The following is a 144,179-nucleotide window of genomic DNA, read 5'->3' on the forward strand; positions in this document are numbered from 1 at the left end:
AGTTATGCACTCTGATAATTTACGGGCCACATAGCGCACAGTGCCATCTGTTAGCAACTTGTCCAGCTACATCGAAACTTCCGTATAAGTTCTGTATATAATTCCAACAGCTTTCACAATGAACATACATTTTGTTGCACTCGTCTACTCACGTTAGTTCTCGAGATATTTAGTTTTAAACCTAGAGACTCCCTCGCTGTTCACACTGTAGTTTCGTGTATTATAGATTACAAGTTCATGTATTCTTAAAAATTACTATCAAATGTCGTTAATATAACCTGAACTTTTTTTTCACCGTAAGCCGCTAGAGCATTTTTTGAAAATCTTATACAGTGGAAGAAGACACAACTTATCTTAATTCTCGATCTTCTAGTTTCGAAATGTTTAAATGTTTTCTCAGTGGACGGGTTAAAAAATCATGCTGACAGACGATAAATCTATTGTGTCAATTTTAGAATTTTGTTGTTGTTAGTTAACTTATGTCTTAGAACTTTGGAATTATTGTATTTTGAAACCTCTTTTCCCCGTCTAATCAACGTCTGAATCCCCCAGTAGGCTGAATACTTCAGTCAGTGCTATCACATGCATTTCCAGTTCACCTATAAATCCTTTGCATAATTATTGGGAGTGCGGAAGTTGCTATTGTATTTCTGCTTGACGCCTGAATCAAAATTCGTTTCCGTCATGTTTGCGTACAGCTTTCCTCAGTATTATTTATTTTAGAATATACATGAGTATTTTTTGATGCATGTAGCGTTAGTCGCAATGTTGTGTAATTGAAAGAATCTGTTACACCTCCTCTTTCGAGCATAATTACATTCCGTGTTCATTTTATCTGAGCAAATGACAAAAATGAACAGCTTAAGAGCTACTTGGCGCATATAGAGCTGTTAAACTATCCTACCCTCTGAGTATTACGAAAGCTTGGTACAGCATAGTTTCAGCATAATGAAAATAAACGATGTTGTTTGAATTTACAAGACGTGGAAGTGTTCGTGAAGAAAACGACGTGTCGTGATTCGTAGCAATTTGTAACTATCCACTATCTGTTTTTCCATGTTTTAGGAAACCTTCTCACAGTGATCGGTCCTATTATCATTTGATGTCACAACTTTGTTCAAACAAGCGCACTTTATGATTGCATCAGCATAATTTCAGACCTTTACCAGAAGCACAACGTGAAACCCCTTCACTCACTTGATATAATCTCTGTCACTCAATCGGTTTTTCAAAATGATGTTTATATTCAGAATATCATACGGGATTTGCAGGATACTATGTGAAATTTTACTTCTAGCTTTGAATAATTATTCTCAAGTAAAATGGCGGTGCCATCGGTTTTGCATTAATTACAGTCGTAGATATGTTGTAAAATATGTATTTATACAGTAATTTCATGTCCAAGTAAATTTTTATAGCTTCCCTGTTGAAAAACATCTATGTGTTGTTTACTTAGCGATGTAACAGCGTGTTACGAATAAAGTTTTGTAGAGAGAAACAATCTGATGTCTATCGAGGAACTGCGCAATCCATTGCAGCCTAGAAATAAAATATTTGTGTTCATGTCGCAATAACAGGAAGGTAGTGTTAAAAATCTTTTATGCCCTTATGGAGTCATACAGCAGAGTTCGCAAGTTCATGACACTACCAAGAGTGTTCTAGATTTGTGATTAGACATTAAAGGATGTACATAACCTGAGCATAATTCTGCTATCGTGTCTACCGTTTACTGTTTTTCCTGATCGATTTCCTTAATTCATAAGAAGTAGGACTCAAGGCATCGTTTATGGTTGTCATTCACTAAGCAATTACGTAACTTACAAGTGTAGAAGTCAAAGGAAACAAATCTGAAATTATGTCGGCAATCCAGTAGTTCTTCAGAGAAACTATTGTAAACGAAATACATTCCACACTTTTTAGTCGTGAATAGTGATCAGTATTGTCTGCAGAACCATAAAATATTATGTAAATTGAAAAATATCCAGGCCAACTGTGTAGGCACACGAAAAATTTATTATGTGTTTGATAGTGTGTATCGCCCATTGCATGTATCTTTAACAGAATATCTTCACAAGGCACAGAGGCTTCGTTGTTTATCGTATCCTATACAGCGGAGTTACCACACCTAGTTTTGTCCATAAATTCAGTACTGCCGCTTCAGTCACACTTTTTTAATATAAGCTCAGACATCGTCGGAAGAATCGGGCGAGCTGCCGTTGCTGAGGATTGTCATATCTCTGTGTGTCATCACTGTATTATTTGCAAGTAACTGGTCCGCAGAGAATGATTTTAGAAAAGAAGTGCCCCTGTTCCCTTGCATGAAACTTCAAGTGGAAGTACGTGGCAGAGGTTAAATAAATGGCGTAACAGCAACTTGATGCTCGTCTGTGGCATTGTGCCCGACATATAAACCTTGGAGTCCAGGAGATTTAGGTCGCGTAAAAAGTACTGCCTGTCCCACTGATCTCTTACTTCTTTGATTTAGGAGTTTCCGATCCCTTTGTCTTCGCCAAGCTGGAAATCGAGTTACAGGGAGAAAGATATTGCTCTGGAGAAGAAGCATGGTCTATTTTGCTATCCCTAACTGTTCTTCTAGAGGAATGGAATCCCATTTTGCAAGCGGCTACATCGTAAATACATTACGATCGGTGTATTGCTGTATCATGTCTGAAATCTCTTCAGAAGCGAGCCAAATTCGTTACTGTGGATTTACTTATTGCTTTATAATCCACCTTCAGGTAGAGGTTGCAAGGAGTGCGACTGATATAAAGATGGTGCTATCGCAGCCGCTTTTCAGAACAAACATAAAACCACGTGACTGTAGCAATGTCTAAGTGGCATAATTCATGCTTCATGAAACAATGCCACTTTTTTTAATAGAATACACATTTGAGTTGGCAACTGGAATGATCACTGTATCACACGAAATGTCAAATATTTGAAAAATGCATATGCTATGAATTATTTACGTGTAACATGGAATAGTTCTGGTGTTTCACGTAGCACGTAGAATATAAATGTATTCACAGCTGTGTAACAGATAACAAACATGTATCAGTTTTATAGCTGTAGATGCAGCCCAATCTCTTAGTGCTAAAATAACGTAAACATTTACGCAGAATACGACGATGATGTTGCGGTTGTGTAATGTAGTGGTGTGAACCTTGGATGTTACCGTCTGGTACTAGATTACCAAAAGAAAGAAACGTTACTTGAAAACGGAGCCACCTAATACTTACTCGAGAAAGGAAACTTCCTCAGCTGTAAAATATATAGCAGTTGAGGAAGTGGAATGTATTCTGCATTTGACAAAAAGAAATCTTACCAAAATCAGATATAAAACTTATCCCGAAGCTAGTGTTCAACAAACAAAGGCATAGTGGTGATTGCATCCAAAACCGTGAAACGTAAGGGTGGTACCTTTAGTTTGATTAGTTGAAGGCTTCGTATATGTTGTTATTCCTACGCAAAACACTACAAGGTTGTGTTCTAGGCCCTCTGCTGTTCCTTATCTATGTAAATGGTTCAAATCGCTCTGAGCACTATGGGACTTAACATCTGAGGTCATCAGTCCCCTAGAAAAAAAATGGTTCAAATGGCTCTGAGCACTGTGGGACTTAACATCTGTGGTCATCAGTCCCCTAGAACTTAGAACTACTTAAACCTAACTAACCTAAGGACATCACACACATCCGTGCCCGAGTTAGGATTCCAACCTGCGGCCGTAGCAGTCGCGCGGTTCCGGACAAGCGCCTAGAACCGCTGGGCCACCACGGCCGGCTATCTATGTAAATGATTTAAGAGATACTCTGAGCAGCCGTATTAGTTTGTCTAGTAAAGTTATCAGAGGATCAAAATCTGCTGCGAAAATATTTAGATAAGATATCTGTATGGTGCCAAAACTGGCAATTGATCCTAGATAACGAAAAGTGTGAGGTCATCCATATCAGTTCTAAAAGTAATCTGTTAAACATTGGTCACACGGTAAATCAATCAAATCAAAAGGCCTAAATTCAACTAAATACCTGGGAATAACAATTACGAACAACTTAAATTGGAAATAACACACCGAAAATGTTGCGGGGAAGGCGAACTAAGGACTGCATTTTATTGACAAAATACTTAGAAGATGCAATAGATCTACTAAAGAGACTGCCGACACCACGCTTGTCGCTCCTATTTTGGAGTAGTCATGCGCGGTGTGGGATGCTCACCAGATAGGATTAACTGAGTATATCGAGAAAGTTCAGAGAAGGACAGCACGTTTTGTATTTTTGAGAAAAGTGGAGAGCGTGTCACTAACATGATAGAGGTTGTGCGGTGGAAATCATTAAAACAAAGACCTCTTTCGTTGCGGTCAATCCTCTTACGAAATTTTGAGTCACCTGCTTTCTCCTGCGAATGCGAAAATATTTTGTTGACGCCGATCTACAGAGGGAGAAAAGATCATCATAATAAAATAGGGGAAATTAGAGCTCGCATGACCGGGAAGAAGTCGGGCAGTGCCTGTCAGGTGGTAACGAGAGTCGGTTAGTAGGGAGTGAGCGAGTCGGGCGCAAAGGAGCAGTTCTGCTGCGAGAGGACGCAAGATTTGTTTTACTGCAGGATCCCACGTACGGTATGCCCAGGTATAATGTGGAGGAGTAATTAGACACAGCGCAAAAGATCAAGGTTAACCAGTGTTCACAAAGAGAGCTGTGAGCCCAAAGTTAACTCTGGAAGAGCCTATGGCCGGACGTTGCGGCGGTATAATGGACCTCGCCGCGCTGACAGCACGGCTATGAACCAAGATGCGACCAGTTTATCATTTAGAATAGTAAAAGGCTTGCCAGTGTTAGCTGCGGATCGTCCAGTAACAAATCCGTTAGCAACTTATGTGTGTTAAGTAGTGTAATCTTCAGTAACAACTACCTGGTAGGATCCTCTCCTAATCCATAACCAACCAAATATCTTTAATGAACTGAAAGTAAATAATAAGAAGAGTAAAGTTTATTGAATTGATTAATAGTTTGAATGAAAGCGAACAAGAAAGCTAGTTTTTTGGACTTGCTAAGTGCAGATTATTGACAAATAATGTGACAAAATAGTATAGTTAACAATATTTCATGTTCAGACAATTTTGTGCGAGAAAGAATTTATGAAGCAAAAAGTTAAGTTAGTTTTTTGGACTTGCTAATTAAATGCTAATTATTGACAAGTAAGTTGACAAAGCAGTATATTAACAACACTTCATGTTCAGACAATTTTGTATGAGAAGTAATTTTGGTAACAATAAGTAAAAGTAGCGAACTCCGTAATCATTTTAAAAACCAGTTATTGTTGTAGAATAGTCAATTTAAATACTAAAATTATTCATTTCGAAAAGTTTAATGGGAAACAGTTTAATAACAGTTGGTATTATAGTGAGAAACGCAGTTCAGTTGTCACCTAACTAGAAGTGTAAAGAACTAGTAACTAATTTCATGAAGTAGTCGCAAATTTGCTTTTGTCTATGACAGAAATTTTTTTGGGTGGTCATTGTGTTTTGGTAATGAGCGCGAGTCAGTGCCTTTGCGACTGTTCACACCTGCCAACATGCTGAGATAGTAACGTGATATAACTTCAAAGTCAAGGGTTTTATTTGATTTCGCTCACACTAAGCGAGCTGGCGACCGTTTCATTTACAGTAATTTCCAGACAAAGTCAAAATTAGTTCATCATTTCCGACCAAAAGTTCACTAGCTAATTTCAGTATACTTTGCACTTTTTTTTATTTCTGCCGATCGCTACCGCTCAAAGTAAATCCTCCAATGACAGCGTCATCACTTCTTCTGGGTAATACTTCCAGATCAGTTCGATGTCTTATCTCAAATTAATGTCAAACCATTAGCAACAACGTAATTCTTTAATTAGCCTATCACTCGGAGATGAAGGGTGACTGTGGTTCACTCAATGTTTAAATAGCTGAAAATTAAGCGTGTATAGTTATTATACTCATATGGTGTCCGCGATTGCGTTTTTAGCGAGAAGTTATGGTCTTCAGTCCAGAGACTGGTTTGATGTAGCTCTTCATGCTACTCTATCCTACGCAAGCTTCTTCATCTCCAAGTACCTACTACAACCTACATCTGAATCTGCTTGGTGTATTTATCTCTCGGTCTCCCTCTACGATTTTTACCCTCCACGCTGCCTTCCAGTATTAAATTAGTAATCCCCTTATGCCTCAGAACATGTCCTACCAACCGATCCCTTCTTTTAGTCAAGTTGTCCCATAAACTCCTCTTCTTCCCAATGCTATTCAATACCTCCTCATTAGTTACGTGATCTACCCATCTAATCTTCAGCATTCCTGTGCAGCGCCACATTTCGAAAGCTATTCTCTTCTTGTCTGAACTATTTATCCTCCATGTTTCACTTCCATACATGGCTACACTCCATATAAAACATTTTCAGGAAAGACTTTCTGACACTTTAATCTACACTTGTTGTGAATAAATATCTCTTCTTCAAAAACGTTTTCCTTGCAATTGCCATTGCCATATACTTTCTCTATGTCTTCATCTTCTGCTTGTGAACTATAGTTTTGAATGTTGGTTTGCTGTCGATTCTGATAAGACCAACCCTATCATTGAACTGGTCACAGTAACTCACTATCTGCCCTACCTTCCTATTCACAGCTTATCCTACACCAGTTATACCATTATCTGTTGCTGTTGACATTACCCTATAGTCACCTGACCAGAGATCGTTGTTTTCTTTAAATTTTACTTTACTGACCCCCACAATATCTAGAATGAGCCTTAGAATTTACCTTTTCAGTTATTCTAAATTTCCTACCACATTCAAACTTCTGGTATTCCACGCCCGGACTCGTAGAACGTCATCCTTTCAATAGGTATTCAATCTTTATCTCATGATCACCTCCCCCTTGGCCGTTCCCTCCGGGAGATCAGAGAGAGAAACTATTCCCGAATCTTTTGCGAATGTACAGATCATGACACTTTTGTCAGTTACAGGCTACATGCCCTTTGGATAACGTTACGCGTCTTTAATGCAGTGACTTCTATTGCCTTCTGCCGTTGATCACTGCTGATTTTTCGGGCTTTATGGGCAGCGACCCACCTCAAGGGCAAGAGAGCGCCCTGAACCTCTGTCCCTCCTCCGTCGTCTTTGATAAGGTGACTGGTGAAATGGGGGTGACTTGTTATGCCGGAAATCTTCCGACCGCCATTACTAATGATTTTTATTCAAAATATTAGCGGTGGTGCGGTTCGAGCCTAGGACGTTTTGATCACTAATTAAAGACGCTCCTCCAAGACCTAAATAGTTGCTACCTTATCTCACAATTTAGAGCTGAGGTTCCAACCTCCTCATCATGAACTGTTGTGTCAGGAAGAGATCCTTCATCCTTTCCAGAAGAATCCTGCCAACTTGGTCAACTTGCGTCAGTCTATAACTGAATGATTTTACCATGCATCTGTCGGATAAGAGGCACCTGTTTCATGTAAATGTTTACCACATGTAAGTCCTGAGTGCCGTTACCTAGATGGTTCAGATGTGCCTCAATCCTAAACGTCTGTGACTGCGAAGCTCCCACTGCTTTGCAGTAGTTTGATAATCACCTGCAGACCAAACAGAAAACTACCTTACACAGTGCAGGCGACACCTTCTGCGCTAACGGCGTCAGAACTAATACTGACGCTGTGATCTAATGCACAGTGCAGCAGGCAGTGATCAGTTTCCAATTTACAAATGTAAGTAATACTTGTTTGCACACAAATTTTATCGAAAGTTTCTCAAACAACAGAATCTGATACACACGGCATCAGATAGCTGAATCTGCAAATAACATAAGTCTGCAACAAACAGAATAGATTGTAGCAACAGTAAACACCCAAACACATAGGTAAGAGAATTATAGTAGTAAATTTACATGCACAGCCGTGAAGCAGGGGGAAATGTTTGCTCACTAATGTGCACAGTACAAAAAATTAAGGAAATTATTTATCCCTTTTAGCAACAATTTTCATTAACAGCTGCCTGAAACTTTAAATATGGAAGGGCTTGTTGTCACACTAGTTTGGACAATCACGGATAGTAGAAAACTTGAAATGTTCATGTCTGTGAAGCGGACTCTTGCATTATCAAACACCAGTCTCATAGATGAGAAAGTAAGTATCAAAAATCTTAACTTTACATACATAACTGTGACAGAGCCGAAGTGAATTACTGCATCTCTAACATAAGTAATCACGGAACAAATGAAATTATAACAATATATACATCGGCCTAAAGGCAGGAACGAGTGATAGAAGTTGCCTGTTACTTTGTAATTTTATTTTTGCTCAGTATGTTTTTCCCTTTTCTAAACTGCAGCATTAGTTCTGCAATGACGCCTGTGTTTCTGCTGTAGTCATCTTTGATTAGTTGAAATAAACTCTTTGAGCATTTTCTTTGTGTGTTCATTTCGCATCTTTGGAGGTGGGGTTTGGCCCCATCCATTGATAATCTTTTGTAGCTGTATGACCACCAAACTCTTTGAGTTTTATTTTGTTGGCTTGAACTGATTCGGGTGAGATCTTTTCTATTACTTGCAGTGGTGGTTATTAGGCGTATCTATTGGTAATTTCAGAAGTGTGTTCAAAAGTTCTGCAGGCTATCGAGGATATGAATCCACGTGAGGAGGTAGAACCTCATAGATCGCTCAATTTTTCTTTAAGGGCGAATATGTCACTTTCCATCTGCCGTATTGTAGAACCAAACTTTACCCTCTCCTGAGTTGTAAATAAGTACACTGAAAATACACTGAAAGTAGTGTATTGCGAACCTGTCATTTGATGCTATTGTGACAATATTGCATTTTATTTACTTTCTTAGATTCCATGTGGGCTTCGTTAACCATTCATTTTGTCTGAGAACAATACATTCATAATCTTTTATTTCATCGATTTGAGCCCTTTCAAGCCACTTGATTTATTACATTTACTTAAAACAACTGCACACTGGCTCAGAGTCATATTTAGTACGCTTGTAGAAGCCGAATTTAGCATGTAAACATTATGGTATGGTACAGTCAGCCAGTCGACTACATTACATTCTGAAATAGCAAACCATCAGCAAAAACTATTATTTTATTGCATGAAATTGTGTTTCACATAGGAAAAGTTAATTCTACGGCTGCTGTTGCAGATGATCGCTGCTCTATAAATTTGCATATTAGTGAGATACATGACGGAATACGTGAGCACATAGGACTTTCTAATTATAATTTTTGCTGAAATTTACACTACAAACTTATATTCTGATTTTAATTCTTCAAGAAGGTACTGGTCTAATTATTCTTGCAAATTCAGTCAGTGGTTACATATCTGAAGCAACATTATCATTTGCACTGCTTGGAGCTACAAGCCAAAAGCAAACACACTTTTTTCTTCTTGGATGGTTTCTTCATGAATCACTACTTATTATGTAATGTTGAACAGTAGCCATGCAAACTTCATTTTCAACTGTCCTGAAATTATGTAAACATGTGTGTCTGTAACTATGCTATTAAACATTCCTGGACACAAAGTGTTTCCGATTTTTTTTTTCTGAGGCGTATTGATTAATATTTTCTTGCATAGGTTAATATTAAGTGCCTTAACTAGCTGCTCATGGTTGTGGTCCAATTTTTCCCCAACACATACACACACACAGACACACACACACACACACACACACACACACACACACACATACATACTAACATTACAATTGCTTTGTTTTTACGACGATGAAAGATTGCTGTTCTTGAAGCAGTTGGCTTCACATATGTTAGAATAGTATTCACAATCATCCTATTTCTGTTTCCGTCTGGCTTTAAGGGGGCAAGAAAATACTTTCGAATTCGTTTCCACGCGTTGAAAATTTAAATTTTATGGCTTTAAATAAAACATCAGTGGGTCGAACATATGTGTCTGTATGTTTGTAGACATGATGGGATCGTAAAACTGATCATAAAGGCTGATATACTTCTACCGAAAACGCTTCACCGAAAAAAGATCGCAACACCTGAAGGACTAAAAAAAAAACGGACACAGAAACAGCCAATCACGGAATTGGAAACTGAAATTCAATAGAACATTCACGGGACACTCATCACACGTCACGTCGATACATTATTTTAATTTGATCTAAAGTGGATACATGACACCACTAAAAGCCCAAATAAAAAAGGAGATGCTGTGTTTTGGTTCCGTTTGGTTTCTAGACCTATGAGATAAGAACTGTGTAATTCCACTTCTTGTCAATACCAGACAGTGAGGAACTCTTTTTCTAGGAGAGATTGCTTCCCTCTCTTTTTCCTCATCTATTTTATCTTCCTTGCATCCACCATACCGTATAGTCTGCTGATTACTTTTGAACTAAATACGATCATTTGTGTTGGATTTCATTACCACTGTGCTCAATTTTTTTATCTCCTGGCAGAAATCTACGTCAGACGACAACAACAGTTATAATGTTTGAATAAGTTGACGCCATCCATTATAATGATTTCATTTGTATGCTCTTAATGAAATGCACGATGTAACATGAAGGACTTTTTAGAAGTCGGCTTGTAACGCCGGAAATGCATATCCTCCTATTTCCATCTATTGTACAATAATTTTTTTCCCTTATTTTGTTACCTGAAGATATGACATTTCTTTGTATTTATATATTGTAATTGTTTTACTATTTGTGTATATATTTATGCATTCATGTCGATGTATAATTGGTTTGTTTTGTAAAGACTATTTGTATTTTTACACTGGGTCTTGCCTAGGGAAAACTATGCTATCGAACGAATACATCGATAGGTCGTGTGGAGAACCAAAGTGTTTAGGATCTTTGGTAGTGTGATCTCGGCCGCGTGGAGCGCGGGCACGGGGGGAGTCTGGCTGGTGTAGGGCAGTGGAGCAGGTGTATTGTGTGACGCTCCCGCGAATTGCCGCGCTTTCGTGGTTTGGCAGCATGTAATTACACTCGACTTGCTATGATAGTTTCTGCTGGCGCACATCAAGAGCCTGTTTCGCCTGGTGACAGTGTCGAGAAGAAGGCGCGCCAACGTCCAGCTTCTGCAACAGCGACGGCCGACAATGAGCGACTGTCGCCACCTCCTCGACTGACGACTTGAAACCTTCAATCAACCAACAAGGAAAACTGGAAGCACGTAAAGTTTACGTGGCAGACCTCAGCTTTTAAAATTGTTCCATTTACCTCACAAAATTACAGCAACTTAGCATGAACTTTTGTTGCTCATTGTCCCAATTGCATTACCAATCAGGGTTCCTTCCTTATCCGGAATGAACCCCAGTGTCGTTGAGATTCAAACGCCAGCACTAAAGTAATATCAATCCCATTCACTGATTTAATTTCAAAGTTCAGTTAAAGTATTCATAGTTGGCTACAATATTTAGTTTACTCAAGCACAAATTAAGAGTGCGAGTTTTGTTACCGTATTTTAGCTTACCTGTGACTGCAGCTCGGCTTGCTAAGTACTAAATTTTACTATTGTCAATTGTTCAGAATCATTTAATTCAAGTTCAAAGTTAAAATCTCTTATTTATAATTTGCGTAGATTCAAGTAGCTTTTGAAATGATTGTTGAGGTAGCCCGAGACTAACCTTACTTTATTGAATTTCGTAGTGCTTCAGAAACAAAGTTCACTATTAATTTCAGTCACTAAATTAACTTTCAATTTTCCAGTTTTATTAATTATTTTGCTAAATTAAGTCAGAGTGTAGCAAAATTTATTACTTCTGACAAACATTCAGTTTTCACACAACACGTGTCAACCTTCAGTTGCCACGCTTTTAGTGCTAATTGTATGTGCAATAACCTTTCTTTTTCAGTTATTGTAGTAGATGTCCATAAGACTGGCGACCGTAATTTTCCCCAAATCTCAAATATCTAATTAACGGCAGTCAATTGTTAACGTAACGACCGCAAATTTACTTTCTTTATTAACTTTACCCCTTTTCAAAGTTAATTTCCACCAGTTTTGCATTTTTCCTTTCATTTAGATGTAACCCTTTCCTCACTCTTTACCGACAGATTAATTTTGGTGACGATTGCTTTTCCCAAATTTCCATTAGGTACACGCGGTTTAATTTTTACTGTCATTAAGGTAGATACGTGAGGGGGCGGTTACAGGCTTTCAATATTTCGCAGTGGAGAATGGCACCAGGAAACGGCACGTATCACAATGAGTACTGTGCTCTCGGCCGCAGTTATTCGGCACAAAAACTGCTGGCGCCCGAAATAAGGGCGGATTGTGCGCCCCGGGGACAGCGGAAGAATTCTTAACGCAGAGTTAGCCTCTGTGTGGCGGAAGCGCGGCCGGCCGCCTGCGGCTATCGGCAGCTGGCAGCGGTCGCCGTGCCGACGCACAGTGAGTGGCGGGTGGCCGACTGGGAGCCCCTTATCGAGCCTCGAGCCGCTGACAGCCGCCGCCCACGCAGGGCTGACAACGCGGCCTCACGTCATCTGGGGCCACTGGCCAGTGAGCGAGGCTGCAGGAGAAAAGACGCTGCCTCTGTTACTCTCGTATTGTCAGGTCTTACACTGCCACTCTATATAAGGCGCTCCTGGTGTAACCGCCAAGTTGTGAGTAGCTATGTGAAGGTCTAGTCCACGCGGAACGTAAAAGGGGCTGGTACTGGAAGATTGCACATACGTTATTTGCAATGAGGTGACAAAAGTCAAGGAACAGCGATATGCATATGCGACATACCGGCAGTATCGCATTCATAGGGTGTAAAAGGGCAGTACATTAGCGGGAGAGTCTATTATACGCAGACGATTCATTTCAAAAGATTTCGCACGTCATTATGGTCGCACGACGGGAATCAACAGACTCTGGAAGTGGATGATGTAGGTAGTCCTTACATGGAACGGTCTGGATCCTCTAGTTAAACTGAACTGATCACTGAATGGAAATGGTTATGTTCGGCTACCTGGAGACAATTTGCAGCCATTCCCAAAGAACGATGGAACTTATATGGATCCCACAGTTGTTTGTGATTGCTTCGAAGAACATTCTGGATAGTTGGAGCGAAGGATTTGGCCACCCAGATCACCCGACACGAAACCCGACGAACATTTATGGGACATAATAGAGAGGTTTTTGAGCATAAAATCCTGCACCGGCAACATTTTTGCTATTATGGACGGCCTTAGAGGCAGCATGACTCAATATTTCTGCAGGGTACTTCCAACGACTTGTTGGGTCCTTGAAACGTCTATTTGCTGATCTACTCCGGGATAAAGAAGGTCCGGCACGATATTAGGATCTATTCCATGAGTTTCGTCATCTCAGTGTAATGACAAAAGAGAGAAGCAGTGTTCGAAACCAGATTTTAAATTATAAAGCATTTAACATTTTCATTATCATTGGGATCTACAGAGCGTGGATATAAATATGGGAACACCAAAAACGCGGCTCACTACCGTGCCTAATACAATATAGGAACACCGTGGGCATATAAGGTAGTTTCTATTTATCTCAGGTTAGATAAATAAAGCTCTTGTATGGTTTTTAAGGGAATATTATAACATTCTTCCTGCTAAATAGTGGCAAGTTCAGGTAACTACGATGGTTCAAATGGTTCTGAGCACTATGCGACTTAACTTCTGAGGTCATCAGTCGCCTAGAACTTAGAACTAATTAAACCTAACTAACCTAAGGACATCACACACATCCATGCCCGAGGCAGGATTCGAACCTGCGACCGTAGCGGTCACGCGGTTCCAGACTGAAGCGCCTTTAACCGCACGGCCACACCGGCCGGCGTAACTACGATGGAGGTGGATAGCAATCATGCACGGTTCTCTTCATTGTGGACTAGAATAGGTCAATAATAGTGAGATCTGGCGATTTTGGTGGCCAAGAAAGATCCGCAATTTAACATCATGCTTAAAAAACCAGTCCTGGACGATGCAAGCCCTGTGAAAAGCGGCCCAGTCCTCTAGCAACACATCTTCACCATTGACAGACAGAGTTGGTATTATAGGATGGTCTTGATCAGCCAAAATTGTCACATAATCCCTGGCAGTAACGTGTCCTTGCAGAGAAGCCATGAGGCCCATGGAATACCATTACATGACCGCCAAAATCGTCACCGAACGCCAACCATGTTTTACTCCTGGGACGTAAACTCGGCCAGAGATTGGAAACAGTGTGAAAAAGACTGATTTGAACAAACGGCATTCTTCTGTTGCTCCATAATCCAGGTTGTACGGCTTCAGCACCACGTTCATTCGTTACAGGCATTTGCATCACTAACCCAAACCCTTTAATTGCCTGCTACTGAAGCTCCGTTTTGTGGCTAAGGGAAAAATGGAAATTTGTGGTAATTTCCTATGGGACTAAACTGCTAAGGTCATCGGTCCCTAGGCTTACGCACTACTTAATCTAACTTATACTAATCTACGCTAAGGAAAACACACCCACCCATGCCCCAGGAAGGACTCGAACCTCCGATGGGGGGGAGCCGCGCGATTGTGTTGATAGGTTTTGCGAGTGCGGCATTCAGCTCTGCTATGATTTTTGGAGCTGACATTCTCTAATTTTTCGTCGCAATCGTCTTCAATGATCATCTGTCACAATCACTCAACACACAGTTTCGTCCCCGTTATAACTTGGTGGATGATGTTTTTCTGCTTTCCCTGTAGGCGGTATTAATCTTCTCTACGGTGTCTCTTGAAAAACCAAAAACTTCCACTACTTTGGTTACAGAAGCGACCACCATACAAGCACCACCAATTTGCGGGCGTTTGAATTCACATAGTTCCGACATAATGCTCTCACAACAACAGAAGACACCGTTCTGAACACGGCTGAATCTTGCGAAGTATTGAAGTCATTTTACGGGTCCCATTCCTCGTCAAACACAATAGCACAGGCTTAGCTAATATCTGCTTTCCTGTTGAAGCTCACGTTTCTCGTGGCGTTTACATATTTTTGTCCACCTTCTGTACGTGTCCGACAGCAGATTTAAGATAACCAGTGGGTAAAATGTGCTTGTGTTAGCCACGTAATACTGTCCCACTGTTAAAGGGAAGCGTGCTAATGAGTTGCAGAATTCTTACAGTTACAGTCCGCACGCCTAACTTGTGCTGTGTTCAAGTCTAGTTATCGACCCTAGCTCCGTATTTTCTCGTCGTGATAATTCGCACCTGCAGAAAGGCATCATAATCAACAAACTTGCTAAGCGGGATGCTTTCGGTCTTTCACAGTCTATTATTGACGTTTGCTGGGTCACAAATTTTGCTCATATTGAGCTACTGTAAAGTGAGTTACAAACTTGGAGAGACCCTCTATCCACTGATATGTATCTATTTCTGTGTGTCTGCTTGTTTTTATGCAGTCATCTTTTGAGTCCTCGAGCTATTCGTAAATCGCCCTGCACCCACCCCTCTGCTAAGTGGAATACAAAATGGTGGTGGTGGGGGGGGGGGGATTTTTTCCATGTTGTTTCTTCCGTTTACGACTTAAATTAAAATAACCGTACATTAATGTTTACCACTTCGGAAAAAATGGTAGTGAAATGGTTAAAGAAACAAACGTGGAGTGTAAAATAATTTATGGGTTATGAACTTCAGATTAAAAGTTAAGAACTTGCAGAAGGGTAGAAAATAAAAAAAGACGGGATGTCGATAAAATGAAAGAACCAAAAGTTGCTCAGAGTTCTGAAGCCACCATAAGGCAATGATTGGTAGAGACAGAGGAAAGAAAGACCACAAAAGACAAATTTATAGTTTTCAGAAACGGAGCAGTGATAACAGCAGAGGATCAAATAGGGGAAAAAGCTGAGTATAAATACTTGTACAATGCACTAGATACTAAATATAATTGACGAAAGCAGAACGTGTGAAAAATGCAGTAAATGAAGTAGGAAAAATACACACGTCTAAAAATGAGCTTGACAGAAGAGCAGAATACCTAAGCATTTATGGCTACGGGTCGGGCGCAATGCTGTAGTAGCGTGCATGACTAGAGGAAAGACAAACGCCGCCTACAGAAAAATTAAAAAGACCTTTGTAAGAAACAGAGGCACTGCATGACTATCACGAGTTCAGATGGAAGCCTGCTGCCAAATAAAGGAAGATGAAAGGCCGGCTATACTTCGAAGACACTACTGTAGAAACTGGAAAGTAAGTGAGAAGAATTTGACAGTGACTGAAGTCGAAATAAGGTTCCTGGCTTAGACAACATTCCGTCAAGATTCTTGGGAGGGCAAACCGTGATAAAACTATTCCCCTTGGTGTTCAAGATATAGGAGAAATGCAAGGATGTAATAATCCCAATTTTTGGAAATTTGTGGTAAGTTCTGTGGAACCAAACTGCTGAGATAGTCGGTCCCTAGGCTTACGCACTACTTAATCTAATTAAACTAACTTACACTAAGGACAACACACACACCCATGCCAAAAAGAGGACTCGAAACTCCAACGGGGGGAGCCACGCGAACCGTGGCAGGATGCCTAAGACCGCAAGTCTACCCCGCGCGGCCTAATAATTCCAGTTCCAAAAAATGGTGAATGTGATTTTTATCGAATTTACGCACTAATAAATCATCGTTGTGAAACACTGGCATGACTTACTTATAGAAGAACGGATAACTTGTTAGGGGCCGCAGAACACTTTAACTTTCGGAGAACTATAGGAACACGCAACATTGTACTGACCTTGTTGTTGTTGTTGTGGTCTTCAGTCCTGAGACTGGTTTGATGCAGCTCGCCGTGCTACTCTATCCTGTCCAAGCTTCTTCATCTCCCAGTACTTACTGCAGCCTACATCCTTCTGAATCTGCTTAGTGTATTGATCTCTTGGTCTCCCTCTATGATTTTTACCCTCCACGCTGCCCTCCAATACTAAATTGGTGATCCCTCGATGTCTCAGAACATGTCCTACCAACCGATCCCTTCTTCTAGTCAAGTTGTGCCACAAGCTCCTCTTCTCCCCAATTCTATTCAATACCTCCTCATTAGTTATGTGATCTACCCATGTAATCTTCAGCATTCTTCTATAGCACCACATTTCGAAAGCTTCTATTCTCTTCTTGTCTAAACTATTTATCGTCCACGTTTCACTTCCATACAAGGCTACACTCCATACTAATACTTTCAGAAACGACTTCCTGACATTTAAATCTATACTGGATGTTAACAACTTTCTCTTCTTCAGAAACGCTTTCCTTGCCATTGCCAGTCTACATCTTATATCCTCTCTACTTCGACCATCATCAGTTATTTTGCTCCCCAAATAGCAAAACTCCTTTACTACATTGTCTCATTTCCTAATCTAATTCCCTCAGCATCACCCGACTTAATTCGACTACATTCAATTATCCTCGTTTTCCTTTTGTTGATGTTCATGTTATACCCTCCTTTCAAGACACTGTCCGTTCCTTTCAGTTGCTCTTCCAAGTCCTTTGCTGTCTCTCACAGAATTACAATGTCATCGGCGAACCTCAAAGTTTTTATTTTTTTTCTCCATGGATTTTAATACCTACTCCGAACTTTTCTTTTGTTTCCTTTATTGCTTGCTCAATATACAGATTGAATAACATCGGGGTAAGCTACAACCCTGTCTCACTCCCTTCCCAACCACTACTTCCCTTTCATGCCCCTCGACTCTTATAACTGCCATCTGGTTTCTGTACAAATTGTAAATAGCCTTTCGCTCCCTGTATTTTACCCCTGTCACCTTCAGAATTTGAGAGTATTCCAATCAACATTGTCAGAAGCTTTCTCTAAGTCTACAAATGCTAGAAACGTAGGTTTGCCTTTCCTTCATCTTTCTTCTAAGATAAGTCGTAGGGTCAGTATTGCCTCACGTGTTCCAACATTTCTACGGAATCCAAACTGATCTTCCCCGAGGTCGGCTTCTATTCGTCTGTAAAGAATTCGCGTTAGTATTTTGCAGCTGTGACTTATTAAACTGATAGTTCGGTAATTTTTACATCTGTCAACACCTGCTTTCTTTGGGATTGGAATTATTATATTCTTCTTGAAGTCTGAGGGTATTTTGCCTATCTCATACATCTTGCTCACCAGATGGTAGAGTTTTGTCAGGACTGGCTCTGCCAAGGCTGTCAGTAGTTCTAATGGAATGTTGTCTACTCCGGGGGCCTTGTTTCGACTCAGGTCTTTCAGTGCTCTGTCAAACTCTTTACGCAGTATCATATCTCCCATTTCATCTTCATCTTCATTCTCTTCCATTTCCATAATATTGTCCTCAAGTACGTCGCCCTTGTATAGACCCTCTATATACTCCTTCCACCTTTCTGCTTTCCCTTCTTTGCTTAGAACTGGGTTTCAATCAAAGCTCTTGATATTCATGTAAGTGGTTCTCCTTTCTGCAAAGGTCTCTTTAATTTTCCTGTAAGCAGTATCTACCTTACTCCTAGTGAAATAAGCCTCTAAATCCTTACATTTGTCCTCTAGCCATCCCTGGTTAGCCATTTTGCACTTCCTGTCGATCTCATTTTTGAGACGTTTGTATTCCTTATCGCCTGCTTTATTTACTGCATTTTTATATTTTCTCCTTTCATCAATTAAATTCAGTATTTCTTCTGTTACCCAAGGGTTTCTACTAGCCCCCGTCTTTTTACCTATTTGATCCTCAGCTGCCTTCACTATTTCATCCCTCAAAGCTACCCATTCTTCTTCTACTGTATTTCTTTCCCCCATTCCCGTCACTTGTTCCCTTATGCTCTCCCTGAAACTCTGTACAACCTCCTGTTCTTTCAGTTTATCCAGGTCCCATCTCCTTAAATTCCCACCTTTTTGCAGTTTCTTCAGTTTTAATCTGACCTTAAGACAGATTAAAGAAAGGTAAACCTCCGTTTATACCATTTGCAGCTTCAGAGAAAGTTTTTGACACTTGTGGACCAAACTTGAGTCACTGAAATTGTGAAGTTAGAAGGGGTTAAACATCATGGGGCGCAAGGTTATCTACAACTTTTATAGAAATGAGACGACTGTTATAGGAGTTGAAGGACATGAAAGGGAAGCAACAGTTGAGAAAAAGTGTACGACAATGATGTATCCCGTTCCCGATTATTTAGTCTCTACACGGAATAATCGATGAAGGAAAGCCAGGAGAAATTCTGAAAGGGATTGAAGTTAACATAGAAGAAAAAAGACATAAATCGGTTTTGTCGATGGCGATGCAAGTCTGTCAGAGATAGCAAAGTGTTTGGAAGAGTCGTTGAACGGAATGGATAGAGCCTTGAGAATAGTTTGTAAGATGAACATAAACAAATGTAAATCAGTAGCACTGGAATGTAGTCGAATTAGATCAGGCGCTGAGTGAGATAAATGAGGATATTAGACACCTAAAGATGTAGGATAGTTTTCTTGTTGGGGTAGCAAAATAACTGATAACGGTCGAAGTAGAGATGTCAAAAAATGCATCATAGCAAACTGGCAATAGCAAGAAATGTATTTCTGAAAAAGGGAAATAAAACATGTAATTTATTTGAGCGTATCAGCATTTAGTTTAGTCTTGTATAGAAGTGAAATGTAGACAAAGACAGTTCAGACAAGAAGAGGACTGATGATTTGAAATGTGTTGCTACAGGCGAAAGTTGAAGATTAAATGGCTAGTCGAAGAACTAGTATGCAGTTTTAAATCGATTGGGGGGGGGGGGGGGGAATTGTAGGGGCGAAAACTGCAGAGGGAGTTCAAAGCTCGAATACAGTAACTGGATTCAAATGGTTAGAGATATATTAGTGTGGAGAGCAGCATCAAGCTAGTCTGCAGACTGCAGACTACAACAATAATGTACCCAAACTAGTGAAGTGTAAGGAAGGAAAATCGGTGTTCTGGATTTAATACATCATACTGACGCCAACTTTTTCAGCTGATTTGTGTGGTGATCTTTTATGAAATACAGTGCAAAAACAGATGAGAAATTGGGTTAACGATAAGCAAAGCTGCAGAGAAAGTCATTGCGAATCAAAAGCCATAGCAAGAAATGTGGAAGAATAATCCGCTTAAAAAGACAAAATTCTTGTGATGGCTGACAATATCTGTTTATAACAGGCGGAAAACGTATTCTTCAACATGATAGCAGACTGATATCCATTAGACAGGGCGAACCGAACTCTAATGGCAAATTTTCGAAGGTTGTTCAGGGATCATTTTGTAGCATTTCGGTATAATTGGCTTCTGGTAATAACGTAATCATGGCTTATTCGGTGATTCTTCAGCTTCTCACAGAGTACATCGCAATAGTTCGCGGTTGAACTGCCGGATATCAGGGTCCAACTCTGGACACGGACGTGCCGCTGTTCATCCGTGAACTATTTCAACATGATTTAACCTGCCTGTCACTTTTGTGAAAATACGAGCACAGCCATAAAAATGCGTTACATTCAATCACCAATGGATTCCTTGTTCTAGGGAAAGTGAAGAGTTTAGTTTACGAGACTGAAGTAGATACCTGCATGGACTTTGTTACCGGAATCGTCGCAAACTCCTGGGATGTTCTAACTGTTGAGACAATCGATAGTGCATCGCTGCGATCATAATGGTCGACGTTTTGAAGAAAATATAACAGAAAAGTTGTATATTTGTTAGGTACTGCACTGTACAACCACAGAACAGATTGGATACACCTCGAGAGAGGTGTATAAGTTTCGTGTGAGGATTGTTACATTATTCTGTGTTTTGCGTTGTATGTTATGGTCGTTGGGTGTTACAGGCTTTTGCACTGTTGTTCACATATTTTTGTCTGCGACATATGGTCTCAAGAAAAATTTAATCTCGGAAATCTTGCTGAAAATATACCACCCCTGAACTAAAACGTTGCTTGTATCTCCAAGCCGGCCAGGGTGGCCGAGCGGTTCTAAGCGCTGCAGTCTGGAACCGCGCGACCTCTACGGTCGCAGGTTCGAATCCTACCTCGGGCATGGATGTGTGTGATGTCCTTACGTTAGTTAGGTTTAAGTAGTTCTACGTTCTAGGGGACTGATGACCTCAGAAGTTAAGTCCCGTAGTGCTCAGAGCCACTTGAACCATTTTTGTATCTCTAAAATTTGCTGTCGTAGCGGAGGATAGGCAATTGGAAATAATGGAAATGTGGTGTTGTGACATGTTAGAGGACCGTTTCCCTATGCATCCCTTTAGTAATCAAATTATTTTCCTGAGGAAATGAATAGTGTGAGACTGCTGACTAGGAAATCCTTTGCGATTGTTACATGAACTAATTTTCTGTTTTAAATCCTTTCCGTCAAATCGATTGATAGACGAGGAGACAGGAACACTCTGTCCAAGGTTATGGAACAAAATATAAAGAGTGATTATCATAAGTTATATGCAGCAACATGAAACGCAATTAAGTGCTGTGTTGAAAATCTTGAACAAAGTGACGATATCTAGTTGAACATAACAAGATACAATAGGAACAGGTTGATGCTGACTGCAAGCTACAAATAAGTGGCACGGCCTACTGTTTGGTACTACTGCGTATAGTAAATTGATCTATAAGGGTGGTGTACCATTAAACATAATCTATTTATACATTTTTTAAATGTTGTTATCATTTATTCTTCCATGCGGAATTGAGTGGTTATCGATGGTACGTACACGATAGTAGGTCAAATGACATGCAGGTGTTGCAAGATTAAGCAGAACATGTCTCTGAGGATATAGGCCTACATTGCGTTCTAGAGAAGAATCAGAGTTAGAGGTGCCGATGTTCGTAGTATTTCGTTTAGAGCCGTGGTGGTGGTGGTGGTGTGCGTGCTGGTGGAAAACTGTATGAACACGACAATCTCCTAACACACTCTATATTTGAACAGAGCATGAGGGATTAACTCACGGACTGGCAACTGAAGACTGCGTATGGAATTTAAGTATGAGATATTTTAGTTGTACATAACGGTGTACAGTCTACTGGATCTAATTGTGAACACTTGTGGATTGTAAACGAATTAAAAAAATAAATGTTACTGTTCTTCAATCAGAATCTTCTCTATATAAGTCATTATGGATCAGTCATCGATTCGAAGTGGAGCAGTAATGGACGGATAAGGACGTCGCATTTCGAATTCGCACCGTCAATAAAAGCGAAGGACGTTTCCCGATAATAGAAACATTGTGGTGTCTAGCATGAAACACAATGTTTGACATAGATTTCTTAAAGCTTTCTTGCTTTGGAGCACTGTGATCATACATGCCTAAAAACCTAGTTACTGGTATTCTACTAAACTCAAATAGCGAAAAAAGAATGTCTTTCGCTGTACGCCACTTACAGTTGGGATTCTACACAGTGAATAAATTAGCAGCTTCTATCTGTAACATAAGTTTGGTGGAAGTAGTTGTTGCCGTCTAATTTGAAAACGACGAAATGGAACAACTTACGCTTGATAAGGCGGCATGCAGGTTTGTTGTTCCTTCCAATATCTATATCCTCGTTGGGAAATGTTTGCACAGGTCTGTGTAAATATATCATATGCTCTTCGCCGCATTCTAAGCGAGTCACTAACATACACTCCTGGAAATGAAAAAAAGAACACATTGACACCGGTGTGTCAGACCCACCATACTTGCTCCGGACACTGCGAGAGGGCTGTACAAGCAATGATCACACGCACGGCACAGCGGACACACCAGGAACCGCGGTGTTGGCCGTCGAATGGCGCTAGCTGCGCAGCATTTGTGCACCGCCGCCGTCAGTGTCAGCCAATTTGCCGTGGCATACGGAGCTCCATCGCAGTCTTTAACACTGGTAGCATGCCGCGACAGCGTGGACGTGAACCGTATGTGCAGTTGACGGACTTTGAGCGAGGGCGTATAGTGGGCATGCGGGAGGCCGGGTGGACGTACCGCCGAATTGCTCAACACGTGGGGCGTGAGGTCTCCACAGTACATCGATGTTGTCGCCAGTGGTCGGCGGAAGGTGCACGTGCCCGTCGACCTGGGACCGGACCGCAGCGACGCACGGATGCACGCCAAGACCGTAGGATCCTACGCAGTGCCGTAGGGGACCGCACCGCCACTTCCCAGCAAATTAGGGACACTGTTGCTCCTGGGGTATCGGCGAGGACCATTCGCAACCGTCTCCATGAAGCTGGGCTACGGTCCCGCACACCGTTAGGCCGTCTTCCGCTCACGCCCCAACATCGTGCAGCCCGCCTCCAGTGGTGTCGCGACAGGCGTGAATGGAGGGACGAATGGAGACGTGTCGTCTTCAGCGATGAGAGTGCTTCTGCCTTGGTGCCAATGATGGTCGTATGCGTGTTTGGCGCCATGCAGGTGAGCGCCACAATCAGGACTGCATACGACCGAGGCACACAGGGCCAACACCCGGCATCATGGTGTGGGGAGCGATCTCCTACACTGACCGTACACCACTGGTGATCGTCGAGGGGACACTGAATAGTGCACGGTACATCCAAACCGTCATCGAGCCCATCGTTCTACCATTCCTAGACCGGCAAGGGAACTTGCTGTTCCAACATGACAATGCACGTCCGCATGTATCCCGTGCCACCCAACGTGCTCTAGAAGGTGTAAGTCAACTACCCTGGCCAGCAAGATCTCCGGATCTGTCCCCCATGGAGCATGTTTGGAACAGGATGAAGCGTCGTCTCACGCGGTCTGCACGTCCAGCACGAACGCTGGTCCAACTGAGGCGCCAGGTGGAAATGGCATGGCAAGCCGTTCCACAGGACTACATCCAGCATCTCTACGATCGTCTCCATGGGAGAATAGCAGCCTGCATTGCTGCGAAAGTGGATATACACTGTACTAGTGCCGACATTGTGCATGCTCTGTTGCTTGTATCTATGTGCCTGTGGTTCTGTCAGTGTGATCATGTGATGTATCTGACCCCAGGAATGTGTCAATAAAGTTTCCCCTTCCTGGGACAATGAATTCACGGTGTTCTTATTTCAATTTCCAGGAGTGTACGTGCAGCGCCATTGCCGTTACTACACAATTGATACGAGTTAACATCCACCTTTCGTGACTCCCCTCCTCATAAGGAAAGGACCACTGGACAAAACAGACCTCCGTAATGTTGCCAACGGCAGTACTGATCTCTATTCCGCAAAAAGAAACAGTATGTAATTGTCAATGGAGAGAAGTGCTCAGAAGCAAAAGCGACTCCGCGCGTTCCCCCTATTGAGTATTAAACGTCTATTATTTTTCAGAATATTTACGAATGATATATTTGACAATATCGGAAGTTCCATGTGGCTTTCCGCGGATGACGCAGTTGTATACAAAGAAGTCGCTCAGGTAGAGAATTGCAGCGAAATGCAGGAAGACGTGGGGAGGATTAACGCTTAGTGGAGTGGCATTTGACCATCAATGTAAACAAATGTAACGTATTGCACATACACAGATCTACATAGGTAGAAATAACCATAATTGTACAATTAAACGATTGCTTACTTTCTTAAAATGTATATGACTATGAGCACGAAGCAATTTAATGTGGAACGATCGGATAAAACTAATCTCAGGAAAGGCAGTAGCCAGAGTGAGATTCATAGGAAGTTTCTCAGGAAATGCTGTCCGTCAAGAAAGGAGATAGCTTGCAAAACCCTCATTCGTGCAATATCCGAACAATGTTCGTCATAATGGGTCCTACCAGACAGGACTGGTGGAGCACACAGAGATCCAAAGAAGAGCAGCGAGTTACAGATTCATTTTGTAAGCACGAAAGCATCACGGAGAGGATCATCTGTCTCCAGTGGCAGACACTGAAAGAGAGGCTTTCAAAAACACCCTGGTTTATGTTAAATGTTGTGGAAGAATTAACAAGTAGATTACTTTTGCCTACGTATATCTTGCCAAAAGACCACGGAAATAACTGTTGAGAAGTTCGAGCCCAAACGGAAGTTCCCCGACGATCGATCTCGCCACGAACCTTTCGCGACTGGAACAGGTTAGGAGAGAAGTGACAGTGGTATGCAATGTACTGTCCACCACAAAGGTGGATTGCGGAGTATGGATGCAGTTGTAGATGTAGAACGTAACGCGATAATCCGATGTGGAAATCGTCACCAACAGAAACCACAGCCGTTACTGAAAACCGCACCTCGAATTAAGCGATGTTCTTCGCAAATAGTATGATAAACATACTCTTTCCCACTTGCCCGATAAATGCTAAATTTCTTTACCAAAAGGATGTCAAGTGGTGGTTTCCCACGTGGCCGCTAACGTACTTAGCAACTGGAAATGGACGCGGGTCTGTGGATCATCATCACAATGCGTTGGTCGCTTTTCCGCAATGCTGAGATAAAAATGGCTCTGAGCACTACGGGACTTAACAACAAAGGTCATCAGTCCCCTAGAACTTAGAACTACTTAAACCTAACCAACCTAGGGACATCACACATATCCATGCCCGAGGCAGGATTCGAACCTGCGACCGAAGCGGTCGCGCGGTTCCAATGCCGAGAGACTGTATCAATCCAGTAAAGCTCATTAGGTGAGTTCGTGAAAACTAATCCCGTGAACACATAACACTCCTTCTACCGCCGATTAATTTAACTAGGCCAAGAGATGTCCAATATATCTACGGTAATGGTCGCTGGCGGCGGAGGTTATTTCCCAGACGTATCGTCAGAGCGCAGATGCGAGTCGGCCAACTCCGAGGACGTTCGTTCGCAAGTTTGTGTTCCGACTGGAAAGCAGGTTACTGGGTCGTCGCAGAAGGGCCGGGGGCTGTGAAACTCTCTGCGTGCGCCTGCCACGCCACGCCACGGCAGCCAGCACTCGGCAACTGACTCATTCAATTACTCGCGGCGGCGTGCCGGCCGCAGATAAGCTGAACGGCTGCACTGCGACTGCCGGCGGCAAACTCCCAGAGCGTCCGCTGGGAACGGTTACACTTGTCCTGCAGTGGATAAATATAGAACGTCCGATTCACAGATAATCTCGGACACACTGCCCGTTGAGAAGTTGACATGAGGCACATGTTGGAAATGCTATTACTACTCCTGGATTCGTTGCAGCTACTTGTAGGCACGTCAGCTGGCGCCAGTGCTACAGCAGGGATGTGAAAAACCGACCGGTTAAAACCGATATCGATATTTTAGTTCTGAATAGCCGGTATCAGTCTGCTGACTGGTTTGATGCGGCCCGCCACGAATTCCACCCTTGTGCCAACCTCTTCAGCTCAGAGTAGCACTTGCAACCTACGATCTCAATTATTTGCTGGAAGTATTCCAATCTCTGCCTTCCTCTAAAATTTTTGTCCTCTTCACCTTCCTCTAGAACCTTGGAAGTCATTCTCTCACGTCTTAACAGATGTGCTATCATCCTGTCCCTTCTCTTTATCAGTGATTTCCACATATTCCTTTCTTCTACGATTCTCTGCAGAACCTCCTCATTTCTAACCGTATCAGTCCATCCAATTTTCAACATTCGTCTGTAGCACCACAACTGAAATTCTTCGATTCTCTTCTGCTGCGGTTTTCATAGAGTCCATGTTTCACTTCCATACAATGCTGTGCTCCAAACGTACATTCCCAGAAATTTCCTCCTCAAATTAAAGCCTATGTTTGATACTGGTAGACTTCTCTTGGAAAGAAACTCCCTTTTCTCCATTGCTAATCTGCTTTTGATGTCCTCGCTTCTGCGTCCGTTGTTGGTTATTTTGCTGCCTTGGTAGCAGAATTCCTTAAGTTCACCTACTTTGTGGCCATCAATCCTCATGATAAGTTCGCATTTCTGCTACTTCTCATTACTTTCGTTTTTCTTCGATTTACTCGCAATCCATATTCTATACTCATAAATTATTCATTTTTTTCAGAAGATCACGTAATTCTTCTTCATTTTCACTCAGCGTAGCGTCATCAGTGAATCGTATCGTAGATATCCCTTCGCAGCGCGGGGTAGCCATGCGGCCTAGAGCACCTTGCCACGGTTCGCGAGGCTCCCCACGTCGGATGTTCGAGTCCTCCCTCGGGCATGGGTGTATGTGTTGTCCTTAGTGTAAGTTAGGTTAAGTTAGATTAAGTAGTGTGTAAGCCTAGGAATTTGGTCCCATAGAAATTACCAGAAATTTCCATCATTGCTCCTTGATGTACAGATTGAACAGTAGGGGCGAAAGACTACATCCCCGTCTTACGCCATTTTTAATCCGAGCATTTCGCTCTTGGTTGTCCACGCTTATTAGTCCCTCTTGGCTCATGTGCTTGTTGTACAGTGCCCGTCTCTCCCCGTAGCTAACGCCTATTTTTCTAAGAATTCCGAACATCTTACACCACCTCACATTGTTGAACGTTTTTTTTCAGTTCGACAAATCCTGTGATCGTGTCTTGATTTTTCTTCAGTTTTGCTTCCATTATCAACCGCAGTGACAGAATTGCCTCTCTCATGCCTTTATCTTTCATAAAGCCAAACTCATCGTCATCTAGCACATTCTAAATTTTCTTTTCCATTCTTCTGTATATTATTCTTGTCAGCAATTTGGATGCATCAGCTGTTACGATGATTCTGCGATAATTCTAGGGCTTGTCAGCTCTTGCAGTCTTCGGAATTGTGTGGATGATATTTTTCCGAAAGTCAGACTGTGGGATATTCTACACACTAACATGAATTCCCCCAATTATTCTAGAAATTCTGATAGAATGTTATCTATCCCTTCTGCCCTAAATGATCTTAAGTCCTCCAAATGCCTTTTAAATTCAGATTCTAATACTGGATCCCCTATATCTTCTAAATCGACTCATGTTTCTTTTGCTGTCATATCAGTCAAATCTTCCCCGTCATAGAGGCCATCAACGTACTCATTCCACCTATCCGCTATCTCCTCAGCGTTTAACAGTAGAATTCCCGCTGCACTCCTAATCTTCTCACCCTACCTTTTAATTTCACCAAAGGTTATTTTGACTTTCCTATATGCTGAGTCAGTTCTTCCGAAAATCTTTTCTTTTTAGATTTCTTCACATTTTTCATGCAGCCACTTCTACTTAGCATCCCTGCACTTCCTATTTATTTGATTCCTCGGTATTTCTGTATTCCTGAATTTCCCTGAACATTTCTGTGCTTCTTTCTTTCATCTATCAACAGAAATATTTCTTCTGTTACCCACGGACTCTTCGCAGTTACCTTCTTTGTACGGCTCTTTTTTTCTTTCCAACTTCGGTGATGGTCTCTTTTAGAGATGTCCGGTCCTCTGTACTGCCTACTGAGCTATTCCTTATTGCTATATCTATAGCCTTAGAGAACTTCAAGCGTATCTGGCCATTCCTTTGTACTTTTGTATCCCACTTCTTTGCGCATTGATTCTTCCTTGTTCTTGAACTTCAGCCTACTCTTCATTACTGCTACATTATGATCTGAGTCTACATCTACTCCTGGGTACACCTTACAATCCAGTTCCTGATTTCGGAAACTCTGTCTGGCCTTGATGTAATCTAACTGAAATCTTCCCTATTACCCGGCCTTTTCCAAGTATACCTCTTCATCTTCAGATTATTGAATAGAGTGTTCGCTATTATTAACTGGAATTAATTACAGAACTCAGTCTTTCTCATCTCTCATTTCTTGTCCCAAGCCCATATTCTTCTGTAATTTTCCTTCGTCCCCTACAACCGCATGCCAGTTCCCCGTGACTATTGGATTTTCATTTCCCTTTACGTACTGTATTACCATTTCAATATCCTCATATACTTTGTATATCTCTTCATCTTCAGTTAGCGACTTCGGCATCTGTATCTGAACTATTGTTATCAATGCTGGTTTGCTGTGATTGTGGTAAGAGGCGACCTGCAATATGTTATCAAAAGTATCCGGACACTCCTCAGAACACACGTTTTTCATATTTGGTGCATTGTGCTGCCACCTACTGCCAGGTATTCCATATCAGCGACTTCAGTAGTCATTAGACATCGTGAGAGAGCAGAACGGGGCGCTGCGCGGAACTCACGTTGTTCGAACGTGGTCAGGTTATTGGGTGTCACCTGTGTCATAATGTCTGTACACGAGATTTCCACTCTCCTAAACATCCCTAGGTACTCTGTTTCCGATGTGATAGTGAAATGGAAACGTGAAGGGACACGTGCAGCACAAAAGTGTACAGGCCGAACTCATCTGTTGACTGAGAGAGATCGTCCACAATTGAAGAGGGTCGTAATGTGTAACAGGCAGACATCTATCCAGACCATCACACAGGAATTATAAACTACACCAGGATCCTCTCCAAGTACTATGACAGTTAGTTGGGAGGAAAAAAAACGTGGACCTCATGGTCGACCGGCTGCTCAAAAGCCACACATCACGCCTGTAAATGTCAAATGACGCCGTACTTGGTGTAAGGTGCGTAAACATTGATGATTGACCAGTGGAAAACCGTTGTGTGGAGTGACGAATCACGGTACACAATGAGGCGGTCCGAAGGCAGGTTGTGGGTATGGCGAATGCCCGGTGTACGTTATCTGCCAGCGTTCCTAGTGCCAACAGTAAAATTCGGAGGAGGTGGTGTTATGGTTTGGTCGTGTTTTCCATGGAGGGGGCTTGCACCCCTTGTTGTTTTGCACGGCGCTATTACAGCACAGGCCTACAATGATGTTTTAAGCACCTTCTTGCGTCCCACTGTTGAAGAGCAATTCGGGGATGGCGATCACATCTTTCAACACGATCGAGCACCCGTTCATAATGCACGGCCTGTGGCGGTGTGGTTACAGTAACATCCCTGTAATGGACTGGCCTGTACGGAGTCCTGACCTGAATCCTATAGAACACCTTTGGGATGTTTTGGAACGCCGACTTCTTGCCTGGCCTTATTGGCCGACGTAGGTTCCTCCCCCAAGAAATCTTTCACCTTCTGATTGAACGTTTGCATGCGAGAGTGGGAGCTGTCATCAAGGTCAAGGGTGGGCTAATATCATATTGAATTCAAGCATTATCAATAGAGGGCGCCACGAAATTGTAAGTCATTTTCAGCCAGGTGTCCGGATACTTTTTATCACATAATGTATCACTTAACTGTTCAAAGTAACATACTCTCTGCCCCACCGTCCTACATATAATGAATCATATTTCCGTTGTACCATTTTCTGCTATTGTTGATATTATTCCATACTCATCTGACTAGAAATGGTTGTCTTCTTTCCATTTCACTTCACTTCACTGACTCCCGCTATATCTAGATTAAGCCTTTGCGTTTCCGTTTCCCGATTTTCTAATTTCCCTACCACGTTCAAGTTTTTGACATTCCCAGTCTGACACGTAAAACGTTATCTTTTCAATGGTTATTCAGTATTTCTCTCATGGTCACCTCTCTCTTGGCAGTCCTCGCCTGGAGATTCGAATAGGGGAATATTCCGAAATCTTTTGCCTGTGGAGAGATAATCATGTCACTTTTTCAATTACAGGCCATATGTCCTTTGGGTACACTTAATGTGCCTTTAATGCAGTGGTTTCTGTTTCCTTTTGCATCCTCATGCTGTTGATCATTGCTGATTCTTCCGCACCATCTCTAGTCTGGCGGTAATTTAGGAAGTGCGGTATCAATGAAGTACAGTGTTCCATTTGCTTTAAAAGATTAGAAATGGGAGGAGACATAACATACTTGCGTCATGATATAAGGAGAAAACTTAACATTTTTTTCATGTTTCACAAGTTTTAAAAAAATGTAGCTGATATGTTGCTTGCATCTATACAGGGAGTTACAAAAAGGTACGGCCAAACTTTCAGGAAACATTCCTCAGACACAAATAAAGGAAAGATGTTATGTGGACATGTGTTCGGAAACGCTTAATTTGAATGTTAGAGCACAATTTAGTTTCGTCAGTAGGTACTGTACTTCCACGATTCACCGCCAGTTGGCCCAATTGAAGGAAGGTAATGTTGACTTCGGTGCTTGTGTTGACATGCGGCTCATTGCTCTACAGTACTACCATCAAGCACATCAGTACGTAGCATCAACAGGTTAGTGTTCATCACGAATGTGGTTTTGCAGTCGGTGCAATGTTTACAAATGCGGAGTTGGCAGATGCCCATTTGATGTATGGATTAGCACGGGGCAATAGCCGTGGCGCGGTACGTTTGTATCGAGACAGATTTCCAGAACGAAGGTGTCCCGACAGGAAGACGTTCGAAGCAATTGATCGGCGTCTTAGGGAGCACGGAACATTCCAGCCTACGACTCGCGACTGGGAAAGACCTAGAACGACGAGGACACCTGCAATGGACGAGGCAATTCTTCATGCAGTTGACGATAACCCTAATGTCAGCGTTAGAGAAGTTGCTGCTGTACAAGGTAACGTTGACCACGTCACTATATGGAGAGTGCTACGGGAGAACCAGTTGTTTCCGTACCATGTACAGCGTGTGCAGGCGCTATCAGCAGCTGATTGGCCTCCACGGGTACACTTCTGCGAATGGTTCATCCAACAATGTGTCCATCCTCATTTCAGTGCAAATGTTCTTTTTACGGATGAGGCTTCATTCCAACGTGATCAAATTGTAAATTTTGACAATCAACATGTGTGGGCTGACGAGAATCCGCACGCAATTGTGCAATCACGTCATCGTGGCCTTTACAAGTACGACACAACATGTGGTTCACGCAGGATGGAGCTCCTGCACATTTCAGTCGAAGTGTTCGTACGCTTCTCAACAACAGATTCGGTGACCGATGGATTGGTAGAGGCAGACCAATTCCATGGCCTCCACGCTCTCCTGACCTCAACCCTCTTGACTTTCATTTGTGGGGGCATTTGAAAGCTCTTGTCTACGCAATCCCGATACCAAATGTAGAGACTCTTCGTGCTCGTATTGTGGACGGCTGTGATACAATGCGCCATTCTCCAGGGCTGCATCAGCGCATCAGGGATTCCATGCGACGGAGGGTGGATGCATGTATCCTCGCTAACGGAGGACATTTTGAACATTTCCTGTAACAAAGTGTTTGAAGTCACGCTGGTACGGTCTGTTGCTGTGTGTTTCCATTCCATGATTAATGTGATTTGAAGAGAAGTAATAAAATGAGCTCTAACATGGAAAGAAAGTGTTTCCGAACACATTTCCACATAACATATTTTCTTTCTTTGTGTGTGAGGAATGTTTCCTGAAAGTTTCGCCGTACCTTTTTGTAACACCCTGTATAACATGTCTGTATTTGCTTGTAACTCTTCAAAACGGACAAATTAACACAAAAGATAGTTTTCTCCAACGTTAGTTTTCACCTTGTAGCACTGACTATTCGTAATGTAGAATCAGTGGCCTGATTCTCTATTACAACATGATTTTTGAGCTGCGTTTCGAAAAATTAGAATCAGTTGGAGAATACTGGTGATTTTTTGTAATATTCAACCAATCATATCTTTTTGAGAAAAGCAGCGAATGTTGGAAGGATCAAGTTTTCTTTTATTTGCTATTTAATTTAATATTTTGGTTCATTGTATCTTGAAGTTGAGGGAGCCAATGTTTTGCAGTTTTCGTTTGATTTCTACATTATTGCAGGAAATAATAGGAATAAAAAACAGAAAATCAGTTATTTCAGAAACCCGTTGTTCGGTGCGGTTTTAACGCTCAAGTTAATCTGGCCTGGAAACAAAACTGATTGAAAGGCAGAGACACGGATTTAGTGGGGAAATGGAGTGGACTGGTTGTACACTGAAAATCGAACACTTATTATTACAAAAGGTTTATTAATTTTCAGTAGCCCAACAACCCTTTCTGTACATTGGCTGTAAAGCCAACAACGTGCCCTACCATTTCATTTATTTTGCTAATGCCAAGTGTTAGTCTCTTCCTTTATTTAAGTTCCAACAATCATCAGTTAATCAGTTCCATCTGGCACTGAATTTATTTTGTTTTGTTTTCTAACATTCTCTTACAAGAGCTTATACAAAGACAATACCACCAAAAAATTTAAACAACTTTATTACAAAATTTTGGAAGACCCTCCATTGAACAAAGTTGCTTTTCAGTACTTTAAGTAGAAATTTAAAAGGAAAACTTAGGCAATACCGGAAGACAGCTCTTTTAGAACAATCTATAAACTAACAGCTCCAGAGGACACTTGCCATTAAATTTCCACAAGTTAAATCAGTCTACCAAAAGCATTTACAAGAGTACTTAATACCAAATAATTTAACCACAGCTCAAGCAGAAAATGATCAGCTTAAGTTCTCACGCGAGCATTTACAGCTAGTTAACCAAAAGAAATGCAACATATAAAATTCAGTTTACGAAGAACTGTTACCGGTATATTAACCTATGAGCTCTCCACTATTTCCGGGAATTACTACTTTTGGTCAATACACACAGTCCTGAAACAATAAAAATTCCTGTGTATTATACAACCGTACACAGTGAGATGTCAAAGCAACAGACAGACAGCCTTTTATCAAAGTACCATGTACAGACCAAACGTACGTAAAGTAACTTAGCATCTACCCACCCCTTGGACCAGTCGTGCCTTTGTACTACTCGTTCCACACTTCTCAGGCCTGGTTACCAGAAAGGCAGTGCAGCAGGTTATAGCTCCTGCCTTATTTCCTCCAAACCAAATCACCTTATTCATTACCAGCGCTGTCTATATTTCTCCACCTCTTAGAAGATTAGCTTCACAGTTCTACGCGGTTCTAGAACAAGATCACTGCATCGGGTGAAACCTCGTTTACAATGACCAAAAGTTCCAAAAACGACGTACCATCATTCCACACAAGATGGCTATCATGGCGTCTGTCTTCTTCCTCCGAACTAGCAAACACCCGCGCATGTGCCTGCCTTCGTACACGCACGCTCCTCTGCTGCCGGCAGCCTCACCAGAGCCGTCCACTTGCAAGCCGACCGAAAACCGATTGTTTCAGCGGTTAACTTCCATCTCTACGCTACAGCCTGTCAGTGGCCCACTTAACACGCTAACAATGAGACAGCTGCCGGTGGTTGCCATCGCAGGGATTTCTCTACTCACGTTGCGTGTTGTGAATCTGTACAGGGCACTTTCCGTAACCTTGCTCCTCGCGCATCTGACAGCGGAATCTCGTAGCTCATCGACTTATTTTTCCATATTAATTAGCTGGCTTAGCAGTTGTTAAAACAAAGGTATTTTTCGTTGTGCTGAAATATTTTTTACAAAATTTGAATCAACAGCTTTCTCCTCAAAATGTGGAAAATATTTTGTTGGCACACATCCACTTAGGTAGAAATACTCATGGTAATAACATAACAGAAATCACAGCTTGCACGAAAGGATTTAAGTATTCATTCTTCCTGATCGCAAGTTGGTTCGGTGAACCCTATGCTAGACAATTTTAGTGTGGCTTGCGGAATAGTCATGAGACGTAGATGTACGTGAATAATTGTGTTCCTTTACAAAGTCTGGTGCGGTTCCCTCTTTCTCATGATAATATTCATGAAAAGAAGCGTAAGAGCTGTGGGGGAAAACAGAAATTGGAATTTATCCAACAAATAAACAAACTGCGGGCACAGGATGCAAGTGCTACTCTGAGATGAAGACGTTAGCGCATTGTCGAGATTCGTAGCAGGCCGTCGCATAAAACCAGACAGAAAATTCAGGACTAAAAAAAACCAGGATGAAAGCAAACTCCATGGACAAAATTTCAGAGGTTGTCCTTTTTAGGAGTTTTGTATTAGGAAAAAATGGTCTCTGGTGGCTCGTTACTGAATAATAACATTCCAATTGATTTCTTAACCTCTTTTATCTGTGTATCTCCACGGTACTGAAAATATCTCTTCATCTGTGCGAATGTCGAGGATATGCGACGTGTATTTTGTTCAGTAAGAAATTTGTTCCGTTCGCTAACGGCGCTTATGTTGACAACAGTAAGGCCGATTACACTCTTCTTACGCAGGTTTGCTTTTAGTAGTGCTCGCTTCTGCGTCCCTTTTGTTCTCCAGGCAGTATTAGTTGTATGTGAAGAGTGATACACAGCTGTGTGGATAGGCTTATTGACGAAAAGTGGGCCAACATCCACATCGTCAATGAGTTCAGCGAATGCAATGGAAGAGCGGCACAGTGGCGCTGTCATAAATGTGCTCTTGTTTCGTCTGTTCTTGCATTACTCTACGTTTGGTGTTGTACGTTTTCAGATTCCATATTATACGCTTCTACACTGCTGTTTTTCACAGAAAGGAATGTAATTCGATCAACAAAGGAAATAAGTAACAATTGCATTATTATTCAGCAAGGAATTGCTAGAGACCAAAATACCATAAACGCTAAGAAAATATCCCTGAGCAATCGTTGAAACAGTGTCGATGGAGTTCGGATTCGCCTGTAGATGTAATCACCGACTCTACACAACAGACGAAGCATAAGAGAAAATTGTCACATTTCTACCTACTTGCAAAGGCACAGGTATACTTAGAAGTGCTCGATATGCCACAAAGAGGGCCACTTGCGGCAATACACAGACGACTTGCCGTCCGCCTGCCAGTCAGTGCACCTGCGCTTTACCATGGAGGGGGAGGGGGGAGGGTGGCACTTCGGTATGTGGTGCACATGACTCTAGCTGATGCAAGACCACAACAGAGCCACTTTGGCAACTACAAATGCTGACCGTTCGGCCAGGCTGGTCGTCGGCTGAATGGGCAAGCTATTGAGTTCTCAGCCGACATCGTGTCTGCTTGCGCCGTGTGTGCAATCTGCCATCTGAGGCCGTGCTGTCGCCAGCAAGACGGAGGTGCGGGTTCGAGCCTAGGTGCCGCCGTGTTCTCATGGCTAGCAGCGTAACACCACCAATCTGCCACATCAACACTGGACACTTTGCCAGTGAGTAATGCTTACAGCCGTCCGCGGTGGTCTAGTGGTTCTAGGCGCGCAGTCCGGAACCGCGGGACTGCTACGGTCGCAGGTTCGAATCCTGCCTCGAGCATGGATGTGTGTGATGTCCTTAGGTTAGTTAGGTTTAAGTAGTTCTAAGTTCTATGGGACTGATGACCACAGAAGTTGAGTCCCATAGTGCTCAGAGCCATTTGAACCATTTTAATGCTTACAACGTGAGATCGGTCCGTGCTAAGTGTTGCGGCCACATGTAGTAAGCGTTGCTTCACGTAGTGGAGAATGGTGAAACAGAGGCACGCCGGCGACCGAGACGTTGCGAAGTAAAGCACGCACAGATAGCCCTGCTGACATCCGCAGTCTACCAACCGGCTGACGCAAGGACGCACACAGACCGAGTGCCGAGCGAAGCCTGGAGAGTGGCGAGTAAGGAGAAGTGAGGCCAGCAAACTAAGTTAAGCTCCAATATACGGCGGGAGTAATAACAAAAAGCTACCACCGAGGGTAAAAAACGTCCTCCTGCCTGATATAAATAGTGGAGCGCAGGCAGCAACAGAGAGAAGCCATTAGGAAGCAGTTCGGATCTGAGGACGGACGTGGTCCGTGTCCGAATGTTCAATCTTCGTACGTGACTATTCCTGACGTCTGATCCAGCTCGCAGGAGTCATCCGTTCGCCGCCAGATGTCAACTTCAGCTCTGGGAGTCGACTCGAGATCGGTAGGCACCATGGCTGACTAACTACAGCGAGAACTTCCAGCAGGACCGGCCACAGCGCGGTCTTGGTCACAGGCGCTGCCGGGGCTAACGTCCGGACCTCACGGCAACTCGGCCCCACGGCTCGTGGGCCGTTCATGACGGGACCTCGCGGACATCGCCAGTGAAGAAGGCGTCGGCAGCTGACCTCACGGCGACGCGGCTCCCTGGGCGTGCCGTACTGCAGCGCCGAGCGGCGACGAGTTCATGTCAACCACAAGGCGTCCTGGCTTCAGCGGAGCACTGGTGGCCTGAGGCTCCCGAGTGCGATCAGCGGCGAGCATTGTCGGAGAATCTTCACAGCAGCAGCCAGGCGGAAGGATCCGCAGGGCTGGGCAGCGACGACGAGGGAGAAATTGTAAAGAAAGTTCAATAAATAATTGTAAAACTCCACGCCGTCTCAGTCTTTGGCGCAGCCACTGTGTCTGCTGCTAACAAGTGGTGCAGAGTCGTAACATAGGGTTGCGCTGAGTCCGGCAGCTACCGTCGTCGTTAGGATACATCTGTGGCTGTGGGCCATACGGTTGACGCCTGACCACACCACGTGACACAGACATACAGACATCGTGGATCGATGACAGGCTTTGTCAGTTAACCTAGCTGTAGCTGTTCCAACTTGTTGAAAAAACGAAGAGTTTTCGCGCACACCGTTTGTCTTTCTACAGGGTCCTTGCTCCTCCAACTGTTACCTGTAGCCCTCGCCAGTCCATGAAACCGACATTTTTCTCCAATTCATTTGATTTATTGCATGTTTAGACACCTAGTACACAGTTTTTTAAATACAGGTCTTCATATTTCACAGTTTTTCATGCGGTTACATAAACTGTCCCTTATTACAAGCAAATACTGCTTTCAGCAATAAAAAAGTACTAATAATTAGTTACAGATAAAAATTACTTTAAGAAACAGAAATGGAGGGTGTTAAGTAAGAATATTATTCATTGGTTGTGATTAAAAGGAAGAATAAAGATGATCGGAAAGATTAGAGACGAGTTGTTGAATCCTGCAACACGGGTGCTGTGAGTGGGCTTCCTCAGAAAGATATACAGCCCTGTGCCCACCTCTGTTTCGTATTCTTACTAGGAAAATACTAATACTATGCAGGTTTTACGTCACTCGAGGTACAATAACTTCGCACCGCTATTATACTAGGAGATTTGTTCAAGAAATTGTTGTCAATATCGTTTGTATTGATGCTTGCGTCAGTTTCGCAAACTTACTGTAAGGTGATAGTCATGCTGGCTGTTTTTTGTGTTCTGGGCCTCATGTCAGTTACATTCTGTCGTTCTTTCATGTACTAACGTTGCACGGTACTTGAGACCGAGTCTAGCGTACTATCGCTTTGTACAAATCGTCGTATGTGTGATCTAGACGTCACGTCTGTGTGAAAGGTGTGCAGCGTATTACGACGTGCTCTGGGGAGCCTTTCTCCCTACAAGTTCGTATTGCCTTTCATTGAGATGCATGCGGTGTAAATGCATTGAGTTAGAGTCGCGTCCAGTCAGGAAGCGGACCATGCCTCTGCTTGTCTGCCTGGGGCAGTGATTCTCATTCCTAACCTTTCCTTATGATTTGGAATAAGATATAAACTCTATGGCCTTTATCACTGCTGTCCCATTCCCGTTACCAGCTATCTGATCGCCATCTCCTTAAGTGTTTTTTTCTTTCGGACTTCTCTTCCTGTCATGGTAGTTATTTTTTCCAGTGCTCCCATCTTGATAAGATATAAACTCTATGGCCTTTATCACTGCTGTCCCATTCCCGTTACCAGCTATCTGATCGCCATCTCCTTAAGTGTTTTTTCTTTCGGACTTCTCTTTCTGTCATGGTAGTTATTTTTGCCAGTGCTCCCATCTTGATAAATATGATGCAGTCCTATATCTGATGCCGTAATCCATCCGGTAGATTCGTAAGACCACGCACCGTGCTAAAAGTGAAGTGATACAAACAAGTGTTATGTCAATAATAAAGCCAATGCATTACGCCCATCTACTAGTCGAAAAGGATGCGATCGATTCAGAGTATTTCCAGTGATGCGTAATGAAGTCCAAAACATAATCTAAACTGTTCAGTTTTTACTGTATATAATTTGCGTAATAGTCGTTCGGCCTTGTTCTAAACTATTTGCACGTAGTGATAAAAGTTTAGTCGTTCGTCAATGTGCATGCCGCGTTATCATGTTGTCTTGTTGCGTTAGGAAAGTGTTGTCTAGACTGATCACTAGGTTTCTTTGTAGTTTGTTTTTCCACATTCTGTAGACTCACTACAATGACAAACCAGCCAAAGTTGTAAATTTCACTTTGTTTTATTCCCTCGATAACTAGTTTCGGTCGAGACCCATTTTCAAATCATCGTAACATAATCGAAAATGATACTTCCGAAAATATAAAATCTATGTCAAAAATGTGCGAACGAACAGTAACAGCGTTTACAAATTTTTGACATGTTTTTTATATTTTCAGAAACACTACTTTCGATTATGTCACGATGATTTAAAAATGGCTCCTGGCCTGAAACTAGTCATCGAAGGGGATAAAAAAGTGAAATTTGCGACTTTGGCTGGTTTTTCGTTGTACTGATTAACGAAAGCTGCTGACCCACATCTATCCAGATGTTTGAAGTTCGTACACTCTGTAGACTGTTTTGTTTTCTGCTATGTTTAATTTTTAGTTTTTACACCAACTGATTATCTGTTTTAATATATTGACTGATTTACTTTCGTGAAGAGTTTTTGAGTCGCTACTGTCGTCAACAATAGGTCTGCATAAGCAACGACTCCCTGGTGTCTTCACTTCCCTCTATCATTGATAGTAGTGGTTCAAAGATGCCAAAAAATTGTTCCACGGACAGAGCACTGCGGGCAGAACCTTGCTATATCCCTCATGACACTCAGTTAATCCGTACTTACGATAGTCAATATAACTTCGAAGGTATTTGCTATTCTATAAGACGTGCAAACATCGAAGGGCCACCACATATTGTCAATTAGGATTGCCACGGCGTACTCATGTACCGAAATTTGAAAAAAAAGTTATTGCTAGACTGGTGTTGACCAAGGCCACTGAGCTCCCTGTGTGTCTGTAGGCGATTACACAAGTGCTGATCCTGGGCCAAACTAGTAAATTAAGTTGACATGTTGGTTTATATGACTTTGGGTATGACGAGTCCTTAAGGACCGATTTCCGAATGATGACTGTGCTTGCAGTTTCCCACGTTTCAAATATCTACTCTAGCCGAAGGCCTTCATTTAAGACATTTGTAAGAAATGGTGTAATATTTAAGGCAATTTGTTGTACTAGTTTTTACTGGACGCCATCAGGAAATGGGGCTTTCTTCCTTTTATGCTTTATATTGACAAAGCAATCTACTCTCATGTGAAGAGCCAAACGGCTGTGTCTGACACCTGTTTTTCAGTTGTGCATGAGAGTGGTTATCTGTTCGTGAGTCGTCGTCCGGGAGGAGTTCGGACAGCAAGTATTGTGATCCGCTTCTTCGTCCTTGAGTCATTACACCTTCAGATTGTCAGCGTGGACAAAAGTAGTAGGAGCCTCAATCTTTTTGCCAACTGTCTGTGCCGGCCAGTGTGGCCACGCGGTTAAAGGCGCTTCAGTCTGGAACCGCGCGACCGCTACGGACGCAGGTTCGAATCCTGCCTCGGGCATGGATGTGTGTGCTGTCCTTAGGTTAGTTAGGTTTAAGTAGTTCTAAGTTCTAGGGGACTGATGACCTCAGATGTTAAGTCCCATAGTGCTCAGAGCCAACTGTCTGTATGACACTCCCCAAATTTAGTATGGGATTAGTGATTGTGCTTGGTTGTCCATTGTCATCGTCTTACCCCTAGGAATATTGGTTTTTAACTGAATTTAGTATTCCTGTATGTGTTGAGTCTTGATTCTTTGTTCCATGCTGTTTTCTTGTTTTTCTACTGTCTTTGATTCTGTCCTGGTAATTTCCATAGCTTTGCTAACTTCCAGGTTTCACTGATATTTCACCCGTGTGCTGTCCGTGAGTGCTTGGAGAAATGATCTTCACAATAAAATAAGATAAATCAGGGCTCGCACAGAAAAAGTTAAGTGCCAGTTTTTCTCACGCGCCGTTCAAGAATGGAACGGTAGAGAGACAGCTTGAAAGTGGGCCACTGAATCCTCTATCAGGTACTTTATTGTGAATAACACATGTGACGTCCCCTCCCCCTTTTGTTGTCGCTGTTGATGTTGATCCGCTACTGCTACAGCTCGGTCGGTGGAATGGAGACACGACGTGCAGTGATGGTTGTCCCCGTCGGATAACGTGGAACAGCACCTGAAGAGCTCTAAAGAAAATTGTTCTTCGCGTAATGTATGAAAGTCCGTTTGCGAGTCCGCACAGTCTTCTCAGCTATGCGAACTGCTGATTTTAATTGTCTGTTATGGTTTTATGATGATTTACTATGCCCAGTTAGCTATTTATTGCAGTATTGAGTGAATCATTCATCACCGGCGTCGTTTGACACTACTGAAACGAGGAAAAATTTATTTGCAGTTCAGTATCAGTAGTTGTTGTTACGTTGCTTGGCAGAATTGTTCACTAGAGCACGACGAAAATCCAGAGATAATCTATAATGCTATCTTGCTTTCGTGCGTCGTAATACTATTTCGGCAAAACACTTCTTTCAGTGCTCAATGTTCATCAAGTCACTCTTTCAATTCAAATGTTCACAGTTAATTAATTTTGATCATCAACTATCAAATGGTTCAAATGGCTCATCAGTTCCCTAGAACTTAGAACTACTTAAACCTAACTAACATAAGGACATCAGGCACATCCATGCCCGAGGCAGGATTCGAACCTGCGACCGTAGCGATCGCGCGGTTCCAGACTGAAGCGCCTAGAACCGCTCGGCCGCCAGTGGCCGGCCATCAACTGTCACACAGTTCAATTAATGATGGGGCCAACACGCGAGATTTCCGTTACTGACGAACAATTTTTATTGTTCCTTCTTAGCAGTTAGTTTACAATCATCACTCCACACGCACACCGATGGATCAGATCAATCACGATTCTTTTCAGTTCGGTGATCTTGACAATTACGACAACTTTACAATCGGCGTATTTGTATTATCTTCGTGTGGTCGTATTAATGTTTCCTACTCAAGGCTAATCACGTATTGCAGTCTTCGATACTATGTAAATTCTTCGTTGTAACTGGTCACTTTGCTGTAAGTTGACTCCAACAATAATATCTCCAATAATTAAAGTTCATTAACTCGTCGTACACTATCAGAATATCACTTCAGTTCAAGTTCTCAAGTCAGAATAACTGAGAAAAAAGTCCGCGCCTCTCTATCAAGCAATAGTACTTTTTTAAAAAAATAGAAACACTCTCGTAGCGTTCTGTTTGTAGTACTGTAACAAACGGTGCTCTCTCACGTCTTGATAGCTAGCAAGCTAGCAAGCGACTAACATTTCAATGATAGAGCAGTGGAGACGCATTGAATTTCCTTTTCGCGACGTTTGCAACTCTCTTTCACAATAAATGTTATCTCTGACCGACATATTACTTTGGACTTAACTTTCGTCGTACTCATTTGCAGTTATTACTGAGATTTTTGATAGCGAATTAAAAATAACCTTTCTTTCTTTCTACCTTTGTATCACGACATACTCAGTAATTATTGAAATTGTTGTCAAAGATGTTGTACCTGTCAGGATAACACTGTTCCCAACTTTAAATTGTAATGACATTCTTATTTGGGTTTTCTGGTTTCTTGGGGTATTAAACAGAGTAATCACAAAATGTAGATGCTTTTCTAATCAGCAGCTTTGTTAACTAGTGAATGAAGTCGGTGCTTCCTTGCATTGTCTGTAACAGGGCGTCCCATATCTGTCTCCCTGGACGTAGCCAATCATCCTGATACAGAAGTGACCTGTTCTTCCTGTCCAAGGGTGTGTATCTTTTATTGCAGTCTCTGTAAGTATGGCTTTATGCTCACAATGTGCAAATCCTTCCAATACTTTTGAATTGGTTACCTTCCTTAAGGCCCAGTATTCACCTCTGTGATATCTACACTAATAAACCAAAACATTTTGACGGCTGCCTACAGCGATGTTGTATGATACCTGGCGGCGCCGAGGGCGCATGACGCGGTAAAACAAGTACGGAGCAGAGACGATTGGGGAATCATTGTAGCGACGATAGGTGACGGAAATGCGGAAATCTGCCGAATTAAGCGACAGCGAGAAAAGTCACATTGTTGAGGTGCACCGCGTGGGAGTGAGTATCTCGGAAACGGCGAAGCTGACTGGCTATTCGCGTCCTACTGTGCCGTGAGAGTCTATGGAAAGTGGTTGAAGAATAATGAAACCACGAGTGGGCGACAAGAAGTTGGATGCCCATACCTCATCACATGAAATAGGAATGAGAGGCTAGACCGCTCACTAATGCAGGAAAGGCGCCGATCTGTGGCATATCCGACGACAGAGTACAGTACTGGCGCAAGCACAAGTGTTTTGGAGCACACCGTTCAGCGTACAGTGCTGAATATGGTGTTCCGCAGCAGATGACACCTGACACCTACTTATTCCCTTGTTGACCCAACAACATTGTCCATTATGATTACAGTGGGCACGGGATCATCGAGATTGGACCGCGGATCAATGGAATCGTGTCGCCTGGTTCAATGATAAACGGGTTTATTGTTAAACCAAGTCGATGGTCACGTCTAAATACGCCATAATCCAGGAGAACGGCTGTTCGATACATGCAGCGCGGCACGGACGCAGGCTTCCATGCGACCTGCGGTAGTAATCGAAGGCATCAAGACAACTGTGGATTACGTGAACATTATTAGGGTCGACTTGTAACACGGTAAGCTTGATGTTTTCCCCAAAAGCGATGACATCTTCCAGCGAGATAACTGTGCGTGTCACACGGCCAGTATTGCGCTGCAGTGGTTTCAGGAGCATGATAGTGAACTCATGTTGATGTCTTGGCCATCATGTCTGGCTTATCTGAATCCGTTGAAACCCAACTGGGGCGCTACCTGGCGCCAGCTGCGCGCCCATGAACCAACCGTCCGTAAATAAGGGGAAGCGTGTGACCTGAGCGGAGGCATCTGCTGCCACAATCCTCTGGAAACCTATCAAGTACTTGTCGAATCCATGGTACGCAGAAGCAATGCTGAATTACGTTCCAGAGGTGGCCCAACACTTTTACGTAGGTGATCATAATGTTTGGCTCATCAGTGTGTGTTGCATGTGTGACCAGCCCTTTGACTGATGGCGTCATAAGTTAAGTCCCATAGTGCTCAGAGCCATTTGATCCAGCCCTTTCGTGAAATACGGGTGTCTGGTCCACTTTGTTTGTGACGTCATTTGCTACTTGTCCCCTTGCGTCTGTTGTTGCCTGGCGTAACGTGAAACGAGCATTTAAGTCAGAACAGATAGTTAGTTGCGGTCGGCCGGAGTGGCCGAGCGGTTGTAGGCGCTACACTCTGGAACCGTGCGACCGCTTCGGTCGCTGGTTCGAATCCTGCCTCGGGCATGGATGTATGTGGTATCCTTAGGTTAGTTAGGTTTAAGTAGTTCTAAGTTCTAGGGGACTGATGACCACAGCAGTTAAGTCCCATAGTACTCAGAGCCATTTCAACCATTTCCTTAGTTGCGTTGCTCACTACCTCTTGTAGTATTTGAACGTAATGATCTATTTCATGATGTTATAGAGCCAAACGGTTGTTATGATGCATGCATATCTCGGTTCTAGCCCCAATTTCAAATGTGACAACATGGCTAGTAGTCAGTTGTGCAATTGTTATCACATTTATTCCTGTATTCACCACCACAATAGCTGCCATATCTTGGCGACCTCCAGAGTTCACAATAGAGGCACACCAAGCTCTTTCACTGCTCTGACTAATTCTCTGCTTACAAGGACGCTCCTCTTTACGTTAAGTTGTAATATCTTAATTATGGGCGTTTAGTGAAAACGTAAAACTATAGTGTAAACTTAGTGAGGTGAAAGTGTGTTCTGCCATGTCCTCTTAGTTATTATAGATTTGGTTAAGGTTCAATGTTTCAGACCTTCATGCATACACTTTGGTTAGAATGTCACATAGTTCTCCAGGATCAGTCGGCATGTTCTCCGATCTTTACATCATACGATCAGTCTGTTGCGTCGTTGGATCATAAATATATTCCCTTTGGAGTGAATTATTTGTGTAATTATCGCTGTGAAGTTTGAGAGAGATCTTTTTCTTTCAAATCCCTCACAATTTAGGTGCTGCCAGACAGATAGCGTTTCTGTGTCGGTCGACGTTATTGATGGTGTTGATTTCACCATGCTGGGCGTGCTTTCAGCGTTGGCGCTGGTTCCGTAGTAGCTCACTCGTGTCAGCAGCCTCTCTGTACCATCTGACACCTGTGATGTAGCGGCTGACACAGTGATATCCTGTGGCGAGGCGGAGTGCCTCTCCTTGCGGTTATTATTGACTGATGGCTCAAATGTTCAGAGGGTTGGGTTAGAGTTAATGGAGATATCAATTATAGTTACATCACTTGGGTTGCCACTGTGTTCACGTTTGTAAATCCGTCTGACAGGAAGCTTTCTGGCTTCATGTAGCCCCGACACTTTGCACTGTCGTATGGGGTTTCAGCTGGTCCTGCTACTGCATAATTTGTGCCATCATAAGAAATTTGTTTGTTATTTTCAGACATTATGTCTGTCTGTCATTATGGTGATAAAGTACCTTCCGTATACTAGATGGCTTGCTTTTTGTTGTTGATTTTTGCAGTTTCCACGCATGAGTATTTTCAGCTTGATGTGGGCCTATGTATCTGGATATTTGTTGCAGTCAATAGAGATTATTTGTTTCTGTTTGTACGTGCTATACGATGTACTTCTCCTGAGTTTGTATTTAGTACCTCTCTTTCCAGTTATTCGATCTGCAGCAGCAGACTCATCAGAAAGGCTGTGCACTGAAAACGTTCACGTTTCAGTTGCCTTGCCACCTCATAATTAATTGATCCTACCGTCGTCGTATCATGGCTGTGTTCTTTAGTGTCTGCGTTGCTCAATTGGAACGCTTTTATATGCACTAGTTGAGTGTGCTTGTAACATTTGGTACGCCGGCCGGTGTGGCCGTGCGGTTCTAGGCGCTTCAGTCTGGAACCGTGTGACCGCTGCGGTCGCAGGTTCGAATCTTGCCTCGGGCATGGATGTGTGTGATGTCCTTAGGTTAGTTAGGTTTAAGTAGTTCTAAGTTCTAGGGGACTGATGACCACAGATGTTAAGTCCCATAGTGCTCAGAGCAATTTGAACCATTTTTGAACATTTGGTACAGCAAGATAGTCATTAACCCTTCATGGTAGATACGCAAGCAAACGTGGTCTTTTTGAAGTAGGTATCTTGTTACGCGTGAGATGACTTCAATCACGTTGTTGACTGTTGAGTGACCCTACGGTACAGGGGAGTTTCATCCCTGACTCGAATTTTGTAGGAGTCTACTGGTCATACAGGTTGAGGTCATACAGTTCTGCCAAGAAGGATCGATTTCTTGCAGTTGTGGAACGTGATGGACGATTAATAGCGGCTGTCGTTTCTTCGATTCCTCACAAGTTCTTTTCTTCTTCTTCTTCTGCGCTGCATTGGTTAGGCCACGTTGTCTTTTCTGGCTTCAAAACGTATAGAACCTTCGTTTCCTTTAAGAATTAGCATAACACTCTTCTTGGTATATTCAGCTTCGACATTTTATCAAAATTCTGTCTCCTGTCATTTCTATATTTTACAATAGTATTACAACGAATTTACTCCAAATCTTCTGTTACTTTTTCATTTACAGTTTTATATGCAATAAAAATGCATTTTTTAATTTTATAAACCTGTTCTCTCTAATCTCATCGTTTACACAAATTGCAAACAAAATAGGAGACAAGTTACAGCCCTGCCTTATAACTTGTATTTTCTCATTATATCTTCAGTTTCTGACATGTACGCTGATGATTGTCTGTCTGTACACACATTTTACTACTTTCAACAGATGATTAGGATATTCTCTTGGAGTCACGATTTCCCAGAATTTGTCTTGAGACTCGGTCGAATGCTTTTTCGTAAATAATAAAAGCTATATGACTTTGGAGGTTATATACCCTTCTTCTATCTATTATCTGCTTCACTGTGAAAGCAGAATTTGTAGACGACCGTCCCTTTCTAAAACCATTTTGTTCTTCTAGTAATGAAACGTCTGTAAAAATACGAACATATTATCATACTTTTCAAATATTAAAGTTGTTCAGTTGAAAAATGGAAAAGTCTGTTTGAAATAGTAACAGTTCAAGTTAAAGTACTTTGTTTTATTGTCCCTTTAGCAAGTAACACACTTCGCTAACAATGCCTAAACTCATCCAGGCTTTTGTCCCTTTAGCAAGTAACACACTTCGCTAACAATGCCTAAACTCATCCAGGCTTGTTTCGCATTGATACTGAAGTAACTATTGTTAAGCTGCGTTTTCACATTAATCAAACAGGTAATCGTTAATTACGGAAGCCTTTTATTTTGCGTTCTGATATCGATATGTTCGTGCACAAAAGTAACTGATTCACAAACATGACACAGTTTTAACCATAAACTTCATAACCAAATTCCGCTCTCCATTCCATGAATTACTCGAACTCTCTTTACGAACCGACGTAACAATTTCAACTCTTAGTTATACTTTCTACCAATTTGTTCATATTGTTTATCCGTGAGGCAGCTGTGCGCAACCGCTCAGTGCGAAAGCCCAACAGCGACACTCTACCCACACCAAGACGGCGAATGAGCACTACCGCTGGGGCATTGTTGACATTATACGGTACAGCCGGGAATTGGAATTGCGGACTCAGCTTAGGGAATTCCAGAAACCAGCGACAAGTAAGAGCTATCGATACTTGATGACACCAAAGATAGCAACATACCTTACAACACGGGCTTGTGACAAGGATCTTACAATCTAAGTTCAACACTATTAATTATATTCAGAAATCTCTGATATAGTACTGAATCCACATATATTCCTACTTCTGCTTTTACTACACACAGCAAAAAAAGTTTAGCATCACCTCGGTTCAGAGAGTTCCTGAACCTGCACAGAAAATTGGAATAGAGATCAACATAAACATCATTTCCGCCTTTCTTATTGCTCATTAAAACCAAACATTGCATATTGTACCCCCATACAGCGACACCTTTAGAGGTGGTGGTCCAGACTGCTGTACACACCGGTACCTCTAATACCCAGTAGCCCGTCCTCTTGCATTGATGCATTCCTGTATTCGTCGTGGCATACTATGCATAAGGTCAGAAGGCACTGCTAGTTCAAATTTTCCCACTCCTCAACAGCGATTCGGCGTAGATGCCTCAGACTAATTGGTGGATCACGTCGTCCATGAACAGCCCTTTTCAGCCTATCCGAGGCATGTTCGATAGGGTTCATGTCTGGAGAACATGCTGGTCACTCTAGTCAAGAGACGTCGTTATCCTGAAGGAAGTCATTCACAAGAGGTGCACGATGGAGGCGCGACTTGTCGTCTATGAAGACGAATGCCTCGCCAATATGCTGCCGATATTGTTGCACTATCTGTTGGAGGATGGCATTCATGTTACGTACCAGCGGCGTACATCAGCCCCACATAATGCCACCCCACCCCAAAACAGCAGGGAAACTCCACCATGCTGCACTCGCTGGACAGTGTGTCTAAGGCGTTCAGCCTGACCGGTTTGCCTCCAAACACTTCTCCGACGATTGTCTAAAGGCATATGCAACACTCATCGGTGAAAAGAACGTGATTCCAGTCCTGAGCGGTCCATTCAGCAAGTTGTTGGGCCCATCTGCACCGCGCTGCATGGTGTCGTGGTTCTAAAGATGGACCTCGTCCTGGACGTCGGGAGTGAAGCTGTGCATCATGCAGCAATTTGCACACAATGAGATTTTCACTCTGCAGCGGAGTGTGCGCTGATATGAAACTTCCTGGCAGATTAAAACTGTGTGCCGGACCGAGTTCGAGTCTCGGTCCGGCACACAGTTTTAATCTGCCAGGAAGTTTCATATCAGCGCACACTCCGCTGCAGAGTGAAAATCTCATTCTGGAAACATCCCCCAGGCTGTGGCTAAGCCATGTCTCCGCAATATCCTTTCTTTCAGGAGTGCTAGTTCTGCAACGTTCGCAGGAGAGCTTCTGTAAAGTTTGGAAGGTAGGAGACGAGGTACTGGCAGAAGTAACGCTGTGAGGACGGGGCGTGAGTCGTGCTTGGGTAGCTCAGTTGGTAGAGCACTTGCCCGCGAAAGGCAAAGGTCCCGAGTTCGAGTCTCGGTCCGGCACACAGTTTTAATCTGCCTGGAAGTTTCAATTTGCACACAGTTTGAGTCATAATATGACGTCCTGTGGCTGCACGAAAAGCATTATTCAACTTGGAGGCTTCGCTGTCAGGGTTCCTCCGAGCCATATTCCGTAGGTGGCGGTCATCCACTGCAGTAGTAGCCCTTGGACGGCCTGAGAGAGGCATGTCATCGACAGTTCCTGTCTATCTGCATCACCTCCATGTCCTAACAACATCGCTTTGGTTCACTCCGAGACGCCTGGACACTTCAATTGTTGAGAGCCCTTGCTGGCATTAAGTAACAATACGGGGTTGTAACACATACAAGACGAGCTGTGTACCTCCTTCCTGGTGGAATGTCTAGAATTAATCGACTGTCGAATCCCCCCCCCCCCCCCTCCGTCTAATAGGCGCTGCTCATGCATGGTTGTTTACATCTTTGGGTGGGTTTAGTTACATCTTTGATCAGTCAAAGGAACTGTCTCTGTGATACAATATCCACAGACATCGTCTATCTTCAGGAGTTCTTGAAACCGGGGTGATGCAAAACATTTTTTGATATGTATATATCTTCTCCTGTAACCTTCCTATTCGTTATTTTTAACACTATTTCTAATTTCTCTAAGGTAATGTGATCTACATATTCGTAAATAGCCTCATCGTTTTCTTCTTCTTTTTCCAGGGAGCTATTAACTGCAAATCATTATAATGTGGTATCCACAGTTCTTCTTCGATTATATTTATATGTGCGACATCTCTTTTATCACTCTCTGGATGCTTAAACACGTTATACACTGTCATTTGTCTTTTGCATTGTATATCACCTTCAGCGGTTCTTATAAACTGGTCCCACGACTTTTGGTAGCCTTTATTACAATATTTTTTCCTCATTACGTTTTTCCTTATACATCTCTCTTGCTTCATCCATTTGCTGTAACGCGTGTAGACGAGCTAATTTCTTGTCTCTTAATGCTTTTTCAAATTCATCATTCCATATTCTTAACCCTTGTTTTCTTTCGGTACTTCCTATTTTTACCTAGCTATAGTTACTACAGATTGTGTAAATTTATCTGACGTTATCGTCACAATTTCAGCCATTAATTTTTATTTGCTGCTTTACTTTAAGGAACTATACTCGGGTCACTGCTTCAACTACCATAAAGTTTGGTGTCGCTCTTATTGCTTCAATTCTGAGATTGTTCCGTCATTGTCTCGGAGTTTTTGTGTAGTGGACTTAATGGACAAAATCATCCCCTGCTTCACTTACGCCTGTTGATCCTTAACTTCGGCTTTTGGACACGTAGTTTCAACTACCACAGGCATACACGATAAGGACACCATATGGTTTCCTTCCAATCATAAGTGATGTTTACTTCCTGGTTTTGCAGCTCGAATTACAGTTCGATAAACCTGGCTTTTGCGTTCTCAACAGTATATTCTTTTTAATTTTTCTGTTTTTTCTTTTAGTTTGGTGTGCTCCTCTTTCAGAATATCTATTTGAATCTCTAGACGAGACTGGCAGAGTGCTTCTTCATACTTCACGTTTTGTTGCATAACTGAAGAGTTAGGTACAATTAGGTGTTGTTCCAGGCGAATGGTTTCTTTACTTAAAATTTCGTTTGCCTTTCTGAGTTTGCTGCCATTAATGCTAAGTTCCAAATTTTAATGCTGACAGTTGGCGATATGCTGGATGAGAATTACGAGTATGTGTGTTTGCTCCTTTCTTTACTAACGGGTTCTCTTTATACCTTGTCCTCACAGCTCCGCCTCTTTGACCAATGTAATAGCTTGGACATTTGTTGCAGGTTAATTTGAAGATACCTGAACTGGGAGACTGGTCGCCAGTAATTTCCTCTGTATGCAGACGAAGTTTTGTGATCGTTTACTGACTGACACCCACACTCCGAAAAATTTGGAAGAGACAGCAGTTCTTCACAGAGAAGTTAAAGGGAAGGACATTTAGGAAGAATTAGAGATCTGTAAATATCTAAGCGCAGAATTAGGAATTTACTAAACGACCAACTACAGCTCGCCTGTAGAAAATTTTTCGATGGCTTCAAACCCATTAGCTCGACTGCCCTAGCCTTAGCGAGAGGTTCATTTCCTCAGAATTCTGTTATAAAATTTTTGTGCCTAGAGTTTTCCTTGTTAGTTTATGTCGTATCAAGATATTGATGCCACTCACTCTTGCTTCGTTTGCCACTATACAGGGGCCCATGAACTTTTGCACTTCAATGTTATTATGCTTAATAGCGTGCTTTTGCAATGTCATTATTACTTTTCGTACGACGCTGTACTGGAGGTGAAGTTAATTTGTTTGCTGTCATTGTGCTTGTAATAAAGTACTTACGAACAGACACAATTTTTTTCTTACGTTACTGTACTGACTGTCCTATAAGGGTCTTAAGGTATGCTAGTATATTTTTTTTGTATTGGTCTTCTACAACATTTTATTCTATACTCGTTTCTTCGAATGATGTATTTCTGTAATTCTGTTAGCAATTTCAATGTGTTTACGCTTATTGGGTGTTTATGCCGCCAAGCGTACATTTTTATCGGCGAATATTCCTAGGGATGTTTTGCTGCTATCCACGCTCTCTGCTCTCCCTCAGTCGGTATGTAGCTCTTAACATGGCCTGGCGTTTTATGTGATTGATTTTAATAATTTGGCAAGACTTGATTGTAGGGTCTTAACTTTTACAAATAGATGTACAGATCATTGCCGACACATTTCATGTGCAGAAGTTAGACCGCTTTACTAACTGAATGCCTGCCGCGGTATCCGAGCGGTTCTAGGCGCTTCAGTCCGTAACCGCGTGACTGCTACGGTCGCAGGTTCGAATCCTGCCTCGGGCACGGATGCGTGTGGTGTCCTTAGGTTAGTCAGGTTTAAGTAGTTCTAAGTTCTAGGGGACTGATGACCTCAGATGTTAAGTCCCACAGTGTTCAGAGCCATTTGAACCATTTGAATTAACTAATTGTTTGATAATGTGGAATTTGTAGGTACTAATTTCCCTATGTTGGTATATACCACGGACGACGTGTCTACTCTCGTTGTAGGTACTAGTTTCTGTATGACACGTAAGATAGCCCCATGATGTCTTGATTGTAATTTATGTTGTCGCACTGTATACAGGTTTCTTGTTCTTCTGAAGTAGACATGTTTAAATCCGCTGAAACCATGGTTTAAGTTAACTGAATATCACCTCGCATTGCATCTGGTTGGCTGTCTTATTCACCTGCTGTTCTGCAACCGTTGCTGAAGTGCAGGCATGCTGAAAATAAATGCCACTGTCCATAACCAACTTTAACCTAGGAATACTGCTTCCGAATACGGAGCCTCGGCCCCCTTCCTTCGTGCAAACCCGCAACTCTCATGTGGAATTGACGAATGCCATCCTGACAACTAGAAAAACTGCTCTTCTACCCTTCTGTAGCTTCCATGCCATACCTGGGTGTTACACTGAACAGAGTGTTCGGAAATTTCCAATACAAATTTCTGTGATTTGTAGCAGAGAGTGAGTACATATTATTTTGAGTAGGAACCCATGTCCGGAAAACAACCGTATCCGTTCTACGACAGTTTTAGTTCAAATGTGTAAGGCGTCCACGGCTGCTTCCACTCAAGCTAAGTCCTGCAGACTTGACCTTCTTACAAAACATAATGGACCCGTTCTTGGAAGCTCTGCCACCAAACGTATGTCTGGAAATGTGGTTTCGGCATTAGTATGGACCACCTCACTTCTCACTTGCGGTTCGGAGACATCTCAGCAGACGACATGGTGAAAGACGGATATGTCAAGGTGGTTCAGACGCGTGACCGCTGCGATCGCCACTCTGAACTTCAATGGACTTCTTCTTGTGGGGTCGTATGCAAAGTTTAATTTACGAGACTGCTGTAGAGATAGAGGAAGATCTGCTAGGACGATTTCTGACCACTGCACTAGAAAGTGTAGAGACACGAGGCGGCATGAATATGCTTCGTAGATAAAACGTCTATAACATGGTTGATAGCCACCACATAGAGCCGCTGTTGTATCTCATCAATACTGTTCTGTACGTACAGTGCGTTAGGTTCTCTTTTGTTATGGGATAATGTAAACACGTAATTTTTAAGTGTTAATACAAACAAATATGCTTATGTGATAAATTGAGGTTGATTTACACTACTGGCCAATAAAATTGCTACACCACGAAGATAATGTGCTACAGACGCGAAATTAATGCGACAGGAAGAAGATGCTGTGATACGCAAATGATTAGCTTTTCAGAGCATTTACACATGGTTGGCGCCGGTGGCGACACCTACAACGTGCTGACATGAGGAAAGTTTCCAACCGATTTCTCATACACAAACGGCAGCTGACCGGCTTTGCCTGTTGAAACGTTGTTGTGATGCCTCGTGTAAGGACGAGAAATGCGTACCATCAGGTTTCCGATTTTAATAAAGGTCGGATTGTAGCCTATCGCGATTGCGGTTTATCGTATCGCGACATTGCTGCTCGCGTTGGTCGAGACCCAATGACTGTTAGCAGAATATGGAATCTGTGGGTTTAGGAGGGTAATACGGAACGCCGTGCTGGATCCCAACGGACTCGTATCACTAGCAGTCGAGATGACAGGCATCTTATCCGCATGGCTGTAACGGATCGTGCAGCCACGTCTCGATCCCTGCGTCAACAGATGGGGACGTTTGCAAGACAACATCCACCTGCACGAAGAGTTCGACGACGTCTGCAGCAGCATGGACTATCAGCTTGGAGACCATGGCTGCGGTTACCCTTGACGCTACATCACAGACAGGAGCGCCTGAGATGGTGTACTCAAAGACGCACCTGAGTGCACGAATGGCAAAACGTTATTTTTCGGATGAATCCAGGTTCTGTACACAACATCATCATGGTCGCATCCGTGTTTGGCCTTTATTGCACTGTAATTAATCTAAGATGATCGTACATCGTACAAGAAATAATATGACATATTTTTTCCGAATGTAAGTAGGTTTTATTCAGGATTACAATACTCTTTATTATTCTCCAGTGGTTTGGATACAAAGTCCTATTTTTCAGCATAATCTCCGTTCAATGTGACGGCGTTGCGCTTCCTGACTGGGAGGAGCTGTTTGCCAAAATGGTACCACTCCACTGCTCGATGAAGAAGCGAACATCTTGCTGCATCGGTAACCTACCATCATGCTCGTACTGCTTCCAATGGAGTCCATACTTCATTGGGCCGAATAGATATACGTCTACCCCAACTGGCGGACGAGTGTCAGCACTGCCAACAGCCCGCATCTCGTGGTCGTGCCGTAGCGTTCTCGCTTCCCACGCCCGGGTTCCCGAGTTCGATTCCCGTCGGGGTCAGAGATTTTCTCTGCCTCGTGATGGCTGGGTGTTGTGTGCTGTCCTTCGGTTAGTTAGGTTTAAGTAGTTCTAAGTTCTAGGGGACTGATGACCATAGATGTTAAGTCCCATAGTGCTCAGAGCCATTTGAACCATTTGAACCACTGCCAACAGAGACGTCCAGCTGTGCAGCGAGGTGTTTGATTGTGATCCGTCGATCATCTTGAATGAGAGATGAGACGCCCTGCTAAACCCGCAGGACAGGACAAGTAATTTAAGTTGTGTAAAGGGGCCAAAATACGCGGATTTCAGTTACACTCGAACATACAGCTTTTTATTTGATCAAACATTGCAAAATCCAAGAAATTTTTTTAAAAAAAGAAACACAGCTTAGTTTTGGAACTTAATTAGCGGCTGAATGCCAAGTACAGTCTCATGCCATAAGGGCAAGATCACTTTAATTTAAAAATAAATAACTTAAAGCTCAACCAAAATCAGAAATTTAACAAGCAAAGCCTTATCTTAAAACAGTTACTTAATTAAGCTGAAAGCCCAAAGAATCTGACACTTTAACAGCAAAACAACTTACATTCAAAATCGGTTGAAGGCCCAACATTAAGACTCAATAACATTAGTTTTAAATATTCCAAAGGCTTTACTTAAAACAGTTCTTAAATTAGGCTGAAGGCCCAAATCATCTGATGCCTTAAGGGTAAAACGACCTTAATCTAAGAATCAGCTGGAAGCCATACAGGTGCGAACAACAAAACAAACAAGAAAAGGTAGTACACAAAAGGGCGTTCAGAAGTTCCGAGGGTCGGCCTGGAATTCAAACACTAACGCTCGCTTAGGTGAGACACGCAGTCCGTCCAACCATTGTCGATCCAACGACAACCCAACTGGCAGACAGTCAACGGAGCCACCAACAAGATAACCTCCGCTTCACCCGACCAGCACACAACAGGGAGTCCAATGGAACCACGTAGAAGGTATTGGCGACCACAACCAGTTATACATTGAGCTGTCAAACTACACACCGTGCTGAACAGCGACTACACGATGAGGAAAATACACTGCCTGAATTTACGTCACCAGCCAGGGCAGGTAACTGGAACGTTAACGGCCACAAGGCAGAAGATTCCACTGGTGCACTTCAATTCAAATAACCAAGTACAGTTAAACTCCACCAGAGGGTGGCTAAAATTTGCCAACTTGAAAATACATGTTGTTACTCACGGGAATATCCCAACAGCCAACAACGAATTTCAAATGACCCAACGTGAACAGTTGTGACTTGCAGGTAGATTAAGTCAAAACTCAAACTTCATGTCCAGGATCAGTGAGCCACGAACCTTGTAGCAATGGGAACAGCACCACACACTCCAACACCGCATAGAGGCCGCCAGAGAAACTACGCACCGCGTAGATTTCCTCGCTGCTCCACGCCAACCGACCAGCTAGTCAGGTCCGAAAACGGTGAAAGTACAAATATACGTCGGTCGATGAGATGACCAACCAACGGTCGTCCCGCTCCAGTGTCCCTCCGTCGTACAATTCATGTTGGTCACCAGCGGTCGGCGGGCACTGGCTGTCGGCGCCTCACTGGCGCTCCATCCCTGACTTCACTGCTGCTACGTCCCGACTGCACTGCTGGTCCGTCCCAAACTGACTGCCAGACACACGACGACCTTGAAATGCTATCGGTCACTCCAGAGATGGTACGACAGTGCATGTAGCAATACGTGCTGCTGCTGTCACTCACGGGCAAGTAAGGCAGGAAGTTAGTGATGCCAGTAAATGACATAAGAAAACGACGCGGTAGTACCGTAATAGAAGATCACAAACAATAAACGGGATAAACGCGAGCCGTGCACGACTCAAGAGAGTCCACACATTGAAACATTACAGGGGTCACACCTGCCTGCGGCTGGCCGACATGCGGGGGATTGGACAGGTTTGCGTGACCTTGGTGCGATAATAACAGACGCCTCGCCCAATGACTGACTGTGATTTTGTTCACTGCCAGGTCTCCCTAGACCAAGAGCCTATGGATATCTCTGAAACTCCCGTTTCCCGACAAAAGAAACTGAATGACACCACTCCGATTGGAAGGCACCTCCGTTACACACGTCATTTTGGACGCTACATGTAGTGCCGCCACCTATCGAAACTTCATGAAACTGTAGGGGCTGAGACAGGAATATTCCATGATGTCTCACCAAAAGTGACACATTTACGGAAATTGTCCGAAAAAATGTGTTGCATTACGTATTGAAAGCCCCTGGTAATCTTCTCTTCGATGTTTTCATGGGAACCATACTTAGTGAGTTGTAGTATATTCCTGGAGTCACAATTTAAAGCTAGTTCTTGATACTTAGAAAGTAGGCTTTCTCGAGATTTTTTCTCTATAATCAAGCGTCTGCCGATTCAGTTTTTGTAGCATGTCCGTGATGCTGGCCCATGAGACGAACAAAACTGTGACCCTTCGAACAGCCCTCCTTTTTATATGTTCAATATCCTTTGTTAGTTCTACTTAGTAAGGATCCACACACTTGAACAATATTCCAGTGTATGTTGCTTAAAAACAATATTTTTTATAGTCTGTTTATCCATAGCTGACCCTACGTGATCATTCCATTTAATATCTCTACAAACAGTCGGATCCCGGTATTTGTATGAATTGGCCGATTATAGCTGTGACTAACTTATATAGTTGCCATTGTTGTTATTAGTTTTGCGAAGCGCACAGTTTTCCATTTATGAACATTCTAAGCAAGTTGCTGCACAGAGAAAATTTTATTCTGGGAACATCGCGTAAGCTGTGGCGAAGTCATTTCACCGCAATATCCTTTCTTCCAGGAGTGCTAGTCCCTGAAGTATTACAGGAGTACTTCTGTGAAGCTAGGAAGGCGAGAGAAGTAATGCTGTGAGGACGCGTCTTGAGTCATGCTTGGATAGCTCTGTTGGCCAGCAGGCCGCCTGCAATGCTACAGAGTCGCCACGCGCCAGAGCTCAGCTGAGGCAAGTGTAATGTGATGTCTTTACTTCGGCAGCTGATAAATGCCGTCTTCCCTATTGATAAATATGGCGCACAGTTATCACCTTTTTTGCAGACTTCGTCCTTCCCAAGGCGCTAGACATCGAACTATTTCTTTGAGGCGATGTTAAATCACCACTAGAGGATCTCATTGGAATCTACTTGTCCACAGTGAGTAGAACCGTGTATGTCAAAATGGTTAACGACACAGCGTGCGACAGGGTACTACGGGAAGCAAAACGTGGACAACGTTTCTGTCGTTCCGACGACAACATATCGCTCGCTACCTTCGATCACGCCGCTATTGACGTATCGACCAAACGGATATTCTAAATGTCTTTCGAACTACCCGCGGACGCCGTCACTATCACGCTCCGACTTTACGCAACGTCCTGGAAGGTGTCGCCGAACGACTGGTACAGTTCCGAACCCATCCCATCATAAATGGTGTCAGGTAACTGCGTATAGATTTGGAGAGTCACGTGGCCGTCAACCTACGAATCAGATGCTGCCGTGCCATCGTCGTGTACGAGTATCAGACCCACACTTTTTGTGGGAGGAAAGGCCTTTATCGGTCTGAATGTGTTCGATTTCACTGCGGAAAATCGTAACACGGTCCCTGACTTCAGCCGTCGCACGGACGCCAAAATGGAAAATATTGAAATAAACGATATCGGAATTGAAAAACAACTGCTATCACTTAGTAGCGGAAAAGCATCCGGACCAGACGAGATACCCTTAAGATTCTACAGTGATTATGCTAAAGAACTTGCCCCCTTTCTATCAGCAATTTATCGTAGATCGCTGGAAGAACGTAAAGTACCTAGCGACTGGAAGAAAGCGCAGGTAGTTCCCATTTTCAAGAAGGGTCATAAATCAGATGCGAATAATTATAGGCCTATTTCGCTTACGTCAATCTGTTGTAGAATAATGGAACATGTTTTGTGTTCTCGTATTATGACGTTCTTAGATAATACAAATCTCCTTCATCATAACCAACATGGATTCCGCAAACAGAGATCATGTGAAACTCAGCTCGCCCTATTTGCCCAAGAAATTCACAGTGCCGTAGACACTGGCGAGCAGATTGATGCCGTATTCCTGGACTTCAGGAAGGCATTTGATACGGTTCCGCACTTACGTTTAGTGAAAAAAAATACGAGCTTACGGAATATCGGACCAGGTTTGTGATTGGATTCAGGATTTCCTAGAAGAAAGAACACAACATGTCATTCTTAACGGTTCAAAATCTGCAGATGTAGAGGTAATTTCGGGAGTACCGCAGGGAAGCGTGATAGGACCTTTATTGTTTACAATATACATAAATGACTTAGTTGACAACATCGATAGCTCCGTGAGGCTATTTGCAGATGACACGGTTGTCTACAAGAAAGTAGCAACATCAGAAGACTCGTACGTACTCCAGGAGGACCTGCAGAGGATTAATGCATGGTGCGACAGCTGGCAGCTTTCCCTAAACGTAGATAAATGTAATATAATGCGCATACATAGGGGCAGAAATCCATTCCAGTACGATTATGCCATAGGTGGTAAATCATTGGAAGCGGTAACGACCGTAAAATACTTAGGAGTTACTATCCGGAGCGATCTGAAGTGGAATGATCACATAAAACAAATAGTGGGAAAAGCAGGCGCCAGGTTGAGATTCATAGGAAGAATTCTAAGAAAATGTGACTCATCGACGAAAGAAGTAGCTTACAAAACGCTTGTTCGTCCGATTCTTGAGTATTGCTCATCAGTATGGGACCCTTACCAGGTTGGATTAATAGAAGAGATAGACATGATCCAGCGAAAAGCAGCGCGATTCGTCATGGGGACATTTAGTCAGCGCGAGAGCGTTACGGAGATGCTGAACAAGCTCCAGTGGCGGACACTTCAAGAAAGGCGTTACGCAATACGGAGAGGTTTATTATCGAAATTACGAGAGAGCACATTCCGGGAAGAGATGGGCAACATATTACTACCGCCCACATATATCTCGCGTAATGATCACAACGAAAAGATCCGAGAAATTAGAGCAAATACGGAGACTTACAAGCAGTCGTTCTTCCCACGCACAATTCGTGAATGGAACAGGGAAGGGGGGATCAGATAGTGGTACAATAAGTACCCTCCGCCACACACCGTAAGGTGGCTCGCGGAGTATAGATGTAGATGTAGATGTAGAAAAGCGTCTGTTCCACCCAGGCTGGCAGCCCTACCAGTAATTTACGTGGATACCCACGCCATGCCTACGGTTTCACCCAGCCTGTCTAATGATCTCTCCGGTCGGTATATCATGCCATCCCACAATCCGTCAGACGGCGCAGCCGCTCCACCCGACTACACGGCCACCATCCAGAAACCTGTGACGGAAGCTACGGAGACGGGTATCTCTCTGCAACACCCACTTGACAGTATCATTATACCAATTGAGGCCTTAGAAACTGGTCGACGCTCCTCTTTGCCTTCGTCTGACACTGAGAAACACTTGCGCAAACAACACTTGCAGCGTCGGTGCAAACGTCGTCGCCACTCGCTCACTGGTCGTCATGACACTCTTACTCAAGACAATCTAGATATCACCCTACCAGTCGACGTCCCATAAAGATGTCGGCAGATGGTAGTAGATTGATAAATACGTTATCCCGGATGGGGAAGCTGCAGAGGCCGCCACAAACATAGCACCGACGGGGGCGCAGGTTGAGATGCCTGTCTCAGTGTTAACACCACATGATCTCTCTCACCAAGACGACGTTCAAACGGACGCTGGACAGAAACTCGGTACAGGGTCGTGAAGGGCGAAATGTCTCCATCATAAAACTGACTAACCAGCCACCCCTCCTCCTTCCGCCCACCATCGAGTTTTCCCGTTAATACTGGAATCGACGCAAGGCAGCCACGGGATGGGCCCTCGTTGTGGTCTCCATCCCACACCGCCCCTTGTGATGGTAGATAAGCGTCCACCACTGCCAGTACAGACGTAGCGTTCGCAACACTGAACATCAACACGATCGGTATCGCACGAAAGCTGCAGCTCGTCCGTGACGCGCTTCTTTAGAGAGTTCATGTTGCCACGCTACCACCAATTTATGGCTATGAATTATACTTGTCTGTAGGTGATCACCCGGGATGCGGTGTGGCCTTTTACAAATGCGAAGGGGCCTCTGCCATGTACATAATACTTCTCCCATCCAGCTGGGGCTTGGCTGTAACCATCTTTGTCACACGTGTCATCAATATTTATGCCATGTCTGCCTCCATGAATCGTCGGCAGCTGTCTATGTGCTTCGCAGACGAAGAACTTTGTTGTGGAAGCTATGAACGCTTCGTGGTGGCGGCTATTTCAACGTCACGTTTACAACGACGATCCGGTGGCAGCACCAATTTCTCGCTGCACAGCTGGACGTCTCTGTTGGCAATGCTGACACTCGTTGGCCCGCTATTGAATGGAGCCTCACCACTGTAGAGTCGTCACCAATGATGTCTGCGATCACCACGGACAAGTTGGCGACCGCTATCGATAAGGGGGCGAAGAACAAGTCACCTGGACTGGACGTTCTTCCAGTGAGTCTTACCAGGTTTTCACCACTGTAATGCACCCTCGCTGGATGGAGATGCTTCCGGACCTCTTTCCTGATACCATCTGAATTTATCGTTCGCATTATTTTACAAGTGCCTAAGCCATCGAGAGGGACAAATGTCTCCACATATGTCCTCTTACACTGATGAACATGGATTACAAAATCTACACACGCCTCTTAGTGGTGCCCCTATGCAACGTCTTACCTACTGTCCGCTCATCTGAGTTGAATGCACTTGGTTGTTGTGACTACCCCTCACACAGCTTTGAGTAAATGCCATGACCTCATCACAACAGCCACAGTCTGTCGGTCCTAGCATTGCTGGTCTCCATTGATTTTGCTAGTGCCTTCTGTCGTGTTTGACACCCATTTCTCCCCACACTCATGACACTTATTGGGTTCATGCCACTCTTTGTGGATCCCATTCGCCAGTTACTGCTTCCTGCTAACTCCATGGTCCAGATGAATGGGAGAATTATTGTATCGATTGCTGTACGCTGCAGTGTGGGTCAAGGATACCCCATTTCCACGGTAATATATGCCACTGCACTGGAGCTCCTCGTCACTGCTCTTACAACTCACCTTGTGCGATCATACCTATCAATTCAGGGCTTATGCAGATGATATCATACTTCCTGACCGTTCCACACTGGATCCAGCAGTACTGACACGTTTCACGTAGTATCCTTAATGTCCTCAAGTCGATGATAACGCGTAACAGGGATGGGCTCCAGTTTGAAGCACTGGAACGTCTCCTCGTTGGTACCTCCCTACATTACTTATGGGCTGAGTTTATGGGCTGTACACACCACACTGTGGCGTTAGCTTACCGTCGGCTTTTACAGTCTATATGGCACCATGCTCACTGCCATGTTCATCGCAGCTTGCACCAAATACATGTGTCTTATGTCCCCCATCTGTCTGGTACTAGTTGCCCAAATCGACGTGATGCCTTTATTTATTGGTCAGCAACTTTAGTCGACCTTCAGATACTTCGTGTTAGCAGGGGCACTTTTCCAGGTCCACTACAACAATCTAACATTACCCTCCCTAAAAGGCACCTCATACCATCCACCATACTATTTGTGCATTGTATGCTGCGTCAGTGGCAAGGATCCTCTCCATCTTTAAGATGCAGTCTCTTCGCTTCTTCCTACCAAATTCTCTCCAACAAATGATCTTTATACATATCTTCCAGTTACTGTCCCATTATCAGAACCGTTCAGAATGGTCTACCCATCACTTTCCATCCCCATGCAAAGAACTTTTATGCTTTGTTTACATCGTCCAACTCCTGCAATCTCATGGAGCCACAGCACCTAGACGTTAACTGGTGGATGGTTTTGGGGTGTGACCACGCACTCTTTTTACCATCCTACATGTCTGCATTCTGGTACGTCGTTGTCAACGGTGAATTCCCAATCAATCGTCGACTTCATCATATAGGACTGGCTACTTCGCCACTTTGGTCTGACTGCCAACTCGACGACACCGACAAGCATCGTCTTAATGTGCATCTTCAAACGAGACTTTTGGTTCCTCATCCAAAGCATCCTGGTCTGTTAAATCCAGCTCCCGCCTACGACGGTTACCCTGGACTTTCTGCTGCTAGCCCAGACTTTGCACTACCCTCTTGCGAAACAGGACACTTTCATCTGATTTCGTGGAAAGGCTTTAGAATATCTGTCTGACAGCAGTCTTCGACTTCTGGAATCTGGGTGTGATCGTGCGCAATACGTTCAACCAGTCGTCCGATTATCGACGATCTTTTGCAGGATATCTCCATAGCACCTTTCTTCACCGCCTACAATTGGGGTGTGCCCTACCATGGCAATATACACCAACACTACTAGGCCAACAAAAATGCATAATACCAAAAAAAATATAAAAAGTGAAATATCAAAAATCAAGAGGAAGTTAAAGGTAGTAAAACAAAAAAATCCTTGTTTCATGATTATGACATCTGCTATCCCTCATTCCTATCGCTCATAACGATTGATGCTCGAACGATTGCCCCTTTAGTTATTTTAGTTTCCATAGGGGGAGGGATGTTTGGGTTTGGTTAGGATGGCAATGCCTGAAGAAGGGTGTATATTTTTGTTCGGTATTTGTCTGGTAGGGTCACAAGTGCGGTACCCTGTATGGTTAGCCCTGGATCATTTTGTTTTATTTTGCTCGGTAACCTTAACGCATCAAGTGGTAAGGGAAAAAAAGAGTTGTCGAGGGACAAAATGCAAAGGTCCCGAGAGCGAATCTCTGTCACGCACATAGTCTTTAATCTGCCAGGAAATGGTTAACGTCTTATTAGATAAGCACTGAAAGCTCATGAACCTGAAGTTTTATGTGTATTCGGTTGATTTAGATTCTACTCCACAAAACGTAAGACGTTGTTGAACAAGGAATCAAGTCTTTAACATGACACAGCTAGAATCAAATTATACGGCAGAACTAGCATCGCACAAACTAATGAAACTCAAATGAATTTAACCTTCAGATAAATGTAGAAAAACATGGCAAAGCTGTTCTGCTAGTTATCGTGGCGGCAGTTCGGATCACAAAATAACGTCCTAATGGAGATCTCATTATTTACACTCGTCGAGTGTTAAAAAAGGCACAATAAATTCTCCCAAACAGCAAAGAACAAATGTTCAGCATTATTACTGTTCAAAAATGAGGCATCCTGATACTTGTATCCAGAGGATGGCCACAAAAGAGAGCTTGGGGAAACGAGGTGGTTGGGGTTAGCGAAGAGGCATCTAGCGGCCTCTGGCCATTGTGACAATCCAGACATGAAAACTCACTTGTTCACTTGTGTGAGTGTGTGTGCGCGTATGTGCGAGCGCGCGCGCGCGCGCGCGCGCGCATGTTTGTGTGTATGTGTGTGTGTGTGTGTGTGTGTGTGTGTGTGTGCGTGCGCTCTCTTCCTTCATCACCTCAAATTTGCAGAACTGTCACGGAATCAAGAAACCTTGTTTTTATACATAGGAGGGTTGCAGCGTGAAAAATATGTACATACTAGATGGCCGTCAAAGCTTCTCTCTTTCTTCCAAAGGCACGTTATTTCTCATTTATTTGACTTGTGGCATCAGTTGCTTAAAGTAACGGTCTTTCGCTATGGGTCGTTTCAAAGGACCATATTCGAATTTTGAGCTCAATTCCTGTGATTGCAGAAAATAATAATGAATTAATGTTGCAAGTACGCAATTATTGTTTTGTTTTAATACCCACACATATTTCACCATTGTCGCCGCATCCTCAATGAGATTTCTTCTTCTACTTTTCTGAAATGCAAACTTACTGATTATATTTAGGTTATTTAAGTTACATAAGAACTTACCATTTTATGTTAGATTGCGTGTGTCCTCAGACTACCAAAGAAAATCAGAGACAGGTCTAAATTTGTATTCCACTTCCTCTGTAAACATAAGGGACGTTGGGATATATGTTTGTTTATAATCCAAACTTTAAAATATATATCCCTGTAAAATTCATGGCATATGCCCCTTTTTGACCTCACCGTTACTGTTTGTAATTAAAATAGCAAAAAAATATAATGTAGCTACTTACTAAGCCAAATATAATCTGAATGTATGTATTTCAGAAAGAAAGAAACAAGCGCCCCAAGGACGTTACAACTATACTGAAATATGTTTTGGTATTGAGTCAAAAGAATAATTGCATATTTTCAAAAAGGCAGACCCATTTTTAATTCATTGTTATTTTCTGCAAGCATGGGAGCTGAGTTCAAAAATCCAATAGAGTAGTTTTTACGCCATGCCAGGCATTTCTCTCGAAACAAATACAAGAATAGATCAATGCAACTCCACCGAACCATAAAAAACGTAAGGCTTAAAAACATGTTTACCTAACAATAATATTCATAATACAGCTAAGATTAATGCAGACAGCATGTCATCTGTTGTACAATATGCAGAAAGAAAAGCAGAATTTGCAACATTCAGAAAGCAAACCCGAGAACTGTACTCGAAATCACTGCTCAGTATCATTCTACACAAAACACACTTACAGTTTGCCTGTCACACGAAACAATCTGCAATATCTTATGATATCACTGAACAGGTTAAATCTCAGAATCAGCAATGGAAACGAAGATAAAGCAACAAGACCAGAAACTATTGTACACAATCCACACAACAGGAATAACAGATGCCAGAGACAGATCCCATCAAAGTGTTATTAATTTAACAATAATAAAATTCTAAGTACCGGAAAAAACTCCAAAAGAGACACAAGCATAATTTAAAGACCATGGCACTGAAATGACAACAGAAAACATCACTATAGAAAGTGAATACATAATAAAACATGGGGAACCGAAAGATGCAGGGTATTTAAATGTAAGGATAACCAGAGAAGTGATAACAGAATAAATAAAACAGATTATCAGAGAGAACAAAAATATCGTCAGCGATAACCAGATAATCACAGAGAAGAAAATAGCCAATGGCATAAAAACTATGCAGGTGCAGTATGCAATGGTGACAGGCGTGGACAAGGAAAGAACATTCTTCATCATGTATAAAAGGCACTTTATTGGAAAAAAAACACTAAGATTCATAACACAAAAAATCTATAAAGTACCTCACCCAAAGATTCCAAAGAGACATACAAAAACTATTAAAAACGTCAAATCCACCCCCTCACAAAGCCAGATAAACAGAAAAACACAATAGAACCCCAGGGCGTTCGCACACAGTAGTTTACCTAAGCAATCACAAGCCCAAAGTTCTAGTAAGACCTGTGATAGATTTCACAACTGTACCAGCATATCATTTAACCAGACGCACACGTCTCTACAAAAACACTACAGTTCCACAAAGAACAGAACGTTAGCAAGTACCAGTGTCCTAATCGATAAAATCAGATATGAAAACCGAGTGCAGCTACACTACTCTCATTCGTCATCACATCAATGTACAACCACATACCACCTTAGGAAACAATTAGAACAATTGACAGACAACTAAGATAAACAGACATTATCCCACAAAGGCAAAAGAAGTCTAAACCATTATGAATATAATCGCAGAACAAAACTATCTCAAATTTAAGGATGAATTCTACATCCAACAGGAAGGATTCCTCACGGAATTACTCATAAGTAGGCTGCTAGCTAACATCTTCCTTAATCACCTTGAAAACCAAATCCTTGGATAAATAATAAAACCATAACAGTACAGGGTAAGATATTTGTACCACTATTTTGACGACATGATTTGCTTTGTAGATGAAACACATAACTGGAAATTGCAGTCACACAGAGATATTAATATTTCCCTCGGAAAAATACGCTTCACCTTTGAAACTGAAACAGAAAAGAAGTAAATTTCCTAGACATCATAACTGAAAACAAAAACCACGGACACCAACATCAGCCAGTACAGTTATTCACAGCAGTTCGAACCACCTAACTGCCCACAAGCTTGCTAGCTTAGATACCTCCTACACAGGCTGGACAGAACTTTAATGGACAAAAATAACTGCACACAAGAACTAAACGTAATAAGACGATTGCCACAGAAAATGGTTACAAAATAAACCCTGTTGACAAATCGAATCATAAAATAAAAATACAACTGACACCAGCGATACATAACAGTCTCACAGCACAACACACCAGTAATAACCACACAACAGAGAACACAAGATGAAGAGACCACAAACATCGACACATGGCTCACACTGAAATCTGACAACAAAATAACACACAGAAAAAAGACATTATGAGAAAACAAGATATACATATGGCATACAATACAAACAACACATTGCACAATAGATTTAAAATACCCAACGCCACCATAGATAAATTCAACAAAGCAGGTATATACAAGCTAAGATGCGAAGACTGTAATTCATTATACTGACAGACATGTGGAAATTTCATAACATGATATTCGGAACTCTTACGAGCACTAAAATATTACACTACACATTTCATAATTGAGAACCACCTCACTGAGCCGTGCCGCCACTGAATTAGTAGACTGTTCCGTCTGGCGCCACTGTCTCAGGTGTAGTATCGACTACCCCTCTTGCGGACCCACTGCCAATATCTATAAGGAAGAGTTGGTATCTGTGGGTTGCATCCTTAGTAGGTCTTTGCTTGCCGATATACCGGGTGGACCATTGATCGTGACCGGGCCAAATATCTCACGAAATAAGCGTCAAACGAAGAAACTACAACGAACGAAACTTGGCTAGCTTGAAGGGGGAAACCAGATGGCGCTATGGTTGTACCGCTAGATGGCGCTGCCATAGGTCAAACGGATATCAACTGCGTTTTTTTTAAAATAGCAACTCCCACTTTTTTACATATTCGTGTAAAGAAACATGAATGTTTTAGTTGGACCATTTTTTTCGCTTTGTGATAGGTGGCGCTGTAATAGTCACAAACATACGGCTCACAATTTTAGATGAACAGTTGGTAACAGGTAGGTTTTTTAAATTAAAATACAGAACGTAGGTAAGTTTGAACATTTTATTTCGGTTGTTCCAGTGTGATACATGTACCTTTGTGAACTTATCATTTCTGAGAACGCATGCTTTTACAGCGTGATTACCTGTAAATACCACATTAATGCAATAAATGCTAAAAATGATGTCCGTCAAACTCAATGCATTTGGCAATACGTGTAACGACATTCCTCTCAACAGCGAGTAGTTCGCCTTCCGTAATGTTCGCACATGCACATGCGCTGACGTATGTAGTCAGGCGTTGTCGGTGGATCACGATGGCAAATATCCTTCAACTTTCCCCACAGAAAGAAATCCGGGGACGTCAGATCCGGCGAAAGTGTGCGCCATGGTATGGTGCTTCGACGACCAATCCACCTGTCATGATTTCATTCAATACCGCTTCAACCGCACGTGAGCTATGTGCCGGACATCCATCATGTTGGAAGTAAATCGCCATTTTGTCATGCAGTGAAACATCTTGTAGTAACATCGGTAGAACATTACCTAGGAAATCAGCATACATTGCACCATTTAGATTTCCATCGATACAATAGGGGCCAATTATCCTTCCTCCCATAATGCAGCACCATACATTAACCCGCCAAGGTCGCTGATGTTCCACTTGTCGCAGCCATCGTGGATTTTCCGTTGCCCTATAGTGCATATTATGCCGGTTTACGTTACCGCTGTTGGTGAATGACGCTTCGCTAAATAGAACGCCTGCAAAAAATCTGTCATCGTCCCGTAATTTCTCTTGTACGCAGTGGCAGAACTCTACACAACGTTCAAATTCGTCGCCATGCAATTCCCGGTGCATAGAAATATGGTACGGGTGCAATCGATGTTGATGTAGCAATCTCAACACCGACGGTTTTTGAGATTCCCGATTCTCGCGGAATTTGTCTGGTATTGATTCGCAGATTAGCCGCGACAGCAGCTAAAACACCTACTTGGGCATCATCATTTGTTGCAGGTCGTGGTTGACGTTTCACATGTGGCTGAACACTTTCTCTTTCCTTAAATAACGTAACTCTCCGGTGAACGGTCCAGACACTTGGATGATGCCGTCCAGGTTACTGAGCAGCATACACAGCACACGCCAGTTGGGCATTTTGATCACAACAGCCTTACATCAACACGATATCGACCTTTTCCGCAATTGGTAAACGGTCTATTTTAACACGGGTAATGTATCACGAAGCAAATACCGTCCGCACTAGCGGAATGTTACGTGATACCACGTACTTATACTTTTGTGACTACTGCGCGCCATCTATCATAAAGCGAAAAAAATGGTCCAACTAAAACATTCATATTTCTTTACGTACTACAAGAATATGTAATAAAAATGGGGGTTCCTATTTTAAAAAACGTTTGACCTATGGTAGCGCCATCTAGCTTGTCAACCATAGCGCCATCTGGTTCCCCCCTTCAAGGTAGACGAGTTTCGTTCTTTGTAGTTTATTCGTTGGATGCTTAGTTGATGAGATATTTGGCCCGGTCACTATCAATGGACCACCCCGTATATACGGGGTTCGCTGGCCTGAGCGGCAGGCACGAAGTCTGGGGATTGGCTGTCAGCGTCGTGACAAGAGGTGGTCGCGAGCTCCGAGCGGCCGAAGCAACTAGCTGCACAAGGGGGCCTGTGCAGAGCGAAGATACCAAAATATAGATTGTCAAATTGGACGGGTTGGGATCCAGTCGCACCTTGGTTGCCGATTGAAATTAAGAGGTTGGTTGATTTGATGTAAGTCTTACCATTGTCGTATAGTTTCTAACCTATTTAACTTTTAAGCACAGGTGCGCATCTTAACCCCGAACCTATCGACATACAGCTTTCAAATTAAAAGTTACATCATCTGTTTTCAGTAATTGAATCACTCTTGTCATCAATGGTGCTTATATAGTTTTCATGTGTTGCAGAAGGGCATTTGATAAGAAAGACTGTGACCAGCACGGTAGTAAGCACCGTTATTTCACCCCACAACTGGCGGGCTGCAGGTCCAGCCGCCTTGTAATCATTGTCGTGTTGTTTACTATTTTGATTTCTTTTGCAAAAGCTTACTCATCTTAAGTTTCACGGTCAAAAGAATTTTTCGAATTTGTTCATTTTGTAAGAAAAAAGTTATGGTTATATATTGTCAAATAAACAGGTTGTGTGAAAGGAAATTTGGTGGGTCCTCCCTTCCACGTTTTCCTTAGTTCCAGTAAGTACGACGTTTCGCTCATTAGAAACAACCACCATCCCAGTAGCATAGAACCAGACTTCCAGATCCTAAAACATGGTAATTATATGTGCAACAGACACTATTCGGTACTCTAAACGAACTACCAGACAACACAAAATAAAAAAATAAAAACACAGAAAAGTACAACACACACACACACACACACACACACACACACACACACACATACACACACAGAACGAAAAACAAACGGAGTAAATTCAAAGACCGGCCGTTGTGGCCGAGCGGTTCTAGGCGCTTCGGTCCGGAACCACACTGCTGCTGCGGTCGCAGGTTCAAATCCTGCCTCGGGCATGGATGTGTGTGCTGTCCTTAAGTTAGTTAGGTTTAAGTAGTTCTAATTGTAGGTTACTGATGACCTCAGATGTTAAGTCACATAGTGCTCAGAGCCATTTGAACCATTTTAAATTCAAAGTTCGCGGCCTTCAAACCAAAACAAAACAGTGAAACAAAGGACGTCAAAAGCGCGTCAGAAATTGTGCAGAGAAATGCACACCCAAGCCGCAGTAACCTAACAAGATGCAGATTTAACGAAAGGAGAGGAGAAGAAGTGAGTCAACACTTTTAAAATATGAAGCATAATTTAATGAATAACAAAACCCACGAAACAGTTCATCATACCAAACCTTCACAAAATGTTTACATAAGTCCAGAGGTCAGACCAAGTACATAAAAACAACGAAAACAGCTCTAGCTCAGGAAATGACAAATACAGGAACGGTAATGCCAAAAATGAGCATATACCACGATTTTCCCGTAATATATGTTTTAAAGTTTGGGTTGTAAACAAAAATTCAGTGCAAAAAATATACTAAAATACTTTTTTGCAGATTACATGGTGTACTAATGTATACCTGTGGCTGATTTCGGCTGGTAACCACATATGTAGTTTATATAACAGCAAAATACTATGGAACATATTTCCTAATCTTTATGAATGCAGTTTAGAAAAATGAAGGAAAAAGACCAGTGAAAATGTCTCAGCTGTGGCGAAACTCGTTTGATCTTTCAAGCAAAACAATAATAGTGAACTTGCTAAAAGACGGACCCTTCATTAATTCATTACCGCTTCGAAGTGTCCCTAAAACCTCAATTCTTAAACACATAATTATGTCGTATTTTCCAGCACATAATTTGATTTGCTGAGAACAGCACGCTTAGCTAACTCCAATTTGCTTCTGTTTACTAGAGCAATTAGTTATAAATGATTCCATATAGAAATTTGGGTCCTCAAGCAGTAGCGTGGTTATCACTCTAATTTAATAAATAATCCGGCGAATAAAAGCCAACAGAACAGGTATTTGATAATTTGTGAATATTTCCTGTTGTACTTATGAACATGTACTTTCTTTTTGAATAATACGAATGTAATGAAGTAAACGACAGCTTCCATTAATTACAACATGTCAAACTGGTTTATCTAATTTAACAATTCGAATGAGAAAAGAAGTAGCAGTGAACTTGAATACAAGTGGAAAGAGAGATGCTATTAACACAAATTTCGCAAGCTACTCTGTGTAAAGAGGTGATGGAGCTACATCAGCTGCGCGTCACCTATAATTCGCTGTTCTCATTCGCAAACAATAGCAGCTATTTCCCTTAAAGCTTTCACCCGGCGTTACTGCGTAAGTACATTAAATGGAAATGTGCATTAAATTTAAGCGTAGCGGATTATTAGGCTGTTAACAATGCCAGTATTCCATGAATGAACCCTCTCTTCTCCAAGGTTAGCTCATTCAGATTTGCGCAGGTTTGTTACGCTCGTTTGCTTCAAAGTTGTGCAACAGTTCTGTAAATTTAATAGTATTATTCACTTTATGTAGGTCCATTTACCTTTCAGATACTAGACTTAACGCATATTATCTTCAGAGATAAGAAATACATTTCTGTTTGTTTACGGGTTTACACTTTATGACCTTTTTTCTTTTTATGGGGCTATGAAAGTTATGGGTTTGTGTGAACTTACGTAAAGATTTTTCGTAGATTGCCTTCTGTCTGCCCATTGTCCTCATTCATGTTACCGTACTATTTGGAACCAATGTTGTTGTTAACGCGTAATAATTAGAGAACGGTACGGTAAGCACTAACTCATCAAGAAAGTCAACATACGTATCGCTCGTTTTTCTGTGTGTGTCCAAATTGTGCAGCGTTCCCGTACACTTTCACCTACTCAGCGTGGGTCTTTCCACCATTATTGCTGTTCAAAAGCAGAAAACGAATTACCGCACATAACTCCCCTTTATCAACGGGCTGGCTCGTTTTCGACTCGTCTAGCGGCGTACAGCGCTACTGTGGTGCGAGAATTCCGATGTGTACCAGGACTGCAGGTATGAATCAGCAACTAAACAAACTTTAATTTCATACATTTTTTGAGGTGATAATTGAAACTGTATGAATGCCCTCATATGCGTACAATAAAGGACGAATTGATATTCATGGTTATGCAGCTTACATACGGGAAAAAATCCCAACAGCTAGAAGGAGTCGTGGGAGATGAATGAAAGTTGAGAACAAAGCCTTAGGCGACGGCACTATTGTATAAAAGATTTTCGGACTGCTTGCCGCTCCTGGTCAGGGTAAAATCTCGAGCTTTTGACGATTTCCACCAACGTCTTCGCTAGGAACAACTGATTGTCTAAACTGCTGCAGTGCAGACGTTATATAGCGCAAAGACGGCTTCTCATTGGTCGATAGATACGTCATGCTGTCGCAAATGATGTCAACGTGTGCGCTGTTGGCGCCACTGCTCCTGTCGTAGCGTAAACATTGCGACGAATATCTGGCTCGAGATCTCTCTTCCGTTCACAGATAAGATCGTATCCACCGTCACGGTTGATGGTTTACTCAGACATTCTTCTTTCGACAGGCAGTTTGTGGAAGCCTGGGACAAAACTTTCGTTTCTTCAAACAGTATCTTATGTTTGTTTATGAGGCTGTGCTCAGCAGCTGCAGGTTTCTCCAGTTCTCGATTTTTAATATGCCTCTGATGTTCTGCACAGCGGTAGGAAACGGTGCAGATGGAGTGACCAACGTAATTGCTTCCGCATTCACATAGGATGTTCTAAATCCCAGGAATACTTAGGTGGAGACTGTCCTTAATAGGGCATAGTATCTGCGTTATCTCCTTAGGAAGTCGGAAAATACACTCCTGGAAATTGAAATAAGAACACCGTGAATTCATTGTCCCAGGAAGGGGAAACTTTATTGACACATTCCTGGGGTCAGATACATCACATGATCACACTGACAGAACCACAGGCACATAGACACAGGCAACAGAGCATGCACAATGTCGACACTAGTACAGTGTATATCCACCTTTCGCAGCAATGCAGGCTGCTATTCTCCCATGGAGACGATCGTAGAGATGCTGGATGTAGTCCTGTGGAACGGCTTGCCATGCCATTTCCACCTGGCGCCTCAGTTGGACCAGCGTTCGTGCTGGACGTGCAGACCGCGTGAGACGACGCTTCATCCAGTCCCAAACATGCTCAATGGGGGACAGATCCGGAGATCTTGCTGGCTAGGGTAGTTGACTTACACCTTCTAGAGCACGTTGGGTGGCACGGGATACATGCGGACGTGCACTGTCCTGTTGGAACAGCAAGTTCCCTTTCCGGTCTAGGAATGGTAGAACGATGGGTTCGATGACGGTTTGGATGTACCGTGCACTATTCAGTGTCCCCTCGACGATCACCAGTGGTGTACGGCCAGTGTAGGACATCGCTCCCCACACCATGATGCCGGGTGTTGGCCCTGTGTGCCTCGGTCGTATGCAGTCCTGATTGTGGCGCTCACGTGCACGGCGCCAAACACGCATACGACCATCATTGGCACCAAGGCAGAAGCGACTCTCATCGCTGAAGACGACACGTCTCCATTCGTCCCTCCATTCACGCCTGTCGCGACACCACTGGAGGCGGGCTGCACGATGTTGGGGCGTGAGCGGAAGACGGCGTAACGGTGTGCGGGACCGTAGCCCAGCTTCATGGAGACGGTTGCGAATGGTCCTCGCCGATACCTCAGGAGCAACAGTGTCCCTAATTTGCTGGGAAGTGGCGGTGCGGTCCCCTACGGCACTGCGTAGGATCCTACGGTCTTGGCGTGCATCCGTGCGTCGCTGCGGTCCAGTCCCAGGTCGACGGGCACGTGCACCTTCCGCCGACCACTGGCGACAACATCGATGTACTGTGGAGACCTCACGCCCCACGTGTTGAGCAATTCGGCGGTACGTCCACCCGGCCTCCCGCATGCCCACTATACGCCCTCGCTCAAAGTCCGTCAACTGCACATACGGTTCACGTCCACGCTGTCGCGGCATGCTACCAGTGTTAAAGACTGCGATGGAGCCCCGTATGCCACGGCAAACTGGCTGACACTGACGGCGGCGGTGCACAAATGCTGCGCAGCTAGCGCCATTCGACGGCCAACACCGCGGTTCCTGGTGTGTCCGCTGTGCCGTGCGTGTGATCATTGCTTGTACAGCCCTCTCGCAGTGTCCGGAGCAAGTATGGTGGGTCTGACACACCGGTGTCAATGTGTTCTTTATTTCCATTTCCAGGAGTGTAGATCTGCTACCTCGACTTCCCAGGAATCTCCATATTTTGCTGAATGTAGCACCGCAAAAGGGAAGGAATGCAGTCGATGGCTCATCACTTGAATGTTCAACATATTCACGATTCCTTTCTTTGCACAACGCTGATTTGATATTACGTGAACAATAGCCGTTATTTCTGGAGTTATGGAAGTAGTCTTCACCAGAATCGGTTTTTGCTCTGCGTACTAGCGTATTTACAGCTGCTCTCTTCTGGACTGGATGGTGTATACTCTGGACGCCAAGATACAAATCAGTGTGCAACGGCTTCTGGCACACTGACAGGCCGAGGCGTCCATCTGACTTCCATTATACCATAACACTAAAAACTGCAACCATTCCTCTTTCTCTGTCTCGACGGCGAACTGGATGTTTGGGTGCATGGTGCTCATATGTTTGTGGAAGTGCTCAAGAGCTTCTATTCCGTGTGGACAGACCACAAGTGTCGCCATTCATATCTTCGAGAGCCTGGTGCTAGAAATTCGCCTTGTGGCAGTCGAGAGAGTTGTAAAAAGTGTTAAAATTAGTCATGGATCAGATTTAAACATTTTCCAAGACATTTTTAACGTGACGACGGTCACCATCTGCTAGATTACGCGACACCATATCCCCATTGAAAGAGCCCACCGTATCGAGGCAACGGCAAAAACGTTGCAGCCGTTTCAGGCCAATCTAGATGACTTCTTAAGCCTCCTGATCACCACGGACAAGTACTGGGTGTTGACTGTGACACAAAAGAATGAAGCAAACAGTGGAAATGTGTGTTCGCTACCGCCATCACACAGGACATAGATCGCTTTTTGGGAATCATGGTGTGGTGCTAACAGGTCTTGCTTGTTAGGGTCAAACAGTCCGTGTACAGTATCACAAAAATTTCCTAGTGAGATTACGGGGGTTTGTCAAGACAAAGTGACTCAGAGGATGCTTTTGCTCCTCAACAACGCCTCAGCTCATTCAGCACAGGACACGTGCTGCTGCCTTTTATTGTCTTTTCGCTGCAGGTCAATGATTCAACCATTAACAATTCCCTTGGTAAGTCCGTACCTACACTAACCCAGGTCAATTTTCCTGCATCAACTGGTACGTTATCCCGCATATTAACTTGTAGTGTACGTGTATGCATTACCTTCATGACAGGCACACTTTTCGACGTTGTTACATTAGCAGCTCTCTTCTATAGCGGAAAAGAGGTTCCACCACGTTCAATAGTACACTGCGAAAGATTAATTTTGGCGCTATGTTTACCTAGGAAATCGAGTCCGAGAATTGCACAGTACTCTCACAACGTATGGCCTGACCTCCATAAATGCGCTCCTTAAACCTTTCAGCCCCAGTGCTGGAACTGACCAGTGCTGTCCTCAATGATTCCACATAGCTGCTATCCACCCCACGTAACCAATACCGTAGAGACTGAGGTCTTTTCCTACCTAAAAGATCCAGACGAACTGCTGACTTGTGGACGCACCCTTGTATATCTTAATTTGTGTTCCTTATTATTTACTGTGCCAAACAAGCAACAACCCACTTCTGTAAACGTCCTTGCAGCTTGCCGTTTTATTGATAACGACCTTTGATGGTAAGGAAAACGCGTCCGCGTTTATGGAACCTCTTCTCTTTATAAATTTTATCCTGCTTCCTAATTTTGCAGTCATGTACCGTACATCCAACTGCATCTTATTAAAAGCGCTATGGTTGGCGACGTTGCTTCTTCACGTGGTCTCAACATCCATATCTGTAGCATTTGACATTCACATGAGAAGGTACCACGATCATTAAGTTCGTGAGTAGCAGTATCTATCTCTTCCACCCGAGTGCCAATCCTGACAGCTGAAGACAAATCAGTAGGATTTTCCATCCTCACCCGTCCTGACATATCTGTTGAAATATCTCTTACGAATACGTCCAAGGGCCTATTATCTGCTTTCCGCAACAGGGTGGTATCCGCCTCACATGTCAATAAGATCACCTTACGAATTCTGTCAGAGAATGCCACTACTGATTTATTGTGCGTTATCATGAGCAACCTGACACGATTTTCCTTGCGAGAACGTTGGGTATGCCCTTCGGCCAGCTTTTCAAATGTTTACGTTTTACTAATAGCTTGTTGGTATGTAATATACGTTTTAGCCTTGTAAGAAAGCTGTTTAGGATTTCTTATTGGTAACGCCACCTCTGTATGAAATCACTGGCTGTGCTGTGTGCAGTCTGTGGCTAGTTTGCATTGTTGTCTGCCATTGTAGAGGGGCAGCTGGATGTTAACAGCGCGTAGCGTTGCGCAGTTGGAGGTGAGCCGCCAGCAGTGGTGGATGTGTGGAGAGAGATGGCGGAGGTTTGTAATTTGTCATGAACTGATATATATATTATGACTTGTGATGATATTAAGGTAAATACATTGTTTGCTCTCTATTAATATCTTTCATTTGCTAACTATCCCTATCAGTAGTTAGTGCCTTCAGTAGTTTGAATCTTTAATTTAGCTGGCAGTAGTGGCGCTCACTGTATTGCAGTAGCTTGAGCAGCGAAGATTTTTGTGAGGTAAGTGATTTGTGAAAGGTATAGTTTAATGTTAGTCAGGGCCATTATTTTGCAGGGATCTTTAATAGTCAGATTGCGTTGTCTTTCCTTGGTAGTTGTGGTTTTTCATTGTTGTACAGTAAAACAGTTGTGGCATGCATGTAGATTTGCACCAAGTATTTCGCAGCTGCAATTAACTAGATATTATTTTCAGTGCTATGTTAATGTGTTCCCCTATTTTTGCTCTTCAAATTGTGTTCTTCTGTGTTGTCGTGTGAAATACTGTGACAATAATGGCGTGTGAAAAACGTAACACTAGGCTCCAAAGTAAACTGAGAAATAATAGTGACGACGAGCGTGGCTTATCAGCACCACTGAGTAGTGAATTAACAGACGTTCCAAGTAGTAATTTGGTAACCGTGCATAGGGAAATGGAGCGGGCGGTAAATAATGGTGTAGACAGTGAAACAGGTAGTGAACAGGGAAGCATTATCGATCGATCGGTCGGCAACAGCTCGTCTCAGGAATCCGAAATGACAGGACACAATTTTACAAATACTGTAGATTCAGGTTTTGCGTCCTCACCGTTTCCTCAAATAAGTCAAGACACATTTTCAGCTTGTCAAAATGTGAATGTTGCCGGTGCAAATGCACTGCCGAAAAGAGTAGAGGAACAGATTCCAGACACTAATGCATTGTTATTACAACTAATGCAACAAATGGAACAAAATCAGAGACAAACACAGCAAAAGCTGCAAAAGTTAGACACAATGGAACAAAATCTTAAAAAGTTAGACACAATGGAACAAAATCTTCAAAAGTTAGACTCATTGGAGCAAACTATTGAACAAACACGTGAGGATTTAACTACTGAGTTACATAACATTGAATCGAAATGTCAAAAAGTCTGTAATGACGTAAAAACACAAATTTGTGAGCATTTTCAACCTATTTTTTCGCGGCATGAAAATGCATTACAGAATCACGAAGCAGCCATAAAAGAACTGCAAGCCATTGTTCATGAAAATCATGAGACCTTGTGGGCTAAAATTGACTCAGTTGCATCTACCGATTCGGTTACGCAACTTGCAATAACTCAGGAAAACTTAAAGGACACAGTAGATTCGATTTCAACACAAATGGACACTCTGAAACTTGGTTCAGAAAAACACACTGAGGAAATGTGTTCACTATCGGAGAAAGTAGCCGAACTTTCGGATCAGGTCACTAACTTATCTACAAAGGTAGATGATGATCTGAATGACACAAGACCTGTAGCCTTCACTGACACGGAAGAGTATGAACAAATTAGAAAATTCAAACAGAATCAAAATCAAATCAATACACAGTACAAAAGAGAAATCCGGGAAGTACAAGATCAGCTGACACAGGTAATTCAAGAATTACGTATTTCAGAGGATACTCGCGCCCCGATACGGGAAGAGGGACACAGAAATACGGAACAGCCACAAAATAATAACACAGGGCATTTCGGAAGTTATGAAAGAAATTGGCAATGTGCACCGAATTTTGATATGGAACGGCCGACACGACCTAACAATGACCGATATGCGACTCGCCGACATGATGATTTTGACTATAAGCTGTTCATTACTACACGTAAATTCAAAACATTTAAGTATTCTGGCAACGACATTCATCCACAAGCATGGCTCCATCAATTCTCGCATTGTTTTCCTCCCAACTGGTCGTTAGAACACAGATTAGAATTTATGTGTGGCTACTTGGAGAATGAACCAGCTGTAAGAATGCGATCGGTAATTCACGATTGCCACAGTGAAGGAGAGTTTTACCATGCCTTCCTCTCAGCATATTGGTCTCAAGCCACACAAGACCGAGTAAAACATAGCATCATAATGATGAAACGTTTCGAACAATCTGAATTTCCCAGTCTTATGAAATATTTTGAAGACATGTTGCATAAGAATCAATATCCTTCAAACCCATACAGCCCCTCAGAACTCATCCCCATTTGCTTAATCAAACTGCCTGAACATTTACGACATATTATTTTGGCAGGACGTTGCAAAGACGACATTGAAGCATTTCAGGGACTTTTAAAAGAATTAGAAATTGACACTGACAATCGCAGAATGCGAAACCAGGAACACAACAATTACAGGTCACATCCGTCGCAATTCCGCGATGAAAGAAGTAATAACTTGACACGACAGGGCTATTCTCACAACACAAATCGTGACCAAAACAGACACCACCCGTATGACAACCGTTGGCAGAGTAGTAATAATTACAGGGAAAGATCACCTCTCCGCGGTAATGACTATTACAGAGACAATCAGAGAAACAGACAATATGGGAACCAAAATAATTATTATTATGGGAGACAGAATAACTTTAGACGCAACGGTCCAGCGCGCAGTTACGATTCAGGGAGAAATTCTCCACCACTTAACCGACAAGAAAGAAACTACAGGAACTACCAACATGACGACAGACGATGTGATCGTAACGACAGACCTGAATTGAATCAGAACTGGCGGGATTTAAACAGGGCAGGGCCCTCTCGTCACGGTGAATTTGTAGAAGTTAGGTCTCCAAATCCCAATAACGACGCGCGCCAACAAAGAGACAATAGGCAATGACTCATACCGCAGGCAGCCACAAAACGCACGTATGAAACTAACGACGCAGCTGCCGTAGCTAGTAATTACGTAAAAATGGAAGACATTAGGGACATCTTACTCCAAGAACACGACGTAAAACATAACAACATTGCATATCCTGTGATTCACATTACAGTAAATGACGTAAAATTTACGGCAGTACTTGACTCTGGCAGTCCCATTTCAGTAATCAGTGAAACAGCCTTTAGCAAATGCAACAAATCGAACGATTGCCCCACACTTCCGTTACGTAAGATTAAATTACAAGGTGCAATCTTTGGAAAAAGTGTAGATGTACGCCAACAAACCAACTTAGAATTCTTTTGTCAAAGCCACAGCTTCTCTATGAACTTTCTTATTGTTCCATTATTGTCGACGGAAATTATACTGGGAGTAGACTTTTTGAATGAATACAAAGCAATCTTAAACTTTCACGATGCTGAAATAACTTTAGAAAAAGAAGGTAAGTCAGTAGCTTTGAAATTTGAAGATTGGCTCTCAAACCATGACGAAGAAATTAATCGGCATTACCTCCTGTTAGACAACAGTTCGGAATTTTCGACGAAACTTGACACTAACAATCACTCTGCAAGTACTGACAGGGGTGATATCGACGGCGCATTTGATACTAATGAGTTACTTCAGAATAAAATTCAAACAATTGAGAATTGTAATGACAATGATAGGCAAGACCTATTTGAAATTTTACAAGCACATTCCACAGTTTTTACTCACAAAACAGGAACAATCAAGGGATTTCAGTACCTATTTCGTGTTCGTGAGCATACTAAATTTTGTGTTAGACCATACGTAATTCCGGCGCATTATAGGGACCGTGTTAGAACAGAAATACAATCTATGCTTGACGAGGGCATTATTGAGCCTGCAGTAAGCTCATACAACAATCCGTTACATGTTGTTGAGAAGAAAAATGGATCGATCAGGCTTGTCTTAGATTTGAGACAAATCAATACTATCATTATTCCTGAAACAGACAGGCCGCAGACGATGGAAGAACTTCTTCAAAATTTTAATGGTGTAAAAGTGTTGTCTTCCATTGATCTCAGATCCAGCTTTTATCAGATCGGACTTCATCCAGAATGTAGAAAATACACAGCTTTCCTTTGTTTCGGCGTTTGTTATCAGTTTCGGAAACTTCCTTTTGGTTTGAACATTTCTTCAGCAGCATTCATTCGCGGGCTAAATTCCATATTACCTGAATTCTTAAAACGTCACATCACCTTATATGTAGACGATATTCTGATAGCAGAAGCCTCATGGGAACAACACAATCGCATCCTCAACAGCGTGTTACATATTTTTGCAGAATCTGGAATTACAGTTAACTTGGAAAAGTCTGAATTCGGAAGGTCAAAGGTGAGGTTTTTGGGACATATTATTTCTTCTGAAGGCATTCAGCTGGATCCTGAAAAGTTAGAAGCAATCAGAGCCATTCCAGTTCCATCTACAAAAAGACAAGTCCGCAGTTTTCTAGGTCTCGTAAATTTTTACCGTCGTTTTCTGAATATGCAAATTCTTGTTATACCAAAACTTTGTTCTCTCACTGGAAAAAATACTATTTGGAACTGGGACGAACAAGCACAGTTGGAATTCAATTCTTTGAAAGAATCGCTACTTAACGCGCCAATACTAGTTCATCCAGATCTGTCACAAGATTTCTGCCTTAGCACGGATTCTTCTAAAGTCGGTCTTGGTGCCCATTTATTTCAAGAAGCCATAGAACATGACACTACCGTTCAGAAAACCATTGCTTTTGCTAGCCGAGTGCTAACAAAATCTGAAAAAAATTATTCCGTTACTGGATTAGAAGCTTTAGCTATCGTTTGGGCATTTAACAAATTCCGTTTCTTTCTTTCTGGTAAGCACGTAAAAGTATACAGTGATCATCGTGCATTACAATTTCTTATGTCTTGAAAATTAAATCATCACAGGTTAAAACGTTGGGCATTGTTTCTGCAAGAATTCCGCTTCACAATAGTCTACATTCCCCGCAAGGAGAACATTGTTGCGGACGCACTGTCACGCGCACCGGCTGGGCTTGAGAAAAGTACCACAGAAGGCAACCTCGAGAAAAATTTCAGTATTCTTTACATTCAGAAAGTCGCCTTTGAAAACTTCATCACCACATCTTTAAAAGACATTGCTCATGAACAAGATAAAGATCCGATTTGGAAAGACATCAAAAGTAAATGGCATGAAAAGGCACACACTCAGATTCGGCATTATTACCTGGTTAGAAACAACATACTCTTCAAACGCTGCACTGTTGATGACAAGCTATGGGTACTTTGCATTCCAGACGATTTTGTTAATAAGCTCATTTGGTACATTCATTTCAGCTACGCACATTTTGGCCCACGAAAATGTTATCATATTCTTCGAACGACTTGTTATTTTAACAATATGGAAAAGAGAATTCGAAGAGTCTTGTCTATTTGTAAACTTTGTCAAAAGGCGAAACCATCTACTATCTCCCATAGTTCTCCGCTGTTTCCTATCATTCCTTCTAAATTAAAAGAATTTGCTGCTGTTGATCTCTTGGGACCGCTTGTCAGAACATCTAATGGATTTTCGTACGTTCTAGTCGCTGTTGAACTTACTTCAAAATATGTTTCTTTCACACCGTTACGTAAAGCCACTGGACGGTCTGTAGCCAACGCCTTTGTTAAAAATTTCTTACGTGAAGTTGGACACGTTAGTAAAGTCATTTCAGATAACGGACCGCAATTCAGATCTGCTGTTTGGTCACGCATGCTTTGGAATCATAAAATCAAACCTGTTTTTATTTCATTGTACTCACCATATTGTAACCCGTCTGAACGGATTATGAAAGAAATCAATAAGCTTTGCAGACTTTATTGTCACAGAAAGCATCAGCATTGGGACAGATATTTACACTTATTTCAAAATGTGCTGAATGAAATGCCTCATGATTCCACTGCTTTACCACCTACTCTTGTACTAAAGAATGAAGAACCACCGAACAGAATCAGAGAGCTTGTACCTTTCCCAAATACACGTAAACTTCGACACAAAGACATAATTGATTTGGCTCCTAAAAATATAAAATCTGCAGCAGACAAAAGGAGAAAACTACACGGTAAAGCAAATGCAAAGAAATTGTATATTGGTCAGAAAGTTCTCATTAAAGCTCATTCATTGTCACATAAGAAGAAACACTTGAGTCACAAATTCTTTCTAGTTTACAATGGACCTTACAGAATCCGACGTATACCACATGATAATTGCGTTGAAGTTGAAACTCTGCGTACTAGGAAGAGTAAAGGTTTACACCACATTTCACATGTAAAACCGTTTATTGAAAGATAATCTGCTTTTTAACTTTGTCTTTGCCATAAAACTTTTCACTTCACATTTCTAGTATGCTTTGTCAGATTTAGAATCTGTTAACATATAACAATGTTTGAAGTGAAATATCCAGTCAAGAACCAAGAGAACTTATTTAAACAGAAATTACGAATGCATTGTTATAATGAACAGACGACACAGTGTTGTTAATTGTACATTCTTGCTTGTTAGTTGCACGATTACGTGACTATCAGGCTTACATACTTAGGACACATACTGGTACTGCTAATGAGATTTTAATGCAACTTTTGGTTTACTTGAAAATACATTCTGGGTTTAAAGTACTTTCTGTGAGATACCAGAGGACACAGTGGTTAGTTTATGTGACAGCTACACGATGTTATCACGACGCTACTAATGAGTGACAATTCACAATGTTGCTTTTGCAGTGTATCTGTTTTATATCTGCACAGTTTTCTGAATTCTTCTAGGAAGAAAAACATGTTTTAGTAGTAACTTTTGTGGTATAGCAACAATGAGACAGCCTTTTTCGTGGCATAACAATACGTTACTGTACAGTACTTTCTTCATAATGCCAATAAGCATAATAACTACGATATCTATACGCAAAGCATTTCACTTTTGTTTATCATGTGGTAAGTACACTGACTTCTGCAGAACTTAGCTTTCGGAGGACGATAACTACGACACTTCCACAGAGATTATGTTGCGACAAGATGCACAGTTTAGCGCTACAGTACACGCATTTGAGTGATTAATCTTATACTTAAAACACTTATTTTTAAAGATTTTTTTTTAATTACAAAGAAAGTTTTCCGTGATACATTTCATTCCATTGCTGTAATTTGTAACACCTGGGAGTATAATTACATTTATCCTCAGGGGGATACACACTTACTTTGTGTACCATGTGTGTGGCAACCACAAGGAACCCTAGCTAATATGGTATTTGCTTATACAACTTTACACATCGGTACCATATTTCTCTAACACACAAATTACACAGCTATCTGATCATGTAACTGAGAGATAAACTTTTTTTATTACATCAGTGACATATGTTTATGCAATTACAGAGTTGGATTACTTCACACTTACGAAATTGTATTTTGTCTGTACTGTGTGATCTGTTCATATTTTTTCGGAACCATTGTGATACTATGAGAGCTTTGAATGATGTATTTGGTAAGTGAGCATGATTTTAAAGTACGTTTGAGGTAGATGACACTATTGAAATGAGCAGAGAATTTTTTTTAGGTTTTGAAATTATTGCAGAAAGCTATGACGTTTTTGAGATTTGACTGAGGTGTTATGATGTTATTATTATGACGACGATGTGTACTATGCTGTTGAGATATGTTTATGATCAATAAGATTATGCTACCGTATATGAGGAATAAGAAGTATGTTGGAAACCAAGAATCGTACTTTAAGGGTTATGAAATGTGCGTAAATGCGTGACTGTATCACAATGCTGACGAATATTTTATTTGGACACTTATATTTATAGGATTTTCTTTCTACAGATTTGCAAAGCTAATTCTTGACCTGTGAAATATTTTTATGTGAGACTGTCACTGTAGCGGAAACTGATGTCGTAAATATTTCCGTAAGAAAGTTAAGTGACCACCTGCACGTAATGCGTTGTGGGCACGCAGCTGTGTCAAACACCTGGAGAACAAGCCATTAGGGTGTGCCTTTCCGGAAGCACAGGTAGAAAAAAAAAAGAAAAAAGGCAGGCCTTTATCCTCGCCATTGACATTCCTTTAGAGAAAATATTGCAAATGCGACACCCTGATTACTTCCATTAACCTTGCTATTGACATTCCTTTGTAGAAAGCATCGCAAATATTACACGTCATTACCTGAAAACATATGATTACTCGTACTTTGTGCTAATTACTGCAATGCTTATGAATTGATGGGAAATATTCGTACATCTGCACACCTGATTATGACAAGTGTCTTTCTATGAGAGTTGAGAGCTACTGACTTACGAAATGCCACATGACTATTGAATGATGTTTTAATGCTTTGGTTTGCGTAATTGCTTATTTCATTTGATATCTGGTTTCCAGCTGTGTTGCAGCATTGCTTTTATAAAATGAAATGCATTTGCTAATGTGAACACTTTCTGTCAACAGATCTATTAAATAATTATTTTATGATCCACATTCTTTAAAAAAGGAGCACTTGGAAAGGAAAGAACAATAAGAAGGAACTAGTAACAGTAACACATAATTTTCTTTTCAAGTACATGGTAATATTTCTTTTTACAATCAGTTGTTGTGGTGCACCACTTTAATTACATAGATATTAAGATGTGAATATACATTTCCCTTATCTGCATTGTTGTTTTTACTGTAATATTTTTTCTGCTTGAGCTATGTCATGTTTAGGTATAAGTTACTGCTGTTTGCCAGGCGTAGTGTTACTGAATTTGACTTTGTGTTACTCTGCTAAGCCAGTTTTACTACTCATTTATTTTTCTCGTTGCTGCACATTGGCTCATATTAGTTGTAATGTTGCATTGCTTGGTAATTTAGATTCACTGTAGCTTGCTTTGCAAATTTCCATTTTTTTGTCATTGCTGTTTGTGTTAATTGTTTTGTGCTGCGGCATTGCTTCGTCCCTTAGTTTAATATCTGAGCTCAGTAGATTTAAGTTAGCTTAAGAGGGGGTAGACTATATAAGAACCTAACTATGGAGAATAGGGAAAGAATGCTTTGAAAGTTATATGAAAACGATTTGGGCCTAAATGAGTATTGTACAATGAGCCATATTTCTTTTGAAAGAAATATGGTTAGAATACAGAAAAGAGGTACAGATAGGACTTTTTGGGAATAATGATGAACGAAGGGAGATCTCCAAGAACAAAAAAGGTTTTGTTCGCAAAATACTGCAATACCAAAAGTTACACTGAAAACGAACCCTGTCCTTTCCATTGTGTTACCCCCTATGTGTTTGTGTACCCTTGTGTATTTGTTTTCTTCCTGTCTCTGTGTACTGTTTCATAGAACTTTTTTCTCTTCTAATACTAAGTTACATTCACTATGATGAGGAATACTGTTATCCTCAAATACAATTGGCATTAATAATGTGTTATTTACTTTGTAAAGATGTTTAGACATTATTTATTGTTTTGTGTTAATGCTCATGTGTGAAGTTGATGTTTCGAAAGTTATTCTGATCTTCTATGTATGTACTCATGTCATAATTCCTGTAACATTGATGTATATGTTTATTTCTATTCTTTTGTAAAGCCCCTATTATCTACAAATGTTATATGTATTATTATGTTTTTAATGATGTTTTCTGTATCTTTGTAATTGTATTCTCATGTTATAAAATTGTAATTGTCACCATTCATCATATTATTAACTTGTAAGTTACATTTCACTGCACACGTTTCTGTTGGTCATAGTATATGGACAATATGTGAGAATTAGGGACTGTTAGTGTTTGCAAGTGTGTTAATAATTCTGCAAGGGACTGGATAACAGCATTGCTGGTTCTAAGGACAATTCCAAAAACTTTGTGAGTGCACAAGTGGTGGTTTATGGACTTGCTATATTATCCGCAAGACTCTTCAATGGTGATTGTGCACCTGCACAGTCACAACAGATGGCTGCTGGCTATCTCTACAAGGACTACAGTGGGTCTGCATCTTTGATGACCCACCAGTACCATTATTTCTACAAGGACTACAGTGGGTCTGCACCTCTGGTGGCCCACCAATACCGTAATCTCTACCAGGACTACAGTGGGTCTGCTCTGTGATGACCTACCTACCAATACTCTTCAAAATTTCGACTGACTCTGCTGTGGGTTTGCTCTGTTGTGGCCCATTACCTGTATGCATGTCAAGAGTCAGCACTGTCTTTCCGTTGGAAGGACAACACTACTTCTTCAAGACTGCATGGAAATCCACTACGTCCGTGTGCATTTTCTTCTACTGCTCAGACTTTGAGAAATACGCTGCAATTTTACTGTGACGAATGATGAGGACTGTCTTTATGAACTGTGAGAAAATTTTAGCTTTTGACCAACATTGTATCAATAAGTGTGTGCATTTGATATCTTTGTTATTGTAATTATGAAAAATTTTTTTCAAATCTGTATTGGCCACTGCCCAATACAATTTGTAAAAATTTTTGTGGGGAGCATGGGGGCTATGTAAGAAAGCTGTTTAGGATTTCTTATTGGTAACGCCACCTCTGTATGAAATCACTGGCTGTGCTGTGTGCAGTCTGTGGCTAGTTTGCATTGTTGTCTGCCATTGTAGAGGGGCAGCTGGATGTTAACAGCGCGTAGTGTTGCGCAGTTGGAGGTGAGCCGCCAACAGTGGTGGATGTGGGGAGAGAGATGGCGGAGGTTTGTAATTTGTCATGGACTGATATATATATTATGACTTGTGATGATATTAAGGTAAATACATTGTTTGCTCTCTATTAATATCTTTCATTTGCTAACTATCCCTATCAGTAGTTAGTGCCTTCAGTAGTTTGAATCTTTTATTTAGCTGGCAGTAGTGGCGCTCGCTGTATTGCAGTAGCTTGAGCAGCGAAGATTTTTGTGAGGTAAGTGATTTGTGAAAGGTATAGTTTAATGTTAGTCAGGGCCATTCTTTTGTAGGGAATTTTGAAAGTCAGATTGCGTTGCGCTAACAAAATATTGTGTGTCAGTTTAAGCACAGTCACGTATAATTGTTCAAAGGGGAAGTTTCAGCCTGACCTATTAACTGCAGCTTAGCCATAGACAGACAAGTCGCATTAGACCAAGTCCTTAGACGACCTGCTTCCCTGACATCATTCAGAAGGGCTGAGACATCCTCGGACGCATTCCCAGAACAGAGTGTAATGAGGCTACCTGTCACAGAGTCAGTATATGCTATAGATACTTTCACTACCGTCTCGGTATTCCCTTACTGCAATTGCGTAAAGATCGGTCGCAGTATATGTCACTTATACACTGAAGAGCCAATGAAACTGGTACACCTGCCTATAATCGTGTGGGGCCCTTGCGAGCACGCATAAGTGCTGCAACGTGACGACTAATGTCTGAAGTAGTTCTGGAGGGAAATGACACCATGCATCCTGCAGGGCTATCCATAAATCCATAAGTGTACGAGGGGCTGGAGGTCTCTTCTGAACACCACGTTGCAAGGCATCCAAAATATCCTCAATAATATTCATGGATGGGAAATTTGGCGCGCAGTGGAAGTGTTTAAACTCAGAAGAGTATTCCCGGAGCCACTCTGTAGCAATTCAGGACGTGTGGGGTGTTGCAGTGTCCTGCTGGAATTGTCCGAGTCTATCGAATGCATAGTGGGCATGAATGAATGCAGGTGATCAGAAGTGTTTCACATGTGGCTGAACCTTTCCTGTTTCCTTAAATAACGTAACTATCCGGCGAACGGTCCAGACACTTGGATGATGTCGTCCAGGTTACCGAGCAGCATACACAGCACACGCCCGTTGGGCATTTTGATCACAATAGCCATACATCAACACGATGTCGACCTTTTCCGCAATTGGTAAACAGTCTATTTTAACACGGGTAATGTATCACGAAGCAAATACCGTCCGCACTTGCGGAATGTTACGTGATACCAAGTACTTATACGTTTGTGACTATAACATCGCCATCTATCACAAAGCGAAAAAAGTGATCCAACTAAAACATTCATATTTACGTTCTACATGAATATGTAACAAAAATGTGGGTTCCTATTAAAAAAAAACGCAGTTAATATACGTTTGACCTATGGCAGCGCCATCTAGTGGGCCAATCATAGCGCCATCTGGTTTCCCTCTTCAAGCAAGACAAGTTCTCGTCTTTGTAGTTTTTTCGTTTGACGCTTATTTCGTGAGACCACCCTACATATATTGCAACAGTCGGTAAAACAATACATTAAGTTTACAAATTTCCTTTGTGAAGCCCCAACATTGACACTGCCAAATAATAATCAAGGGAACAGCACTCAGGAGCCTCCTGGGGATCAACTGACCTCCTTCACTTAGGCGAGACAGGTGGTGAGCCCAACTGGACTCTATTCGTCCAAACCCAACCAAGTGACAGTCACGGACCGACCGACGAACCACTTACTTGCCACGGCGGAGTACACAAGAATTCAAGGCCCCCAAAAAAGTTACAAGTATCACTATCCCCGAACAAACGCGTATGTGAACTGAGCTGCCACAACTACACACCATGTTGGGCAGTAACAATAGGTGAGGAAGAGACACTGCCTAAAAACTATGTTAGCGGTCATGGCAGGTAATCAGAATACTAACGGCCACAAGGCAGAAAATTCCGCTGGTACTCTCCAATTGTAGTCAATCAATACACACTCCTGGAAATTGAAATAAGAACACCATGAATTCATTGTCCCAGGAAGGGGAAACTTTATTGACACATTCCTGGGGTCAGATACATCACATGATCACACTGACAGAACCACAGGCACATAGACACAGGCAACAGAGCATGCACAATGTCGGCACTAGTACAGTGTATATCCACCTTTCGCAGCAATGCAGGCTGCTATTCTCCCATGGAGACGATCGTAGAGATGCTGGATGTAGTCCTGTGGAACGGCTTGCCATGCCATTTCCACCTGGCGCCTCAGTTGGACCAGCGTTCGTGCTGGACGTGCAGACCGCGTGAGACGACGCTTCATCCAGTCCCAAACATGCTCAATGGGGGACAGATCCGGAGATCTTGCTGGCCAGGGTAGTTGACTTACACCTTCTAGAGCACGTTGGGTGGCACGGGATACATGCGGATGTGCATTGTCCTGTTGGAACAGCAAGTTCCCTTGCCGGTCTAGGAATGGTAGAACGATGGGTTCTATGACGGTTTGGATGTACCGTGCACTATTCAGTGTCCCCTCGACGATCACCAGTGGTGTACGGCCAGTGTAGGAGATCGCTCCCCACACCATGATGCCGGGTGTTGGCCCTGTGTGCCTCGGTCGTATGCAGTCCTGATTGTGGCGCTCACCTGCACGGCGCCAAACACGCATACGACCATCATTGGCACCAAGGCAGAAGCGACTCTCATCGCTGAAGACGACACGTCTCCATTCGTCCCTCCATTCACGCCTGTCGCGACATCACTGGAGGCGGGCTGCACGATGTTGGGGCGTGAGCGGAAGACGGCCTAACGGTGTGCGGGACCGTAGCCCAGCTTCATGGAGACGGTTGCGAATGGTCCTCGCCGATACCCCAGGAGCAACAGTGTCCCTAATTTGCAGGGAAGTGGCGGTGCGGTCCCCTACGGCACTGCGTAGGATCCTACGGTCTTGGCGTGCATCCGTGCGTCGCTGCGGTCCGGTCCCAGGTCGACGGGCACGTGCACCTTCCGCCGACCACTGGCGACAACATCGATGTACTGTGGAGACCTCACGCGCCACGTGTTGAGCAATTCGGCGATTCGTCCACCCGGCCTCCCGCATGCCCACTATACGCCCTCGCTCAAAGTCCGTCAACTGCACATACGGTTCACGTCCACGCTGTCGCGGCATGCTACCAGTGTTAAAGACTGCGATGGAGCTCCGTATGCCACGGCAAACTGGCTGACACTGATGGCGGCGGTGCACAAATGCTGCGCAGCTAGCGCCATTCGACGGCCAACACCGCGGTTCCTGGTGTGTCCGCTGTGCCGTGCGTGTGATCATTGCTTGTACAGCCCTCACGCAGTGTCCAGAGCAAGTATGGTGGGTCTGACACACCGGTGTCAATGTGTTCTTTTTTCCATTTCCAGGAGTGTAGTTGTTGCACCGCATGTCCGCTAAATTTCAGCAGTAGAAACACTCGGTGTTGTTCACAGGAAAACCTCCCAAAAAGCGAACCAGCGAAACGAACCACCACAACATGAATTGGGTAGTTGAAATCACTACTCAACTTTGACGTCCTGAGTCGGAGAACCACGAAGCTCGGAGCGATCGGACAGCTCCACACACATTCCGACTCTGCGCAGGGACCGTCAGTGGACCCAGCAGACTGCAACGCGCAGAGATAACTTCCCTGGTCCGCAGCAACCGACCGACTCGTCGCAGAATGTCGACAACATCTAAAATAGTCGTCAGTGGAACTATCAACAACTACACACGCAACTTGGAAAACTCTTACACGAAGACCTGAAAGACACTGAACAGTAACTAAGCACACACGAAGACAAAGCGGGAGTCGATACAAGCGCGCGCGCGCACACACACTCACACACACACACACACACACACACACACACACACACACACAGCCGACTCATGAACGATCGGCGAGCCAAAACGCGTCGTCTGTTAGGACGACCGACCGACGACCCACCAAGACCGTGGCCCGGCTCAAGTGATGCGTGGCGGGAATGGTCAGGCGAGCCATGTTGACGCAGACCTCACTGCTGCTCCAACCCGACTGCACATGGCAACTCCCCGAATGGCAGGTCCGGACTGCTCTCCAGACGCGTTCCAACTGACTGGCAGAGTCGAACTCGCCACCCGAACTCGCTTACGACAGACAACGACCGGGAAGTAATAGCAGTCGAGCAAAGATACTACTAGAGGGGATATATCGATACGTGCTGCCAGCGCCGGCCACTGTCAGGCAAAGCAGCAACTCAGTGACAGTAGTAATTTAAATTAACGTAGTGAGGTGGAAGTACGTTAAAAACAGGGTGTAAAATACATGATGGCTGGAACACGAGCCACGCATGGCTCACCAATAATCTTAATACTTTTATTATTCAAATCATCCTTAAACAAAATAAAAACGCCCTCAGATTCATTTATCTTTTGACGTTTCCTAGTCCTCAAAACCAAACGCAAACTAATGCGTTGCTCTAATGCTAAAAAGATGCCTGCTCTTGAGAGTTTCAACAGTTGTGATTGCTCACCAGACATTACAGATTGCCGAGGTCCTCGTATTTAGCAAAGATCCGTGTTGTACATTCTGTGAGCATAGGCCTCGGAGGACGCTACAGCGTGTTACGTTACATGCTGTAATGTAAAGAGCGCGCGACCTTGAGGATTCTGTTTCATCGTTGTGCTCCTTATCTGGTCGCATATGTCACGCACACTAGAACGGCTAGAGCACTTACGGGATGGCGCCTCTCCGACGGAGCGCTGAAATTTTGTAAGTTCGTTATCGGCGCGGCACTGCGACTGACTGAGTTATCAATTGTCTGAGTGTTCTGGAGCAGTGCCGTTCTGCTCGTCGTCGTTACTATTGACGTTATAGGCGTAGGCCTACTGTTTACAAAGCCCCTGATAGTAGTATGAAGGCTTTGACGACCGGATGACATATCTTCTGGTAAACCTTGCGGGATGTAAGGTCGTGGTCCACGAAACTCTTCAGCTCCTAACGTTTCGTCCAGTGCTTCGCTGGACATCTTCAGAGGGGTGTTTCTCCTCCGGTGAGTCTTGCCGGTGGGTCGGCAAGACTCACCGGAGGAGAAACACCCCTCTGAAGATGTCCAGCGAAGCACTGGACGAAACGTTAGGAGCTGAAGAGTTTCGTGGACCACGACCTTACATCCCGCAAGGTTTACCAGAAGATATGCCCCTGATAGTGTCAGTGACTACATCTTCCATAGTTGGAGCGCAGGTTATTTTTCGGGGACGGTCGATGTTTGTCGGTTGTGAGTTGATCTTTACTGTGAGTTCAAGTGGTGACGAGCAACAAGGTTGAACCTTGGTGGGACCAGCGCCAGTAGTATGACATGAGTACGATCCATTTCCTAGGACGGAGGCTTGTCTTGGGGCTTGGGCCGTCTCGGGATATAAGAGAGCGACGACCGCGTGTTTGGGGGGAAAACGATTTGAGAACGAAAGGCGGCTGTGAGCGAGTCGGCGATTGGCTGACGGCGTGCCTGAGCCAGGCGGCTGTTACCACGTGGTTATACTGGAGGCGGCGGGAGCTGGCCGGCGCTGTGCATTCTCCGGCAACCTCGTGAGCTGTGGATGTGCCCGCTTCCTTGGACGGACACGCTGTTAAGGTCTAGCGAAGTGATGGTCTGGCATCTTCGAAAAATCACCCCAGCATCAAGACACCTAGTTATGTACTCCAATTACTAAGAGCGCTTAGTTAACTTCGATTGTGATCGCTCTTGGTACAGTAAGACGTTGCGGGACGCGTGATGTTATGTGTGTTCGATTTTATCTGGTGCCTCTTACTGATCGTGTGCTCTGATTCCGCATAATATTGATGTATTTGCAGAATGTTAGTTCATTACCTATTATTAGCGTTTAATTTGCTTATGATATCTGTTAATCCCTATCAATATGTCCTCTGCAGGCAATCTGAGATTTATTTCTAAAGGTTACCGTGTTGAGCTTTGCAGGCCCACTTAAGGTGGCCAATATGTGTGTCATTAAGTTCTAGTGAGTGTCGGTTCTCGTGAGCCAGTTCATTTCCCAATCTTAGCGTTTGTTTATCAGGTACTGTTTCACTTAAAGAAAGGACTTGCGAGGGAAATTAGTTGTTGTTTAGCCGTGATTTTATAGTGTTAATTTACTGGTCAATCTTGAATGTTAATGTTAAGAAAAGTTCTTTGGCCTTCTGTTGTCGGGTGTGGTCCGTGTGGCCTCGACCTAAGGCAGCGGGCTACCGAAGCACAGAGCTTCCCTTTAGATTACAAGTTTGGCTTACGGGCGGTGGACTTCGCCTGAGCTCGTGTGTTCCTCTTCGGTAGCGTTGCTGGGTTCACATTTCGGTGGCCTACTCAATGTGGGGTTGTAAACGGAGCCACGTCTTGGTTCGAAGTTAAGTATTACTTCCCTCAGTCGGTTTCACCGTTCATGGTTAAACATCGGCCTTACAAGCTTGGGCCTTATTTCTGTTGTTACACATTTATGATTGTACAAAGTTGTAACTTTCTATGCCCTAAAAGCCCATCTTACAAGCCAAAGGACGTTTGAATAATTTCGTGGTTCGCTCTGCAAGGTGTACTAGTCTACTAATTTGCAAGATTGCCAAAGTTACGTTTTAATTAATATGTTCTAAGTATTCGTGTTAAAATTGAGACTGTGTGTCGACTGTTATTTTACATGTAATGTTAAAGTATTGGAATTGAAAGGGTCTTAAATAGCGTGTCTTAACTAGAGTTGTTTTGTTATAGTTACGGTAAAATTCAGCATTAGTGGCGTCTAACATTTTGTATGTGAAATTGTTTTTGGTAGTTAATAAACACATTGGAATTGACATGTTCACTTTATTGGGTCAGCCCTTCCAATCCCATTACATTTAAAGGTTAAACAAAGCAGGTGTTACGTAAAAGCGTTCCAAAGCTAATGCTTGAATAACTGCTGCTGTAAAGTGTTGTTCTGATGGTAAAAAGGTGCCTGATCTTGAGAGTTTTAACGCGACCAGAACGCTTCAGAAAATATGAACCACCTGACCTCTATGAGACCGAGCATTATAGTCCATCAGAACCTAACATAAGCACCACATGAGATCCGAAGATCTCGTCACGATACCTGACAGCAGTTAAACCTCGCTGATTCAAATGTATAAGTCCATGAAGAAGTGTTCGAGTGGTCAACCTAATCCCCGCTCACACCACTAGGGGCCCCCCTCGATAAAGTTCTCTTTACAAAAGAATTTGGTCCGGAAATCGTGTTCCGCCGGCCCTCCAGATGTGAATCCGTCAAGCATCACTCTCCAGATCAAATCAGGACTCCTTTGGTCTTCGGGATGTAGTTCCGGTCTCTATGAACTGTCACCACATCCGAAAGACAACAGAACGACTCACGTTAAGCCAATGCGCCACATTAGTAAATGACTGTCCTAAATCCATTCTTCCTATGTCCTTCCACCGCAGAGAGTTTAGTAGGCGTCTTCACTGTGTCATACAGCACCGTCTATGAGCGCGTACACAGTGATTGTGTATTTGGACTACCTGGCAAACACTACCCGGTTTTATAGGTGCAACGTCAGCGTTGGCGTAGTTGTTCGTTGACCACAATGCTATTTTCCGTACAGAACACGATCGAACACGATCGTACGTACAATATATATATATATATATATATATATATATATATATATATATATATATATATATAAACTCCTGGAAATTGAAATAAGAACACCGTGAATTCATTGTCCCAGGAAGGGGAAACTTTATTGACTCATTCCTGGGGTCAGATACATCACATGATCACACTGACAGAACCACAGGCACATAGACACAGGCAACAGAGCATGCACAATGTCGGCACTAGTACAGTGTATATCCACCTTTCGCAGCAATGCAGGCTGCTATTCTCCCATGGAGACGATCGTAGAGATGCTGGATGTAGTCCTGTGGAACGGCTTGCCATGCCATTTCCACCTGGCGCCTCAGTTGGACCAGCGTTCGTGCTGGACGTGCAGACCGCGTGAGACGACGCTTCATCCAGTCCCAAACATGCTCAGTGGGGGACAGATCCGGAGATCTTGCTGGCCAGGGTAGTTGACTTACACCTTCTAGAGCACGTTGGGTGGCACGGGATACATGCGGACGTGCATTGTCCTGTTGGAACAGCAAGTTCCCTTGCCGGTCTAGGAATGGTAGAACGATGGGTTCGATGACGGTTTGGATGTACCGTGCACTATTCAGTGTCCCCTCGACGATCACCAGTGGTGTACGGCCAGTGTAGGAGATCGCTCCCCACACCATGATGCCAGGTGTTGGCCCTGTGTGCCTCGGTCGTATGCAGTCCTGATTGTGGCGCTCACCTGCACGGCGCCAAACACGCATACGACCATCATTAGCACCAAGGCAGAAGCGACTCTCATCGCTGAAGACGACACGTCTCCATTCGTCCATCCATTCACGCCTGTCGCGACACCACTGGAGGCGGGCTGCACGATGTTGGGGCGTGAGCGGAAGACGGCCTAACGGTGTGCGGGACCGTAGCCCAGCTTCATGGAGACGGTTGCGAATGGTCCTCGCCGATACCCCAGGAGCAACAGTGTCCCTAATTTGCTGGGAAGTGGCGGTGCGGTCCCCTACGGTACTGCGTAGGATCCTACGGTCTTGGCGTGCATCCGTGCGTCGCTGCGGTCCGGTGCCAGGTCGACGGGCACGTGCACCTTCCGCCGACCACTGGCGACAACATCGATGTACTGTGGAGACCTCACGCCCCACGTGTTGAGCAATTCGGCGGTACGTCCACCCGGCCTCCCGCATGCCCACTATACGCCCTCGCTCAAAGTCCGTCAACTGCACATACGGTTCACGTCCACGCTGTCGCGGCATGCTGCCAGTGTTAAAGACTGCGATGGAGCTCCGTATGCCACGGCAAACTGGCTGACACTGACGGCGGCGGTGCACAAATGCTGCGCAGCTAGCGCCATTCGACGGCCAACACCGCGGTTCCTGGTGTGTCCGCTGTGCCGTGCCTGTGATCATTGCTTGTACAGCCCTCTCGCAGTGTCCAGAGCAAGTATGGTGGGTCTGACACACCGGTGTCAATGTGTTCTTTTTTCCATTTCCAGGAGTGTATATATATATATGCCATTATTTACCCGTACTGAGTCTAAAAAGAAAAGTAAAAAAGTAAAACGGAAAGAAAGAATACTATGGCCACCCGTAATGATATGCGTAGACTCGAGGACTGCCGAGGCACGCACATACCAGTGTGGGTGATGTAGAACACTGCAGCAACACTAGGTTTAGAATTAGGTACAGCTGTAGTTAGTCGGCAAACCTCGATTTCTTTAGATACTGCAAGTAACATATCTATTGATGTAAAGTAGTGGTTATTCACTTGAAACTTGAGTTAATTCATTTTATTACATGTTTTTTGTTGCTTTTTATTTTACAAATGAACTGTTTTTATTTCTACGTTAATATTATCAATGATTACAGTTAATGTGATTTACCTGGTATTACGGACACACAACACCGTGATTCCAATACAACATTAATTTTATTTCTCTCCAAGGCACGTACATCATGGAATATAAAACATTAATTCAAGGATAATCAATATGTCCAGAGTGTCTATAATTACAAATATCAACCCGAAACACCCTCCCCACCCTGGTCAACTTATAGAGGAATGACTAGTTGAACGGGGCGTGAAATTATGGATCCTTCTGAAGTTCGTAAGGTTACAGTTCGTATTTTCCCATCTCTTCCCTCATGAAGATCTTCTATCCGCGCCTTCCTCCACATGTGTCGTGGAGGAACATTCTCTTGTAGAAGAACGACATCACCCAGCTGGAGTCTTGCTGAACCTGTTCCAGAATTGTTCTACCATCTTCTGCAGCCGTTGAAATTCCTTGGACAAGGCCTTTCTAACTGGTGATTCTGGACCAGTAGGTAGTGTTGTGAGTCGATCACTTACAAGGAAATGTGCGGGCGTCAGTGGCTCAGATTCCTCTCCCCCTTGCGTAATTGGAGTTTAGTGCTGCTTCTATGCTGACCAGGACTGTGTTGAGACCTTCTTCGTCCAACTGTGGCTGTCCTAAAACTTTTCTCAGGCAGCGTTTGACAGATCCCACCATCCGTTCCGAGAATCCTCCCCACGAAGGCGCCTGTGGGGCGATGAATTTCCAAGTGATGGCTTGTTGGGCGAGGTACTTGTGCGTCTTGCTTGCCATGAGAGCCTGCCAGAGCTCCTTCAGCTCTAAGTGCGTGGCATGGAAGGTAGTAGCATTATCAGTGTAAATTGTGCTGGGCACTCCTTGTCTTCCGACAAACCTTTGTAGGGTTTGAAGAAATCTGTCAGTTGACATATCTGAGCATAGTTCCATGTGTATGGGTCGTGTTGTTGCGCATGTGAATAGAGAAATATACGCTTTCTTCGTAATATGTCCTTGTCTGAGGTATAATGGACCAGCAAAGTCAATACCTGTTACTGTAAATGGTTTCAGTGGTGAGACTCGTTCAGCTGGTAATGGAGCCTCAGTTTGTTGAACAATGTGAGCTTTCACCATCTTACAAGGTAGGCAACGGTGTAGAACATGTTTAATTGCCTGTCGAGCTCTAAGGATCCAGAACTCTGTTCTCAGTTCAGATAACACTATGTTTACTCCAAGGTGATGCAAACGAATGTGAGTCTGCTGGATCAGTAAACGTGTGAAATGATGATGCCCTTCAAGAAGAATCGGGTGGCGTTGATCTCTGAGTAATTTTGCAAACTGCATCCGTCCACCGAGACAAATAAGACCATTACCCAAGAATGGGTTGTAGCGAGCTATCTGAGAATTACGTGGTAGAGGCATGTTGTTGTATAGTGCATGCAGTTTGAGCGCAAAATGTTGCTGTTGAACAACTTGAATCCATTAAGTGCGTGCTTCGCCCAAATCTGATGCTGTTAGTTCTCCAGATATTCTGTATTCTTTCAATAAGTGCCGTTTAAAGCGAAGTACCCATCCTGTAACTCTTAACAGCTTGAAGTACCGTGTAGCTGTTAAAATAGGAATCGTTGTTTGTATCATGGACACTTGGTCTGTTAATTTCTTCTTTTCTGGCAAGGAGTGCTCTTCCGTCTGTAAAATTCGAGGCCACTGTGTTCTGTTCTCTGTTAACCAAGCAGGTCCATGAAACCATACAGAAGCATGGTGAAGTTTATCTGCTGTGGTACCTCTGGAGGTTAGATCAGCTTGATTTTCGTCACCAGGGCAGTGCCTCCACTGTGACGGATTCGTTAATCGTTGTATTTCCGTAACACGGTTTGACACAAAGGTTTTCCATCGATTAGGGTTATGTTGTATCCATCGTAAGGCTACAGTTGGGTCAGTCCACAATGTTGCACGACTTGCACTATAGCTCGTGGCCTTACAGAAATAATGAAGTAGTCTTGATCCAAGAAGTGTCGCTAGAAGTTCCAGCCATGGAAGAGTTATTTTTTTGATGGGAGCTAGTCGGTTTTTCACTGCAAACTAAATGGCCTGATACCATATTTGTTGTGGTGCACCGTACGTAAAGGACTGCTCCGTAGGCCTTTTCTGATGCATCGCAAAAGACATGGATTTTTGGCTCAGTGTTTTCAGATACACCAACCCATCGGGGCATTTTTATCTGTGAACATGATGGCAATGTTGATACCCACATTCGCCAGCGTTTGCTAAGATCAAGGGGTAAAAGCTCATCCCATTCAATTCCTCTTGACCAAATTTCTTGAAAAATTATTTTTGCAGTGAGGGACACAGGCGACAACAAACCCAGTGGGTCATAGAATCTAGCAGTGTTTCATAGTACTTCGCGCTTAGTGGCAGGACAATTTATAACATTGTCGGTAACATTGTTGTGAACAACACTGAGCGTATCAGTCTGTGTGTTCCAGTGGACTCCCAGTACCTCCGTATCTGTAGTGCTTATGACACCTTGTGATTGCCATATTCCAATCAGTTCGCTTGAATTTGTGGCCCACTTTGCCATTGGTAGACTGATCTGTCCCATGAGTGATGTAAGCTCATAATATAAGTTAATTACGGCATTGTCATCTTTAGCACCTGCTACAAAATCATCCATGTACATATTATCTTCAACAAGTAAAGCAGCTTGCGGAAAATTCGTTTTGTGCATTACAGCAAATTCTTTCAGCGTGGCTGCAAGAAGAAACGGACTGCAGGTAAGTCCGAAAGGTAGCCGGGTGAAGCGGTATGTAATCCGTTCGTCAGTTGTAACATAGTTTCCCTGTTGATCTACGATTACTTTGTACCAAAAAAACCTGGTGAGATCTCTATCCTTCCTGTGAAGAACTAACTGTAGAAATGCTTGTTTGATACCGGCAATTAAGGCTACTCGATGTAGACGATATCTCAGTAATATTGAAAGAATGTCAGGAAGTAAATTAGGACCTATTTCTATAGAGTCATTCGATGAACGTGCATTCTGGTCGTGCGACGAACCATCAAATACAATCCTCCATTTGATGACACCTAACTTTTCTTTCTTTACTGCATGATGTGGCATATAAAATGTGTCACGCAATTTCTGTCCAGAAGGGGTGACTTCTATATGTTTCTTGTTGATGTGTTCTATCATTTGCGCCTCGTAAATTTGTTTCAGTTTCTTGTCCTTCGTAAATTTTTTCTCCAGTGAAGAAATCTCTTCTCTGCTTGCTGAAGATTATTAGATAACATATCGTTGGGTTTTCTGGGGAAAGACACGACTCTTCTTTTGTCTCCGATGCAGTAGGATTTTGAGAAATCTTGCAATAACGACAATTCCTTCTGATTCAGAGTTGTTGTTTCATCTTCTGTGATTCCCATTGTTTCTAAATTCCAGAAACGTCGTAAAATATCGTCTGTTGTTGTCGCTGTCTCTGAACTGATGTAGTTTGGCGTCACAAAGTTAGCCGTGGTGCTTGATTTGCTTCCACTAAGAATCCATCCTAGAATGGAAGGTACCAGAAGAACTGATTATGTTAGTCGAATCGGAGGGGAATCTTTAACGATTTTCCAATAGTAATCTGCTCCGATAAGAATCTCGATGGGAAGATCTTCTGTACCATCCCTTAGGTCCGCAAACTGAAGTCCCCGTGTGCGTACAAGTTTTCTTAAATCGGAAGGCACAGTTGGGTGCGCGGAAAATGAGTACGTGCTTTCAAACGCAGTCATAGACGTCTTGGAATTAGTCCATGTACCCTGTAGTGTGAATTCTACGACTCTACCATGCGTTGACGTTGCGGATGGCATTTCAAAGGCGTTGACAGATAAATCACGATGTTCTATAGTTCTTAAACCTAGCTCATCAATCAGGAACTTGGAAATGAAGCTTGACTGACTACCGCTATCCAGAACGCAGCGAGTAAGTTTGCTTAATCCTGCGGGTCCACTGACCCAAACTCGAGCTGTCTGAAGATAAGTAAAACCTGCTGAACTGACGAGGATTCTCCCTACAGATGTAGAGCTAATTTGCTGAGGAGATGAAGAAGAGGTAGCAATGTCAGTACAGATAGGTCTGTGATGACTTTTCTTGCACTTAGAACACGAGACCTTGCCCTTCTTACTGCAGTTTCTAGCAGTATGACCTTGGTTTAGAAATATAAAACAGCGATTATCTTGCTTTAGTTTATCGATACGTTGTTGGCTGTCAGTTACTATGTTGCAGTCTTGGGCCCAATGAGAGCGAGCTTCGCAAAATACGCAATATGGTTGTACCGGTACTTCTCGTTTAGGCTTACGCGGATTTCTCGCTTGCTTTGAATTTATGTGAAGCGCTGCTGCAGTGGGCGTGAAGCTAGGAGATGACTGATATTCTGTACGAATCTTTTGTGAAGTGAGAGCACCACGAACTTCTTCTTCCAAAAAGTTAAGTAGTTTCAGTACATCTCCTTCCACTACTACGGTTCTTCTAGCATGAATGACCCATTTCTGGCACATTTCAGCGGAAAATGCACGCAGAATTTTCGGAGTGAGAATTTTACCGTCTGCCACGACGTCTTCTCCTGAGGCACGCAGTGCTTGAATACGACGGTTACATTCCAGGAATGTACTGTTCGCGTTTCAGGTGTCGCTGACTGTACAGGCTTTAGCGCATCCAAATAATCGAGGTGCGCCTGTATAATGCGATTGCTATCTCCGTATCTATTCAATAAAATTTTCTTTGTTTCTTCATACGTGTTAGCCGTTATAGGTATTCCATCTACTAGCAACTTCGGTTCGCCTGACAGATACCCTCGTAGGAAAACATGTTTGTTTACTGTAGAAAGGGGTGGGTCTTTATCAATGGTCGATTCAAATTGTTCCCAGAAGCGGGACCACATTTCGACATCTCCACAAAATGACTCAAGCTTAATTGCTGGTAACTTGACAGAGTGGAATACAGTTGGTTGTGTGAGCACTGATGGTGACGAGATATTCATCTGCGACGTTGTGGCTGTAATCAATTGCTTTTGTAGCCTTCTGTATAGCGCGTTTGACTTTGTCTATATATTCCTCACAGCTCAGCACGTCTGCATCCTATTCATCGTCAGAGAGAAAATTATGAATAGCGTCATCTAATGAAACGAGCTTCTGTAGAGTTTCTTGAAGACGTTGCCTATAATGTTCAAAATCATCAAACGGGCTTTCTGTGGTAAAAGCATCAACAGCCGCAACAAAATCGCGCAGCGTTAGTCCTCTCCCTAGTTCGCTTTCTTTTGAAGTTTGTTAACTGTATCTCTGATTCGTCCTGCATTATGTCTTACTAAAGACAGCTGTTGTAAGATTGTTTACGAGTGCTCTTGTGAATAGCTTAAACGTTTAACAAGCAGCGTATGCGCAAACGTAAGTGAACGAAAACCTTTTAATAAAACTAGCTACTCTGAGTGCAAGTTTCAGGCTTGCCATACAAAGCAGCAAAAATTGTTTTGAAGCAACCAGTTCATGCGATCATATTATATTGGAATGGACTTGTGATGCGGTCCGACGTCGTCTCTTGTTTCCTACAGCTTGAAGTAAGCCGTTAATTGTTGAAATCACGCAGGAAATCGCAATTTCTTCCCAGGTTTCGGCACCAGATTATTACGGACACACAACACCGTGAGTCCAATACAACATTAATTTTATTTCTCTCCAAGGCACATACATCATGGAACATAAAACATTATTTCAAGGATAATCAATATTTCCAGAGTGCCTATAATTACAAATATCAACCCACAACACCTGGTATACTACATTAAACAAATTAAAACTTAACTCCGTCCAATCAGGTCTTGGAAACCCTAACGGTACTGACCGACCGCCGTGCCATAGCCTAAGGGCGTTACTGGAGACGGATATGGACGGGCGTGCGGCCAGCACACCTTCCTCCTGGCCGTTGTCAGTTTTTGTGACCGGAGCTACTACTTCTCAGTCAAGTAGCTCCTCAGTTTTCCACACAAGGGCTGAAAGCACTCCGCTTGACAACAGAGCTCGGCAGGCGAGACGGTCGTCCATCAAACTGCGTTGAAGTCCCTTGACCCGACGTGAACTAGTGTTAACCACTATGAGCGAGGATGTTGGCGTTTATATTACATGCATAATATAAAACATTGTATGTCACCATGATCAACGAATATGTACCATCTGTTTAGAGTTTCCAGATGACACTCCTAAAATTTGTAGCAATAAACTGAACTGAATTGAAAAAAGACACAGATTTGACCGACAGGAATACAGCTTGCAGAGTTGAAGTTCCCTCCACTTTCAGATGGCTGTGGACTTGAAGCTGTACACTCTAAGATGGTAGTGGCTGGTGACACTTCGTCCTATTGACCAGGTCATCCAACAGTTAGTACAGCTGACCTTCCATCAGTGATACAGATGGAATGGGCGGACTCACAGAACGAGCGAAAGGAAGGCGGGGGTTCTTTGTTTTGTTGTTGTGGTCTTCAGTCCTGAGACTGGTTTGATGCAGCTCTCCATGCTACTCTATCCTGTGCAAGCTTCTTCATCTCCCAGTACTTACTGCAAACCTACATCCTTCTGAATCTGCTTAGTGTATTCATCTCTTGGTCTCCCTCTACGATTTTTACCCTCCACGCTGCCCTCCAATGCTAAATTTATGATTCCTTGATGCCTCAAAACATGTCCTACCAACCGATCCCTTCTTCTAGTCAAGTTGTGCCACAAACTTCCCTTCTCCCCAATCTTATTCAATACCTCCTCATTAGTTACGTGGTCTACCCACCTTATCTTCAGCATTCTTCTGTAGCACCACATTTCGAAAGCTTCTATTCTTTTCTTGTCCAAACTAGTTATCGTCCATGTTTCATTTCCATACATGGCTACACTCCATACAAATACTTTCAAAAACGACTTCCTGACACTTAAATCTATACTCGATGTTAACAAATTTCTCTTCTTCAGAAACACTTTCCTTGCCATTGCCAGTCTACATTTTATATCCTCTCTACTTCGACCATCATCAGTTATTTTACTCCCTAAATAGCAAAAATTCTTGACAACTTTAAGTGTCTCATTTCCTAATCTAATTCCCTCAGCATCACCCGATTTAATTTGACTACATTCCATTATCCTCGTTTTTCTATTGTTGATGTTCATCTTATATCCTCCTTTCAAGACACTGTCCATTCCGTTCAACAGCTCTTCCAAGTCCTTTGCTGTCTCTGACAGAATTAGAATGTCATCACCGAACCTCAAAGTTTTTACTTCTTCTCCATGAATTTTAATACCTACTCCGAATTTTTCTTTTGTTTCCTTTACTGCTTGCTCAATATACAGATTGAATAACATCGGGGAGAGGCTACACCCCTGTCTCACTCCTTTCCCAACCACTGCTTCCCTTTCATGCCCCTCGACTCTTATAACTGCCATCTGCTTTCTGTACAAATTGTAAATAGCCCTTCGCTCCCTGTATTTTACCCCTGCCACCTTCAGAATTTGAAAGAGAGTATTCCAGTTAACATTGTCAAAAGCTTTCTCTAAGTCTACAAATGCTAGAAACATAGGTTTGCCTTTTTCTTAATCTTTCTTCTAAGATAAGTCGTAAGGTCAGTATTGCCTCACGTGTTCCAACATTTCTACGGAATCCAAACTGATCTTCCCCGAGGTCCGCTTCTACCAGTTTTTCCATTCGTCTGTAAAGAATTCGCGTTAATATTTTGCAGCTGTGACATATTAATCTGATAGTTCGGTAATTTTCACATCTGCCAACACCTGCTTTCTTTGGGATTGGAATTATTATATTCTTCTTGAAGTCTGAGGGTATTTCGCCTGTCTCATTCATCTTGCTCACCAGATGGTAGAGTTTTGACATGACTGGCTCTCCCAAGGCCATCAGTAGTTCTAATGGAATGTTGTCTACTCCCGGGGCCTTGTTTCGACTCAAGTCTTTCAGTGCTCTGTCAAACTCTTCACGCAGTATCTTATCTCCCATTTCGTCTTCATCTACATCCTCTTCCATTTCCATAATATTGTCCTCAGGTACATTGCCCTTGTATAAACCCTCTATATACTCCTTCCACTTTTATGCCTTCCCTTCTTTGCTTAGAACTGGGTTGCCATCTAAGCTCTTGATATTCATACAAGTGGTTCTCTTCTCTCCAAAGGTCTCTTTAATTTTCCTGTAGTATCTATTTTACCCCTAGTGAGACAAGCCTCTACATCCTTACATTTGTCCTCTAGCCATCCCTGCTCAGGCATTTTCCACTTCCTGTCGATCTCATTTTTGAGACGTTTCTATTCCTCTTTGCCTGCTTCATTTACTGCATTTTTATATTTTCTCCTTTCATCAATTAAATTCAATATTTCTTCTGTTACCCAAGGATTTCTATTAGCCCTCGTCTTTTTACCTACTTGATCGTCTGTTGCCTGTATTTCTTTCCCCCATTCCTGTCAATTGTTCCCTTATGCTCTCCCTGAGTTTATCCAGGTCCCATCTCCTTAAATTCCCACCTTTTTGCAGTTTCTTCAGTTTCAATCTGCAGTTCATAACCAATAGATTGTGGTCAGAATCCACATCTGCCCCTGGAAATGTCTTACAATTTAAAACCTGGTTCCTAAATCTCAGTCTTACCATTATACAATCTATCTAATACCTTTTAGTATCTCCAGGATTCTTCCAGGTACACAACCTTCTTTTATGATTCTTGAACCAAGTGTTAGTTATGATTCAGTTATGCTCTGTGCAAAATTCTACAAGGCGGCTTCCTCATTCATTTCTTCCCCCCAATCCATATTCACCTACTATGTTTCCTTCTCTCCCTTTTCCTACTGACAAATTCCAGTCACCCATGACTATTAAATTTTCGCCTCCCTTCACTGCCTGAATAATTTCTTTTATCTCGTCATACATTTCATCTATTTCTTCATCATCTGCAGAGCTAGTTGGCATATAAACTTGTACTAATGTAGTGGGCGTGGGCTTCGTGTCTATCTTGGCCACAATAATGCGTTCACAATGCTGTTTGTAGTAGCTAACCCGAACTCCTATTTTTTTATTCATTATTAAACCTACTCCTGCATTACCCCTATTTGATTTTGTATTTATAACCCTGTATTCAGCTGACCAAAAGTCTTGTTCCTCCTGCCACCGAACTTCACTAATCCCACTATATCTAACTTTAACCTATCCATTTCCCTTTTTAAAGTTTCTAACCTACCTGCCCGATTAAGGGATCTGACATTCCACGCTCCGATCCGTAGAACGCCAGTTTTCTTTCTCCTGAAACGACGTCCTCCTGAGTAGTCCCCGCCCGGAGATCCGAATGGGGGACTATTTTACCTCCGGAATATTTTACCCAAGAGGACGCCATCATCATTTAATCATACAGTAAAAATGTATGTCCTCGGGAAAAATTACGGCTGTAGTTTCCCCTTGCTTTCAGCCGTTCGCAGTACCAGCACAGCAAGGCCGTTTTGATTAATGTTACAAGGCCAGATCAGTCAATTATCCAGACTGTTGCCCCTGCAACTACTGAAAAGGCTGCTGCCCCTCTTCAGGAACCACATGTTTGTCTGGCCTCTCAACAGATACCCCTCCGTTTTGGTTGCACCTACGGTACGGCCATCTGTATCGCTGAGGCACGTAAGCCTCCCCACCAACGGCAAGGTCCATGGTTCATGGGGTGGGGGGGGGGGGGAGGGTTCTTTAGCAATTGATAACTTAATGCCTCATACGGGTGACCGGATGCTCCCCTTTTCTGAGCCTGTCAGCTGTCTTTGCTGGTCTAATGATTAAATTCAGAACGTTCCTTTATGCAAAGTATGCAGCCTGAAAGGTATTCTTATGTCATTCCTTGGTGAATGCTCTGCTCTGCACTGTTGTCTAAGTGTTGAATCAGGGGTTCATGAAATTCTCTGTCGCACAGTCTGAGGCAGTGACCTTCCTGCTGGTCTGTTCTGCCGCTCTTTCGAGTATTGACCCTAGTTACGCCATCGTTGTGTACTTGATAAGTGTAATCCACTTATCTTCATTCCAGTTGGGTCGAACGAAGTTCATTCCTCCACTTAATAACAGGGCGTTTCGAAATGAATGTACGGCTTCTATGGCTCTGTAGCATTTATTACATTAATCTTACAGTTATAAATAACACATCTAATGAAAGAGCAGCTGAAACAGTCCTTATTACAAGTGTTCAATGTGACCACCATTCGTCTGACATCGAGTCGGTTTTGGAGTTCTTCCGAAATCTTGATCAGTGGGTCTGGTATAATTGTTGCAGCGATGCTGTTTCTAATGTCAGGTGGCTCAGCGGGTAGCGGAGACACACACACAAGATCCGTTATGAATACCCAAATGAAAAAATCACGTTGAGTCAGCTCGTGTGTGAACGTGGACATCATGCAAAACAAGCTCTGGCATTCGGCCCCTTGCGGCAAATCCAGCGTTAAGGTACAACGTTGTTTAACCAATCGCGGACTGAGTTATGCCAATGAGGAGACCCACCGTCCTGCTGCCAAATAAAGTTCTTTGTTTCTGCATCTTCCAGTTGAAGAGAAGAGCCATAATTTAGAGCATCAAGATAAGAAATACTAGTCATATTTGCTTCACCAAAAATTAAAGGCTCTTCATAAAATTTCCAACGGGATAAGGCACGGAAGAATTCAGCTCGGCCTCATTCCAACTATACCGTCTCGCGGAGTTTGTTAACCCCCAGATGCCCGCATTACTTGTGTTCACATTTCAAATTAAGTGAAATGTCGATTCATCAGATAAGACGACACGATCCAGAAAATCTTCATCGCTATGCAGCAACGTTTTGGTTGCAACGTTGGCACGTAAACCGTACTCGGTAGGCTTTGGAGCTTATAGCAGGTGCAACCGTCAAGGACGAAGTTGTACGCGTCTCCTTAAGTCTCCACATAGCTGTCACTGGAAATGCTAATTCACGGCTAGCCTTCCGAACTGATTTCTTGGGTCTCACTCACTTAACACGTTGTTCAGTCACTCTTGGCTCGTTCCATTCTCTTCCCTTTACGTACAGGGGCACAAACAAAACTGCTTGAGTTGCTCAGTCATTTGATATATTATTTACAATTTTAAGGTGCATGTAACAAATGCTACAAAGCCTTAAAACCAATATATTCATTTTGAAACACCCTGTACTACACTGCTGTGCGGCAGTATATTCAAGCTGTGCTGCTTCTCATACCTTAGTTTCTTTAGTATTATCAGGACCGTTTCGCTCCTGTTCCTGATATACAGGGTGTTCGAAAATTACCATTACAAACTCATAGGAATTTTAAAGGGCAGAGCGGAATAATATTTTGAATAGGAACCCATGTCCGGAAGCGTACAGTTTCCGTTTTATGCCGGCTGCATTTCAGATGTTTAACTCATACACTTCTGCTTGAGGAAATGAATTAGGCGTGACGCAGTACAACTATTAGGAAACGATTCGGAAGGAAACATAATGAAACACACATTTATCTCTGAGGCACTGCCGGCCGGAGTGGCCGAGCCGTTCTAGGCGCTTCAGTCTGGAACCACGCGACCGCTGCGGTCGCAGATTCGAATCCTGCCTCGGGCATGGGTGTGTGTGATGTTCTTAGGTTGGTTAGGTTTAAGTAGTTCTAAGTTCTAGGGGACTGATGACCTCAGATGTTAAGTCCCTTAGTGCTCAGAGCCATTTGAACCACTGAAGCACATTTGTTTGTATTAACACTTAAACGTGGAGTGTTTACGTTGTTTGTTGTTGTTGTGGTCTTCAGTCCTAAGACTTGTTTGATGCAGTTCTCCATTCCACGCTATCCTGTGCAAGTTCTTCATCTCCCAGTACCTACTGCAACCTACATCCTTCTGAATTTGCTTAGTGTATTCACCTCTTGGTCTCCCTCAACGATTTTTACCCTACACGCTGACCTCTAGCACTAAATTGGTGATCCCTTGATACCTCAGAACATGTCCTACCAACCGATCCCTTCTTCTAGTCAAGTTATACCACAAACTCCTCTTCACCCCAATTCTATTCAACACCACCTCATTAGTTATGTGATCTACCCATCTAATCTTCAGCATTCTTCCCTAGCTCCACATTTCGAAAGCTTCTATTCTCTTCTTGTCCAAACTATTTATCGTCCATGTTTCACTTCCATACATGGCTACACTCCATACAAATACTTTCAGAAACGACTTCCTGACACTTAAATCTATACTCGATGTTAACAAATTTCTCTTCTTCAGAAACGCTTTCCTTACCATTGCCAGTCTACATTTTATATCCTCCCTACTTCGACCGTCATCGGTTATTTTGCTCCCCAAGCAGCAAAACTCCTTTACTACTTTAAGCGTCTCATTTCCTAATCTAATACCCTCGGCGTCACCCAGTTTAATTCGACTACATTCCATTAATCTCGTTTTGCTTTTGTTGATGTTCATCTTATATCCTCCTTTCAAGACACTGTCCATTCCGTTCAACTGCTCTTTCAAGTCCTCTGTTGTCTCTTACAGAATTACAATGTCATCGGCGAAGTGTTTACATTATTCCAAAACAAAAAAGAAGTTTATATTATTCCAGAACGAAACAGAACCCAGCATACTCTACGTACAGAACAGTAGTGATGCATTACAACAGCGGCTCGATGCAACGACCACCAACGTTGTTGATCTGGTACGCCTCCCTCCTGGTGTCTCTTCAGTTTCTAGTGCAAAGGCCAGAACTTGTGGCGACAGATCTTTTTCTGTCTCGACTGGATTTCACAGTTAAGCAAACGTTGAATAACATCAAGTGGCCGAGCCGTGTCGTGAATCGATCTATCGCGCGAGGCTTCCGTGTGCACTTACCTTTGCCTAGAGACATCCACGGGTGGCTTCTAAGAAGTCACTCTCTCTCAGACAATCGGCCGAGGAGGCATGTGGCGGCTAGCTACCAGGCCCGGATCTAGGGTTGTAGGGGGAGGGGGTCGATCCGGGCTATCTGCCCCGAGTGGCAATTTCAGGGGGCGCCATATTCATAATCATGAAGAAAACAACCTTGTTTCACAGAGCGCCTATCATACTCCGCAAGTTGGTCTATCGATTATCCATATGATTTTGAAACGGATCCCAACTGGTGTCTGAAATTTTTTAACACGTTCTACGAATCATAAGCTGATCTTTGATGCGTGCATAGTGTACGTGATGTCTCTGCCAGTGGAACCCCATCGCGTCTAGTAATAAAAAACTTCCCCGCAGACAAAAGGGGACGGGGCTACACGAAATGGCCAAATAAACCCGAAAGGGTGAATGCCCATCGCTGATTGCTTATGTGGTAGAATGGGTGCGCGAATGATCAGCGTTGTTATAATTAATAGCGTAATCCACAGATTCAGATTACCAGAGTGGAAATAAAGGACTAACAGGAGTAACAGGTAAGAAAGATTACATGTTATCTTCTCGGTGTATGCATGAAGATGGCCGTTAAAACTGATCATTTGCACCAAAACAGTATCGCTTCTTTGGCATATGTTACAAATGCTGCAATATTAGAAAGGCCTATTTATTTTTGTCTGGCAGACAGTGATAAAATACATGTAATCAAATCGAGAAGTCGCGTCAGTCTTGGGTACTATTAGTATTAACAACTTTTTCAGTATTAAACATGTCACATCGATTTTGCATGTAGGAAAACGTTTGACGAACTTTGATGAGGTAATAGATTCTTTCGCAGAAAGGAAAGCATGCCGTATAAAGCTGTAGCAAGATTAGAGAGTAAAGAATGCTGTCAACTAAGTATTGAAGAAATGTGTAGTGTATTGCTTGTCTCTTGTCTTGACTAGTTTTATATTTGCTATATTTAATTTTATGTCACACAAAAGCGAAAGTTATTAGCTAATAGACAATAAAGACTAATTTTTTTGAAGAGTTCTTATCCTCCTGCTCACAAATAATCCCTTCCAATATTAACTGTGAGTTCCTTTAAGGGAGGTAGGATGTCAAACCGGCCGACTGGAAGCCAGAAAGGGATCACAGGTCAGTTTAATTTCCACTGTCCTGAATATAGGCCTAATAACTTCCATTACAAAGTATACACATTTAAATTCCACAGAGCGAAATGCAGTGCTGTGCGATAGAAGAATGCTATGTGAAGAGACGTGGCACTGCACTTTGGCACACTTAACACTTCTTATATTTCCTCGAACATAAATATCTTATATACCAGAGTCTCAGAAAAATATTCGATATAAAATGAACATAATTTTAAAAAATCGATTTCTTAAAATTTTTGATGTTCTGTCTCAAACGCTCGAGGGCTGGGGGAGGGGGGAGGGGGCACTATCAAGATTTTGCCCCGCTTCGGAAATGTCGTCGATCCGGGGCTGCTAGCGGGATAACTCGTGGGACGTGCGGAACACGTGTCGGGTCCGCGGTTGGTAGCTGTGCTTTGGTCGGCGGGCGTGCGGGCCGCATTCCGCCTCAGCTGACGGTATATCGGGAAGAGGGGATTCTTCCATCGCGGCCTAAGGACTGGTGCTGCATTTTCTTCCTGTTGTACGCCCGCCATCTGTGCTACAGTTCTACTTTACGTGCCGCCACGGGACGGCAAACTGCATGTTCACATTTATCTTTTAATACCCGATGAGACCCCCCCCCATGAACCATGGACCTTGCCGTTGGTGGGGAGGCTTGCGTGCCTCAGCGATACAGATAGCCGTACCGTAGGTGCAACCAAAACGGAGGGGTATCTGTTGAGAGGCCAGACAAACGTGTGGTTCCTGAAGAGGGGCAGCAGCCTTTTCAGTAGTTGCAAGGGCAACAGTCTGGATGATTGACTGATCTGGCCTTGTAACATTAACCAAAACGGCCTTGCTGTGCTGGTACTGCGAACGGCTGAAAGCAAGGGGAAACTACAGCCGTAATTTTTCCCGAGGGCATGCAGCTTTACTGTATGATTACATGATGATGGCGTCCTCTTGGGTAAAATATTCCGGAGGTAAAATAGTCCCCCATTCGGATCTCCGGGCGGGGACTACTCAAGAGGATGTCGTTATCAGGAGAAAGAAAACTGGCGTTCTACGGATCGGAGCGTGGAATGTCAGATCCCTTAATCGGGCAGGTAGGTTAGAAAATTTAAAAAGGGAAATGGATAGGTTGAAGTTAGATATAGTGGGAATTAGTGAAGTTCGGTGGCAGGAGGAACAAGACTTCTGGTCAGGTGACTACAGGGTTATAAACACAAAATCAAATAGGGGTAATGCAGCAGTAGGTTTAATAATGAATAGGAAAATAGGAATGCGGGTAAGCTACTACAAACAGCATAGTGAACGCATTATTGTGGCCAAGATAGATACGAAGCCCACACCTACTACAGTAGTACAAGTTTATATGCCAACTAGCTCTGCAGATGACGAAGAAATTGAAGAAATGTATGATGAAATAAAAGAAATTATTCAGATTGTGAAGGGAGACGAAAATTTAATAGTCATGGGTGACTGGAATTCGAGTGTAGGAAAAGGGAGAGAAGGAAACATAGTAGGTGAATATGGATTGGGGGACAGAAATGAAAGAGGAAGCTGCCTGGTAGAATTTTGCACAGAGCACAACATAATCATAACTAACACTTGGTTGAAGAACCATGAAAGAAGGTTGTATACATGGAAGAACCTTGGAGATACTAAAAGGTATCAGATAGATTATATAATGGTAAGACAGAGATTTAGGAACCAGGTTATAAATTGTAAGACATTTACAGGGGCAGATGTGGACTCTGACCACAATCTATTGGTTATGACCTGTAGGTTAAAACTGAAGAAACTGCAAAAAGTTGGGAATTTAAGGAGATGGGACCTGAATAAACTAAAAGAACCAGAGGTTGTACAGAGATTCAGGGAGAGCATAAGGGAGCAATTGACAGGAAATACAGTAGAAGAAGAATGGGTAGCTTTGAGGGATGAAGTAGTGAAGGCAGCAGAGGATCAAGTAGGTAAAAAGACGAGGGCTAGTAGAAATCCTTGGGTAACAGAAGAAATATTGAATTTAATTGATGAAAGGAGAAAATATAAAAATGCAGTAAGTGAAACAGGCAAAAAGGAATACAAACGTCTCAAAAGTGAGATCGACAGGAAGTGCAAAATGGCTAAGCAGGGATGGCTAGAGGACAAATGTAAGGATGTACAGGCCTATCTCACTAGGAGTAAGATAGATACCGCCTACAGAAAAATTAAAGAGACCTTTGGAGATAAGAGAACGACTTGTATGAATATCAAGAGCTCAGATGGAAACCCAGTTCTAAGCAAAGAAGGGAAAGCAGAAAGGTGGAAGGAGTATATAGAGGGTCTATACAAGGTCGATGTACTTGAGGACAATATTATGGAAATGGAAGAGGATGTAGATGAAGATGAAATGGGAGATACGATACTGCGTGAAGAGTTTGACAGAGCACTGAAAGACCTGAGTCGAAACAAGGCCCCCGGAGTAGACAATATTCCATTGGAACTACTGACGGCCGTGGGAGAGCCAGTCCTGACAAAACTCTACCATCTGGTGAGCAAGATGTATGAAACAGGCGAAATACCCTCAGACTTCAAGAAGAATATAATAATTCCAATCCCAAAGACAGCAGGTGTTGACAGATGTGAAAATTACCGAACTATCAGTTTAATAAGTCACAGCTGCAAAATACTAACACGAATTCTTTACAGACGAATGGAAAAACTAGTAGAAGCCAACCTCGGGAAAGATCAGTTTGGATTCCGTAGAAACACTGGAACACGTGAGGCAATACTGACCTTACGACTTATCGTAGAAGAAAGATTAAGGAAAGGCAAACCTACGTTTCTAGCATTTGTAGACTTAGAGAAAGCTTTTGACAATGTTGACTGGAATACTCTCTTTCAAATTCTAAAGGTGGCAGGCGTAAAATACAGGGAGCGAAAGGCTATTTACAATTTGTACAGAAACCAGATGGTAGTTATAAGAGTCGAGGGACATGAAAGGGAAGCAGTGGTTGGGAAGGGAGTAAGACAGGGTTGTAGCCTCTCCCCGATGTTGTTCAATCTGTATATTGAGCAAGCAGTAAAGGAAACAAAAGAAAAATTCGGAGTAGGTATTAAAATTCATGGAGAAGAAATAAAAACTTTGAGGTTCGCCGATTACATTGTAATTCTGTCAGAGACAGCAAAGGACTTGGAAGAGCAGTTGAATGGAATGGATAGTGTCTTGAAAGGAGGATATAAGATGAACATCAACAAAAGCAAAACAAGGATAATGGAATGTAGTTTAATTAAGTCGGGTGATGCTGAGGGAATTAGATTAGGAAATGAGGTACTTAAAGTAGTAAAGGAGTTTTGCTATTTGGGGAGCAAAATAACTGATGATGGTCGAAGTAGAGAGGATATAAAATGTAGGCTGGCAATGGCAAGGAAAGCGTTTCTGAAGAAGAGAAATTTGTTAACATCCAGTATTGATTTAAGTGTCAAGAAGTCATTTCTGAAGTATTCGTATGGAGTGTAGCCATGTATGGAAGTGAAACATGGACGATAAATAGTTTGGACAAGAAGAGAATAGAAGCTTTCGAAATGTGGTGCTACAGAAGAATGCTGAAGATTAGATGGGTAGATCACATAACTAATGAGGAAGTATTGAATAGGATTGGGGAGAAGAGAAGTTTGTGGCACAACTTGACCAGAAGAAGGGATCGGTTGGTAGGACATGTTCTGAGGCATCAAGGGATCACCAATTTAATATTGGAGGGCAGCGTGGAGGGTAAAAATCGTAGAGGGAGACCAAGAGATGAATACACTAAGCAGATTCAGAAGGATGTAGGTTGCAGTAGGTACTGGGAGATGAAAAAGCTTGCACAGGATAGAGTAGCATGGAGAGCTGCATCAAACCAGTCTCAGGACTGAAGACCACAACAACAACAACCCGATGAGAAGCTTGAAGGTACCGCTAACACTTAGTATTGCAGCAGTTCTGTTGTAACTGCAATTACGGTACATTACACTAGCCGAGTGTCTTGCAAGGTGCGCTAACTTGGGTAGTGCTCGTTAACTGGCGTACCTCTCAGAGGAGCCGATAACTGCTAATTATCATCTTGTTGTTTAAATCATTTGATTTGTTAGAGATGGTTCAGCCTCCCGTGATAAAACTTTCTTCTATTTACATGCTTGCTCTTTATTGCGTTGGTCGTTTGGTGAGACAAGTGAATGAGGGCGTACAATCTGACACTCAGTAAATTTTGAACAGAATAAAGTTTGATGTGACTTCTAACGTTCCATCTGTGTTCTTGCTGCCAGCCTTACGGAGTTGGCCTAGCCTGGGCTCTCTTAGTATTAACGGTATTGTCTATTTAAGACCAGTAGTGTGAGTCTTGCAACTACTTGTTGTAGCTCTCTTTTATATTGCCAGGTACCAGGATTTTTGTTGTTGTTGTTGTCCTTTCTTATATTATGGAACAGAGTGGTATTCTGTAAATCTAATCCCCAGAGTGTGAGATTCACCTGTTTGTTGCCACGCTATATTAAGCGTGTTAATTTTATTGTGTTTGTAATACAGTCTTATGTATGTTTTAGAACCAGTTAATTTGGGCTAATGGGCCGCTCTCTTGTGGAGTGTCACTGGTGCTACCGGCCTGTGCGAACCGCTAGCAATATCAAAAGATTGCGCCGACTGTTTTGCAGAAGATTAGCTTTCATATTTCTTATTACAGTTAAAACTTGATGGCAGATTAAAACTGTTTGCCGGACAGAGACTCGAAATCGGAACCTTCAACACTTATGGGCAAGTCCTCCACTGACTGAGGTGCCCATGCACAACTCAGAACTCGTCCTCACAGCGATACTTCCGCCAGTACTTCGTCTCCTACCTTCCAAAATTCACAGAAGCTCTACTGCGAAACTTGTAGAAATAACACTACAGCAAGAAAGGTTGTTGAAGAGACATGGCTTTGCCACAGCCCGGGGGATGTTTCCAGAACGAAGGTTTCACTCTGCAGCGGAGTGTGTGCTGCTATGAATCTTCCTGGGAGATTATCGTGAGTCGGGCTTGGGAAGTTCAGCACTTCCCCGCGAAAGGTAAAGGTCCGCCACAGAGTTTTTATCTTCCAGAAAGTTTCATATCAGCGCACACTCCGCTGCAGACTGAAAATTTCATTCTATTATTACATTTGTTGTATATGCAAAAGTTTCACTTCCAGATTTCTTATTACAGCTGTTGTATACGTCTTTTCTTGAAACCTTTTTGAAATTGATTTAAATGTTACTCGATGTGCCCAGTTAGGGTTTAGTTGGGTGTAACTGTGAGTTTGTGTACTTTACTTCAGGCAGTGCTAAAAGCTTTTAAGAGTAGTCTGCTTTTATTTAAAGGCTATACCATTAAGATCATATAATTTTACTCTTAAATTCCCATTCATGTAAAGAATATTTAGTAAATCTTTGCCTTGCGGTACTCTTAATTTAGAAATTGGTGACTCTATCCTTTGGTTTTGGAGACCAACCTTTTATGTTTGTTGATTTATATGGTATTTTGTCACCTGAATAAACCATAATTCGAATATGCATTAACGGATGGTGTTCAATCTTCATATGCTCACGTTTTCCTTGTCTCTGCTCCTAGAGGGGTACTGAGGCGTCTCAGTGACCGTTTGACGCAGTACACATCATCCTGTCTACCCTCTTTCATACGAGGACAAGCAACTCTGAGACTTTTCTCTTTTCCTCAGCAGACGTGGACGCGTTACCCATCTGAATGGAAACCGTCGTAGAATGGAAACGGTACGTTTCCGGACGTGTGTACCTCATATAAATGCTCACTACCTTCTGTAAGTCCCAGATGTATGTAACCGGGATTTTCGAACACCATGTATATCGTTCTACTAGCCATAATTAATTTTTTGCTTTTATTTCGCTTTTTCTCACTTCTCTTCTGGCTCTATCATAGTCTCCAATCATCGTGATCTTTCGTAGCTAACAACTTTTCATATTTTTCGATTTACTTTGCACCTTTTCTTCCACATCCTGATGCCACCAGTTGTTGAGGCATCTGCATTTAAGCAACACACCTAATAGTTCATATGCGGTTCATGTAATACATTTTTAAAAGTGTTCATAGATCACTTCATTCAGCCTACCTTTTGCCGGTCTGTGGGCAGTCATCAGACGTAAAGGCGTTCACAACCTTCTAAATGAGCTAACGAGAGCGAGATTTCTCTGAAAAACGCTTGGCATACAAGGCAACAGCAGCCCCAATATTTCAACTACCGCCTCCGTAAATCAGGATCATTTCAGTTTTTTCTTCTGTGGTTGCAACATTCATCGTTCATTTGCACGTCTGTTCACTAAGTGATAGGTATGTGTGGAAGCAGTAAACATGCGCAACTATTGTAGCGTTTAGAGCCGATGTTTGTTGTACGTCTGCATGATGTTATTTCCGGTCGAGGTGTGCTGTCTGTTATGATACGTCGTAGTTCACTACATGGCCATGGTGGCGCGTGGAATATTCCCCTCTTCGATACGTCGGAGGAATACAACTTTGTGAACGAGGTTTTCAATTACAAGTTGTGAAATACGGGCATATCCTACCGTCGCACCTTGGAGATGGAATTCCACGTGCTACTCAATATTCAAGGGCCATTGAGTAGCACCTCATAAATTACGAATGTGTGCCCATTTCTATTCCTCCGATAACACCGCTATTTGTGGCGAAAGGAAGAAAATGCTTCAGACGAACGTATGAAAATTTTGTCGTAGAATCATAATCGGCAATAAAAAACGAGTGTACCCACTGAAGATTTTAAAGTTGCCCCCGCCACCCAATCAACGGATGGGGTCGAGAATGGTGTCACTGCTTGCCCCTTCGAATGAAAAAAATTGGAATTAAGACTTTTTTTGAGTTTTCAAGATATTTCAATGTCTTCAGTAAAACTGAACACTTTCTATACTGCTTCATCCACATTCCGCAGTTGGGATCTTTGCTTCACGTAATGTAACCTATTGTGGACCTAAGTCAACTTAAAACTTAAGAAAACTTAAATGTTTCACTGACAAGTGCTGCCAGCTATGTAAATGAAGTGACAAAAGGATTATCTTTTCAAACTCTAGCTGTCATGTGTACAAAAACTTGCACTGGTGTGATATTTAACTCTCAAAATGGTTACCTTTGAATCAAGTACTATATTCAGGACATTTTGAGAACACAAGAAGCTAGGAAAGCAAATGAGTTTCAATAAGATCATACTTCCTGACCAAAACACGGAAACAGAAAAAGTACTGAAAAATGAAAATGATGAAAACGTTTTGTGAAATGATTTGTCAAAAAGTAACAAATAATATACACACATCAAAAAAGGTTTTGCATCACCTCGATCCCGAGAGTTCAGGAACCTGTACAGAAAATTGGAATAGATGTCAACATAAACATCATTTACGCCCTTTTTATTGCTCATGAAAACCACGCAATGCATGTTGTACCACGGTACAGAAAGACGTTCCCGGGTTCGATTCCCGGTGGGGTCAGGGATTTTCTCTGCCTCGTGGTGACTGGGTGTTGTGTGCTCTCCTTAGGTTAGTTAGGTTTAAGTAGTTCTAAGTTCTAGGGGACTGATGACCATAGATGTTAAGTCCCATAGTGCTCAGAGCCATTTGAACCTAAAAGAAAGACGTTCAGAAGTAGTGGTCCAGGTTGCTGTAAACACCGGTACCTCAGTAGCACGTCCTCTTGCATTGATGCATGCCTGTATTCGTCGTGGCATACTATCCACAAGTTCATAAAGGCACTGTTGGCCCAGATTGTCCCACTCCTCAACGGCGATTAGCGTAGATCCCTCGGAGTGTTTGATGGAGCACGTCGTCCATAAACAGCCCTTTTCAATCTATCCCAGGCACGTCGATAGGGTTCATGTCTGGACAACATGCTGGTCACTCTAGTCTAGAGATTTCGTTATCCTAAAGGAAGTCATTCATAAGATGTGCACGAAGACGGCGCGAATTTTCGTCCATGAAGACGAATGCCTCGCCAATATGCTGCCGATATTGTTGCACTATCGGTAGGGTGATGGCATCCACGTATCGTACAGCCGTTACGGCGCCTTCCATGACCACAAGTGGCGTACGTTGACCCCACATAATGCCATCCGAAAACAGCAGGGAACCTCCATCTTGCTGCACTTGCTGGACAGTGTGTCTAAAGCGTTCATACTGACCGCGTTGCCTCCAAACACGTCTCCGACGACTGTCTGGTCGAAGGCATATGCGACACTCATCGGTGAAGAAAACGTGATGCCAATCCTGAGCGGTCCATTCTGTATGTTTTTGGGCCCATCTGTAACACGATGCATGTTGAGTCATGGTTGCAAAGATGGACCTCGCCATGGATGTCGGGAGTGAAGTTGCGCATCATGCAGCCTGTTGCACACCATTTGTGTCGTAACACGACGTCCTGTGGCAGCACGAAAAGCATTATTCATCACGATGGCGTTGCCGTCAGGGTTCCTCCGAGCCATAATCCGTAGTTAGTGGTCATCCACTTCAGTGGTAGGATTTGGGCGGCTTTAGCTAGGCATGACATCGACAATTGACAGTTCCTGTCTCTCTGTATCTCCTCCATGTCAGAAAAACATCGCTTTGGTTTATGCCGAGACGTCTGGACACTTTCCTTATTGAGAGTCCTTCCTGGTACAATGTAACACTGCGGACATGATAGAACCGCAGTATGGGCATAGTTGAACTAAAGGCAACACGAGCCGTGTACCTCCTACGTGGTGGAATGACTGGAAGTGATCGGCTGTCGGACCCCCTTCCATCTAATAGGCGCTGCTCATGCATGGTCTTTTGGCGGGTTTAGTGATATCTCTGAACAGTAAAAGGTACTTCGTCTGTGATACAATATCCACAGTCAAAGTCTATCTTCAGGGGTTGTGCCTGCTTAGCTGGGGGGTAACGTGCTCACCTCCCATGCAAGCGGGCCCAAGTTCGATTCCTGGCTGGGTTGGAGATTTTCTACGCTCGAAGACAAGGTGTTATGTTGTCCTCATCATCTTTTCATCCTCATCGTCGTCGTGCAAGTCCCCCAATGTGGCGTCGACTGAGATAAGACTAGCACTTGGCGGCCGAATTTTCCTGGATAAGGTCTCCCGGCCAACGATGCCATACGCGCATTTCCATTTCAAGGGCTCTGGGAACCGGGGTGACACAAATTTTTTTTTCATGTGTGTATATTCGATATTTACTGCACCTCTGATTGACGCTCCATGACACTATGGGCCACAGCCTCCGCTAAAATATAATAATAATGCTCAGTACATGGTCAGAGAAATATTCTACCTTTTATTTAGATTGCAGACGTAGGTAGCTGGCAGATGTGACGTCAGGCAAGGAGTGCAGGAAGAGCCTCCAACAGCAAGAGGCGGACACTTTGTATTTGACAGCCAGGAGAGAAACATCTGTTGTACACACTACTTCAGTGCTGTGATACATGCCACAGGTTTAAGGTATATACAGCACCAAATCAGGGATATACTCACAGTATTGTACCAGAGGAGGTCAGCACTATATTAGCAGCTGACTTATATGGCCAACTGAAAACTTCCTGGAAAGACTGTAAAACAACTGTTGTAGTATTAACTGCTTTTAGTATGTTGATTGGATTGTCTCCGATTAAGGAAGCAACCAATGGAAATTTGACAGGTATGTTTGAACAACAATACTTTGGTGAGCTATGAGTTCCTGAGACAGTGCTGTCACGTAAAAGACAGTGGTATGAGTTTATAGGTAGACCGAATATAAAACACACCAGGATTTCTATAAACCACCCTGCGAGCAACCCTGCAGCTAGATATATGAGAGAGAGTAGCAGGCTCTTCAGAACTTACCGCAGTCACAAAAATGGCTCTTAGCAGTATGGGACTTAACATCTGAGGTCATCAGCCCCCTAGAACTTAGAACTACTTAAACCTAACTAACCTAAGGACACCAAACACATCCATGCCCGAGGCAGGATTCGAACCTGCGACCGTACCGGTCACGCGGCTCCAGACTGAAGCGCCTAGAACCGCACGGCCACACGGATCGGCTACCGCAGCCACAGTTATGAAATGGTAATGAACTGTGTGATCGTCAGATCTACAGGAATTGCACTGCGAAAAGTGCAGTTTAACACAATACCTCCTGACCTTTTAGCACAGTGTGTAGAGTTTCCACTAGGGAAAACAAATACAGCACAGTACAGAGAACGACTGGTACGGAGGTTATGGTGATAAAACTGCAAAAATGAAGGAAAAACATAGCAAGAAGTTAAAAGGGATAGTTGTCGACTGAGGACCAGGTATTACGTCTAAGAAAAAGTCCCGTCAGTTAAATAAGAAAATAAATATGTGTTTTGAACATGAATTTTTTGTGATAGTGATTATCTCATCCCAGTGCCTATAGACTATCGTGTTCACGGAAGGAACTGTCAGGTTTAAGAAACATGTGTGACTTGAAGACATTCACACATCAGAAGCTCTCCTGAACACTGACGTTGAACGCGTGTACTGCATCAATAACAAAGTCTGTTAGATTGTTCGCAGATGTCCTCAACCCGCACAAAGATACAAAAACCATGCATGCACAGTGCTTATGCGACGGAGCGGGTAAGAGAGCCGATCATTTACAGTCGTAACACCAGGAAGGGCGTACATTGTTTGTGTAGTCTGTAGTTCCGTCATGCGCAGAGGGTCAGTTCCGACGTTTGAGCGTATCCACATTGTTACGTTGTGTCAGAAACTGCTCCCATCAAGGGAAGTATCCAGACCTTTGAGGGTGAACCAAAGCTATGTTGTTCGGACGTGGAGGAGGTACAGATGTACCGGAACTGTCGATGACTTACCCCGCTCAGGTCGCCCAAAGACTACTATTGTACTTACGGATTTCATCTCGGAGGAAACCTGAGAGGAGCGCCACAATGCTGAATAATGATTTTAGTGAAGCCACAGGACGTCGTGTTTTGTCTCAAACGGTATGAAATAGGCTGTATGATGTGCAACTTCACTCCCGACGTCCATACCGATGTTCAGCTTTGGCACCTAGACATCATGCAGCATGGTACAGTTGGGCCCAACAGCATGCTGAGTGGACTCAGACTCGTCAGACTTGTCATCAGGTTCTGTTCACAGGGGAGACACACATATACCTTAACCGCGCAATCGTCGGAGACGTTTTTGCTAGCTATCTAGTCAGCCTGAACGTCTTAGACGCACTGTCCAGCGAGTGCAGCAATGTGGTGGTTCACTAATGTTTTGGAATGCTATTATGTGGTGCCAATGTACGCCGTTGGTGGCCACTTACGGCAGTCAGATGGCTATACAATACAGGGATGATGTCCTCCGATGTATTCTGCAACAATATCGGCAGCATTCACGTTTTGTGGATGTGTACCTTCGTGATAACTAAATCGCAAGATTGGAATGGCTAGCACGTTCACCAAGTATGAACCCTATCGAGGATAGCTAGGATACACTGGAAAGGGCTGTTTTTGGACGAGATGACCCACCCACAAATCTGTGAGACTTACACCGAATCACCGTTGAGAAGTGGGACAATCTGGACCAACAGTGCTTTGATGATCTAATTGACTGTATACCATGACGAATACAGGCATGTATCAGTGCAAGAGGACGAGTTACCGGGTGTTACAGACACTGGTGTAGGCTGCAGTGTGGAATACAAATTCAGAGAATTGGAACTGGAAATTTTTTTTGGAGCAATAAAGAGAACAGAAATGTCGTTTTTGTATATCTCAATTCCATTTTTATGTAAAAAGTCTGGAACTTCTAGAACCGCGGTAATGCAACACTTTCTTTGTTGTGTGCCTCAACCTGTTGGAGCTGGTGGTTTTTCCGCCGGTCGCCCGTATGGTATTTCAGGAGGGAAAGGAATGGTTTCAGCACATGTTAGGAAGCTTTTTAACTGATGGTATTCCAGTACTCTTGTGTCCAAGTTAATCACAGTGTTATATCCAAAGGCGTGTTATGTGGCGTCTGGAACTCGTGAGCGGTTGAGTTGCAGCTAGGTGTGGCTGTTGCACGCGATACAAGGCTTAGTGAATGTTATTTATTGCACTTGGGGCATGCCAAGGTGAATCTTGTGTCATAAAGCAAGCCGGTCCATATCAGTACGTATTGTGTACGTGATTTTGCCAGAGTTAAACGTAATTAAAAACATTACCACAACTGTGGTCTATTATGCACTCTGTGATTTTTATACTGATTCAGTGGGATATTGTTATTGTAGCTGTGTTTCATTGATGTATACTGTGAACAGCTATATTTTCTTATGAATTCTTTATATATGGAACTGGTGTACTGATCACTTTGACGTACCGGTAAGTGTGGGTAGTTCAGCAGTATATCGGCGTCTTTGTGATTTGGGGTAGCGAGGAATAGTCAGGCAAGAATTAGCTGGTAGCGATTTTACTCAGTTTCCCATTAGAACTAATTGAATATTTTCAGGTGTAATAGGTTATTATTGTAAAACTAATGAGGACCGGAAGCCGTAAATTGTAAAGTGTTACGCCATTATTTGGGTTCCCCGTTGAAGCCACGATGAACAGTTTCGTGTTAATTATTAATATTCTTTTATGAAGTTGTTGTTGAAGGCCTGTTCAAGTTTATTTGGAACTCAAGGAATCTTTTCTTTATAATAGTGTTTTCTATCTTGTTTTATTGGTCTTCGCATGGTAAATAAAGTGGCAATAAAATTACTGAGCCTCACTTCCACAGAATCCCCGGCTCGAACCAGACTCCCCCTAAATCACACGCTATACTTGAAGACGACAGTACACACAGGAACTTCATAACAGGGCGGAGACGGATCGGCGATCTCCTTCCTTTAGGGCCTTTCCCAGAGTAATAAGGTAGATTCCATGTGCTGCAGCCAATATCTAGCCCTTGAATGTGAGGTGAAATTAGACTTTGAAATTCAGTTGCGCGGGAACCCATGGCGATAAGGCAGTCTCCGAATGCCGCTTATCATATGGCCAGTCCCCCCCCCCCCCCCCGCCCCACCCCCCAATTCGCCCACACTGTGGGACGTGACGCAATGCCACTTAAACGACAAGGCCTCACAACTCAACTATCACTTCACGCAATCCAGGCGAGGCACGTAGTCTTAACCGTGTCTTTCGCCAAATCGTTGCGCTAACACCTCTTTATCCGGCCGTTGTGGCCTAGAGGTTCTGGGCGCTTCATTCCGGAACCGTGCTGCTGCGACGGTCGCCGGTTCCAATCCTGCCTCGGGCATGGATGTGTGTGATGTCCTTAGATTAGTTAGGTTTAAGTAGTTCTAAGCCTAGGGGACTGATGACCTCAGATGTTAAGTCGGGAAGTGCTTAGAGCCATTTGAAGCATTTATAACACCGTTGTAGAAACGGATGAATATAATTCAGTGAGAGACGTTAAAATGATCGAGTCTGACTATAAATGAAATTGCTACAAGTTGATTTGTTATCTCGGGGGAAAAAGCGGAGGCATTTACTGTTTTCAGCTGTGTCAGATAAAGAATCATGAAATTTTTTTGCGCTTAATACAACTTTTGATGTCGAAAAATTCTAGACACTAAAAGCTGTTGAACTGTAAGAAATGACATAACTGAGATGTAAAGCATGTTCCTTTTTTCTAAGGTATTTCAGGTGTAAAATAGCATACGACACTGAAGCAGACAGCACAAAGAAAGTGCTGATTAACAACAAGATATTTTGAGTTATTGTATGTTATATGTTTTGTTAATTTTAAAGGCAAGGGCATAAACAGAGTAGGCAGTGCATTCCGACGGTACACATGAAACTACTACTTCTCAAACCGTTGTATATTGTGAAATTAACTGATGGGTAGCATTTTCTTCCAGCGACCCCTTCAATTCTAACAGAGATTTTACTATGCTGACGCGGTTTTATTCTTGTGATATTGACACAAACAAAATTTTAGAATATACAGTTAACACATCTAAACGATGTTCAACAAATAATAATATACACCCAAGACATATTTCAAATATATGGTTTGAAGTAAATTCTGAACAACAAAAGTGTAAAAAAGATTACTGATAACTCTCACTAAACCTATGAGCACAACCAAAACATACAGAGATATTTATGAATTGCATGAAACAGCCCAGCATTACTGTAAGAATTAAAGCATTCATTCTAAACACACTTACTGAAACATTCCACTGCAGTAGCAGTCCTCGTGAATGTAACCTTGTTTTCATTTGCTATATTCGTTTCACAGACAGAATGGCTGACGCTACAGCCTCTTAATAGTTAATGTAAGGACAGATGGTAATAGTTACTCAAACTATATCACATCTGCATTTCTAGATATCAAAGTTTCTTCTACAAAACATCTTAAATATTAACAGTGTGGTTCTCAATTGTTGTGCTAATGGGCACAGCACAATATGTAGGGAAGATAATAGATTTAAGTTTTCAAATGGGACATCACATCGCACTATAAGATTTCAACACAAAAATAACTTTCACTCAAATAGAGGAAGAAAAACAAGCCAATCCAAATCCATGACATGTAAAGGAAATAAAAACATGACACCCCTGCCCAACAACAATTAACTTTCTAAGCAGGATCAACATAGTACATGATCAAAGACATCCAAATACTTCCAGCCAAATTCTAGAAAATGACAATGTGGCATAGAATGCTGTTCAGATAATGAGCAACATGACTGAGAGCTGTCTTAGAGATAGTAAGGTTTCTATCATTGTATCTTGAATGTGAAACAAGTGTTTGCTGCTTTCAGTGGACAACTACAAGCAGATTGTTGGAGGGATGAAACAGCTTTATTTTTTAATTAATAAGGTACGCTATATAGCAGAAAAAGACGTATCTAAATATTAGGGTGAGTACATGCAGTAACCTATTCAGAAAACACATAATGCAGCTCAAAAAATAAACCATAACTAAGAAAAAGTACGTATTAAAACATTAGGAATCCATGAATTTACTAGCACAAATATCAAAATGAAAAGAGGTGCACACGACCAGCACAATATTTCACAGAAAAGCAGGTAACATCTCAGGTCACAAGTGTGGAACAGCTCATTTCACATTTGTGTGGTAAAATACAATTAAAAATCTTCAGCATGTAGCCGTATGTACAAATTAATTTGCAATGTGAATTTAAAATGACTCATTCCGAATCATTATGGTTTATCATGCAAAATGATCCATGGAACATGAAACTAACTAACTAAAACTGTAGCACTTCACATCAGGGACAAGAGTCAAAGGAATGGGAATAGCAAGTATCAGCAAAATCACACTCCTCATCCATCCAAAAAGAAAAACTCAAATAAAAATAATAGAAAATAGACATCTCATAAATAACCATATGGATATCTGAAACCAAATATTCCACAGTGAAAACAATAGAGGCAGAAAGACAATCATTAATGACTAGATGCATTTACCTGCCATTCCTCTTAGCACCTAATAATTCACTTACACCATCTCACACCCAAACTATTTGACATTTGCAGACTGTCTGAAACCACATCACCCTAAATAAAGGATGAGAGTCAAAGGAATTGGATAAAAAGTGTCAGCAATTGCACTCATTCTTAAGGAAAGTGGCACTCAAAGGACAACAGAAATTAGAAAACTCTTAAATGACCTGTTGGATATTAGAAACCAAATATTTTCAGAACACATTAAGAATGATAACAGGAACAAGGGAAGCAATTATGAGTAATGACACATATCTCCCTATTCTCTTGCCACCTAACTGCGTGCCCACACCATCCAGCAGCCACACTAAGTAATTTACATTTGCATAGTATCTAAAGTGATAATATCTTACATCAGAGACATGAGTCATAAGTGTGGGAATAACAATTGCCAGCAATAATTTTAAAACACATTGAGAATATCTAATAAGAGGAACATGGCACACAGTTACGACTAGATACACTTATCAGTCCTTCCTCCTAACACCTAACAGCTCACCCACCATTCTACACTCCACTAAGTAATACGCATCATAGTAACATAGTAGACACAAAGTATGTTCTCTCTATATTGCTTGCTTAGTGAAGTTAATAAAAGTGGACAACTACTAATGAAAGTTATGTTCATTTCCTTTTACTTTCTTTGTTTAAAATATGTCCTTCCACCACAGTTTTCCGTTTCCTTTCGTTAAATGACCTATGCACCTTGTCATTTTCCGTTTTACAATAGTTATTAAACAAAATTTTAAGACCTATTCAAACAATATATTTACACAATTCCTGTACTGAATGTTTGTCACAAACATCTACATTGCCCACGACACAATCAAGAATTAATTTACATTCTGTTTGCCATTGGTTTTGAAGCCTGAGAAAGGAACCACAGTATTCATCTGATAATAGTTTACATATGAAACAAAAAGAATATATTACCATCAGCAACGGCGTTTTCTGCAGCTGTCGCAAGCTACCTGTAGTGGTCAGGCTACATGCCAGCTGCTTAACTATAGTTAAAAACAGAGCACAGCTGCCACACTTTAACTTATTTATTGTGCTGTAGCAACAGTATCCAGCGATGAATATAAGCACTGGTAATTCTGGAGCAACGAGTTTCAAATCACACTGACTAACACTTAATTTACAAATACCTGATGCTGAGATGTCACAGGCAACATCAAGACATTCATACTGATCGCAGCTTTGCAGAGATCTAATTACAATTTTCTTACTGAGTCACCTTGTAAAGAAAGCTGTAACAAAATTGATAATATCAGCTTTTTCTCTGCCTCAAATATTTGCCTCATTGACACATGGTACTGGGATCCAGAGAGCCATTGATACAATCCAAACCTCGCTTCCAAGGCATCAGTCTGAAATTTTTCAGGCAGCAAGTATGACATCTTAAGTTCTAATAGACAACACGTTCGCAGTTCTTGTAATTTATATATTGTATGCGTGAGTGCAGAGTCACACATGAGCAGTTGTTGCAAGAGTAGTGGTATCGCGTGGCGTACCAGTTAAATGTCCTGCTTTGTAACCCATGGCTGTCTTAATGTGTATTTTATCTAACATGAATGTCACAATACAATCATGATGATTCGGGTTTGATACTTTCTCCCTAATGCAAGCTAGAAAGTTTGAACTGTTAGGTTCGACATCAATATTTGCACAGTTGTTTCTAATAGTATTAGGATGAGGCAGAATAATGTTTCCAGTGCTCTGTATGAATCTGTAAGCATGACTTGAAATAAAAAACAGCAAAGAAGCAAATACTAAAACATGGGGAGGAAACCTATGTCTTTCAGGAGGTGAAAAGCTTAACTGAAACTAGCTTCTTATAAATTCAACAGCAGGTTTAGTTTTCCCCTCACATTCCAAGTTACCTAACATCTCAACAATGATGTCTTGAAGATGTTTTACTTCACTTTTGTACACTAAATGTCCGCCAAATATTGTAATATTGCCGATATCATTGATATTACTTACAGTTTTTGGAACTTCTTTGAAATTGATTTCACAACCCTTAATATAAATGCTTACACTGAGTTCCTGATTAATAATTATGTACAAAAAATGACGTGGTGTTGTTTCAGTGACTACATAAAAACACAGTATAGATGAATGTTTCACTGCTTTTGACCACTTTTCACTACAAGTTTCTTTATCAGTTCTTGAAATGAACTGAAGGAAAACTTCTTATTATATTTTTCCAGAGAATTAATACTGTCCTCTATGGATGCTCTCAGTGCAGCAGCTTAACAGCTTCTCTTTTCTTCTGTCTTTCAGAAGGAGATTCTCTGGTTTTTGGCATTACTTTGGAAATACACGAAGGGCAGTTAGGAAATTTGCTTGGGCTGCGCTTTGTCAGAGTTGTGGCTTGTTTAGTGGTGCGATTAACGTAGCCCCAGTTTACCAGTATGCTGTTTGGGTTTCCCTCACTATATCTCATCTTCACAGAAGTGCAAATGGCAGACCTACGAAGTCAAAAATAATATGCTGCACATGTTGCTGAAACTTGTACTGATACTCAAACTTCAACTGCCATATACTTTCGTCGACAAGTACGGCTCAAAATGAAAGGTACTCACAACAGAATGTTTGCTAGGAACGAAGTTCTCCCTTTGGATTGCTGATAACCATTTCCATCGTGTATTCTCATCGGCTAGAAATTTAAAAATGTGAACCTTATTCTCGTCGTAGTTTTCGCCACAACCAGGAACACAACAATTATTCACCAGAGAGATGTTCACTTCTGAACTGCTACAGGCAGTGTACACTTCAAAGACCAGAAAGGTAATCGATTTCACAAGGGAATTCAACTCACTAACACTACAGCTCAAAAAGAGTTGTTTACATGGCTCCACATAGCGTTCATACAGGCGTCTGCTACTGGTAGGTGGCACTTTCTGTATGTCTGAAGTTGATGACGTCAATCGCCTATTGGCAGAACGTTTTAAGACCTTGTGATTTAGGTGGTGTTGCGTAACGTACGTACTTTATCCGAACAACGAGTAGACGAGGAATGAGCGGCGTTGGAAGTATGTTAGAGAAATCGTTGTGACGTTTAGCACTGTAGACCAGCATATCAGTAGCGTCTGGTCACAGAGGTGTGCACAAACTGGAACTGAAACCTCACAAACAATGGCAATACCTTTATTGAGCAAATCAGACAGAAAACTTTTGCACAGAGCGTAGGCACGTCAGTAACAGTGGCAGGGTACATGCCAGGAAAGCGTAAGCTGTGAGGCAAACTTTCAGCCATCTCCAAGTGTTTTAAGTGTTGTGACAGCTTCCATTGTGAGTGCGATATTCTGATCTGAAGTCGAGGGAGACGTGACTAAGGACACTCTTACGCAGTAACCGGCGGTCATACATAAAAATTGAATGCTTTTGGAAAAACACCCAGCGAAAATCACGACTCTCTAGTTTAAATTTTTCGCGATATTGTACCTCAACAGTGTCTCGGTTAGCTTTTCGCTTCCGCAATGGCCGGACAGGTAATGACGACCACAAAAGCAGTCGCGGCAGGTAACTGCAACAGATTACAGTTCCGCTGTCATTATTGACAACGGTTTACAAGCATATAAAGAAATCTGAAATGAGACCAACATGTCTGTATCTCGGTGGTCAGAATTATAATCGAGAAACTGCAGAAAGAAGTCACTAACAAAATGGCTTCCGCATCGTATCAGTGAAGAGCTAAAAGCAAATAGCCAGAGATTCGCACAACAATTACTTCAGCACTATGTCACAGAGGAACATCAATTTTCAAAGAAAACTGTTGCCATAGATGAAACACTCGGTCAAAATTTTGAGGCAGAATCGCAATCTCAGTCATCCCAGTGGAAATATTTTTACTATCGGCTAAGAAAAGAAAAATGCCATCGCCAACAATTGGAAGTCAAACTGATTATTATGACTTACGACAAGACTGAGGTGATTGCAGTGTCCTACATAACTACTGTAACGGGCAATTCTATGTAGACTTCTGACGAATTTTTCTGCGGCCAAAGATTCGCCAAAGAAAGTCCTCACGACCTCATACTGACGAAACAGTTCGCAAAAATTTGGAGGATTATGTGTAGGGAATCCTTCACTATGCACCCAACAGCTCTTAGATAAGCCCACCTGAATTTTGTTTGTTCCCACGACTCAAGAAACCACTCCGAGCGAAACGTTTTCAAACCACTGAGAAAGTTTCTGATGCAGTGACCGAAGTAACCAGGCAGATGAATAAGGACAGGTCCTAACGGAATACAGGACTTGTGGAAGCACTGGGCCGCTGATACTGAGAAAGAGGACAATTACACCGAAAGCTTGTAGAATAGTTTCCTGAAATAAAGAGAAGTTGAACCACAATTTTACAGTCTGCAGATATTTTCAGATGATCGTCGAAGTCTGCATCATTGGCACCTGGACGTAACATTGTCTTAGATACATTGGCGGAGCATATGGAAATACTCCAGGTATTTCTATTAGTTGCTAGTTCTTCAAAAATGTTGCCATGTGTTGTCCAGGAACGTTTTAGAAGTAATGGTTAGGTGAGTAAAAGATCTGTTCACTTACTCGTGTTGCGCTAGTTGCACACCATGCCCCTCTTTTCACGTCGTGCAGGCACTCTTTACGTAACTGACAAGATTCCAATGTCGGCTATTCTGCATGTTTACGTAAATCAATAATGCCGCCACCCATTAAAAAAAACCAAGCTCTAACTTTTGTGAGTATTAGCAAAGTATCAGCTTAATAAGTCATACTTGACAATTTCGACTCAGTGTCTGACTCGAAATATTTGCAGAAGATTGGGAAATCGAGTAGTTGCCAAAATCGATGGAGCTCATTTTTGGGGTGGAGTGACTTGAGCTCATTTTGGACCTATTATTTATCTTAGAAGTTACATTATGGCATTTCTAAATTCAGAAAAAGCTTTCGACAATGTCTGGTCGTAAACAATTTTTGATAGTTTACAGTTAGCATGGACAAAATACAGGGAGCGAAATGTTATTCACAACTCGTGCGAAAACCAGACTGCAAATTATGAGAGAAGAAGGTCATGAACAGTAACTACGTAGTTGAGAATGGTGTGAGACAGAGTTGTGATCTATCTCCGACGTTATTCAATGTGTAGGTTGAGCAAGCTGTGAAGGAAATCAAGGAAAGCAAAAACGTTCAGGTTTGCCGATGACACTGTAATTCTTTCGGAGACGGCAAGGAAGTTGGAACAGCAGGTAAATGGAATGGACAGTGTCTTGAAAAGAGGACATTTGCTGAAAATCAACACAAGTAAAACAAACCACAATAATAGCTTCTTTCCAGCCGATCTCTATGGGCTCGGACCTTTGCAGTTTAGTAACATATTCCCACTATTACTGGTTTCAGGTCATTTGTAGGCCCATGAAAACAAAATGATACATAGATATCGATTTCGACTCACAACACTTTTCGCACATTTGCGTTTCCTTCTGTCCTCAAGGGAAGATACCCTTAACTGAATGTAGTAAACGAGCGTTATGTGAAGATGTCTTTCGTCTTATGCGTAAATTTAATGTTTTCACTACCAAGAGATTTTTATTTTTTTCATATTTGTTTAACGTGTTGTTAACTCATTGACTTAAGCTTACCCATTAATATCATCGTGTTGTGTCTACATTTTCGAAGTAGTAGACTACTGGAATACAGTGTATCCACAGTTCGTGTATCTGATATGGAAGGTCACATCGCCTAGGTGTTGTTACAACGTAAATTAAGAGTATCATCCACTATGTAAAATTTTTATTCTTATCATATGTGGTAATTACTTAGGTTGTTATCTGCAGCGTAGATAGCTAAATGACATAGCAGAAGCCCACCTTGTAACATCTTATTTTTATAATTTTAATAAGTTTACTACTATGACTGCAGATTTTTATAAATTACAGAGTATCATCGTACAGCAATTTATTGTACATCAGTTTGTGGAAATTGCATTAAGTTGTAAATCAGCTGCTATATAGGCTGACTTGTACAAGAATATCTTTTAACTTCTGTTTTAATTACCCATTTTACAATAGTTTTGGAAAAATTGTTTAGGAATCATCTATCGACATGTAACAGGAATCAAGCTGTAACTAAAATATGTAAATAATTTTAAATAAGAAATAGATGAATGCACCTCTCGGCGCCAACTGTCAATTTTCCTACCAGTACCCATTGATCACCTGCCAGTATAGTGGTATTCTGGGTGCAGTGAAGTACACGGTAGTGTGTGCTGTGGCAAGCGATCATTTGGCGAACTACTCTGTGTAGTGTGGTTCTAATATTGACTTGCCAATCCATCGTTCATCTAGTCTCAGCCATGTTTTAGAAAGGTTACTTATATAGCTGGTACACGAGACATGTTAACAACAAATTATCGAGGTATGCTCTGGTATGAGTTTGCTATTATAATCCACCATCTATTATGCTTAATTATACCTATGTATAATTTCACTTTTTATGAGTGTATTCACAGATATGAAGATGGTAACCATGCTTACTGAAACAGGTAATCGACAGTAAAGATTGTTTGCAATCGATCTTCGCTAAGAAGTTCACCTTCTCTGAAGTAGAACAAGAGTAATAGGGGGTAATGGAATTAAATCAGGCGACTCTGTTCGCATTAGATCAGCAAATGAAACACTAAAATTAGTAGATGAGTTTTGGTGCAAAATAAATGACGATGGACGAAGTGGAGACGATACGAAATTTGGAATGGCAGTAGCTGATAATAGACATTTTTAATATCGAACATAGTCTTTTCTGAAGTATTAGTCTGGCGTGTAGGGTTGTATGCAAGTGACACGTGGACAATAAACCTTTCAGACAAGAAGGTATTAGAAAGTTTCGAAATGTGATATTACAGGTGATTGCTAACTATTAGATGAGTGGACTGAACAAAGAATCGAATTGCAGAAAAATAAATTTGTGTTATAATTTGTATAAAGGAATGTTTCCATTGGTAGGTCACAGCCTGACCCATCAATCTTCAGTTTGGCTAATTTGGTTATGGAGGGTTGTGTAGTAGAACAGAAGATCAAAACAACAATAATAACCATATTATAAAAAAAAAAGGCATTTCAAGCAGAGACTCTCCACGCACACAGACTGTAATAGCCTATTGCAATACTGGTGATGAGCTACAGCATCTTAGTTGGTCAATCAATGCACAACCTTTTGAGTAAAAGAGTGTTCATTGTACAAAAGCGTGTAATCAGAATAACTGCTGGATCTCATCCAAGATCATCCATCAGACACTTATTTAAAGAGCTAGAGATATTCACTGTAGCCTCACAATAAATATATTCACTTATGAAAATTGTTATTAGCAATCTGAACGAATTCAACAGTAATAGCAGTGTACATGGCTACAACACTAGGAGAAAGGATGATCTTCACTACTCAAGATTAAATCCAACTTTGGCTCAGAAGGTGATAAATTATGCTTCCACAAAAGCCTTTGGTCACTTACCTAATAACATTTAAAGTCTGACAGATAGCCATATAACATTTAAAGGGAAATTGAAAGAATTTCTTAATGGCAACTCCTTCTACTCATTAGATGAATTTTTGGATATAGTAAGTGAGTAATTCCCCAACCCCCACAAAAAATATTAAATATATTAAGTGTCATGTAATATTTTGTGTAATGTAATATCTTTCTTTTATTAACCTGACACATTCCACATTATTATGAAGTGTCGTATTCATGATCAATGGGACAAGTACTAATCTAATCTAATTTAATCTAATCTAAGGTTTCAGTTAGAGTCAGCACACAGTTCTTTGAGCAGTTGCTACTGAAGTCCCCCCCCCCCTTCCCACCCCCACTACGCTAAATGTCAAAATCTAAGGAACAGGTCAAAGCATATGTATCAGTTGGCCTCTCCCTGATGTTCCCCACCCAACGTCAGGCAAGGCTACTTGACGTGTAGAAGAGAGACCTAAACTTCAGTTTTACTGGGTTTCTTTTTAAGCCATCAGTCTTCTGGCTGTGTTGGTATGGCCTCCCACTAATACCTCTCCTGTACCAACCTATTCATCTCACAGCAGCACTCGCAAGCTACGTCCTCAATTATTTGTTGGAAGTATCCAAATTTCTGTCTTCCCCTACAGCTTTTACCATGTACAAATGCCTCTAGTATCATGGAAATTATTCTCCGATGTCTTAAAAACGTGTCCCTTCATCCTCTGACTTGTTCTTTTCCTTGCCGATTCTGCAGAGAACCTCGTCATTGTTTCCTTATCAGTCCACCTAATTTCAACTCAAATGCGTGGATTCTTTGCCATTCCGGTTTTACGGTTTTACCAAATTCGTGTTGCACTGTCATACAATGCTGTGCTCCAGTCGTACATTCTCATAAAATTCTCCAAGTTATGGCCTATAAAAGTACATTAATACTGGTTTCATACATCATGAATACGACATTTCGTAATGATGTCGAACGTGTCACTTTAATGTAAGTTTTCTTTACACATAATAATTAACCTTTTATAGTTACTACTTCATATCTAAAAGTTCATCTATTGAGTAGAAGAAGTCGTCATTCAGAAATTCTTTTAATTTGTTTTTAAATGCTGCTTGGCTTTCTGTCAGACTTTTAATGCTATTTGGCAAAAGGCCAAAGATTTTTGTGGAAGCATAATTCAGCCAAAGTCAGATTTAACACATAATAGTGAATATCATCTTTTATTCTAGTGCTGTAGCTGTGCACTCGCTGTTATTTTTGAATTGGGATGGGTTATTAATAATGACTATCTCGAGTTCCTAAATGTCTGCAAGCTGATATAGGGTGGGCTCCAGCTATTATTCTGATTACTCACTTTTGTGCAATGAATATGTTTTCTCCTAACGACGATTTACCCCCAAATATGACGCTATATGAAAGCAATGAATGAAAAATAGGCATAGTAGGATAATTTACTGATATGTGTGTCACCAAAATGTGCAATAACTCTAATTGTATAAGCAGCTGAACCTAACTGTTCCAGCAGATCATCTATGTGTTTCTTCCAGTTCAATTTTTCATCAATGCACACACTTAGAAATTTTGAATATCTTGCCTTATCAACAGACTTCTGTTCATAGTCTACATTTATCAATCATGTGAGGTCATTTACTGCACAAGATTGTATATATTATGGTTTATCAAAATTTGGTGAGGGTCAATTTGCAGAAAGCCACTTAATAATTTTCTGAAAGACATTATTTACAATTTCCTCAGCTGATTCTTGTTTGTTGGGTGTGATTACAGTACTTGTATCATCAGCAAAAGGAAGTAGCTTTGCACCTTCATTAATATGGTGTGACAAGGCATTAATATGTATTAAGAACAATAAGGGATGCAAGACTGAACCCTGTGGCACATCATTCTTGATACCTCTCCAGTTAGAGGTCTCTGCTGATTTTTGGAGATTATCTGTCCCATTAATTTAAACTTTCTACATCCTTCCAGTTAAATATTAATTAAACAATTTGTGCACTGTCCCACTCACACCATAATACTTAAGCTTATCTAAAGGAGTTTCATGATTCACATAATCAAAACTCTCACAAAAATCCCAATGGGTGATTTTCGGTTATTCAGTGCATTTAATATTTGACCAGGGAATGCATATATAGCATTTTCTGTTGAAAAGCCTTTCTGAAAACCAAATCGACATTCTGTTACTACTTTTTTTACAAATATGTGATGCTACTCTTGAATAAAATACTTTTTCAAGAATTTTAGATAAAGCTGTCGGAAGTGAAACGGGCGGTAGTTGTTAGTATCAGACCTATCTCCGTTTTTGTGCAATGGTTTAACATTAGCGTATTCCAGTTTATCTGGAAAAATCCCTGTTTCAGTAAGCTAATAAGTATGTGGCTGAGAATCCTACTTACCTGTTGGGAACAAGCTTTTAGTACTCTGTAAGAAATGCCATCAATTCTGTGTGATCTTTTACTTTTGAGTAAATTTATTATTTTTCTAATTTCAGTAGGAGAGATGGGTTGAATTCCAATTTTATCATACTGCATAGGCATTGCCTTTCCATATACTGCCTTGCATTTTCTAATGAATAGCTGGATCCTATTTTCTCTATCACACTTAAAAAATGATTATTAAAAATTTTTCTACTTGTGACTTCTTGTTACCAAACTTTTCATTGAGTTTGATAGAAATACAGTCTTCTTGTGCTTTTGGTTGCTCTCTTTCGCCTTTAACAATATTCCAAATTGTTTTAATTTTAATATCTGAAATGCTAATCTCAGACATAATGTACAGTCGTGGACAAAACGAGAGAGACCTCTCGCCTTTTCGTTATGCTGATCTGCGCAGCTTTAAAGTCTGTTACACAGCATAACAGGCAAGGCGACGAAGCGCTACCAACATACCACGCAAGTTCGCTCAGCTGATGTGCTGAGATAGCTATCACTGGAGAAACTCGCGCTTCTATAAGCCAATGTGTTGTATTTGCATATCTGTGACAATGACTTGGATCTAAAGTGTGGTTATGGATAGTACGTATGCTCAGATTGCGAATCTAACATCATGAATGAAGACAATGGGAAATGAATTAGGCGTCCTTTCTCTTCTATAACATCAAATATATTTTAGTTATTCTTTCTTAAACGAACTGCGCAGACTTTTTAGTAACATCAGATGATATTAACAGCTTGCTGGCATGGGTTAGCCGTGCGCTCAACGGCGTCATATCGCGGACCGCGAAGCTGCTTGCGTTGTCAGTTCGAATCCTTCGTCGGTCATGGATGTGTGTTAGGTTAGGTAGGTTGAACTAGTTCTAGATCTAGGGGACTGATGACCTAAGCAGTTTGGTGGCATAGATCTTAGAGCCATTTTTTGACCTTTCGCGTGAATTTTCTTTAGATAAACGGCCGTATGTTTAGATTGCGTTGACATAGCTCAATTTTTTACACCACCAAGGGACCGTATACCGCAGGAAGTGTGATACATTTCCGGCTATTACGTCCACCCGTACTCGAGGTAAACGGGTTTTAAGGGCATACAGATAGACGGTCAAGGAAGTGAGACTAGTAGGGTTCCATTTTTATCGATTTACGTGACGAAATCCTAATAACGATAATAGCTACCACAGTTACTGAAGATGAGGGCCGCATAATAATTTCCCCTACTCTTTATTCGAAATGTTCCAGTTGCAGTCGATACAACAGCATATTAATCGTAGCTACGCTTTCGATCCAAATCACGTTTACTAGAATGCAAATAAAATCCAACTGCCTATACACGTGGTAATTCAGATCCCACTATTAATGCCACAGCGTTTTAGATGTGGGAGCATTACAATTGCTAGCTACCATAAGGAACACTTCGGCCAATGAACGTTTTCTGGCTGTGACACGTCTAATGGGGAATTCGAAACATTGTAGAATACGTTTGGCAGCTACGTCGCAGTTTATTTCTTGGGATGGTGCAGAATTATCCTACTAAATTTACTCGCTAATAACAGTTTTTTGTTATTTCGAAAAACATCATGAATGATTGTCACATAAGCGGTGACATAAACATAGAAAATTCATGTTTCTGAGTCCAGAAAGCTCTATGGAACAGAAACTGCATATAATTTTGCCATTTTATTGCGAAATTGGCGGCTTATTCATGTCTTGGGTAATAATAGAGGGCTTTTTGCCTGGGTTGTCTGCTAGCGTAGTGAGAGGTGTTTGCTACTGCAAGGGAGGTCTGGTTTGTTTTCGGTTCTAATCTCGACAGAGGCAGATATACTATCAGTAAAGGAATTTTAAGAAATTCTCGCGCCCCCAATACGTTTTATTGCTATCTTTATTCTGTACCGGCGCCCTGTGGATGTCGATATGAAACTCTTGTAGAATTTCATACTTGTTACTGCCTACTTTTTCCGCTTCTATCAATAATTATATTGACTTAAGTGTGGCACTGAATGATTTTTAACTGAATTTCGTTATGAATCTTCACGCATTGCTAAATTTGCGCACTTTCATGGTAGGTCAGCAACGGTAATCCAGTATGACTGGTCTGAACGTTGACACAGACCATTTCGCGGCCGAATGCGCATAATATTTTGCTAATTCGTAACGATCTTACTAAATCACTTATGTTATCTCGATAAGCTGAAACTCATTTTTATTAGTACAGTTCGTACTAATTAGCGTTTCTTCTTTCATTTATATCTTATATTTAGGTGTTGTGGTTAACACACTAATCAGCATTAATATAGTCTTACACGTGATTGAAAACAGTCTGACAAATTTCTGATAGTTTTTCAATTTCACGTCTTTGCGTACTATGTTGGTAGCACTTCGTCGCCTTGCCTGTTATGCTGTGTAGCAGACTTTAAAGCTGTGCGGGTCAGCATAACGAAAAGGTGAGGTGTCTCGCTCGTTTTGTCCACGACTGTACTTACTTATGGACTTTTTAATAACTTTTCTTAATACAGTGCAGTATTTTCCATAATGTTTCACTGTTTCTTGGTCATTACTTCTCCTAGCTACGCGATACATTTCCTTTCCCTGTCTACAAGATATCTTAATCCCTTTAGTAAGCCATGCCTTTTTAGATGGTTTCTCACAATTATATTTCAGTGTTTCCTTAGAGAAACTTTTCAAATATACTCACAAACGTATCTATGCATGGCTACAATTATAAAAGTACCATTATTTACTTTAAACTCACTTGAACATGCCTCTATATGTTGCTCTACACAAAATTTTTATGGTTTCCAATTTGTTCACACTATGACGGATTTTAACATATGCGCAACTCACCCTCTCTCAATAGTGTCTCTACTTACATGTGCTCAAAGCCTATATCCACCTAAATTTACCGTTTCCATATCCGTGACTGTATTATGTTCAGACAGATGTTGTACAACTATTACATCCTCAGTTTCTAAGTCATCTAAACAAACAAAAAGCTCATCTACTTTGTGTTTTAGTCCCCTGATTTTCTGATGCAGTATAGTAACATAATTTTTCACTGTTCTGTTATGAGAATCTTGTGATATTTTAGCGTCTCTAGTATGTGCCTGTCTGAGCTTCTCATTAAGCTTAATTTCAATCTATGTTGGGTGATTGGACACTAGTCTTAGCCTAAAAAAGACGTACTGCCACGAGTTTGAGAGTTCCCCCTAAATATTTTTGTGTCATCCCAACCAATTTACCTTTTCCTTTCCTTGTCTTGTTAAGTCCCACCTACCAATACCATCAACAAGAACCATACCTATGCCTGTCAAAGTAGCTGCCCGAAGCATCTGATCTAGCTCAATATTGACCCTCCTGACTGAGCTGTTCAATTGGGGCCAATCGCACCGCATGAAAGCAGGAACCAAGCCAACATTTACATGGTTCTTTGCAGATGCTATTTTTACCACCCCTGATCCCTATCAACTATACTAGCAGACTTCTCTTGGAGAGAAATGACGTTTCTGTTAGTGCTAGTCTGCTTTTTATATCCTCCTTGCTCTGTCCGTGAAGACGTTATTTTGCTGCCTAGGTAGCAGAATTCCTTAAATTCTTCTACTTTGACATCATCAGTTCTGATATCAAGTTTCTCAGTACTCTCATTTATGCTGCTTCTCATTGCTTTCAACCTTCTTCGGTTTACCCTCAACTCACATTATGTACTCATTTCGCTGTTCATTACATTCAAGACATTCGGCAATTTTTCTTCACGTTCACTGAGGATAGCAATTTTATCAGTCAATCTTATTATTGATATCATTTCAGCATGAATATTAATCCCACTCTTGAACCTTCCATTTAGATCTGTCATATCGTGTTCGATGTATAGGGTGAACAGTAGGAACGAAAGACAACATTCCTGGTTTACACTCTTTTTAGTCCAAGCACTTCGTTCCTGGTGTTCTACTCTACTTTTTCTTGTACATGTAGTATATTACGCGCCTATCTCTATTGTTTATTTTCCTCAGTATTTGGAACATTTTGCGCTTTTTGACATTGTCTAACGCTTTTTACACGCCAACGAATGCTACAAATATCTCTTGATTTATCTTCAGTCATGCTTCCATTATCAACCGCAACGTCAGAACTGCCTCTATAATGCCTTCAACTTTGCTAAAGCCAGACTGACCGTCAACTAAGAGATACTGAATTTTCTTTTCCATTTTTCTATATATTATTCTTGTCAGCGAGTTGGATGCATGAACTGTTAAGCTTAATTTGCGATAATTCTACTACCTGTCGGCTCTTGCAGTCTTCAGAGCTGTGTCGTTGATGTTTTTCCTAAACTTTTATGGTATATCGCCAGTCTCATAAATTATATGGAACAATATGAATAGTCGGTTGGTTCCGCTTCCACCGATTAGTTTAGAAATTCTGATGGATTGTTATCAACACTTTATGCCCGATTTCATTTTACGTCATACAACGATCTATTGAATTCTGATTCCAATACTGGATCCCATATCTCTTCTGTACTGAATGCTGTTTCTCCTATGAAGTCATCAGAAAAGTCTTCCCTCTTAAAAACGCCTTTAATGTACTCTTTCCAGCTATCCGCTCTCTCATTTGCATTTAATAGCGGAACTCCCATTGCACTGTCTATGTTGCCGCCTGCGGTTTTAATTTCACCGAATGTTGCTTGGCTTTTTGTATGCTGATACTGTCCTTCCGGTTTTCATTACATTTTCGATTTCTTCACATTTTTCATGCATCCATTTCGCCTTAGATTTCCTGCACTTCCTATTTATTTCATTCATGTATTTCTGTATTCCAGCATTTTCGTGAACATTTTTGTACTTCCTTCTTTCATCGAAGAACTGAAGTATTTCGCCTGTTGCCCGTGGTTTCTTCGCAATAACCTTTCTTGTAGCTACATTTTCCTTTCTATCTTCTGTAACTGCCCTCTTCAAAGATGTCCATTCCTCTTCAACTGAACTGCCTACTGAGGTGTTCATTATTACTGTGCCCATAGCCTCAAAGAGCTTCAAGCGTGTTTCTTCATTCCTTTGGATTTCCGTAGCCCTCTTCTTTGGGGATTGATGCCTCCTCATTAGTCTCTTGATCTTCACCCTACTCCTCATCATTACTAAATTGTGATATTAGTCTATATCTTCTCCTGGGTGCGCCCTACAATCCAGTATTTGATTTTAGAATCTCTGCCTGACCACAACGTTGTGTCATTGAAATATTCCCGTACATCGTGGTCTTTTCCTATTATATCATTCTCTTGTGATTGTTGAACAGAGTATTTGCCATTACTAGCTAAAATTTATTCAATAACCCAGTTAGTCTTTCTGTTTTCTCATTCATACTACCAAGTCCATATTCACCAGTAACAGATTTTTCTACTCCTTCCTCTACAACCACATTCCAATTCTCCATGACTATTAGATTTTCATCCCCCTTTACGTATTGAGTTAGCCGTTCAATATCCCAATATTCTACCTCAATCTCTTCATCTTTAGCTTCTGACGTGGGGTTACTGTGGTAGGTACTGGTATGGTGTCGATTCTGATGAGAACAACCCCTCACTGAATTATTCATAGTAACTTACCTCTGTCCTACCTTCCTATTTATAACGAGTACTACTGTCGTTATACCGTTTTCTGGTGATCTTTATATTATTCTATACTCGTCTGACCACAATAACTGTTATCCTTCCATTTCGTTTCGCTGAACCTCCCTTACATTGAGATAAAGTCTTAGCATCTCCGTTTACAAATTTTCTAGCTTCAAATTATTGACATTCCACACCCACCCGATTCGAATAAACGTTTTCCGTTCGTTATTCAGCGTTTTTCTCGTTTATACCCTCCCGTTGGCAGTCCTCTCGCGGCGATTCGAAACGGGAAACTTTTGGCAATGGAGGTGTGATCACGACACTTTTTTAGCTACAGGCCACATATCTTCGGATACATGATATTTGTCTTTTAGCAGTGGTTTGCATTGCCTTATGCCTCCTAATGACATTGATCATTCGTGATTCTTCCCACTTACAGATACGGTTTCCCATCCTAATGGCAAATAAATGCCCTGAATCTCTGTCTGCTTTTGTCTGTTTTTGTTCAAAATTTGAACAGAAGCAAGATTCGAACTGCGGTACCAGTACGTTATGATTACTAACCACAGACGTTGTTCCTAGACCACAGATGCTCCATCCTATTCATTCTGCATGCTGCAGACAACTGATATATAATACACGCTCTGTTATAAGGAGGTTCCATGATAAATAAAATAATCTCGACATAACTCAACATATAGATAAGTGAGACCAGCTTTTCGTAATCTGCAGTGAACTGCCTGGCAAAGAAACTGAAGCACCCAGAAGACATTGTAGGACATCACGTAGCTTCGTACACGTACACGATAACGGCGGGAATGTAAATGCCACAGGAAAGATGTGTTTATTGTAATTACCATGCCTGACCAGCGTCAGACGTAGAATGATCGCTGTGGAGAATGCGGAGATGCCACTTACTTGTGTGACAGAATTATCGTCCTCTGACTGAATTTGCAGTGGACCTCACTTTGGGTCTTCGATCGGGGAGCTTTTCAGTAAGACTATTTGTGGGGCGTTCGGGTGTGACAACAAACCTATATTGAAATCCCTGGAAACGTGAGAGCACGCATACTCGCCGTCGTTCCAGTCACGTCTGACTTTCACAAGGGAGGACCGCCAGGCACATCTGCAGCCGCCATTCGAGAACAGATGATGGACCTCCGCAAAATGCTGCGTCACCCCGCACAATTGCCCGGGTTCTAGCGGTAGCTTAACTAGGGAGTTATCTTCACATGCATAGACTGCCATTAACACAACACAAACGGCTGCTTTTACAGTGGTACCGTGATCAGGAACCATGGCCTGCAGATTGTATTGAGCGACAAACAGCGGTTCTTCACTACCTCGGGTGATCATTGTCAGCAATTGTGCCGGTCACTTTGGGAGAGGTCCCATTATCCCATTGTTTTGGAGGGGCGCAGAGGTTTTACTCTTGGTGCTATGGTTTGGGGAACAATCGGGTTTCACTTCAGGACACGACTGGCAGCGATTAAGGGAACTGACGGCACAATGATACATCAAGTACGGACTGCTCCTCATGTGTTACCTCTCATGTGGCATTTTTTAAACAGGACGATGCTCGTCCACCCATGACACTTGTTTCTATGAATTGTCTGCGCAATGTTGAGGTACTCACGTGGCCAGCAACCTCCACATGTTTCCGACAGAGCATGTGTGGGACCAGCTTGACGTCAACAACTCCGTTCCAGCGGTGGTATCTAGGATATCGAGTACCCGTTACAACAGCTGTGGGGTACCTCGCCTCAGGAGAGGATGCAACGGCTTTATGAAACCCTTCCAAACCAATTCAGTACTTGCTTCGAGGCCAGAGACTGTGCAATGTCACACCGATAAATAGGCTCATACTTCACAGTTCTTTGTAAATTTGACCGGAATGTTCAGTTACTAAAGTAACATCGTATACCCTCTCAACCCGTCAAGCTTCATTTCGTTTCCGCGTTACCTTCTGAACCCTTCACTTTTTGTCACGCAGTGAATGCTGTAAATCGAGCACGTACGTAGTAGTCACTTTATTAGGAATACAAATAACTCTAAATGTTGTTGACGGATGAAACATAACACATACTCGAAAACGCGAATGATAAAGATAAGCATGTTCTTCGTGAAGCTACACTTATCAGCGAACTGAAGGAGAACACTCCCTGTCTTATGGTGGCAGTTAACGGAAATAAATGTCATGGTCCATGTATCGTAATTCCTCAACGTAAAGAAACCTTGCCAACATATACTACTGTGTCACTGGCACTATCTTATAGGTGTTTCTGTTTATTAAGTTTTCCATAATCTAATTGCCATGGAAATAAGCCTGAAAACAGCAAGACCTCAAGACAATGGTCCCGGAGGTATTCAACCATCCTATAGTTTGCCTAACCTTGAGATGAGGTCGTTTACCGACGATTTACTGCACACGCGTAACGATAAAAGCATAAAACAGAAGGGTGCAGTGTATGTGGTAGTGCTGGGGCCACAGAGAGATCGACAATGACTGCCGAAAATTTTATCGCTCGTACGGAGCGTCGTAAGCGACAGCCTGTCTAAGGAAACTGGGATAATGGGTTGGGTGCGCTCCAGTAAGTGAAAGAAAATGTCTGCGGTTTCTCTCCGCGTTCGTATCTCTTCTGCCCCATTTTCTGGTTTTATGAGGAGAGACGATCCAACCCAGTTGTCAGTGCTGTCGCTTTGTCACTCGACGTGGGTGTTATGCAAATGTACCGGATGATTTCTTTATCCCACAGTTTGCTA

Source organism: Schistocerca serialis, chromosome 1, assembly GCF_023864345.2.
Source record: "Schistocerca serialis cubense isolate TAMUIC-IGC-003099 chromosome 1, iqSchSeri2.2, whole genome shotgun sequence".
Classification (NCBI taxonomy): domain Eukaryota; kingdom Metazoa; phylum Arthropoda; class Insecta; order Orthoptera; family Acrididae; genus Schistocerca; species Schistocerca serialis.